Source organism: Mus caroli, unplaced genomic scaffold (genome assembly GCF_978045245.1).
Source record: "Mus caroli unplaced genomic scaffold, Mus_caroli_1 scaffold_6, whole genome shotgun sequence".
Taxonomy (NCBI): Eukaryota; Metazoa; Chordata; class Mammalia; order Rodentia; family Muridae; genus Mus; species Mus caroli.
In genome coordinates, this window is record NW_028227261.1 from 55,667,546 (window position 1) to 55,789,441 (window position 121,896).

A 121,896-nucleotide genomic window follows, 5' to 3' on the forward strand; every position below is an offset into this window, starting at 1 on the left:
TTCAACAACCACTCTGAGTATAAATGGACATTTTTTTTTCTCAATCAAAAGACATGGACTAACAGATTGGGTCATAAAATGGGATTCCTCTTTTTGCTGCCTCTAAGAAACACACCTCTAATCAAAGGTAGTACCTTGGAGAGAAAGGATGGGCAAAACCATTTTAAGGAAATGGAACCAGAAAACAAGCAGGCATTTTCATTCTAATATCTGAGAAAATAATCTTCAACCTAAAGCTAATCAGAGTGGATACAGAAGGTCATGTCATACTAATTAAGGGAATAATTCATCAAGAGGATATTCTAAGTATAAATGTTTACACCCTAAACATGAGTATACTCGGTTTTATAAAACAAATACTGTGACATATAAAGTTACAGGTTAACCCCACAGAGTAATAATAGATGTTTTCCATATCCCATCTCATGTATAGGCATGTCACTCAGTCAAACAATAAGAAGGAAAAAACTGGAATTAAAGACATAACAGACCAAATGGACTTAAACAGGCATTTACAGAACATTCCATCCAAACAGTAACAAAATACATGTTTTCCTCAGTGGTGCAAGAGATCTGCTCTAGATTAGATCATGTGTTAGGACCCAAATCAAGTCTCAACAAATACAAATAATTTCTCGTACATGGAATATACATAATGGAATAAAGTTAGGAATCAATAGCAAAAGAAACTACAGAAAATACACAAGCTCTTGGAAATTAAATAATGTGCAATGAATGAATGTGTCATTGAAGAAATGAATGAAAGTGAGAACACATCCTACCAAATCCCTTGGGATACACTGAAAGCAGTCCTAAGAAAAAAGCTTAGAGCTCTAAATGCCTACATAAAAAAAGAGACACACATATGCATCATTAAAAAATAAAAATAAATGTTTAAAAATCATAGGGATTTCAAATAAATAAGTTATTGATGCATTTTTAAGGCCTTGAAAAAACAAAACCAAGCAAAAGTCAAAACTAGTAGACATGTTTCTGCGAAACCAGATTACCAGAGTTCAAATCCCTTAACCCACACAGTGAAAGAAGAGATCTGACTCCCACAAGATCTGACCTCCAGACACATTCAAACACAGTGTTTGCACATATCAAGACAATGTAAGAAAAAAAATATTTAACTCACAGGTGTAAAGAAATAAGATCAGAGCTGAAATCAATTAAATAGAAACATAAAAATAATTGATAAGATGACCAGTTCATGAAAGAAAGAAAGAAAGAAAGAAAGAAAGAAAGAAAGAAAGAAAGAAAGAAAGAAAGAAGGAAAAGAAAGAAAGAGAAAGAAAGAGGGAGAGAGGGAGGGAGGGAGGAAGGAAGGAAGGAAGGAAGGAAGGAAGGAAGGAAGGAAGGAAGGAAGGAAGGAAGGAAGAGAGAGAGAGAGAGAAAGACTAGCAAACCCTTAGCCTTATTAGTCAAAAGAAAGAGAAAGAAGACCCAAATTAACAAGATTAGGGACAGAACAAGAGCAATTACCACAAAGGAAGGTTTAGAGCTTGACATTAGCTAACCTGTCTCTGGAGCTCAGCCTTTCCTTGTTAGCCCTTTCTTTGTCAACTGGATTTCTCTGGGTGTCACTCTCCCTATTTGTATAAAAAGGGAAGTAACACCCAACTGCTGGTGCAGCTGTGAGAATCAGATAAAATACTGGGCATGAGAGCCTTTGGACTAGATGGCTACAGAGATACAAGATATTGTGGACACTGGCAATGAAAATCTAAGCTGCTATTGTTAACCATCACACTGCCAGTACATGTGAGCTGTGCATCTGTGTGCAGGCATGTCTTGGCTGTGTGCAGGCACACGTGCATGTGCATTTGCATGCGGAGGTGTCTGATTGATGTTAGGAATCATTCTCGGTCATTCTGCTGCCTTAATCACTGAGGCAATCATCTAAACTCAAAGCTTGCAGATATGGTTAATCTCACTAGCTAGCTTGTTCTGGCTCAGTCTTCCAAGGTAGAAATTATAGCCTCACTTGGCATTGATGTGGGGTCTAGGAATTCCAACTCCAGTCTGCACACTTGCACAGTGAGTCCTTTAACCTCCACTCCCACCCACGAAGGAAAGTGTTAAGCATGTGTCAGGAAATGCTCTGTGAGCATGATTAGTTTACCAAAGAAAACATGAATCTCAAACTCTGTGGGGAGAATGGCTGGGGGCACAGACCCTAATGAGGAGGGAGTGCCTGAGGAGGAGGAACCAGAGCATCAAAGCCAGTAAGTGCTTGCCTTATGTCTGAGAAATGTGCCGTGATGACAAAGAGACCAGGAACTATAGCTAGATTAACTTCACCAGCTGGGGACAAAGGGAATCCCTGATGCTCTTGCAACGAAGTCTAAAGTTTGTAGCTTTAGAACTTGTAAGCCAAAGCCACACTCAGTTATCTTAGCAGCAATGATAATTGTAATCTTACCTATTATTACTTGTTATGCACAGTTGTTTCTCTTATGTCAGGGAATATTCTTAGCATTTCACATAAATAGTTCAGTCAATCCCCCAATAAACACAGGTTGTTGCAAGTCTCTATTTTACACATGACAGTTTATGAGAATTATAAACTACCCACGATGTCAATCAGCCTTTGGAATCTGAGTAAAGCAAAGAAGGGGAAGGAAGGTGATATGATTATGGTTTCTCATTTTGCAGATGAGGACACTGAGTCTGGGGTTGGTTTAAGGTATCGCTTAAAACTTCTTTCTAGTCCCATCATTTGAAGGCAGAGCTATTGAGTCACACAGCCCATGTTCTTTCTGCTCTTCCCCTCAGCTCTGTTAGGTGAGTGGCACATTTGAGCTTGGAAATCACATATTTTAACTTCCAACTTGAGCCCAATCACAGTTGCCAGTGTTTTGCTACAAAGACTTATTGCTCAGAATGCTCAAGTGGGCAATTTGATGACTGAGGTCAGCCCAGGAGCCAAAAGCCAACTGCCTGTTGAACAGAAGAGTCCTGTCACACTTACAATCAAGGAGGGGACCAGCGCTGACCTTCCCACCTTGCAACCAGGAAAAAAAACACATGTGATTGTGGGAGGTTAGGAGAACCTGGCTCAGCTCTGTGGGCCAACCTGTAGCCACCTTCTTCAACTCCTTGGAGGCAATGGCATAATCACCCATCTGCCATCGCTCATTTGCTCAAGGTCACTTTAATAGGCATCCCTCCTGTGCTCACGTGGGGGAGGGCATATACCAGAACTGCACACAGTCCTGCCCTCAGTTGTTTTATTGGGTAGCTGGGAAAACTTCAGTTCCTCCCGTCACCTCTGTCCACACTCATATCCAAATAGCACCAAGAAATGCAGCCATGGCAACCAGCAGAAGCTGGTAGAGGAAGAGCCCCTCTTCATCATTGTCTCGGCTAAGCATATGTTGAGTTTCTCTCGTATGTCAGACCCTGTATTAAGTACTTGGGATGAGATTACATTTACTCTTCCTAATAACCTTTCGATGCCAAATATTATTACCTTTATTTTATACCCGCTGCCTTCATAGTAGAGAGATGTTTGTAGAAAGTGCCCTCCACTTGCCTCTTGGTGAGGCCAGGCAACATGTCACCAGCTGAATATGCACAGGAGTGTGGGTACCACTTCCAGGCTAGCGCTGGTGTGTTTGCTTCCCACTTAAACTTTTGCCAGCAGCTGGCACAAAGCAGAGGGTCTTTTGAGCATAGGGCCTATGCTTCCCTGCTTAGAGAAGAGCCGCTTAGCAAACACAAATGGACTTGATAAACAAGACAGGATCTACTCTGCTTGGTTCTTTAGACCTTTGAGACATCTGTGACGACATCTAGCATTGCCCGCTGTTAACAATGATACATGAGTGCCAAGCTCAGGCTTGCTGCCTGGTAGAAAACCAAGAAACCAGTCATAGACACAGAAGTGAAGTGGCATGCCTAAGGACAGGATGGCATGAGATGTAGCATTCCAGGGACATACGTACCTCCAGAGCTGAGCCTCGTCTCTTGTTTTCTGCAGTTGTGCCGTGCCTGGCTTGTGATAGCCACTCCATTTGGGCTTGGAATCCCATCCATCTCCCAGGACTTGCCTGCCACTGGGGAGTGAGTGGCTATGAGATTGGAATTTGCTGCAAATGTCCTGTCACTAGAAACACGGGGGGCATTTCTAAAATGTTTTCACCGAGAATCTGAAGGAAACTTGAGCTTGCTCCAGCTAGAAGCTAGACAAACACCATAGATGGAGATACAGGAACATTTCAGACTTTAAGCAGCATTATACTTAATGAATAAAATAAAAGTTGAATCTTCCAAAGGAAATACCCTTTGGAGTCTCCACCAGGGAAGGCTTCCTCTGTGATGGAAATGAAGCATCTGGAGTCTCCACCTAATCCGTGACCAACCCTTCGTAGTCGAAAGGGCTTGTTCTGGTTAGGAAGTTTGATGCGAAGAGTTTGGGATATGGTTAACAGACTCCAGTAGCCAAAATATGACACCAGAGGTAAGAAGCATAGATAGTGGCTGAGATGCCAGATAATGCAATTTTCTACCACCTTCCCCTGAGTTTCAAAAGGTGTGTACTGTGGTCCAGCCCTGCGAATAGTCCAACCTGAAGCTGCAGTACAGAAACATCTCTCTATCAGTATTAGGGATGGGCATCTGGACTCGACTCATGAAGCCACTGAGCAACTGGACTGGGTTATAGCAGGATCCAAATCCTGTAACCAAGAAAGAGATTCATTCACTTGAAGGCCCACACTGATAAAGAGCTATGAAATGTTACGAGGCCTCTGCAGATGCCGGGCGTTCTGCAGATATGCCTTTACCATCAGACTTTGAAAATATTTATCTTTACAACTCTGAAAAGCAAGCCCCGTTGTGTTTTACAGATTGGAAGCTTGCAAGTCACCCAACCTGGGACAAGGCAGAATCTGGGTTCAAGCTGAAATCTGAAGTCTAGATGCTGCTGAAAGCCACTGTGCACCATGGGTATTATCCAGGCCACACCACAGCTCTCCAGATGCAACATGTCTCACCCTGCCACCGCTACGCTGGAGAAAGAGGAAGATAATTACACTAGTGAATTTACATCAGGATTGTGCTTTGCTGAAGGGATAAGACCAGAGCATTAATATGTTAAGGGACAAGAAGTCAGGGTATGAACATAAGCTCAGAGAAAACCTCCAGGCCCCTAGCTTTGGAGCCTGGCTAAGTCAGCTGTCCCACGTCTCCAAAAGCAGTAACACAGATTCCTTCTATTTTACCTCTGTTCCTGGGAGCTAAGTCCTAACTATTTTGTAACCCTCGTTTACCACGGGGTACCTCAAATCCTGCATGCTCAGCAGTTTCAAGCACAAAACTGATCTGCCCACATTATGACACACTTGGGGATTCAAAAGCCATGGAAGCAGGTGAGCTGCCAGTACTGGGCTTTGCTGGGGAATTCAGCTCACAGAGTTGAATGTATAACATTGCCTGAGCATTCCAACTGCTGAACATCTAAGCCCAGTTAGACTGTTTCCCCAGGCTCAGGAGCTCGGGATTGCCAAGTTCATTCTGGCTGGAAACCAAGTACGATTTCCTGAGTTCAGAGCAAAGTTGTTTGCTTCGGGAACTGCTTGACAGGTCTGTCACCTGCTTCCCCCTCTAGGCCCCTCAGGATCCCTCTTTCTAGGAGAGTCATGCTTACATTCTCCCCATCTCAAAAACTTAAAAAAAGAAAATGCTGCCGTGTAATGTGATAGTCTATTTAACTTTAAAAAAAAGTATTAGTGTATATCTGTATATGTCTGCTCCTCCATTTGTGAACTGTATGCATGTAGGTTCCTGCAGAAGCCAGAAGAGGGCATCCGGTCTCCTGGGACCCTGGGACAGGAGACTGTTAGCCATTCTATGTAGGTGCTAGGAATTAAACTCAGGTCCTCAAGAAGAGTAGCAAGGGTTCTTGACTGGTAGGCCATCTCTCCAGCTCCAATTTTCAATATTTTTTTGCACATCTTCAGCATTTAAAACTGGCAGCTTAGCACAAACGTACCATAAGTAACACCATTCACTGTCCTATCATCCCCGCCCATCCTATGGTTTGTTCATATGCAGACAGAGCTATGGAATCAGTGTTGTCACACCGCAGACAGCATTGGCAGTCACTGTTCATTGTGGTAGGATAGTGTCTTAGTTAGGGTTTTACTGCTGTGAGCACACACCATAACCAAGGCAAGTCTCATAAAGGACAACATTTAATTAGAACTGGCTTACAGGGTCAGAGGTTCAGTCCATTATCATCAAGGTGGGACCATGACAGCATCCAGGCAGGCATGATGCAGGCAGAGCTGAGAGTTCTACGTCTTATTCTGAAGGCTGCTAGGAAAGACTGGCTTCCAGATAGCTAAGGTGAGGGTCTTGAGGCCACACCCACAGTGACACTAGACACTCCTACTCCAACAGGTCCTCACTTCCTAATAGTGCCACTCCCTGGGCCAAGCATATTCAAACCATCACAGATAGTAAGTGTGTCTCATCTCTTGCCCCAGTGCTGATGATATTCCTGAGACTTCCGAATGATCCCGGGGAAGAGGTCTGCTTACATTCTAAGGAGGAAGGAGTACGGAAACAGACAGACACACCTGCTGTACTCTGCTGTTTCTACTTGCCATAGATTGTCTGAAACCATGGTCTCCCTGGGGTCCCCCTCCTTGGACAGGAATGCAGGTCCCTCTCCCCTGAATGCTGGCTGCTTTTCAATTGGCTTTGAGTTGCGGGATACACAGGAATGATGTAGTGGCAACTTCCAGACCCTTTGTGGCTTTGAAGCTTTATTCACTCCCTTGAGATTCCACCCCATGTGAGAAAATTTGCATTCGACTAGTCCAGTTCTCCTGGAGAGAGGGGCAATTCCAAACAGCCCCAGATGTCCCAGCCACACGAGTGAGGAACAAAGCATGGGAGGTAGTCAACCTAGGTATTATCCCCACACAAGATTACATACTAATTTCATGGCATGATGGATCTGGTCAACATAAATGTTTCAGAACTTTGGGCAGAGCCTGGCTAACCCTTGGAATCAGGAGAAATAGGACAGGCTTTTGAGTCATGTCTCTTTAGTTGTGCAGCAGTAGACAACAAAATGTCTCCGTTCTACAAACAATTCACTTCTTGTACTATACCTCCCCTGAGCTTCTTCCATCAAAATGGAAACTTCGCCTCTCTCTCTCTCTCTCTTGCTCTCACTTTCTCTCCTCTTGCTCTCTCTCTCTCTCTCTCTTGCTCTCTCTCTCTCTTGCTCTCTCTCTCACTCTGTTACTCTCTTGCCCCCCCTCTCTTGCTCTCTCTCCCCTGCCCTCTTTGACTCCCTACTTTTCATTGAACATATCTATACATCTCTCTCCTCTGATGCACTTGAGACAGCTGGAGACCTGTCAGATGATTTTTATGCATATTGGCATTACCAACTCCAATAAGAGTCTTTAATGAGCCAATCAACCTAGCCATTTTGCCAAGTTCTCTCACTGTTTGCAAGTCTATGTCCCTCTGTCTCCGTATAGTGGCACACCCCTCTAACTTTAAGTTTCTCAATAACAAGGGCTTTCATCCCTCCTTATACAAAATGGCAACCCCCTCAGCTGCCCTAATTCTCTCTATTTTTTCCTCTTTATTTTCTTTCATAGAACATTTGACACTTTGAGTATCTATTTATGGCCTGTCGTCTCTCAGAAGAGCAGAGGTTTATAATGTCCATGATCATTTTAAATTCCCAGATGGTGGTGAACACCTTTAATTCCAGCCCTCAGGAGGCAGAAGCAGGCAGATCTCTGTAAGTTCGAGGCCAGCCTGTTCTATAGAGAGAGTTCCATGACAGTCAGGACTGCACAGAGAAGCCCTTGGGGAAAAAAATTCCCCTCTTGTTCTAGTCCCTATTACTATGATTGACACCTGGTACATGTGTCACAAATGCCCAATGTTTTGTACTTAGAGACCAATACATACAGGAATTGGACATTGGTGTTAATTTCTCTCTTTTAACTCAGACCTTTGGATTTCTGGTTGAGCCCGTATAAGCATGATTGGTCCCCAGATATATACAGTCTTCTTCCTCCTTCCTGAGTACATTAATTAATTAATTCCTCATAATCTTGAGGTTGGGCTGATCATATGCCTAGATGTGGCTGGACCCAGGGAGGAAGTGACGGGCATGCATTTCTGGGCTGAGCTGAGGGCTTGTGTCTCCTGCTGGCTCTTGTTGTGATGACGATGATGGAGCCACCAAATCAAAGGAGTCTTGGATTGCTAGGCCATCGTATGCAGAACAGCTGTCCTGGAGAACTGCCCATAACCACAGGGGACATAGCATGAGTCAGAAATAAACTTTTGTTAAGTTAAGCCACCGAGATTTTAGAGTGGGGCTGTTATAAAACAGCCAACCCATCCTGATCCAGGAAAGCCTATTTGGTTAAAACAGAAAAGGAAAACACAGTGCGAAGGGAGCATGAAATCCTCGCATCACCCAAATCCTGGCTTACCGTTTCAAAGCACAGACTGCCTAGCCTGAGCCAGGCACAGGACCAGGTGAGGCCCTGGGGGAACAGGGATGAGTATGACTCAGTCGCAGCCCAGCGAGTGACAGTGTGTCACTAAAGAGTGATGCAGTGTCACGTGGCTACAACGACTCCTCATACCCAGAGATCAGGCACACAGAGTAGCACGCTTCACCACCCCTCCCCCCCTCCCCGCACTCCGGTCGATCCCTCTGAACCATGGAGGAGGCACTCCTATAATAACCATTGGGGTGCAATTAGGTCAGGCTAGGTAGGTGGCAGAGAAAAGAGGTCCTTAGAAAGGGGATGCTGTTCTTCCTTGCTGGTCATGTACTTACTGACTCTTCTTTTCCAGGATGGCAGTCTCCCCCTGACTGTGCAGGTTCTCACGTGGGCCTGTCATCTAAAACCAGAGCCTTGACATTGCCTCGCCCAGTTTTCCTCTGATTCATGGGCAGCTCACCTTTGCAAGCAGAAAGGAGAGAGGAAAAGCACAATACCAACATGTGTAACAATGGCAGGACATGGCAGACGGTCCCTCTACTTCATGGAAAGAACTGGTCCCATTCTTACAGATCAGAGAGGTTAAGTATCTGGCACAAAGTCAGGCTATAAGTTATTGCATTTTCAGATGCGACTCACCAGTCTGTACACGGAGGGCACCCCTTCTAATGTCTCCTCTGTGCTCAGGCTGTGACTTTAATATCTAAATGACGATGTCTGCTCCTATCCTTAATATTGTTGCTTCCTTATAACAATTTCACAATAGCCAGCTGTCATTTAATAAGGATACAGTTACAACAGTGAGAATCGGCCAGGGCAGAGAGATCATCTGACTTCAGGAATCTCAGAAACTCCCATGATTTCTGGTCCCCTACCATCCTCATCCTGCTACTTTTAAAGCTATTGAGGGATGAGCCTCATTCTGGGGAGCAGCCATACAGGACAATTCAGAAGCTGCTGTTCTGACGGCAAAGTGTCTCAGGCCTGCTGCACCTGAGCCTGGAGGATGATATCGTTTCTTACCTAGATTGGCCACACAGTTTGTTTAAAACAAAAACACCTCAAAGTGGCACTACAATGTCTCCTCATTGGTCAGTCCACACCTGCAATTCTATCACTTCTCCAATAGGAACAAGCGAGGAGGAGGTTTAACCATCAGACTGCAGGAGCAGGTAGCCCTGGGGAAGGGTAAGAGTTGCTGCTATCACAGCTCTGGCTGCTGAGCGGACCACTGAGCTAGAAAGCCCAAGGGTTCCATCACAAGCAACAACCAGCCCTCACCTCTACTGAAACATTCTCAGGACCAAAACCTGTGCATTTTCCTGGCCACAAATTTGGTTTTACTAGTTATGGACAAAGTCTGTAGGCCATTCTAAAAGCTTCTGAGAATACTCGTGTGTGTGTGTGTGTGTGTGTTTCTTTAAAAATAGGTCTTACCTACAATCAAAGTGATCCAAGACCAAATCAACCTTACTCCATACCCCATGCCTCCTCCATGTTACTTCAGTCTGAGTCAGTGACTTGGTGAAATATTCTTTCTTTGGCTGCAGCACGGGCCCCCGGGGTTTCATCAGGGTCATCTGAGAAGTGCTTTAGCCAGTTACTCTAGTCTATTCTTGTGTTGCTATAACAAAATAGCTGGTGCTGGATAATGTAAAAAAGAAAGGTGAATACTTGATTTTTATTTACATTTTTTATTATTACTTTCATTTTTTTATAGTCCAGTCATTGTCCCTCTTCCAATGCCTCCTCCCACAGTTCCTCATTCCATTCCTTCCCCCTGTCTCCAAAAGGATGCCCCCGCCCCCCGCCAGACCTCCCCACTCCCTGGAACATCAAGTCTCTGGAGGGTTGGGTGCATCTTCTCTGACTGAGGCCAGACCAGGCAGTCCTCTGTTGTATATGTGCCAGGGGCCACAGACCAGCTCATGCATGCTTCCGGGTTAGTGACTCAGTGTCTGAGAGATCTCAGGGTCCCTGTTAATTGAGACTGCTGGTCTTCCTATGGGGTCGTCCTCCTCCTCAGCTGTACTTGGTTTTTGATGAGATGGTTGCAAAGTTCAAACAGAATGGCTTCTAGTCTGACAGAGGGTCCAACTGGAGTATCCATCTTATGACAAAGCATTGCAAGAGTAGACTGAGGGAATGCGAGTGGTGAGAAGCCAAGCAGGAGACTTGGGAGAGCAGAGCCGGCTCCTTTTTAACATGCCTCTATTAAAAAATTAATCCACCAAAAAGGCCTAATACACCCTTCAACATATCTCCTAACAGGGAACATCCTGTGCCCCCCCCAGTGGGTCCCACCTTTCATTTTGTCATAGTGGTGACTAGCCTTGCAGTGCATGAGCCTTTGGGAAACATATTTGTCAACTAAATCCAAACCACGGGAGCACTGATGCTCAATGTTTGTTTTTGTCTACAAACAAACCAAAAATAAATATTCATGTTTCTGGCAGGAGCAGTAGCTTACTGCGTCTCAGGCCGAGGTTCTGTGCAGGGCAGGCAGGATAAATAGTGACTAGGGAGATAATTGGTGTGGTCATCTGCACTGCAGAGATTCTAGCATCAATGAGTGATCAGGGCTGATCTTCCAGAAACAGAATTTCTTTTCTTTCCTTTGTATTTTCAGAAAGTCTTATTTTTAAGCGTGTGTGTGAGAGAGCGTGCCTGCATGCGTGCCTGCGTGCGTGCATGCGTGTGAAAAGAAGCTCGAAGAGCATCAGCTCCCCCGGAGTTGGATTTGCATGGAGTTAAGAGCCGTCTGCTTTGGCTGTTGAGACCCCAAGTTGGTCCTCCACAGGGGCAATGTGCACCCTTAGTGGATGAGGCATCTCTCCTTCAACGTTTTACATTTTTTTCTATCAAATTTAAACTGTTTTATCATTAGTAAAACAATTAGAAAAGAACTCTAGTCCCTTTGCTCCACTCTGGATCTTTTCTATTAGGCACAGCTGTGAGCTACATGAGCAGGGGACTCAGCCCTCGAGAGCACGGGGTTTCCCGCAGGGCAGGAAAGCCTGTAAGCCTCAGTTTCCCCACTTAGAACCGAATACTTCTGTTGCCTTTCACTACAGAGAGTCCGTCACGAGTGCAATGCTGAGTGCTGATTTTTCGGGAGCCCTGCCTCTCTTACTGAGCGGTGTTCAACAAGAGCGTTTCCAAGAATTGAACTTATCGGACAAGGAGTCAGAACAGCTTTGTAGCCCTTTTATTTACTGCCAGATGAAATCTCAGTTTGTAAGAAAGCTAGGTCCGGGAAGAGCTACAGGAGGAGTAGAAGTCACAGGCAGCCGCTCTCACTGCCGTGAGCCTCACTGCAAAATCCATTCCCAGCCCTTGGCCAGCAGTTGGCTCTGAATGGCAGGAAATACGGATTAAATAGAGAAAGGCAATGAAGACCTACAGTGTGCAGAGGTACAAGGCTGGGAAAGGGGAGGGGGCCAGAACTCTGCGATGTGGGCCCAGCACTTTGGTCAGGAGGTAAATAATGCCGGGAAGAAAACTTTAGCAGATTCACGCTTGCTGCTTTTATTCTTTGAGAGTACCTCTTACTTTTTCTTTCTTTATTGTTTTTGTGTTTAACTGACATATAAAGTAACAGATTTCTTTCTCTTGTTTTCATTGAGTTTAGTTTTGTTTTCCTATTGGTTGATTTCCCATTGCCTGCTCCTCTCCTTCATCTCTTTGCCTACCCTCTCCACTTGCCCACTTGCAGTCTTCTGGATTCCCCTTTCCACTTTATATCGTCTTTCCCAGCCCACCCCCACCCCCATGGACCTCTTCCTAGTTTCCTGACCTCTCTACCCATACTTACTTTTACATAAATAAACATATATAGACACCAGGATCCATGTATGAAAAAGAGTACTTATCTTTTGAATGAGTTAATGAAAAAAAAAATAAAATGTATTTCTCTTTCAGAGCTTGGCTTACCTCATTTGCTATCATACTTTCCTGTTTGATTTATTTTTCTGCAAATTTCATACTCCCATTTCTCTTGATAGTTGAACAAAAGCCCACTGTGGGAACTAGAGAGATGACTCAGTGGTGAAGTACCTGCATGAGCACACCACACAAGCAAGGACGCCTATTACAGCCCAGACCTGTATTTAAATTTTTTTTAAAAAATTATGCATGGTAGCATGCATCTGTGACCCTGGCGCAAAGTGTATGGACATACAGGATCTCTGAAGCTTGCTAGCCAGGCACTCCCATCAATAAGTAAACATTGGGTTTAATGAGAAACCAGCTTGCCTTAAAAGCAAGCTGAAGAGAAATTGAGAGAGACACCCAAAGCTGATTCTGCATGGATTTGCATTTGGGTGGATTGACACACACACATTTTCACCATACATTCATGTGTTGACGGGCATCCATGTTGACCCCATTTCCTGGCTATTATGAATAGAGCAGAAGTGAACAAGGCCGAGCGCGTGTTCCTGTGGCAGGATGTGGAATACTTTGAGTATATGCCTAAGACTAGTATAGCCAGATCGTATGGTAGTTCTATTCATGCCTCATACCTGAAGAAGTCAGAAGAGGGCATCAGGTGCCATGGACCTGGAGTTAGACAGCTTTGAGTTGCCATGTGCTGTGAATCAAACCCAGGTCCTGGACAAGAACAAGTGCTCTCAACCACTGAGCCATCTCTCTAGCCCCTTAACTTGACTATTATACCAACAATGCTTTCTGCTTGGTATACCAATAACTTAGGAAGGTACATTAAAAATATTAAAGGCTCTTAATGACTTTTATAGATTACTTTTCATTAGTATGCTGGAGCTAGGAGAATATGAGTTTTCAAATGCGATCTTCCTAATAAGTTGAACCTCCTAGCAATATGTAATGATGCTCTTTCCCTTTTTGACTGGCTTGTCTTTGACATTGACTTTGTTCTGTGCTGGTTTAATGACACTTGGGGAGTCCCAGTACTTGAATAGCTCTGAGACACTCTCCTGACCTGAGACAATGGGCTGAGCCTTTAAGAACCTCTCAAGCAAGGACTCAGGAGAGTGATGGCTGCCCTACAGAAAGGTGTGTGATCCAGGACAAGGCACCTCTGGCAGGGTAGCAGAGAAGACTCAGCCACACATTGTCTGCTTGCAATGTTCTTGGTAGTTGTAGGAATGGGAGCTTCGGTCCCTAAGCAGAGAGGGGAGAGAATTGACAGATGGGTCACAGTGGCGGGTACCACTTCCTGCTTGTGCTGCTCAGATCCACTTCTTAGGGAAATGTCCTGAAAGCGGGAGTTTCTGGATTCCAGTGGATTATCTCTTCTGGAGGAATTTAAAATATGAAGGATAGCAGGCTAAGCTACCATACTGCCTGCTGTTCCTTGTCTCAGGATGGACCAAGTGCCTTGCATTCCCTTCCTGTACAGCCCAGTCCCTTATCCATTGCCAGTGCAGCTGCAGGCTGGAGGGCTTGCCTGACTGGTTGGTTCTTACTCTAATCTCAGAGAGAACAGAACCCTGGGTCATTCTGTACTCATGGAAGGACTGCTCCATTTAGACATTTCCCTCTAAAATTGGACCTAAAAAATAAATACCCAACAGGGTCATTTGCATCCCTAGTTTGTCTCTTACGGTGACCACTGAGTGACATAATCACTTCCTTCTGGTAGGACTGGGTGCTAGTCATGAGCAGACAGCAAGATGGGGTGTTTGTTCCCCTCTGTGAGTGGGCTCCTGGACATGCAGACTCCAGCAGTGTGGCGACGGACCCCTCATACTTGAGAGCAACCATAAGGAGGCGTCCTGCACAAATGCCTTGGTTCTTCTTCTTGCATGCCCAGTGTGCTAGATACACTGCACCATCTCTAGCTTCCCTTGCTTCTCACGTCCTGTGGTAATGGTGCTTCTCACAGGTCACGGCTAACATCTGGCCTCTAGCTTTGATAACCCATTATCCCTGGTGGCATTAATTACTCCTGTCTCCCAGCAGCAACTCTTGTCTATAGATGACAGCCAACACTGAACTTTCAAGTGACTGCTGGCCTTCCTTTGGGCAAGCAATCGCCTACTGTTTCTGCAAGTGGAATGCCGTCTGAGGTGGCTGTGGGGATTTGCCATCTTCTGGTGGACGTATCAGCCTTGCATAGCTGTTCATTCTAGGATTCACACTTATAGGAGCCATTTGCTAACTCCTTCCAATATACTCCATGCCACACCCACTCTGCTACTTAAACTTCAGTCGCTGTGGATTATGGCCCTTTCTAGCCATTGAGAGTTACCCTGAGTGTGTGTTAGCACTGTTTCTCAGAGGCCTAGTCAGGGGGAATGTCCTAGCAACAAATTTTAAGGTCTGAGTCCTTCCCACCCATCTACTTAGTAGCATAATCTCAGGATCCCTTTCCGCATTACTTTCCCAGTTTCTGTTGACATATGTTGTTTAGGTTCTACAGTTTCTCTGGGGTATAGCTCCTTTCTTCCTGCAAACATTTTCATGGCTAAGATGTCCTGTAATTTCATCCTATTGTTTTCTTGTCTGGTGGATAAGGAAATAGGGTGATCGTGTGTTATTCTGTGAGGTGGAGGTTTTTTGCATTAGCTGTGGTGATCTACACACCAAGCTAGGTGCAGCCCAAAGATTGCCAAGAACATCCACCAGGATGTTCTCCTACCACAGCTGAGAGTTTTGTCCCTACATGATTGCAGTCAACATTAGTGGAATGCCTCTGCATGGCTTCAGAAGCCCACTGCTACTCTTAGGATCTGTTCTGAATGTTTCTCTTATATTTTTGGTTGTGAGCCTAGCCTTTAACAGCTGAGCCATCTCTCCAGCCCTCTGGATGCTTCTCTAAGCTCTTCCTACTTCGGGCATCAGAAGATAAGAGTTAGACCATGCTTCTGAACGTGATTCCTCTGCTTGCCATCTTCTTTCTCTAAAGCAGGGATGGGTCTCAGCCACACCCGCCCAGTTCTGCCCTCTTATAGCTCCATATTCCCCCACCACTTCCTTGCTCACACTTGTCCATCTTTCCAGGCACCATGGGGAAACTGCACAACACTTCTACCTTGTGACAGAAGCCATCCGTGTGCCACCTACTACCAGTGATGGCATTCTTGTTGCCAGCTCAAAATTTAGCTTTAAAAAAAATTTTTTTTCATCAATACCCGTGTCCTTAGATACTTGAAGAACCTCTGCTTTGGGAGTCAGATTTCTTGGGAGGGAGACTCAACACAGTCACTGGTATGTTTGAGACGCTGAGAACCCTAAGAGGCAAGCCAACAGGATTGGGTGAGGATAGAGGCCAGCATGCTGAAGCGAAGGTCTAGGCAAATCCCAGGTAGACCTCTGTTTGGGTGACCTTCAGAGCAATCCTGAGGTGGGGGGAGGAGGCTGGCAGGATTCCAGTGGATTTGTGACTCATCAGCTTCAGGCTCCTTCAGAAGAAAGGATGCTCAATCCCTCAAAAACCTTTGAAGTTGAAGAGAAGGAGGGGAAATGAAGCCTCAGTCTGAGAATGTGGTACAGACAGGGATCTTTTTTAATGAAAGGGCTTTAGCCTGTCCAGCCTAAAGGATGGCTGTAGAGAAAGGAGACTTAGTCACCAGGAGCTTAGGATTCACCATTGGCTGGGATGCTGCAGAATGGAAGCTAAATCAAGAACAAAGTCACTTCCTTGCTTCTGCTGAGAGCAGCAACACACAGCCAGTGAATGTACGTGTGTGGTGTGTGTGTGTGTGTGTGTGTGTGTGTGTGTAAAAATTCCTCATTAAAAAATTGATGGTGTGTGTTATGCCTGAAAACACTGTTCTGAATTCCTCCCTCCCCCTCCCCCTCCCCCTCCCCCTCTCACTCTCCTTCTCTCTCTCTCTCTCTCTCTCTCTCTCTCTCTCTCTCTCTCTCTCTCTCTCTCTCTCCCCCTCTCTCTCTCTCTCTTTAAGTTCTGCATTAAAGAACTGAGAATGCTGTGGTATGCCTGAAACTCATGTAGATGGGGAAAAAGTGACGAAAACCAGAAAATCTATGCTTTCAAGACATTTGCAACTAAAACAAGTTTCTGTTGAACTTATTGTATCTGTATTTTCCAAACTCACATGGCCACAAAACTTGTGACTTTTCCGGAACGCCCACTGATGTGCTTCAGAACATTCTGCAAATCACAGTTTGGAAGACCATGAACTCAGTTTAACCAGGAGCTTGGTGATCTCAAAGCTTTCTCCCGTCTCTGAACAGCCAGTTTTAACCAGGACATTGATGGCTGATTCCTTATTATACTCAGGAAATTGAATGAAGCAGTAGGATTATTATTAAAAACAACCTTCTCACTCTGCAGAGTTTCCATTGGGAAACAGGCTCAGAGTAACAGCAACTAAGTAGTAGATTTGTTCCAAGATCTAAGGACAGAGATGACTGACAAAGACATTGTCCCTGAAGGAGGTGACATGCTGTGGTGGAGTTCAGAGTGCCTGTGACTATTCTATGAAGCAGCCTGCTCCTGAGAGGGAGGAATGTGATGAGTGACCAGCCTTGAGCCTGCATTTGTCCACGCACAGCCTGGACATCTTCCCTTCCTGAGAATGGCAGAGAGAGAAGCAGGACCTGGGCCTGGATAGCAGTCACTGGGGAAGACAGAAGGTTGGAAGGGGACTTCAAGATTGGCTCAAGAGCTATAAGAACTGTCCTGGAAATACCTACTCCTATAGTTTTAATAGTTTTAGTGAACGTAGTTTATTCCTCTCTGGCCTCCTGTCTCCTTAGCAAGATGAGGACAGTAGTCATTCACACCCCATAGGGACTCCATAAGCATCAAACAGGAGAGAAAAAAGCCATAAAAATTAAGCAAGCACTGTGCAAAGAAGGATCTTAGGACTTACTTATTCCTTCACAAAGTACATTTCAAAGAAAGCTAAACAAACTCCCCCAAACTTTCCACTCTTAGGGCTATTTTTATTTTGTGATTTTCCAAGCCTCAAAACGAAATTGGAAAAAAAAAAAAAAAGGGAGAAGAGAAGAAGAAAGAAAGAACCCTTGGCGGCTGCTTTTTATATGGTAGTTTATAAGAGTGGGGATGAAATAGAAATCATGATAGCACAAGGCCCCAAGTTTACATTCTCAGAGGGAGGCCGAGCCGAGCCCAGCCGCTGGAAGCACTGATGGCTTTAGGGAGGGCAGCTGAACTCACTAACGCCAGCCTGGTTCTAACGAGCCTGTGTAGTTTTAAGTGGTCTAATCAGGCCCGCTTTTCACAAACACAAATAAATAAAAATTGACGTTACATCGGGCAACAATATGGCATGCCCTATGCAATTAGAACCAGCTGAGTTTGTGCACCCCACGGTTTACAGAGAAGGCAGCCATGCACTACACTCTGGGGACAGATGTCTCTGTGGCTTCTCAACACACGTTCCAGGGCAGCAGTTCCCAAGCTCTCGAGGGGGATGCAGTGTTACTTCTTTCAGATGGTTCTGGGGCTCATATGTTACGACAGTCATGTCATAGGCTGGCAAAGCGCTGTGACGAGAGGTTTTCCCTTAATTAATGCACCAAAGGGATGGATCCAATTGTTGTAAGGTGACAAAACCCTAGAGTTTCTTTGAGAATGCTTTGACTCCATGAATAAAAAAAAAGGAAAAAAAAGGAACAATGGAAGGACGGGAGGCAAACCATAGCATAGAACTTTCAATGATTGTTCTAAGATACAGAGCTAAATGGGATCATTCCTGTCCAGGTAAGCCCCACTGCCCTAACAACAGAGTACAGGCTCTCCCAGCTCAGGTGAGTACCACTGCCCTGGGAACAGATCCCAGGATCTCCCAGTTCAGGTGAGTACCACTGCCCCGGGAACAGAAGCCAAACTCTTACAAGTGCCTCACAAGGTCCTCAGCAAAACTTATGACTTCATGTCCTGCCCCCACAGCTGCACTCTCTCTCCCACTCCCTCCACTATCACACACCACCCCCAGCCCAAGCTGAAACCCTTTTCCCCTTCTCACTATTGCTGGAGTAACTCCTTTTCTGCCAATTGCAGGTCTCAATGTTAGATGCCATTTTCTTGGACAGGTTTGCCAGGATGTTCCTTCTCAAAACGGAGGTTGGAAGGCGGGGTCAGCAGTTCAGAATGCTTGCTGCTCTGACAGCATCCTGGAATTTGGTTTCCAGCACCAACATAGTATCCCACAACCCTCTATTGTCTGTAACTGCTGATAGATCCAACATACTCTCCTGGCCTCCACAGCCACTGCACATATGTTGTGAACAGACAGACAGACAGACAGACAGACAAAAACATTCACACAAATGAAAAATAAATTGCAGAAAACAACCAAGGTTGGCATTTGCCTCAAGACTGAGTTGCCACCTCTATGGTTTTGTTTCCTTATAATCATGTCATGAAGGCATAACAGATGGGTGACCCCATGGTCATCTCTCTATTACCAGCCCGTAAGTTTTAGGAGGGTCAGGCTGAGCACTGTATACTGCTGTGTCCCTCTGGAAGAAGTTTAACAAGTCGCTTAATGAACATGTTCAGTAATGTTTTTCCCATTTTCCTGAGCCCTAACCACCATCATATCACCCACATAGCTGACCATTCTGATAGCCCAGGTTCCTTTCTTAAAGAAAGAACAAAACTAAAGCATTCAGGCGTTACAATCTTAGGAGAGAGCTGTTTAAGGGGAGGGCAAAAATGACGAAGGAGTGGGCTCAGTAGCCCAGACAGAAGGGAGAGATGGCTAAAATGTTGGACTCCTACTCAACCCAACCCATCTCACATTCAAGCCATTTGATCACTGAAAACAATCAGCATGCTCTTATCTTAGGGTCTGGGATGCTGAGGGTATCTGGATGCTCATGGGGGGGGGAGGAGAGAGAGAGAGAGGGAGAGAGAGAGAGAGAGAGAGAGAGAGAGAGAGAGAGAGAGAGAGAGAGAGAGAGAACAGTAAGTTGTCAACTTTGCCCAACAGGTAAGGAACAGAACTCAACCAAAAGTCACCTCCTCTTTTGAAGGTAGCTGGGGTGCTGGGGTGCTGAGGCCTGTGTGTACACTTCCTGGAGACTACACAGACCCAGAAGTAGTATAAGTGCCCTTCAGCCAGAGACGGCCGAGGTAAATACGGATTGCTCCTTGGCTTGCAAAGCAAATATTTACTCAAAAGCCACATAGCATGGTACATAAGTTCCTGATAGCCCCAGGCAGTTTCTAACTCATTTATCGTTCTTTTTTAATTTGTTTTTTAGTGCATATATTTTCTGCATTAGGCCCAGAATAAACAAAGTTGAGAATAAGGCTGGTTGAGCTGAAAAGTGGTCTGTACTTAAAACCCTAGTCTCTGCCTATTACCCCTAAATTCCTATTTTTGACAAGTCCAGGAGCAAAATCAATCAAGTTAAATGGAGTCAGAGTTCCATTTAAGGGCTGTCTCTCAGGCACTACAGCATGCTGTCCTTTGGGAAATGACTGGAGAAATAAGGAGACATAAGCGGTTCCCTGAACATACTTTATACTGCTAGCAAAGTGGTCTGGGTTTTGCTTATGACCTTGTCTCTAGCCAGTTGGTGACCTGGGCAAGTCACTTAACCTCTCTGAACTTCAGCTTCCTCCTGTATAGAGTTTGATTAATGATCACCTTCCTAAGTGATTCTCGATATATTAACAAGAGACCAAATGAAAGGCCAAGCCTAATATCACCCACTGCGTATTTGCTAAAGCCTTCTAGAAGTCTGGCTATTCTCTGGAGTGGATAGAAGCAATAGGCATGATGGAATTCCCTCTTCTTGGAGCCTGCCTTCCAGCGGGGCCAGACAGATGGCAAACAAAGAATATGCAATAGGTCTCATTACAAGTTGGAAAGAGGAAAGTTCACCGTGGAAAGGAACCAGAGGGTAATGGGATATGTTGTTGTATTATAGAAAGAGCCTCTCTGGCAAGGTGGGCTTTGAAAGCACTGAGGGAAGGAAGCAGGAAAGAGTGGTCAGACAGAGGTTCTGGGTGGGGCTACTAGAAGCTTGGCGGCTAGCAATTCGGGGCAGCTGAGTGAGCAGAGTGCATGATGGGAAGTGGAGTCAAGAAAAATAGTATTCCCAAACCAGCCCTCCTGTGGTGAGGGAGAGTGAGCCAAGGCTTCTTCCTTTCAATAAACAGGAGCCTGAACCCTTTCACGGACCCAAAATAAATCGCACCCCACTTTGACTCAAGAGTGAGAGGGATGTTGCCTGTTTGACCCTGAGCATGTACCCATCCACACTAGCTCAGCTTGGCGTAGCTTCTGTAGAATAATCTGGCCCTGAACTGTATGCCATCTTTAGGTCAGATTACTGTGTTTGAGGCTATTTCATCTCAGAACTGGGCACTAATATGCACATTGTTCTTTGTTTCCATGAGAGATGGGGCAACTTGGCCAGCACTGCCTTATTCACCGGCAGCTTTCGGTTCCTCATATAAAGTCTGGCTGAGGTTCTCCGCCTCCATCCAATGCTACTACCTCATCTGCATGGACTTTCCAAGATCTATAGAAGAATAAGCTTATCTGGCCTGGGTATTGACCATGAGGCTGGAAGTAAAAGGAACTCCCACCAGGCAGGCTAGAGCCAGTGGAGGCCCACGTGGGCCAGGGCAGCCAGCGGGCAGGCTAGCCACATGGCATGGCAGAATGGGAATCGTAGGCTGGAGGGGAAGGAGTAGACTCTTTCTAAAGACCACTGGGTAGGTTTGGGTTGTAGAGGTATTCATGGCTTTGGGGTTGACTTGACTTGGGCAACAGGGTATGGAGGAATGGTACACACATACAGAAAAGCTAGGAACAGATTGGCTGTGGGATCTCATGGAGGTGCAGCATCAGCAGCCCAGGAACTCAGCACCAATATTACATACAACAGGAATAAGGCAGCCATTGCCTAATAACCTTGGCAGGAGGTCTCTGTAGGAGAGCAATCTCAGGTTGTAGTCACCCAGGAAGCCAGAGCTGTGGCTGATAGCTTCTGCATATAATATCGATATCTGGAAGGAAGAAGGTGTAGTTAATACTTTCTGCACACTCTCAGCATCCATATTGGACTAGGAGAACACTTGCCATCCCTATGTCTGGGGCACGGGGTCCTTGATGTACACACCCTCATGTCAATAATACACCTTCACTCAGACCTTCATCTGATTCCCACAATGGGGGATGGAAGAGGGTATTTTCATTAAGTGCCTGATGCTTGCTGCACAGTTTCTCAAGCAGCCCTTAGCAATCCACAAAATAGAATTATGTCATTTAGAAGAGGTAACTGCAACCCAGGGAGGCTAAGGGAATTGCCCAAGCCACCATAGCTATTAAGGAACAGTGGGAGAATTAGAAGCTATTGACTCCATGGCTTCTCTCTGGATACTATGAATAATACTTTGTAATTGGTTATTTTCTCATGAGACAGGATACTGTTTGCTGTTTATAAATTGAGGCAAATTATCCTTTATAAGGATAGGCAAATTTACCAGATAGATTTTTTGGTTCAGGTGGGGCAGTGTTCACCAAGAGCAGAGGTTCTTTAAAATGAGGCCTATCTCCTCTCCCTCCAGTCTCCCATCCTTACTGGCCCAACTGCTTTCTAGTGCTCTTAGCACCAAGACAGATCTCTCTTCTACCCAGGACCCTGCCACCCTGTCTGCCTCTGCTTCCCCAGGCCAGCCTGAATGAGTCAGAGACATTAGCCTCGGCACTAACTTATTTTACAACTGCCTGCCTCTGCTTCCCTCTTCCTTCTTCGGCTTGTTGGCACCCACTCCCTTTCCCAAGCACTGTTATTCAAGAAATATCATCTGCATATATGGGAATCTCTGCCCTGGCCCTGCATTGTTGATAGCTCTGGAGTTGTTTATAAAAATATCCCTGGCATTCCCTGCCGTCATGCTCCGCATCCTGGCTGGCTTTGCCAGTGTGATAAGAAGCACTTTGTTTGCCCTTCGGGGAATTTCTGACCTACCTCACCAGCTTTCCTTCCCAAGCTCACGTTATCCATTAAAAGAGCCATTATAAAAAAATCACACAGATGAATCCTACCCGACCTTTAAGTATTGTCTGTAGCACACACTTGAATCTGTAGTACTTTGGGAACTACTTAATATCTGAAGACTGGTTAGCTCAGCCAGTAACTTGTCCATTCATCTTGGAACTAGTTAGTTCAGCAGGAGGCTAAAGAACTCAGGTGGAGGTCTGGTTCACAGAATGCAGGGCAGGGTATCTCGTATTTGATTGGAAATTGTAGTTGGTTAATGTGCTTGTTGGCTGATAAGCTCAACTTCCTATAGCCCTGAGCTTTGGAAGAAAGACCCTGATCCTTATCTCACTGAAAGCAAGTCAGCATCACTCTGCCAGGTTCACTAACCACAGATTTTCAGCTTAACCCAGGTAGCAAAATATAGAGGTACAGAAAAAAAAAAAGAATAGATCCCTGAAGCACATACACATTTGTAAGAACAGCTCTAAACATGAGCTCAACCTTTAGCTCACCTCTAGGATACTAGGTCTAAGTCATCTTTGAACCTCAAGGAGGGAACCAGTAAAGATAATAGTGGTGGTGGAAAATGGGACCATTTTCATGTAGGCATTTCCTCAACAGGTTGCCAGGCATCTACTGTACCCTAGACATCATGCTAAACACCAAGGATGCAGATGGACTGCATACAACTTGATAATGCACTCCAGGAATGTTTCTGTGACTGAAGTTTGGCCCATGAAGCATGAGCAATGCACTGACTACCACCCCCCATCTCCATGGCATGGTTAGCAAACCTATCTCTTTTTGTTCTGAGAAAGGCGGGCCATCCAGAGGCCTTTCAGCTTCCTTCTGGTACGTCTTTGGCTTGTCTGTGCTATCTTCGCTCTTGCTTTCTCCATCACACCACTGGATATAAGTCTTCCACCAGGGATCTTGACATATGCCCCTAGTATTTTGCACCTGCTTTCTATCGAATGTCTTGTGCCTAAAATCATGCATTTATCTCTCTTCTTTTTGTAAATAAAGATCTCCTCCATGAGTTGAACAGTTGTGACAAACTATCTTTCCTGTTAATCCCACCAAGTCTCTCTGGACATATACGGGGTACAGATGGGGGTCTGTGTTTTCCTGGCGTTCCATTGATGAGCCCTTCTGAATGAAAAGCTTCTCACCTTAACTTTATCAATCCTGAATCTCTCTAAGGCAACTGATGTTTATACTCTCTGTATCTTAGTAGATTCAGGTTGCCATAAGAAAATTACATCAACTGAGTAGATTATAGACAACAGAAATTTGTTTCACACGTATTTGGAAACTGGGAAATCTAGATTTGGTAACAGGAAGGGCCCACAGACAATATCTTCTTTCTGTGTTCTCACATCGTACAGGGGCTAAGAAGTATCTCTCTGGCTTCTTGTCTATGGCACTAATGCCACGCCTATGGCCTGATTACTTCTTCAACACTCCCCTTTCAAATGCCACCATAACCTTGGTGATTAGGATTCCCGAGTATTAGCTTGATGGGACAAAACATTCAGACCACAGCACCTCACCACCTAACTTACTCCAAAGATATCAGCGCACTATTCCTCCTGCTTATAGACTCCCGAACATGCACCATCTATGTTTCCCCCTGAAGGTTGTCATAGTTTCCTTTCAAAAGCCACCAGCGATCTCTGTCAAATCTAAAAGTCATCTTCCAGCTTAATATCCCCCAACAGCCAGCATGTGACCAATCTCTTCCCTCACTCATCTTTGCTCAGGGTTTCCAGGTCTTTCTGACCCCTGAATCTCTCTGTTACTTCTGTGGAAGCATGCCTCCATATTCTAGTCTCAGTCAACTCTGTTTTCTTGCTTGTCCCTGTATTGTCCCTGCTCAGAACGGAGTCTCACTATATAGCCCAGGCTGGTACTGAAATCTTGACCTTCCTGCTTCAGACATCTCATTCCTCTCTAGATCCTCTTCTCTTGGTATATAGAACCATTATTAATACTTTCGAACACACATATGTAACAGGTCCCAAGCACACCTCTGGCGCCACTCCACCTTCCTTCTGAAGAGACAGGTGAAGCTGAACACCCTAACCCCACACTGAGTTTAGGAAGTCAAGGCAAAGAGTAGAACTGGGCAACGCACAAGGCAACCAGTGGCCAGGGAGAGAGCTAGACAAGGACAGTGTTTATCCCTAGGATATCCTTTTCACAGAGGAAAAGGTACCCCACCCCTTAATTCTAAGTGGATACAGTCCAATCTCAGAGTGCTTGGCTTCGTAAAAAGAAACATTTACGATCACTCGTACCATTAGCGATATTCCTTCTTGCATGACACAGTAACAGTCACTGCAACCATCATCATTATCCACATCAACACTCTGACCCACTTCCAGAGCTTCGACCAACTCATTTATCAGAGGCTTCCTTGGCCCTCATCCGCCAAGCAGGATGCTAGGTACTGCGGTTACAAAGATGATTTCAGTTCAGTGCCCACCTCACCAAACTGCAACTCCAACAGCCACAGAACTAATGAAGTGAAATACAGGGACAACTATTGTAACAGCTGTGTGAGCTCAGAGGAAGGGATTGTGTGCCAGCATCAGGAGGCATGGGATCCAAGGAGGGTAGGTAGCACATTTAGAGAAAGGAATGTTACAAACAAACAAACAAAGAAACAAAAAACCATTTGAATCGTTAGATGTCGGCCATCCTGGATCACTAGGAAAGACAGGCCAGAGACTCAGAACAACGTGAATAAAAGCAGGAAGCTGGGCAAGAGCATGTTGTTTGTGGCCTGGAGTTAACACTTGGCTTGAAAGGTCATTCAAATAAATCAGACTGGGATATAGTCAGAAAGCAAATTCTAGCACCTAGAACAATACTTTGCACATAGTAGGTCTTCGTAGACACACTGTGGATGAATTGTGTGGAAGAATGGAGGGATGCCCTGCAAAGAACTGTCCACTGGTGTCAGCACTGAGAAAGTCCCTTGTAAATTGAAAAAGCTTGGGCAGTCATGTGAACACAGGTGTGGTGTATCTATTTTAAGTCACTGTGGAAGAAGCTGGGGATAAGATGAAGAGCTAAGCAATTAAGCTAAGGCCCTGAGAAACAAGAGGCTTAGGGAAACCATTGTACTCACAACGTCTGGGGTAAGGTTGCATCAGTGTGACCTACCCCAAATCTAGTGGCCTTTGTAAGTATTCAATTAGAGCTGTATCTCCATACCTTGCTTGTCCATCCCACCTCAAAGACAATGCTTCTCTCTGGAGTCCTCCTGCAAATTGATCATCCTTCGAGGCTCTTTGCTCCGAGGAAGCCTCCCCTACTGATCCTAGCCAGAAGCAGTCTGGTCTTCCCATCTACCAGCAAGGCCGTGCTCAGAAATCCGAATTATTTCTTACAGAGTCCTTACAGCAACTATGTGAAATCGGGACCTTTATTATTCCTAGTGGACAAAAGAGGATGCTTTCCGGCCATGGTGGCTTGTATCTAAAATCCCCAAAAGATAGACTTTGAGGCTAGCCTGTGCTACATAGAGAAATCCTGTCTCCCCAAAGCATAATCACAGTGGACTAAGTACCTTTCAAAGAGTGCACAAAATATCTTCCTGCAACCCACCAAACTGATACTTTACTTCAAGTCCCACACCAGTGACAGGAAAGCTGAGGTTCAGAGCAGTGACCACGTCCAGTTTCCACAGGGATTAGAAGCTGATTCTAGGATCAAACCCAGCATTCTGTTGCTAGCAGCTAATGGGAAAACCCATTCGGTATCCCAACACTGAACAAACTTCCTTCACACAACTGTCCATTTTGTACACTCACATGGCTTCTTTTATTGTTCTATTTATTTATTTATTTATTTATTTAATGTATGTGAGTACACTGGCACTGTTTTCAGGCACATCAGGAGAGGGCATCAGAACCCATTACAGATGGTTGTGAGCCACCCTGTGGTTGCTGGGAATTGAACTCAGGACCTCTGGAAGAGCAGTCAGTGCTCTTAACCCCTGAGCCATCTCTCCAGCCCCTTTTATTGTTCTTAAACAGCACTTAGAACTATTTGTGTAGGTTTCAGGTTCCTTCTGGACAGAGACTATGCTTTGGAGATCCCAGAATCCTCCTGATACCACAAAGGAGCCACAGGCACGTCGGCATCTTTGTACAATAACTAGTTGAAGGATTAGCTACACACCGGGAGTGTGAAAATGTTCATGAACTCTCTGGAGTATGTAGATGTTTGTATAAGTCAGCAACCTTGAGTCACTGTGTAGAGTTCATTTGTTTTTCACATCTTATAAAGTACATCCCAGGACCAAAGCATCGGGTTGTTCATTACCACATGCTCAAAGCAGGCCATTTCTATTTTGCTAGCCTGTGGGTTGCTGCATTGGAGGCTCCTGGCTTTCTAGAATACCACCAAGTAATTGCCTTACAAATCCTGAAGATCAATTGTTCCACAAAGACATATCATGTCTTAACACTGATGGACATTTTTGTGTTTTTTCGGTTTTGTTTTAATTCCCAAACACTTGTTAGTTTTGCTGAAATCTCCCGGGTTTTACATTGGACCTCATTTCTTTTTAGTATACGGTATAAGAACCTGCGAACAGACCATAAAGCCTTGAGGCAGGTTTCTACAAGAGAAAGGGGGAAAGATTTTTACTGCTGTCTTTATTTTTCCAGCTCCTGCATAAATAAGGGAAGTTAAGCATACTTCCTGTAGGCTGAAAGCCGCAAGGACCAACTCTGAACTGTCATGTTGCCGCCCTCTACTGGTAGCAATGGCAGCTGATCTGCTTTCTATAGCTAAGGGTGGGTCTTTGGCTTTGAAAACATCAAGAGTTTGGGAGCTAAAAAAAAAAAAAAAAAAAAAATGGTTTTGTTTGTCAGAATTTGACGAGCAGAGGCAGATACAATTGACTCCCTGAAGTAAAAAGCTCTCCTCTGTTTCAGAACCCTTTAGATGAACTCTTCTGTAGTTCTTATGGTCACTACGTCATAATCACACCTGTTTATATTTGTTTACTGTTGTAGGTCACAGGTCTTGAATTATAGCAGGTGCTCAATTAATGGTCATCAGCTACAGGTATGAGTAAGCTAGCAGAAAAAAATAATTTGCACTTTTCATCTTTAGAATTGTTTTTTTAAAGGGAAGGAGATGTAGAACATAACTCAGTGTTCTTGCTAACAGATTTTAAAATCAAAGTAATGCCTTTCTCCTACAACTGAGCAGAATAAAATGCCTGGCACTGTTTCGATTGGGGTCATTAGACTTTCAAGATAATGGCTATACTTTTCATTTCTTTCTTTGAGGTTCTCAGTAATTGCAGGGTGGTTGAATTCTTTTTCTTTCTTTTTTTTCTTTCTTTCTTTTTTTTTTTTTCTTCTTCTAGAAAGCTGAAGAAGGGAAACTAAGTTGCCCATAGCTGTGGCAATCCAGCAGCCGTGCATGTTCTGCTGGGAATGCCTGCTCTGGGTTTGCCTCCTTCTCCTGGCCTCCTGGCAGCTACAGGCCATGTATAAAACCCAAGATCAGTCACCTGAAACCCTTGCCGTAGACTTGGGCTCCTATGGAAATGGAGAAGTCATTAAATGGTTTTATAGCAGCAGTTATGGGGTTGGGCAGAGAAAAGGCTTGGCTGGAGTAGACAAGTCTCCAATTAAAGGGAAGCAACCTGAACTAGGGGTGTAGCTCAGTGGGAGAGTGCTTGCTTAGCATGTGGGCTGCCCCTGGTTCAATCCCCAGTGCCAAGGGCAGGAGGCTGGGAGACAACAAGAAGGGTCCATTCTCAGAGCCTTGGGGAACCATCTTGGGTCTCACCTGTATTCCCAGATTTTCTGGTATCTGTGACTTCTAGTTAATTCACCCGTTACCTTAATGAAACCAGAGACTATTTCTGTACTTTATATAATAATAATAATAATAATAATAATAATAAATATAATATCAACCAACAGAAAGAGAGATGCCAGGAAAGAGAGAGAGAGAGAAGAAAGTGAGGGAGGAGAGAAGAAAGAAGGGGACAGGAGGAAGAAGAGAAGGGACCAAAGAAAATGAAGCCGGAGATGTCTTCTGGTTGATAGATGGTGCCTTGCACATGCTCAGTGCATGGTGGGCATCCCCAAAGTCAGACAAGAGGAAAACTGATTTTCAATATTCATTGTCTGGGTTGTCTTGTCTTGGTTTCGCCCTTTTTTTGTTTGGGGTTTGTTTCGTGGTGTTCTTCTCAGGTGGGGTTCTTACTCTGTCACCTTGACTCAAATAGCTTCTGGGGGGGATTATAAATGTGAGCCACCATGTCCAGCCAAAATTTCCTTTTTAATAAAGCACAGAATGCTTGTTTGGTATGGCAACTCGAGCAGCCCTTTCAGGGCCAACCAAACCTAAATCAGCCACTCAGAGTGCTTGGTCCACTGACCATCAGGAGCTACCCGGAGGCTCCAGAAAAAGCAATTATCTGCTTCTCCTCATAGCCACTAAATCCAAATCTGCAGTTTAACAATGCCCTGAGAGGTTCCTGAGTACATCCCACTGTGAAAAGTCTCTGAGACCCAGGCTACCTTACCATCTCAAACCTCACAGTTTCATCCATACAGTGAAGAAAATAAAGCCAACAAGACTATGGTTGGAACCTGTGAAACTACTATGTCACCATTTCCACCTACGGAAACAGTATTGTATTCATATGATTCAAAACATTAAGTTGTCCATAGCTGGAAAGAAGGTGAGATGAGTAAAATTGTCTCTAACTAACCTCTTAGTTAGTTAGTTAGTTAGTTAGTTAGTTAGTTGTTAATTTTCAAACAAACTCTCAATGCTTAAAACTCTGGAAGCAAGCCACTATTTCTTGGGTAGAAAGGGAGATGTTAATGAGTGAGTTATTCTATTCAATTGTGCATTGTTTCTTTTGAGTCTCGTCTGTGCTATTTATTATACAAGATACAAGATATTATACAAGATACTGAGGATCCTGAGTCCCCAGGCTGGAGTCCTTGATGGAGAATGAGCTTGGAGGTACTCAGCTTTGCTACTGGCCCACAACATGAGACATCATTACATTCATTCTTTCATCCTACTCTCTCACACTCAAAGCCTTCAGAAGGGATTCCGTTCCCTGCAGAAATATGAGGACTAAGGCTGAGAATTTAGCAAATGCCCAAGACCAGCTGGTGAATGATGAAATTAAATATAGAATCTAGTCCAGGTTTCCTAACCATTGTGGTCAATGCTACACTGTATCAACATGGCATGTGGAGCCATCTTTCTTTCTTTCTTTCTTTCTTTCTTTCTTTCTTTCTTTCTTTCTTTCTTCCTTCCTTCCTTCCTTCTTTCCTTCCTTCCTTTCTTCCTTTGCTTCTACCACTTTCTTTCTTTCTCTCATTCTTTCTTTCCCTTTGTTCCTTCCTTCCTTTCTTCCTTCCTTCCTTCTTTCTTTCTTTCTTTCTTTCTTTCTTTCTTTTAACTGCTTCATTCTTTTCTAATCTTATCACTCCCTTACTCCTTCTGACATCCAACTCTAATTTGGTAAACAGTTGAATCACACAACAAATAGCTTAGTTTGGAAAGGAAGGACTGCTTTTTATTTGGATCAACTTGGTAGTATCTCCTGGGTTACTGTAAAAGAAAATATTATGGCCCTTGATGAGTATTTTATCACCTATCCAGTTTCAACTTGTTCTGGAAATTTCGAGTGCTCGCTTCAGCTTCTTGACAGCGTAATCCCAAGCCTGGAATCAAAGTTGTGTTACAGTCATTACTGAAGGCCAACAGTACAGAGTCTGCACTTGGGTGCCCTGGTATTGCACGGCACAGATAGGTTACCTATCAAGCCTTAATGGAAAAATACAAACCTGCTATAGCTGCTATCATTGAGGTCTTTGCTATGTCTGGCATCACTGCAATGGTAGCAAAGACTGCTGCACCTACCCCACCCCCAAACTCACCCCAAGTCTTCCTCTCCACTGCAGGGTGAACTGGTTCCAAAGACTCTCAGCCTATCAGCACTGGCTCTCTTTACTGTAAGTCCCTCCTTCTCCATTTCCCTTTTCAGTTTCTTTCCCAGTTTTCCCTCCACCCCAATTCTGTGATGATGCAAATTGAATTCAGGGTCTTGTGTATCTCAGGCAAGCATTTTACCACTGAGTTACAGCCCCAGTATTTTTGTTTGTTTTAATTTGATTCAGGATCTTACTAAGTTAACAGGCTAGCCTCAAACACACCGAGGCCCAAACAGGCCTTGGGAGTTACTGCTTTTCTTACCTCAGTCTTCTAAGTGACTGGGATTACAGGCATGTACAAAGAGACACACTTCTCACCTCTTCCTCAGTGGAAGGAAGCAGCCCTGCATGTAGATTAGGTAAGATAGGCAAGTCCTATATTTGATAGGCAGCCCCCACGGGTGATCCCTTTACTCCTTGGGCAGGTTTATTCTAAGGTATTAGCTCCCAGAGTTTCCTAATGGGATGAAGTTGTGTATGGCATCTCTCATGTTAGGAGCAGGACTATTACCTATTTCATTACTTTTGAGCTCAGTGATGTCTCAGCCCCATGCCTAGCTCAGCTTCCTGATTGGCCACTTCCCGCATCCCTTTACCTGTTGCTTTGGGGCTCACTCTGGTGACCCATCTTTCTGTATCCTTAGTTCTGGCTTCTAGAGACCCTGATGGTAGCTCTATGTTATCAAGTATACTTTCCTAACATACTTGGGTCCTGGGTTTGGTCCTCAGCCCCCTGTCCTTCAGAAAGAGAGACCCTGATAGAAATCTGGGCTCAGATGAATACATTATCAGACATGATTTCTACAACTGCCTTCCTCCTTGCCTTCCCCAGACGTTGGAAGAGCTTTGCTGCCAAAATGACCTGGCAAGAGCCCCAAAGATGCAAAGAATACCAGGACCCAGAAGGAGAGTCTTGCTGGAGCCTCAGAACAAGCCAGCACATCGAGACTCAGACTCCATGGAGCCCTCAAAGATTTCCTGAAAAGCTTCCTGACTCCTTTGTTTCTTGACAACCGAGGGAAATAGGTAAACCACTGAAGACGTTTGATCCAACAGCTATTAAACAGGCATCCTGTAGGTCCCCGAGATCACGCACATTCCCAAGCAGACAGAAAAAAGCATAAAATATAGCAATCCATTTAAGGCTTTTACGTGGCTTTTAAAACCATTAAAAAATTAATAACTCTCCATACATACATACACACACACACATATATATATATATATATATATATATATATATATATATATATACATATACATACATATATATATATATATGATTTCAGGAAGTTTCTAGAGTAGTAGGTTTCTAATTTTTTCTCCCTTACTTTTGAGACAGTATCCTCCACAAAGCCTGGAGCTAACGAGTTCGGGTAGAGTTGCTGGCAGGAAGCCCCAAGGATGCTCTTGGTCTCTCTTCCTGAAGCACTGAGATTACAAGTGTGTACCACAGATTCCATGTGAGTTCTGGAAATTCAAAAACCTGTCCTCGTGCCTGAGTGGTAATTTCTGGAGATCCAAACTTAGGTTTTCATGCCTGAGAGGCAAACACATTACCTCAGTCTCTTAGTCTAAGTTAGGGTGTATTTATTTAGGATGATACAATAAGAAAAAAACTTCAAAGACAATGAGGGGAAAAGTAGAATCTGTATGAAGAGAGAGAAGGAGGGAAGTTGTTCTGAGCATGAGAAATGATAAGAAAAGTCATATATCGTGCGAATGGATTGCGATGTCCAAATACTAGACTAGGACCTATTCATGGAGGATAGACTGTATGATGGATGTGATGGGAAGATGGTTGGATGGATGGATGGATTGATGGATGGATAAATTGATGGATGAACAAATGGATAACTGAACAGAGGACTAGATAGATGGATGGATGGATAGACAAATAAATGAAAGGGCAAATAAGTAGATGGGTGAATAGATGGGTGAAGTGGATGGATGGGCAAGTGGAGAAATGGATAAATAATGTCAATTATGATAGTCATGAAACTAACAAAAAGTGGCAAAGACTTTTAATTAGCCTGTCAATTTCATTTTACTTCATGCCAACACATTTTTTTCAAATGTATCTCCTAAATAATCTGAAGACATTTTGCAAGGAGGGTTTTCTTTGCCTTTAAAGGTAAAAGTACACAGTATTTTAAAGATCTGGCTGAGACTTGACTCTGAACTTCTCCATTTCCTAGTGGCATAACTTCTTGGCCTTGGTTTCTTCATCTGTATACTGAAGACAACACTTTATAACATTCTCCAGAGGGGTGAATGAACAGGAGAATCTCTTAACTCAGTGCCTGGCACACGATAAGTAGTAAGTAACTTTAAGAATGAGTAGACACTAGAGTTGATTCATCCAAGTCCCTTTTTTTGTGGCCAAGAGTCTATTTAGCAGGCATTTGGGGAGACAGCATTAATCTATACTAAAATATGTTAATGAAAGGTAAATGTTGTCTAGAAAGAAGAATTCTAAGATTAGAGGAAGGCTCAGCAATGTGATGACTTCATCTCTAGGGCTTAAAAAAACAGTCATTTTGAAAAACAAATGCACTCATTGTACCTCTCTCTATGGGCTACCAGGCCTGTGGTCATTGTACTAGACCATGGTCAGGGTAGAGTGACACCAGAGCTAACTTAGGGCAGATACAGGCATGTATATCCAGGCTCATTAAAATTGAGGAATATTTATGCAGAGGAACAGTCCAGTAACTTCTTTCCCCATGGTTTCACTTTGAGGGTTACCTCTAGCAAACCATAGACCAAAAAATAGTAAATGGAAATTTTCAGAAATCAGCATCTCCCAAATTTGTATTTGCATACCACTCTGTAACTGTGGAGAAATAAATCATTTTTTTTGGTATCTTGTATCCATGCTTTATAAGTTACCCACTTGTTAGCTACATAATAATCATCTTAGTTGTCAGGTTAACCACTGTGCTTGTATTTTGGGTCTGGCACTGTCTACAGTTTCGAGCATCCACTGGGGAATGTTTGAATTTATCCTATATTATAATTTCTTATTTTGTACTAGCATAGAGCGGCAGAAGCACATTGCTAGAACCTTTTCCAGGGGCTGAGAGGACCAGAGCAGTGAGGGACGCCAAAGCACAGACTGTACTAGCAGGCAATAGTGCATCTTCCTTTGGTCACAGGAAATTTATCCCATCTCTAATTAGGTCTGTGTTTGTAGAATATAATCTAGCATTACATATAGAACAACAGAACCTCAGTACTGAAATATAGCTCAGGTAATGTCTACACAGCACACTGGGTTTATACTGGAGATGGAGAGAGGTGAAGTGTTTTAGCCAAGATCAGAGAGCCTGCCAGAAAAGGCATCCCATGATAGAGACAACATCTTGGAAATTTTAGCTATGAAAAAAAAATCTAAGGTTTCCTGTGATTAGATATTGTCAGTATTAATGAGAACCTGGGTTTTTTTTTTATTTCAAAAATCGCACACTATAGTAAAAACATAAATATATAGTCTATTTACACGGTTGAAAAGAACTTTTAATGTCTTTAAAGCATATAGCAGAGAGTATTAAGTTGCTCTGAAATCTTCTGCTATGACTGAATCATTCATGAAGCCCAAAACGACTATGTGAATTTGGGTATCCCTGGAAGCAGAGTCCAGGACAAAGTTCTGGATGCACATTTTCTATTTGGGAGGTGAGCCCCAAAGCAGAACAAAGTGGGGCAGAAAGAGTAATACGAAAAGGGAGTGTAATGGTCTCAAAGGCTGTGTGAGCAGGTTTCTGTTCTGAGCCAGATTGTAAAGAGGTAGCCCAAGTGGAGAATGGGCTCCCAGCTCCAGTGTTGGTAAGAGATGACTGCGCCGTGAGCTACAGGAGAGATGACTGCGCCGTGAGCTACAGGAGTTCAGAGAAGGGAAAAAAAAAAGGAGTTTCAGTCTGTGCTTCTGAGGTTGCTAAGCGTGCTCAGGTGTCTTGGATAGAAAGCATTGAAAGATAACTCCAGAAATTATGCCTGAGGAATGTTTACTGAGATCGTGAAAGCTATGTGTGTGAATCTGGGTTTTTCAAGAGAATCAGAGTGCATAAATATACCCTGGGATAGAAAAGGAGATTTACTTATTCTAAGGAATTGGATCACACAGTAATGTGGCTAAGTGGTCCAAGGTTGCAGCCAGCAAGGTGAAGACAGAGGGTAGTCAATAACAGGGTCTGTGTACAAGACTGCAGAATGAGGAGAGTGAAGACTGGGAAGCCTAGTGCAAACAGAGTCAGGCACAGACAGTAAATACTTCCTTACTAAGCCCCCACCCCAATCCCACATATTAGGACATCCAACAGCTTGTATGACATCACCCGTGTTTGGAAAAGGAACTAGCTTTCCTCAGTCCACAGATTCAAAGTTTCATGTCGTGCAGAGACACCTTCACAAACATATACAAAGTCATGCTTCAACGGATATCTGGGCACTCCGTGATCCAGTCAACTGAGACATAAAATTAATCACTGCTCCAGTGGGAAAAAAATGTTAAGAGATGATCATATAGTTCAGTCTTGGGACTCCTGTGTAAGGCACATAGATTTGAGATGCCTAACAGATCAATGACAGATCAGATGCCTTCAGCCAATGTCAGAGTGGACAGCAGAACTTAGAAGGTGGAAGTTGGGGAAAGCCTGTGGCTGGAGACATAAATTTGAAATGTATTGATCTAAGGATGGCTTTGAAGTAAAGAAAGTGGATGACAGCTGTACTTAGAGAGGAACAAGACTCCAGTTGAGAATCCTGACTTACTTTAATATATTTCACCTATTATTGTTTTTCATTACTTCTGCACTATGTCTAAATAGCCCCCGTTTTATTGTTTGTTTTTTGTATTTTCGAGACAGGGTTTCTCTGTGTAGCCCTGGCTGTCCTGGCACTCTGTAGACCAGGCTGGCCTTGAACTCAGAAATCCGCCTGCCTCTGCCTCCCCAGTGCTGGGATTAAAGGTGTGCGCCACCACGCCCGGCTTAGCCCCTGTTTTATAAGAACACTAGTCACACTGGATCCAAATGGACTCTTTTAAAAACTTAATTATGTGTAAAAAGGATTTCATTTTCAGATTGTTAGGTACTGAGTGTTTTGAATCCAACTCAGCCTACATCCTTATCTCTGTTTTGGATTGATAACAATCCCATCCTATTTCTGCCCAGATCCTGAGCCTGCTCATTCCTGTTCTGGCCACCCATAAAATAGTTTTTGCAGATTGATTCCTGGAAAACTACTGGTTCCTGCCGACAGTGGTATAGCCTTGATATGCCAACACACTGACTTCATCCTCAGCACTGGCAATCCACTCAGAATGAAAAAACACAATCACCAGTAGTGAACGCTGGGCCATTAATTGATGGCTCTTCTGAGATGGTGAAGATTTAATAGCGAAATATACATAATAATAAAGAAAAACCTGTGAAAGTGGGTGGCGCCGTGCAGAAAAGGGACCTTGGAGCAGTAAAGTCACACTTTGGAGTTCCCAAGCTCATTCTGCCACCAACTCTGTGTCCCTTCTTAAACTGTTCTGGATTTATCTTTTAACATACAAAAACCACTCCAGTTCTAGCCCTCTGTAATAATAAAATGACTGACCCCAGGGGGGCCAGAGGAATGGCTTGTTTTGTGAGAATGCTCGCTCTGCAAGCACAAAAAGCTAAATTGAAAAACCCCACATTCACATAAAAAGCAGGCATAGCTGTGCATACTGGTAACCCCAGTGTTGGGGGCCAGAGGTGGGTGGATCGCAGGAATTCACCAGCCAACCAGCATCCTGGAAACAATGAGCCTATAGCTTTATGCTCTGAGCCAAGCCTTTTCTTGTCTCTGCCCTCTTCCATCACCCTGTGATGCCCTCTGTTATGTCTTGACACATAAGGAGGGCCTTCACAGACACCAAAGTATGAGAAATGATTTTCTAATCTATATAAAAGAATAGCATTCTGTCTGCAATATTCTGACATACTTTCCAAACTGAGGCTCCTTAAGGGCAGAGACTGTGCCTGACTGTAGTTACTGTTGCATCCTAAGATGGCACGTAAGTATCTGTAGACTCAAGCAAGGAAGCAAGGAAACATCTCAGTGGTCTTTGAGAAAGGATTGCCTGGAATAAAAGGAGGGGCAAGTTGCTGTCCAGTGACCCAGCGTCCCAGCACACAGTAGCTATTCAGTAACTGCTCATTAATTCATCCCGCCTGTTAGGATAATTAGAATGCCTAGGTTTCCACCTGAGACCAATACTTACAATTCCACCCCCCCCCCCAGAAGAGTTGTGCAGATCTTCCCTTGGACTTTGATCCTCCTTTTGGCAGCACCCTGCACTGGCCTTCAGGGAAATGAGTAATGAGAGATTTTGCAAGCAGGAGAGGGCCTGGGCCAAAACCAAAGAGGAGGGCCAAGTCCCCTTAAGGAGAGGATCCTGAAGCGGTTGAAAGGAACTAAAGCTATACTCAGCTCTCCCTTGGGTTTGTATAAATCCTTTACTTTTTAGTATCAAAGAAACTAAGGTCTTTGGAACCATTAGAGACTTCCAGGAAAAGAACAAATAATGGGGAGATGGTATAAATGTATGTGTGGGGTGAGTCTTGAAAGGCACTGGGGTCTGCCCACAACCAGGCTCCTATGTGCTGCTGGAACACATTAGCTAGACATGCTAGAATCATGTGAAGGCCAGTTTGGGGCCAAACCTAAGGTCTATGGCCCCCACCCTTCACCTCCATCTCCGGTTCTGTCTGTAAGGAACACTGTCCATACCCTAATTCACACGGCACCAGTCTTTTGGGCTCTCATCTGCCTACACATTATGATACTCAATTTCTCTGTTTCTGATTGGCTCTGCATCCTAAGGCTTCTTCACAGACATCCCTTGGGCCCCTCTGTCCATTGGATTCTGCCGGGACTCAGCCAGTGGGAGGTACTAATGTGAAGTGGAAAATAGGGCCAGGGAGGGAGGCTGGGGTGTGGTGAGCATGTTGTAAGGAGTGTGGCTGCTAGGTCTGGGTTCAGTGCAAAGGCCTGGAAAGTGTGGGGGCTGCTGGGTAGAGCTCAGTACTGATAACCTGAAAGTGAAAGCAATGGCTCCCAGAAGTACTTCTTTCCTTATGAAGAATGACCAGGAACCATTTAGGTAGACTTGTATACAGCTTCAAGATGGTAATCTGCTCCCTGCAATGCTTGTACCTAGGTATGGGACCAGAGCTGTTTGAGCAAAGGAAAATTATGTCCAGCCCTTCTAATTTGGCCCACCAGGTGCACAATACTTACATTGATGCTGCTCAGAAAATGAGCATCTGAAAGATGTGTGCCTGCCTGATGTGCTTACCTGGCCTCCTAACTTTAGTTTATTTATTCTCTAGATGAGAGTCAGGCTTCTCCTAGTCACTTAGGAACACAGGGGTCTCACACACACAGACTGCATTTTACAGACTCCCAAGCACTGCTTGTGTGTTTGCACAATCCAAACACAGGACTGTGCAAGGCAAGGCTCTCAGACTGGCTATGACGGCTCCTTCCGTGGACACTCCTGGGTATGCCTAAAGGAACGTAACTGGGCTGCAGGTCTTGGGGGGGGGGGGAACCAGTGAATATGACAGGGTTCACAGAATTTCTTTGCTTGAGAACCCCTGGCAATTGCATTTGTTCCAAAAGTGTCTCATGGTGCTGCCCAGGCTAAACTCACACTCATACACAAAGTTCCCGCCCAGCCTCCTTGGTGCTAGGGTCACATCATGTGCCATCACACCTGGCTGTACTTTGAGGATCTCTCTGCTGCTCACATGACTTGTGCGTCTATAAGGGAATCAATGGGTCTATTCTTTCTAAATATCTTAATGACCAAGGAGTTGTTTTTAGAATGTTCATTGGCATATGTATTTCTGGAAACCTAATCCTTACCTTAGCCCATGATTCCAAGAGAATTTTTAACAATGATGAAAAGAAGAGGCTACATTCTTGGCTTCCCTGGAGGTCAAGATTTCAGAGAAATTAACTGCAGAGACGGGAATGTGTTCATGCTCTAGCTATGAGTTTTGTTCTCAACTCACTAGCTGTATGTCCTTGACCCAGGCATTGTCTCTAAACCTCACTTTCCTAATCTGAAAAATGGGGCTATTGCACTCATCGTATATTAGGGATCTAGTGAGAATAGACGTGGAGTATATGTGAGGCCTCAGTGTTGAACACAGTGTAAATGCCCAAAAGAAGCCTTTCTTAGAACCATGGAAAAATATCACTTTTCCTAGGCATATTTTAACTCCAGTGCTTGTTTCAGGAGAGAAGGAGATGGAGAGAGAGAGAGAGAGAGAGAGAGAGAGAGAGAGAGAGAGAGAGAACACAAACAATCTGGCTTAGAAGGGAACTTACTCTTTGAAGCTGACAAGTGTAATTTGTCTTGAGACTGCCAAGCGCTAGGGTTGAGCCTTCGTGTGGGAAAGAAGAGACAAGCAAGATTAATCTGGGGCCTTCATTACTTACTCCATCTGGCCTGGTTTGGCACAGCCCCTTCCCTCTATAGGCAGATTATTCCTTCAAAAGCCTCAGCAGAGGGCTCTCTAATGGGTTCTGACATGGCAGGAATGGGGTTCACACAGCTCTGAGATAAGGGCCCAAGACGAGGCCAAAATGCTTCCAGCACGACAGCCCAGATGCTCTGCCACAGAAGGCAGAAATGCACTGAAAAGGAGCCAAGGCCTCTGGGACTGGTGAAGCCAGAATCCCAGAAGCACCTGGTCTCCACCCTGGGGAACAGCCGGAGCCGCCTTGTGGGCCGGGCTGGTGACATGGCTTACCTGACTGGGATGTGGTCCAATGACCACAGGCACTTGGTAATCTGGTTTTACAGTCACACTGGGGATAAAAGAAGTAGCTAGGAAGAAGGTTGGTTTTAAATTTTTTCTAGCAAAAACTTTGTGGATTTTTCCTCACACCCCCATCCTTATGCATGTGGTAGTGGTGTGGGGAGAGAGAGGGGGAGTACTTACGTAATCACATATCTGCAAAGCAGGCAGTGTTAATACTGGAGAGTGGGGGTGTAACAAGGAGCTTGCCCAAGGTCACATCTTAAGTGACTGATCCAAGACCACATGTGAGGATAATTGGTTCAGTCTATACTCACTGTAGCAACTTCAACATCTCAGGCAGAAATTAGAAATTACAGGTAGGGAGAATCTTGCACGGCCCCCAGAGGTAGCAACTCCATGACCTGACCCTTGTCTTCTGAGACAAGCTGGGGCCAGAGGTAGGGGGTGGGGGCACTTTTGAGCTACCCTCAGATAGATGGAGTCCTCAAACCACACAGAAAAGCAGATGAATCAATCAGGGCTTTGTTTGTGTTGGAGATGGACACGTCTGTCTCTGGAACAAAGGCTCTGCTCTTTTGAACACACACACAGTTCTGTTCGAGAGCCTTCACTGGTGTTCCAGGGCTGCAGAGGGCAAAGTCCAGCTCCAACAGTATGGCTCCCAGGGCTGGAGTCTTGTTTAAGAGCCTGGGCAAACCAGAGGCTATACAACACTGCCATCTCCTGGGAGCAAGGGCCACTCTGGTATGCAGACAGAAATCAGCAGAAAGCCCGAGACTAGATGAGTGAGGTGAGAGGCTGCTCTCTTCTTTATGGAGATTTCTGTGGTGACACTGTGATCAGGGCTGCCTGTGTTTATCCACGGGCTAGCAAATCTCATGGAAATCGAAAACTTCCAAGTCAGATATTCATGCTTTTTGTTTTCAACTGACAAATATCAACAGAACCCCTGTTTCCTATGATGCGCTGTTACATGCTAAACGCATTGCAGCATGGCTGTGGTGAGGTTAAGTTAAGTAGGCACAGTGAGTCATCTGTGTAATTCTAGCAGTCAGGAGACTGAAGCAAGGGAGAGATCATGGCCAACCTAAGGTAGGTTCTAGGGCAGCTTGGGCTACAACATGAGACCCTGTCTCACCTACCGCTTCCTGGATAAATGACTTCTAAGTTCCTGAAGCTGATAGCAGAGTGGAGAATATGGACTGTAAACAAGAAACAATCTCACTGTGGAGGGCTTTGTTCATCTTGATTGTGGTGGGCTCATGAGGAAAAGCTCAAGTAGCAATCACCACGGGGGAGGGGAGACCCTGCACAGTCAGACAGCTTGGGAAGCCTTCAGTAAGAATAAGACCTATATCCAGACACTTGGTCACAGTGTGAGTGGAAGAGCAGATAGTGTGAAGGCTCTGACACGGGGATCCTGGCTCAGCGCAAGAACTGGAGAAGATTTGTATGGTTGACCATTGAAAAACAGGAAAAGAGATAAGATACTATGGAGTTCACAGAGGCCTTACCCTATCTTGATTAAGTCTTTTTTTAAAAACATGTTACAAAAACTTATCACAAAATAGTTTTAGCTCAAAAAAGTAATGCACTGATTTCTGTAACTCTAAATTCTGGTGTTCAAACTTCAAGCAAGGCAAGATCCAGGAGCTTAGATAGTGCCACTAAGACTTTCTTTTTCTACTAATTAATTGTCTCCATTTGTTTCTGTATTTCTTTTTCTTTTTAGTATATAAATGCACGTGCATGTGTGAATAGATGCCATCAGAGGTCAGAAGGTATCTGACCTCTGGCATCCCCTGATTCTGGAGTTGCAGGTGGTTTTGAGCTGCCCTGGGTTGTGCTGGGAACAGAACTCAGTTCCTCTACAAGAGCACAAACAATCTTAGCCGCTGAGCCATCTCTCCAACACTGTCTCTCTGTTTTTTTTTTTTAAAGATTTATTTATTTATTTATTATACACTGTAACTGTCTTCAGACACACCAGAAGAGGGCATCAGATCTCATTACGGGTGGTTGTGAGCCACCATGTGGTTGCTGGGATTTGAACTTTGGACCTTCGGAAGAGCAGTCGGGTGCTCTTACCCACTGAGCCATCTCACCAGCCCTCTCTGTTTCTTAGTTAGACTTACTCTCTCTTTCATTAACAGATTCTGTCGGTCTGCTAAGAAAACTCACTGGTATTTGCCAGGTCTCTATCTTTACAATCTAAGTATGATCCAAAAGGAAAAGGGATTTATCCTGCTATCTCAAAATGGGAGGATAAAAATGAAGGACAAAGTATGGCAGTGTTTGGTTCATGTACATACCTGATGAGCCAATCTGTGTGGTGGGTCATCAAAAGGGTCGAGGTCTAACCTGAGCCATGCTCCACCCCTCTAACTGGAGTATGAGTGAGAGTAAAGGCAGGAAAACGTGGGTGCTGTGGTCGATGATAGTCTTGGGATCATAAGACTTGGGGAGGAGTCTCCACCAAGACAAAGCAGGCGCACCGCAGAGAAACTGGTAAAGATGGGCTATACTTGTCGCCTGACAAAACAACAGTGACAGAGTTCTGTGAAGGGTTATACAAGGAGAAAACAAAGATTGAAAAAAAAAAAGACCACACAGGTGTGGCCTTGTACATCTTTAAACACAACTTTTGCTAGGCAGAGGCTGGCAGATTGTGTCGAGGTTAGGCCAACATGATCTTACACGGTGAATTCCAGGCCATCCAGGACTACAGATTCATAGTGACACCCTATCTCAAAACAGACAAACAAAGACCATACTGGCTATTACAAGACTGGAATGGAGGGAGCATGGAAGCAGAGAGAACTTCAGATTCTAGTTCAAATCAACCATCTCCTTCCTACCTAGGGATTGCACAGAAACACCCAAAACACTACAGTAACTGCACTTTCTGAGCATACACGGACCTTGGGTTTAGGCCCCAGCGCCACACACATGCAGGAGACCAGAGTAAAGCCATTTTGAGCACAATAGAACTTGCAGGAAAGTATGAGATGTCTTCATGGACCAAAGACAAACAGAAAGAAGATGAGAGTTAAGTGTGTGACTGATGCTGCAGTTAGCTCCTTGGCAAATTCTTCCAGCCTCAGATGGCCATGATGCTCAAACGGTTAACAGTCATGTGGGAGAGGGAGACAAGGTCCAAAATGTATCTGAGGATTTTCCTCCTATTACTTGACATCCACACACAACAGGGCACTTCAGCAGTACTGAAATAAGGAATAAAACACTGAACGAATATGTTCAGAAACACTGAAATATCTAAATGAAAGAATACATCCTTTGCCAATTAAAGGTCATAGGGACAAGTGTTTGCCCTGGCCTGGACTTTGGGCAGAAAATGTCTTTATAAACAAGGCTACATTCATGGATTTGTCTCTAGGGGTACATTGAGATGGCCAGTGAACTAAAGGCTTCCATTGCTCACTGCAGACAGAGCAGCCTCTAACTATTGCACACAATTTTTTTACTGTTATTTGCTATGATGATGTATTATTTAGTTTTTATTACTTTTTTTTTAACAGCCCAGTCCTTACTCCCTTCCTGGTCCGCTCTCCCACAGTTCCTCATCCCATTCCTCCCTCCCTTTCTTCAAGAGGATGTCCCCACCTCCAACCCCACCCCACTGCCAGGCCTCCCCACTCCCCAGTGCTTCAAGTCTCTCAAGGGTTAAGTGCATCTACTCTCACTGAGGCCAGACCTGGCAGTCCTCTGCTGTATTCATGTTGGGGGACTCAGATCAGCTAGTGTGTGCAGCCTGGTTGGTGGCTTAGTGTCTGAGAGATCCCAGGGGTCCAGGTTAGTTGAGACTGCTGGTCTTCCCAAGAAGACCCAGAATTAAACCCATATACCTATGGTCCCCTGATGCAGGCTCCACCACCATAGATAGGAATTCCATTTGGACTCCAACAAACCTGCTTCCTCTTGGGGGAGTCCAAAGTCTAGAGCCCTAGATTTATTAAAATAAGAGCTGTACAGCCACAGAAGTCCGATGTTTAAACCTACCTTGATTATATGAAATGTCCATCATAGACAAACCCGTAGAAGGGATGGAAGTAGCTTTGTGAACCCGAGGAGCCCTGCCCTGCTAAGAGCGGAGAGTGACCACTAAGAGACGCCATGTTTGTTGTGACAGTGAAGAAAGTGATCCTGAGCTGGGTAAGAGTGGACGCGTGCCCACCACTTGTGACTATAATATACTCTACAATTTAAAGGGGTGACTCTTTTGATATATGATTGTATCTCTGTTTTTGAAAAGGAGCTCTAGATTCGACTGCCTGCCTGCCAGTCAGACCCACAAGTCACACAGCCTCTCTGAGCCTCAGTTTCCTTTTCAGGAAGATAAGGATAGAAGGCTGAAGAGTTCTCTTATGGAGCATGAGCAAACTCATGTAGCATGACACTTTTATTACCTGTGTGGTTTTAACATGCGGAGTTACAAGGTCGTTCCCCAAGCAGGCTGTGACAAGAATGAGACCCACTTTGGGCTGGCTCAGCAGTTCAGAGGACTTGCTGCTCTTGCAGAGGACCTGGATCCTGTTCCCATCATCCCTGTGGCAGCTCAATTCTAAGGGACCCAGTGCCCTCTTCTGGCCTCGGTGCACACCAGGCACACGTGCAATACAGGTAGACATGCAGGCCTGTGAGATAAAAACATGTCTTTAAGAATAAGACCCACTTGAAACACAGGGGACACATGCTCATATGCTTAGGATTGGTCACATCAGACACATTATATAACTGACAGAAAAAAAATTAACCACATTAATCAGGACTTGTCCCAGTCTGTGACTCAAGCTCTGTGTGCCAATGGCAAGCAAGCCAGGACTTAGCTATACTATCTGGAACATTTTGTTCACAAGTTAAGTTTTACAAGAGAAAAATACCTCAGCATGAAGGGGTAAAAAAGGCTTTATGACCTAATAGCAATGTGAAGTATATCATTTCCAGCCATATTTAATCTGTTTTCCTCTACATCCCTAGAATGACACCTGGCATTGAAACTAATTATTACAGCACAAAGGTGTGCGTAAATTAAATATGAGTGAAGAAAGAGATGGTGAAACCTGGAACAAGAGGAAATAGGTTAGGAGGTCAGAAAAGGATTTCAGTCCCCTGTTCATTTATGCTTCAAATGACGACTGAGAAATCTGAGAATTAGATTAGAGTAGGGACAAGATCAGCTGGAGAGGTAGCTCAGCTGGTAGAGCGCTAACTACATAGAAAGCCCTGAGTGTCAGCCCCATGTTAAACTAGGTGGGGCAGTGCCCACCTGCAATGCCAGCACTTGGGACTCAAAGTCATCATCCCAGGCCAGCCTGGGCTACATGAGACCCATATTCAAAACAGGAGCAGGGCACAGTCACCTATGCTCAGTATAACCTTGAGCAGGTTGCCTAAGCTTTTGTGCCTCTGCCTTTTCATTTGAAATGAGAGTAAGGATCACGGCAGCTTCACTGCCATGAGCTTTCAATGAGAGCCAGTCAGTTCCCAATTTCCAAAAACTGGGTGTGAGGGTTTGTGCCTAGTTTTACTGTATCTTGTTATGACCGATATCCCTGGAGGTCTGCTATTTTCTGAAGGGAAATTGGGCGGGGGGAGAGTGGATCTGGGGAAGAGGGGAGGTAAAGGGTGGGTGGGGGGATTGGATGGAGGGGAAACTGAGGTCAGGATATAATGGATGAGAGAAGGATAATTTAAGGAAAAAGAAATCACTCCTGCTATCTAATGGAATGGGGGCCAGAGCCAGGTTCTAAGGTAAAGAAATGTCAATACGTCTTGTCCATCTGACTCTGCAGACTACACTTCTACGGAGCCCTTCCTGGGGATGGAGAGCCTGAAGCTGTAATCAGGACACATTTCTTCTTTAGAGATTATCTCTGAGGAAGGGTTTGGGCAAGGGGCCATTCAGAGGACCCGTTTCATTCTCAGACAGCTAAACAAATGAAGCACATTTGTTCTTGTCTTACCCACAACACCTGGAGGTCTGGTCTTCCTGAGGAGAGCAGAGATGGTGGGTCACAGGCTGTAGGCTAGCCAGAGAAGTGTCTGCCAGAGTCAGCTGCTTCTCTTTATTCCAGTTCTCTGTGAGCAGGAAATGAGATGACAGTTTATGGGGCTGGTTCGGGCTATGGTGTCTCCAGCAGAAAGAAGCCAGTTTGCTTTAGAAGCGACATGGGTGGAAGAGCCCAAGACTCTAACCCTTCAGAGGCCATGTCTGTGTCCACCCCAAAGACATTTTGGAAACAGGCCTTCGTTACTCAGAAGCTTTTCTCTCTGTGTGTATGTGTGTTCACATGTGTAAATGTGTGTGTCTACATGTCACAGCAGACATGTGGAGATAAAGCAACCTTAGGTGGCAGTGTTTAGTTTCCACTTGGCTTGAGATAGGATTTCTTTTGTTTGCCACTGGGTAAACTATCCTAGCTGACCTGTGAGTCTTTGGGGATCTCCCTGTCTCTGCCTCATTTCTGTCTTAGTTACGGTTATAATTGTTATGATGAGACACCATGATCAAGAGAAAGTTGGGGAGGAAAGGGTTGATTTGGCTTACACTTTCACATCATAGTCCATTCCTGAAGGAAGTCAGGACAGGGGCCCAGTTACAGCAGGAACCTCAAGGCAGAAGCTCATGCATGGGTCATGGAGGGGTGCTGCTTAGTGGCTTGTTCAGAATGCTTTCTTATAAAATCCAAGACCACCAACCCAGAGGTGACACAGCCAACAGTGAGCTGGGTTCCCTCCCACCAATCACTCATTTTAAAGGTGCCATAAGGCTGGGTCTCATGGGAGAATTTTCTCAGTTGAGGTCCCCTCCTTTCAGAGGACTCTCGCTTATGTCAAGTCAACTAAGCTAGCACAACTGACCCCTTGCCAACCTAACACACATAAACATAGCACCACAACCCATAACCTTTCCTTTCTTGTTCATCCCCAGGATCACACTTAAATATCAACATCACAATATAAACATTCTAAGTTTTAAAAGTCTTACAATCTTTAAAAATTCAAACCCTTGAATTCTAGTCCCCTTAAAATATTCAGTCTCTTTTAAAATCCAAAGTCTATGTAAAATTCTAAAACCACTTTAAAAATTATACTTCAGGGTAATAATCGATCACTGATGGAAGTCAGGGCAGGAACTCAAACAGGACAAGAATCTAGAAACAGGAGCTGATGTACCTATGGAGGGTGCTACCTACTAGCTTTCTCATCGTGGCTTGCTCAGCCTTTCTTAGGGAACCTAGGACCAGCTCAGGGATGGCCCCCCCTATAATGGGCTGACCCCTCCCACCTCAATCACTAATTAAGAAAATGCTTCTTAGCCGGATCTTAGGATCTTAGGGAGACATTTTCTCAACTGAGGTTCTCTCCTTGCAGATGACTGTAGCTTGAATCAAATTGACATAAAACTAGCCAGCATAACCTCCTATCTCATCAGTTGAGCCTAGGAATTCTAGGCACATACCACTGCTGTGTTGGGCTTTCCATAGTGTCTAGGGGCCTGAACTTCGGTCTCGTGTTTATGTGTTTACCCTTTGATCCATCTCCCAGTACAGAAGTTTTTGTATGACCAAAAAGAAACACTGCCTGTACTAAAGAAATGGGAATAAAGACATGGATTTAGGAGTTCTGAGATGAACTGGTTGTTATAATGCCCAGATCAGCAGCCAGAACTGCACTGGGTCAGAAAGCTTATACAAACAGCAGACAGCCAAGGCTTTCCTCCTACCTGTGAATCAGGTACACTGCAGCTTGTTATCTGTAGGGGGAGGAGCTGACAACTAAAATCTGGCTCCCTAATTGTTTCTTGATTGGGACAATAAAGACAGCAAAAGCTAATCGTTGGGTGAAGAATAAGAAGGGGATGAAGAAAGGATTGAGTATTCAGACCATGTTGTGGAGCAGAGAGGAAGACAGACATGAAGGTCTCGGGGACCAATAGTTTGTAGCCTCCGCAGGCGGTGGAGGCTAAGGAGAATGGGGCAAAATAGTCTTCATCTAGCCATTGAGTTTTCTGGTCAGTTTTAAAATAATAAAAGTCTCTAGTGTTTTCCTTCTTCGGGGGTAAAGGGTTCTGGAGAAGAGAAAGGGCAACCGGTTAACTGGTAGCTTGCAAACAGCAGCTCCAGGCATTCTGGGAGATGGGTGGAGGAGGGAGAGGCAATTGTTGGGTGGCTTAGCAAAGCCTGGCAGAGGAAGAGTGGGATGGAAGAGGAGCCAGCAGCGAGACCTAAGAAGTAAGTCACGAGGGGCCGCAGCTCTTGGCAAGGAGACCAGGCAAGAAGCAAGAGTGCTTTTAAAAATGATATGCAACAGTTATTTGCTGAAGGTCTGAAATCCTTGAACTTGGCCTTCTGTAAACTAGCTTTGACCTCTGCCCCAGTACCAGTCATATAAATCTCTCCCTGCAGTACCAGTACTACAAGCACAGACATCAACTCATTGGTTTAAAAAACAAGATCTTGGGGCTAGAGGAACAGCTCAGTGGTTAAGAGGATTGGCTGCTCCTTCAGAGAATCCAGGGTTCAAGTACCCCACCTGGTGACTCACGACTATCTGTAACTGCAGCTCCAAGGGGTCAGATGCCCTCTTAAAATCTCTCTGCAGCTGGCAGGCATGTGCATGGTGCACATACATACATACTGGGAAGACCTTCACTGACATAAAGTAAATAAATCTAAGAAGAGTTTTTTAAAGCTCAGTATATTATTATGCAAGGCCAGCTTTAGTCTAATGGGTCATGGAATGCATTGCAGAGAGGCTGACTCTGAATAAAATCTTATTTCCCAAAGGAAGGAATGAAGCTCTCTAGAAAGGAGAGTTTTACACTTCTACCATGCAGTGGAAATATTTGATTTGTTCCTGTAATCTACTCGAGGCCTTTATTGTCTCCTCTGTACCATGGGCTAATGGTATTCACTCTCAAGGTAGTAAGAAGTTAGGATATAGTGACTGGAAGGTTCCTAAAAGTAACCATCCTCATCTTTATTTTTGTACAAGTGTATTACGCATGCTCCCCTCCTTCCCTATTCCTGTCTCTCACCCTCTCAGCCCCTTGTTGCCCTAAACCCTCCACCTGTTGCCATTTGGGCTCTGTTTCCCCACCTCTAGGGATCGCAACCAGTGGATCCTAAGTTGGGGAGGGGAGAAGGAGTCGGAGAGGGGGCTCTGAGTGAGCTCAATCTGTAGTGAACACAGCAAGAACACACTCTCAGGAGACATCTTCTGTTAGACAACTCATTTAAATGGAGGCAACAAAGGCCATTTGAACGTGTGGAGGCTATCAGGGTAAGTGTACATCCTTGGCCAGGGCCAGGGTGCTGTGGATGCCTCATTAACATAAGGAGGAATTCCAAGTGCTTGATAGAAGTGACCTCATAATGGGAAAGGAAGTTTAATCTGGCTACGTCCGGTGGGGGGTGGGGAGACACAATACCACCCACATGCTCTAGGCTACACAGGCCCAGGGCGAGGCATGGAGTGGTCCTATTCCTGCAGATCTCAGGATAATGGTTTCCAGGTTTGGACACACTTCAACATCATTCTTGCTCCAGACCTGCTTCCCGCAGCTCCACAACTTACACTTTCATGTCTTACATACATACAGGCTTTATGTATCTATCCAAAACCTGGGAACCACTGAGAGAAAAACATATGCTATTTATCCTTCTAAAATAAATTGACTGGCTTAGCTTATTTACTTCAGAGACAAGATTATCTGTTTGGTGTGGTAGCTTGAATAAGAATGTCCTCCATAGGCTTATAGATCTGAATGCTTGGTCACCAGGGCATGGTCTTGTTGGAGGAAGTCACTGGAGAAGGGCTGTAGGGTTTTCAAGCCTTGCCCAGTGTCTCTCTCTTCCTGCTGCCTGCAGATCCTGATGTAGACCTCTCAGCCACCTCTCCAGCATCCTGTCTGCCTGCATGCTGCCATGCTCCCAGACAGGAAGAGCTACTTTCTTTTTTATTTTTTTGAGAACCCTCCATACTGACTTCTTCAGTGCTGGACTAGTGTACACCCCATCATTGGCAGTAAGAAAGGGGTCCCCTCTTATTCACTCCCTTGCCAACATTTGGTGTCTTTTGTCTTCTTATACAACCACCATTTCAGCTGGGCTGAGAGAGAATATTAGTGTAGTTTTGATTTGCATTGATCTGATGACTAATAAACATAAACATATAAATAAGTAATAAGCAATAAATGTATTAACATTTTCATGTTTATTGCCCATGTGTATTTCATCTTTTGAGAAATGCCTGTTCATCTTGTCAGCCTATTTCTTGTTTAGTTTTCGAGTTCTTTGTATAGTCTAGATATTAATCCTGTTAGATGAAAAGCAAGTGATGAAGTTTTTATTTTTTAAATTTTATTTGTTATTTATGCACATGTACCATGGTGCACACGTGATGGCCAGAGGACAGCTTCCTGGAGTCATTTCTTCTTTTATCGTTATGTGGGTCTATGGATTGAACTCAGGCTTTGTGGCAAATGCCTTTAACCACTCCCTGGGTCATTTCTCCAGCTTATGAAGCTTTTAAATTTAATGTCTGTTAATTGTTTGCCTTGTTTCCTGAGTTACTGGTCTCTAAGTCCTGCCAAGGGGCAAGAAAGGTGGTTTGGCACCGAGGCTGTGCACTGTTCCTCTGGGGAACTAGGACTTCATGACTCAGTGGGCTCCCAACCACTTGTGACTCTAGCCTTGGAGAATCTGGCTTCTCTGGTCTCCAAGGGATGGACACATAAGCGTGCATGTGCACAAACACACACACACACACACACACACACACACACTTTAAAAAATAAATTCTTAAAAAAAATCCTAAACATAATTCTAAAAATCCTTGCCTATGCCTGTATCTTTTACCTTCTAACAGGTTCAGAATTACATCACATAGGCCTTAAAGTAAGGTTAAAAATCATTAATATTAATGAAAATAGTGTTTTGGACAAATGTGAAGGCTACAGGCCATTAAACATTTATTTCACAGCATGGTTATGAGGCTTAATGAGAGTGCACGCGTTGCTGTGCTTATGCTTTCAGAGGTGCTATTAGAGTTCCAGAAATATTGGTGTCAGGTAGGGGACCACACCTGCTGTGTGCAGGCCTGGGGGCTGAGCCTAGGGGCTTTGTTCATGTCGGGTAAGCATTCTATTAACTAAGTTACATCCCCAGCCCAGCAATTTTTTTTTTAATTTTTTATATTTTTATTCATACCTCCACTAAACTCAAATTCAACTTTTTGGTCCAGCATCTCAAATCGAGGCTTCTAGAGTACAACTTGAGCTTAGCAGAAGTAGTGTTGCAATTGATCTGCTCTGTCTGTTACAGGCATCCTATAGCACATGACCATACGTAGATGAATGATAAATGGATAGTCTCAGGAAGAATAGTTTCTAAATTCCATTCATCCACATACCCGCACAGCCCAGAATGGTGTATTTGCTACTGGGGAGGTATAATTTAAGAATGTGAAACTTGCCGGGCAATGGTGGCACACGCCTTTAAACCCAGCACTGGGGAGGCAGAGGCAGGCGGATTTCTGAGTTCAAGGCCAGCCTGGTCTACAGAGTGAGTTCCAGGACAGCCAGGGATACACAGAGAAACCCTGTCTCAAAAAACAAAACAAACAAAAAAAAATTGTGAAACTTTCCAAAGATGGCCACAGTGACCTTCATCAAACACATCTCCCCCCAGTATGTCTTTGGGAATCCCTCATGATGTAAGATGCAACCCTCTTACCACTCAACATGGGCTGGGCTGAAGGACTTGGCAGAACCAACTGCTTCTGTTCAAATCCATTCTATAGGATTTCAACCTGCTCCCTCCAGTAGCATGTAGCATCTGGACACAGGATTTCATAGTCCCAACTGAGCTGTCTGTAACTCAATACCAGGAAGAGGGTGAAGATCCAGCCTATTTAGGCCTCTCGGTTACTCCGGGTCTCCCAAGTGCCATTGCAGACTCTGAGGCAAAAACTATCTATCTACACTGTGCCCTGTCTGACTTCCTGGCCCAGTAGGCTATGTGAACCCGATGAAATCATGAATGTGCTTAACATCATTAGATTTGGGGATGTTTTTCTATATTACAACGGTTAGTCCTATACACAAAGTTCTCGTGGTTCGAGTGTGAGTTAAGGAGGAAAAGTGGCCTTCTTCAGCAGCACCGTGGGACTCTCAATGCTTCCTTCTCTTCCTCTGGTCTAGTAGTGGCTCCCTTAAAATATCCAGAAGATGTCCCAACCGATAAAAAGGACACATGCTCCACTATGTTCATAGCAGCCCTATTTATAATAGCCAGAAGCTGGAAAGAACCCAGATGTCCCTCAACAGAGGAATGGATACAGAAATTATGGTACATTTACACAATGGAGTACTACTCAGCTATTAAAAAGAATGAATTTATGAAATTCCTAGCCAAATGGATGGACCTGGAAGGCATCATCTTGAGTGAAGTAACACAATCACAAAAGAACTCACACAATATGTATTCATTGATAAGTGGATATTAGCCCAAAACTTAGGATACCCAAGATATAAGATACAATTTGATAAACGCATGAAACTCAAGAAGAATGAAGACCAAAGTGTGGACACTGTGCACGTTCTTAGAATTGGGAACAAAACACCCAGGGAAGGAGTTACAGAGACAAAGTTCGTAGCTGTGATGAAAGGATGGACCATTTAGAGACTGCTGTATCCAGGGATCCGTCCCATAATCAGCCTCTAAACGCTGACACCATTGCATACACTAGCAAGATTTTGCTGAAAGGACCCAAATATAGCTGTCTCTTGTGAGACGATGCCGGGGCCTAGCAAACACAGGAGTGGATGTTCACAGTCAGCTATTGGATGTATCACAGGGCTCCCAATGGAGAAGCTAGAGAAAGTACCCAAGGAGCTAAAGGGATCTGCAACCCTATTGTTGGAACAACATGATGTACTAACCAGAACCCTGGAGCTCTTGTCTCTAGCTGCATATGTATCGAAAGATGGCCTAGTCGGCCATCAATGGAAAGAGAGGCCCATTGGACTTGCAAACTTTATATGCCCCAATATAGGGGAATGCCAGGGCCAAAAGAATGGGAATGGGTGGGTAGGGAAGTGGGGGGCGCTATGGGGGACTTTTGGGATAGTATTGGAAATGTAATTGAGGAAAATATGTAATAAAAATATAAAAAAAATGTAAAATGCTGTAAAATGGAGTCAGAAGGCAGTGGAGACGAGAGATTTTTCTCAAACTTCTCTAGAGAAACTCCTCTAGTGGGCTTCCTTGTCAGCTGGAGAGCGGCAGTGCCTTGTGGAGCTGTGGAAAGCAGTTATTAGCCCACACTCTCCAGTCCAAGTTAATGGAGCTAGGTGGAGCTTTTGCATCAGATGAAAGTCAAACCCAGGGCAGTGGGCAGGGAGGCAGGTGGCTAGCAAGAGGCTCTTCAGCAAACGCTGGCCTCACTCTTTCATATGATGACACATCAGCATCTCATTCTGGTGCTGGGAACAGAGAAGACCAAGCCTGAAATGTGAGGTACGAGGCCACTTACCTGTCTCATTCCATTCTGGGTTTCTCCCCATGAACTGGTTTCAAAGAATGCTTTAGAACTTTGACCTGCTTTGGTAACTCCTTGAAGAAAAACTAACTTGATTCTGTAAGCAATAGAAAGAACTCTTCTGCAATGTGACCCCGAATTTTCACAGGAATGATGCAATGCCTTGTTAGTTATTACCGCCCTACCTCCCTCTGCCACCCCTCCCTGTCCCTCTCCCCTCCTTCTCTTCTTTCATTCTTTGCTTGAGCCCAACCTCTATTCTCTCGATAGAAGTCTTATTGTCTTGCCCAGGCTGAACTCTTATACTCAGAGTCATTCTTCTGCCTCCATCTTCTGACTACCTGGGGATTAAAGGTGCCTGCCATTACATCCGCAAACTAATTCTTCTTCAGTCCTGATGTATACTGCCTGTCTGTCACCAGGGTCCCCTCCCTTGGGTGCTCTCTCACTTCCCCCTGGAATGGCTCTCAGGAGTTGTTGGTTAGTCACCACAGTTGGTCACTTCCCTTGTCACCTCTAAGTTAAGACATCTCAAGCCAGAAAAGCCACAGCATGAGGAAATTGCCATGAGTGAAAGGTAGTTTTCCACACTCGGTGCAGACACATTGACAGTTTTGCTGGGTGCCAGGCATGCACCATGGGAGATGGTGCAGAAGGCAGTCCTGCCCACCGTGGAGTTCCAGGCAGAAGCAGAAAAGAACATCAGTTAGCAACAATGTGGGCTCCAAAAAAGCTTTGCAGAGAAAACCTGTACACAAGGAAGAGCAGGTAGGTGACAGAGGACATGGTTGGGGAAGGGAAGAAAGAGTAGAGCAGACAGGAGGGCCTGGAGGAAGGAACATGGCCTTTGAAGGAAACTGCAAGTGGCTCATAAGGCAGGAAAGAAGCTGGCAGGGTTAACAGTCAGGCCACAGGGGCCTCTGTGCTTCAACATTAAAAAGATCAAGTGGAACCTGGTCAGTGTAACAGGAGAGTGAAATTGGAAGGGCAGGAAGCCTGCCATGCCTGCAGAGATGGCATGGAGACATTCACGGACTCTTTCTCATTCCACCCATTCTACTTCAAGGGGTCAGATGGCTGGAGCGTGATGGGTGTATCTCCTGCACACGGGGATGTGTTCCCTGAAGGATTATTAAATAGCAAGGCTGCTTTGTCCAATCAGTCATGGAATACAACAGAAGACAGCTGGGTGGGATCTGGAACAGAGGAGGCAAAGGAACCAAAGGAAAACAATTCTGTCTCTGCTTTCCTCCTCTGAGGTGAGCCCAGCCTTGGATGCTTGGTCCAGTCAGGGTGCTGGGGAACATCTGAGCAAGAAACTGCTTCTCCAGAGAAGACAGAAAGTCAAAACCAGGGGAAAATGAAGTTTCCAAGCAGGGCCCCAAACAATTCTAACCCCATTTTCTCTCAGCAATTCTCACCACAGAAAACAAGTGTGACTCTAGAACTCACATTGTTGGGGGTGTCGGTGCTGGCTGCTGCAGCAGGCCAGCCTCTCAGGGATTTCTCATACTCTTCCTCCAGGTTCACCCTGCCCCCTCCCTCCACCCCGGCAGGCAGCCACAGAAGGTGGCCTTGCCCCACGTAGCCAGCCAAGACTCCCGCCTTCTCTATTCAGCTTTAAGCCTCCACACTGCAGGCCAACTGGGGTCAGGAAACACAGCTGAATTGTAGTTGGAGCCAGCGGGACATTTTTAAAGCCATCCCAGGGGATGCATTACTGGGAGTGTCTGCAGCTGATTCTACAAACAGAGAGTTGTAGAGTAAACAAAATACAATGTCAGAAACAAGCCCTTGCTTAGGGTAGCCGAGAACCCAAAGCAAGGTGTCCAAACATCTGTTAAACTGAGCTGGTTAACACAGGGATAATAACTTCTTCGTTGGTGGGTTTCTGGGTGGCATGCATCTCAACATTTGAAATAAAATAGATGTTAGGAAAAGATGAATGCCAACAGCTAACAGTGGTCTCCCAACTCATGGAATTCTACTTGTGGATGGATTTGATCCCCCAGCTAACCCTACGGGCAGTTGGAGGGCAGAGATACCTGCTGTACACCATTTCCTTCCTCTGACCCTTAGCCAGTATTAATTTCCTGGCTGACTGAAACATGCAGATGTTGAGACTTCTTGGGGGAACAGTGGTGTTAAACTAACAGTCTCTTAACACCCTGGTGAACACTATCAACCTTCAGTAAGTGAAAGAATGTTTTCACACCTTTCCCCACTGTTAGACGTAGTCTAAAAACTAGAAATGGTTAGTACCGAGCAGAGGTGAACTCTGGGGCTGTGCTGCCCAGGGGCACCCATGCTCTTCCAAGGGTTGTGACTTTGGTGGGGAACTGGGATTCACCTGTAACATGGGGATTGTTGAATATCTTCCTCGTGGAATTATTGGGGATTACAAAGCACGCAGGAAGCACTTCAACGAGTGCCTAGCATTGGAGTCAATGCTACAGAACCACTTATCCGTCACCACCACCAGGGTCTTTGGTGAAGCTCAGCTGTTGGCTGATTCCCTTGTGAAAAATGATCATACTGGAAATCTCTCCTATGGGGTAAAAATTCTATCACCTATACTGGAGAGCCCACCTTGCATGGTGGAGGTGTGCAGAGCTGAGCCCTTTCTGGAATAGTCAATATAAGTAACTTTGTGTTGCAAGATCCTTGCCAACCATAAAATGAACTGTAAATATTAATATTATGATTTGTTTCTCAGCATCTAGAAAGAGTCCATCAACCCAACCCTGCCTGCCTGACAACTTACTGTGGACTAGACTCTGTGCTCATGGCTTTCCATAGTTATATACTTAATGATCTCCAGGCATCCAAAGTTCATCTGGGGTCTCAGATAGGATTCAAACCCAGTCACTCGGCTTCAAAGTCTATGCCTCTAACTTCTGTGTTACCTGTGGCCTGGAAGTCTGGAGGGTTCTGCTTCTGCCCCATTAGCAGGCCTGGGACAGGCAGCATTACAGGGCATATATGTGACTTTGCTCCACCAGATCTGAAAATTACCTTCTTTCCCAAGTCATTGCACCAAGGTTTCTTTGATAACCTTGGGGGTTATCCAGCAGCCACTGTCCTGATGAGATTAAAAATTATAGTTCTTAAGTGGAAGGATATTCAACCTGCCCAGAAATCAGGTTTTTCTGGCTAGGCCATCAAAACAAAATACAATACCCCCTCTTCATACAAGGCAGACCATCTGTTTTCCTTCTTTGTAGTTAAGAATAAAAGCGACAACAGGCAACTGTAGCACATTCTGCTTTAATACCCCACAGATCTGTGCAGATGGGAGATGCAAAATAACACAGAGGTCTGAAGGCAAGCGCATCTCACTCAGAGCGAAGGCACCAGGAACCGAATTCTGTTGGATTACATGTAAACACACATGGGAAGACTTTCACAGTGAAGCAGGAACTTTGATATCATTTTACAGGCATACCCCATGGACAGGAGATGGCCTTGTTGCTGATCCTCCACCTCCAAATCTTTACAGTGTAGTGTACTGTACCTGATGCAGGGAGACAAGGGCTCACACAGCAGCAATTCAATAGGGCAAGAGAAGGAACAGACACGGGTGCAGGCCCTCGGGTCTGCTTTCCCTCTCCCCCACACAGTGGCAGTGCCTCACAAATGGCTGTTTATCAAAGTGGGAAGTAAAAAATCAAGACCAAGTCCTAAAAGGCCCAGGCAAATACACTGTTTCTGTCCGTGCTCTTCAATCAGGTGGCATGGATAGTCCTGGGGGAGGGATATGCCACATCTGGCCATCTTTCTAGGTGATGACAGTGGGTGCAGTGCGGCCTGTCCTCTCCTGGAGCTGGGACACTTTCAGAGCAATGGAGATCAGGGGCGCCAACATGACCTGGGAGAAACACAAAGAACCCTTCCCATCACTTTTCTAAACAGATCTGTGGTCCACGAGTCCACCCACCCACCCCACGTACCAGCATGCCTGAAGCTCTTTTAAGTAAAAAGCAAACCCAAGCCTGGCTCCAGCACCCCTTACCCCAGTGAATGAACTCTGTGGTCTATCCTGCAAAGCAAGCAACCGTACCATCCTTGATATTTCTTCTCCATATGCCCCACATAGAACTCATCAAGCCTAAGAGACCCTTTTGCTGTGAATCTCTCACCATGGGACTGGATTCTCGTAAGCCCTGTGCTGTTACTCCTGATAAAAACACTGCTCTCTCAGATACTTCTGCATCCCCTGAGCTGATTCTCACACTGTACCAAAAGAGACCTTTCAGGGCTGGTGAGATGGTTCAGTGGTTGAGAGCACTGGTTATTCTTCCAGAGGTCCGGAGTTTAATTCCCAGCAACTACATAGTGGCTCACAACCATCTATAATAGGATCTGATGCCTTCTGTTGTCACACAGACACAAAGGAAAACAGACCGCTCATAAACCTAAATAATTTTAAAAAGGAGAGAGAGACCTTTCACATCCACCCACCCCATTCAAAGTTCCTTCGAGGCACTGGGGGAAACGAGGGGGTGGATTCCACTGTTGAAATGAATCATCTTTGATATTAGACAAACGAAAACTATTCATCTAGTTAAACTACCCGTTTTCCAGTGCAGGAAACTGATACCACACCATACCAGAAGTGCGGCTTGACTAGACACAAATGGCCCAGAACAGGACCTTTGCTTGCTATTGCTGCCTTTCATCCACACCAGATCATGCTAACTGGGAAAGCCAGCCCTACCCGCTGAGACTACCACATGTCGCTGCCCTTGGGGCTCAGACACACCAGCTACAGAATAAAGGCAGACGCTCCCCAGCTGGACGGTGGTGTCTGCGGGCACAGAGGGAGCCCCAAGCTTTTATGATCCTCCATCCTGGGAAGTTAGGTTCAAAAGACATATATTTTTCATTCTTTCCGTCTAGCATGGATCGGGCTTTTGTCTTGAAGGTAAAAGGAAATGAGTATGTGCACCTTCCGCCTCGTCTCCTTCTCTGTTATCTCAGGGACCTGCAGTACTGACGCCCAGGGCCCTTGGTTCAAGTTCTAGGGATGCCAGAACCGCACAAGGATGTGAAGATTACAGATGTTGGGACCTGGTTACTGGAAAAAGTGTGAAAGAGAAGCAGCTCTTGCCACTTCCTTAGTAACAAAAGCAACTGCACACTAAGTGTCCAGTCAAATCCAGACACAGGAAGCAGAAGGCTGGCTGCAAGGACTGTCAGGAAAACAGGCTGACCCCTGAAAAGTAGGCTTCAGCTCTGCAAAAACTGAGAAGGTTGGGATCTGAGGATGCGCTGGGCACAATGCAAGTGTGCACAATGTTACTGAACTGCAGACTTCAAAGACACAGTAAAGCAGCTTGTTTACATTTTTTATAACTAAAAACTGGGTGTCAAAAATTTGAATTAAGCAACTATAAGAAAACCATTCTTCTTTATGTTTTTAGTGTGCGCGTGTGTATATATGCACAGCATATATGAACACACAGGCATAAAACAGCACACACGGCAGGTCAGAAGACAGCTCAGAGAGCCAGTTCTTCCACCATGAGGCTCCCGGGGCTCAAGCTCAGGTCAGGAGAGCCATGGTGAGGTCATCAGCAGCACTAAACTGACTTGGTTGATTTTTACTCTTTTAAGATTTCTTTATTTATACATCATATGAAGAACCAATTCGAAGATCCATTCTCATGTAACCACGAACGAATAGAGCACAGGCTGGTAATGCCTGCTTGCTCTTCTGTGCCTTGGTACCCTTATCAGTACGAGGAGAATAAGAGTCTATAGAATTTGGGAATAATGAAGAGGGGCTGGGGCAGAGAAGGGCACTTGCTATGTACACAAGCATTGCCATGTGTATTAAATTTCCAGCACCCGCATGAAGCAAGCTGTGCACATACTAAGAATCCCAGAACTCTGGGGAGCACAGATGGGGGTGGGGGGTCACCGGCTATGTGACAGCCTAGCTTCAGGCTTAGTAAGAGACCCTGTCTGGAGGGAGTAAGGTGGAGCATGAAGGTGAGGCACTGGATGTCTTCCTCTGGCTCCCAGGAGCACAGAAACATGCATCACATACATACATAACACAGAGAGAGGGAGGGAGGGAGGGAGGGAGGGAGGGAGGGAGGGAGGGAGGGAGGGAGGGAAGGGGAAAGGGAAGGGGAGAGAGGGAGAGAAGGAAGGGAGGAGAAAGGGAGGAGAGCATTAACTGACTGTACCTATACAACGGGCTTAGTAAACAGCAAATGTTCAGCAAAGCTAATGATTCCTGTGGTAGTTACCAGGCACTTTTGCTGTAACGTACAAAGGGGAGAACCAGTACAACTGGTGACATGATGGGTTGACCTGATGGTGACCTAAGGGGCTGTTGACACCTGGCAGTGACATCATGGGCTCAGCAGACCCCGATCACTCTCTTGAACCAAAACAACAAAGCAGGGTACAGGGCTTAGCCATTACCTGGGGATCCTGGTTGATCTTGGCAACATCCTTCTCGTAGCTATCAATATACAGCCGGATGGTAGCCCCTGCACTCCCGGTGCCACTCAGTCTGAAGATGATACGAGAACCATCTGCAAAAATAAGCCGCAAGCCCTGCAAACAGATAAGCAGACGGTTTTCCCACCAGATCCTGAAAGGGGGACTGAAGCCTGGCAGACCCTGAGTTGTCCATTTGGAGACCTAGTCTTATCCATCAGAGGATTAGATCCTTGACAGATGGCAGCAATCGAGCCCTGTGAGACTGGCTTCTATCAGCCTCTCACTGCATCCAGACCAAGAGGCTTAAGTCATGTAGGACAGCATTTCCAGGGTCATCTGGGAGATAGGCTTGTGGTGATCGATGCTGGGTGCCATGAGGCTCCTTCTCCTGCCTATTTCCCTGTGATTCATGGGCTGGTCGTTTCAGTTTGAAGCTTAATAAATAAGTAAATCTGCTAGATGCAGAGGTCTGCCTCATGGCCCTTGAGGGAACTACAGGCAGATGAGAGGAAGAGCTCTTTATAAAGCCCTTGTAGGAGATCTCACAAAGGGGGCCACATGCCCTAGACAGTAGGAACAGGTACTCATACTACCCCAGCATGATCCAGGGTCAATCATCTCAGGATGACTCAAGTGAGGTCCGGGTGGGAGCAGGGCCTTTTTCTCTTTCCCTTCCATCCAGTACCTTTACGCCTTACTTAAGGGAGAGGTTGAAGACTCGTGATATATTTCTCAGTGTAAAGAAGAAAGGCTACCACCTAAGGACCCTTCACTCTTTATGAGTCTATCTGAGCTTTGTGTGATGCCCGAGACTAACCAGAGGGAAAGGTCCTTGTCTCCTGGGGTTTGTCACCACTTCAAAATTCCAATTCTTTAGATTTACTGTGAGGGCTGCAGGTGGGATGTGCAGAGCGTGTTCTCCAGCTAGTCAATGCAGAGGATACAGTCACCCCCACTCAACACGTTTTCCTTTTTAAAAGTATCCCAGGGTTGTCTTTATCCTCAGATTTCAGCATGAAGCTTCTGGTATCTCCCTGTTTCCTTTGGGTCCTTCTCTCTCCTACGTCTTCTTCCTGCTAAGTGCTTCAGTATTCTCATTCTATGGCACAGAACACAGCCTAGCTTCCTAGTGTGCCTCTGACCTAATAACTCCTACTGAGAGGCTTCCAGTGAATCCCCAAACCCGTCCCCTCCAAAACATGGCAAATGCCTTATTTAAAAAAAAAAAAAAGGAGGCCAAAGCTCTGCATCTCTCAGAAAGAGCAAGCAGGGGGGTTAGGGTGCGACGACACCCCCTTCACCCCCTTCGTTGTTTCTGCTTCTGAATCCCCAGACATAACTCCATTCCCTGTCAGCAGGGAACAGATCTGAAAGTGAGTGGACCCTGGTTCTCAGTGACCAAAGAGAGAAGGGTCGATGCCCTGAGCCTTAGGTACCTTTTATGAGAAACCCCAGCCATCTGTTACCACCCAGGATGGTCCAGATCCTCAGCTCTGCTGTCCTACTGTGCACTGCCTTGTCAGACGGCCACAGATAACAACAGTGGGGATTTCTAACCAAGAGGACTGCCTTAGAAAGGCATATCCTTATTGTGGGTCTGGAACATGTGAAAGGAGACCATGTGGTGTCATTTATGACGTCACACTGCTGCGATGCCTGCAGAGAGAAGAACTGATCTCTAGGGCCACTGTAACATTCGTCTATAGTTTTAAGACTTTCCCATACATCCCAACATGGCATCTTGAGTATAATTATGAAACTTCCTCTGGCATATAGGCTCAGAGTTCTAGCATGGAGAATCAGGGGGCTGCAAAGAACTATGGCAAAAAAAAATAATAATAAATAATAAAAACCACTCTCCCTATGAGTACGCATGAGAGTCAAATGTAATTTGGCAGAAACCCAGCTGGGAACCACTGACCCAGGAAAACACACTGCCAAGGAAGCACAATCGAGGGGCCGTCTCCTCGTTTCCTCTTGAGGCAGAGATGGCGCTCTAGGGTATCTCTCTCATATACTCACAATCGGCTCCTACCTGATTTTTTGAAACGCTTCCATCTACTGGGTCACTATATTCAAAGTTATCCGCTTTCTCCACAGTGTAGACTTTATCGTTTGCTGAGAACTGCTTCCCCACAAAGGAGCGGTCCAGCATCAGGGCCTCCAGGTCCTTCATCATTTTGTTTGCACCCTCAGCTTCTACCTCCTCGTAGTCATACCTGGAAGAAGTTATGTAGTTGAGAGCCCAGGGTTGATTTCACAGCATCTGAGGTGAGCAGCATTGTCTCCATCCTTGGCCCTCCCCAAAAGCCATCTACCTTCAGAAGGCTGCTTTTCAAAAGCTGTGAGCTTGTCAGTCAGCAGGGACGGAGTGGGCTGCGGGGAGGGGTGTGTGAAAGGAGAGCTTAGAAGAAAGGGGAAGGGCCTTCTGAATAGCCAGAGGACTCCTGGCTTGTGTTTTCACAGAAAGAGGCTCTAAGATGCTTCAAAGGAGACATCACCTACTGCCACATCTCCACATCTTCAGGAGGGAACATGAACAGCTCTCTGACCTCCAAAAAATTGCTAAGTCAGCCAGCATATAACTTAGGCTCTTTTTGTCCAAGCTTCTATTGCTCTTACAAGGCAAGGGCTGGGCGTACCCTAGGCTTTGGACCTGTGTGGTGCTGTGAGTCTGTGGCTTCACAGAGTTCCAGTCTCCACAGGAATCTCCTTGAGCTAGGCCAGGATGCCAGAGACCAGATAAGCAGCCAAAAGCTAACTAGCTGTGCATCAAACACCAGGCTCCTTCAGCGGGCCATGTATTCTGCTTTAAATTTAGCCTGGCAGAGGATGCCTTCAGTGGATGATAAAGGGTCAAGAAAAGAAAACAGCTGTACCACAAATCAGATTCTGTGATTATTATTTTCTTTCAAGATTTGTTCTCCACCTCTTTTTTTTTTTTTGTGAAGCTAAAGACACTTGCACGCTTTGTCTTAACCTGGCAGTGCATGTCCTCTTGAAACAGACACCAAGATGGCAGAACCCATTTGTTTGCAATAGTGAAACAAATACAAGATGTGCACTGTAACACCTCTGAGACATGAGGAATATTGCAGAATTATGGCCAACTTATGCTGGCTCCAGGAGTCTTCGAAGCTGAGACAAAATAGCCCCCTCCCTACTGAAGCTGGCGCTTTCCCTCCGTTAGGATGATAAAGGGCAAGAAATTACAACCAGGCTTCTGCCTCATGCCTGTGACCTTTGGGTGTTTGGGAATAAAGATCTTTAAATCCCAAAACACAGAGGGTTGGAATGGAAAGAATGCTGGCTTTGTAACCAGCCAGAGCAGACTAAGACTCCAGCAAAGAACGGTCAGTTATCCTGGCTCTTGGCATCTAGGTTGTATTGTCAACTAATGGTCTTGAGGCTTATGACAGACAGCAGTGTGGCAGTGTCTAATGTTATTCAGCGAACGGAGGAGTCAAAACCAATCCTTGATTGTGGTTGTTGTAGTTGATAACTAGTGAAGCCATGGTGAGACATTTCCAATATGGAGGTGTGTTTATGTATCAAGAGTGAAGCTCTGAACACCACTCCACCTTACTCCACCCTGGTTACTGTTCACTCATTTATCTATTCAAGGGGTATTCACACGGTGTCTCTATGATTCAGGAGACACCGCAGAGCATAAAACCAACATGGTGTGGTTGTTGTGAAATTCTGGGCCTAGAGAGTGAGTACATGATTGTTACTGTGAATTACCAGCTGTTCTTGCTCCTAGAGAGGACATTCCTGATTGGTTCCCAAGACTTCTTCATGATAAGACATGGCAGCTTTTTTTTTTTTACTTATACTTTCAACAGAAGAGTACTTTAATCAGAATTCTCTTGGAAGATTGGTGAGTTCAAGTTGCTTAGGGTTGAATTCTTTTCTGACTTTCTAAAAACCATAGACTATTAGCCCTGGGATATACATACATTTATTTCTCTTTTAAAAACATCTAGTCTAATGCACCCATTTTATTAAAAAGGCAACTAAGAAAACAAACAAAAACAACAACAGAAATAAGAACAAACAAAATAAAGCCAGGCATGGTGGGCCATGTCTTTTACGGCAGCACTTGTGAGGTAGAAGCAAGCAGATTGCTGCGAGTTTGAGGTCTGAGGCTAGCCAGGGCAACACAGTGAGACCCTGCCTTGGAAAAATAAAACGCAAAACAAAAATCGCAACTGAGGTCCAGAGAAATCATATCCATAGCTTCTTACATATGAATGCTTTATGTAATATACTTTTTCATAAAAATATTACGATCCAGGGAAACAATTCTTTAATTTTTGCACTTATTAAAGAACAGGCAAAAAAAAAAAAAAAAAAAAAAGAACAGGCAAATTAGAAATAGTGAAAAACACTACTGGTTAAAAAAAAAAAAAAATTGGGGGTTTCCAGGTCTTGAACCCAAAGCTTCCCATATAATGACCACATAGACACTTTATTAATCAGCTACATCTCTAGCCCTACCCCACATTTTGATACTTCTTAAAAATAAGTATATATGGTAAAAAAAAATAATTGTTAAGTGTTTTTAATCATTTTGTTTCCAGTATAATCTGGAGTACCTGGGGGAAAGAAAAATAGAGAGTAAATATCTGTTGAATCAATGACTGAGAAGATAACAAACAGCCATGGATCCTATTGACTCAATGACTGGGAAGATGACAAACAGCCGTGGGTCCTACCCAATGAGTAAGAAAAGCTGATCTGAACTGAGCATTGTTTCCAGAACTTAAGGAGAATCATTTTCAGGCTTTTTAAGCTCTAGAGTTTACAAAACACCTCCAGACTCTGATGTCACTCAATAGCCAAAGCGACATTCTTCTTTCTACAGATGAGGAAACTGAACGCAAAGGTTAAATGACTCCCTAACTCAGAAAGGTACAAATTCATATTCAAATCTATTTCTGTGAGTCCAAACCCAGTGTTATCATCCTGCCAACCTGACGGATATATTTAGAAATGCTTATAAAAGTATATATTCTTTTAATTAGGCTAGCTATTTTTTTTTAAATCCTTGTTCTTTATGGCTGGCTTAAAAACTGACTTCACCTTGATCCTGATCAAATCATGTTCAAAGTCCCCAGCTTAAGAAGGTGAGGGAACCTGAGTGTCCTTATCATTACAGAGAGAACAAACACTGCCTGTCTGAGAATTCTCTCTGTTCACTTTCCCACCATCCCTCGAACACCATCCAGACTGTGTCTTACCTGGTAAAGAAGTTCCGACCAAACTTCTGCCAGTGGTCTTTGAGGATGTCCTCCACACTCTGTTTGCGGGTGGCCAGAATGGAGAGCCAGGCCAGGACGGCCCACAGTCCATCTTTCTCTCGGATGTGGTCTGAACCTGAAAGGAGATGAGAAACGTGGCTTTTCAAGAGTCCTTGAGAGCCAGCCCAGCAGTACTCAGGCTACTGAAGCAGTCAAGTGCTCTGAGGACTGCAGGACACAGAAGGGCTCACAGATGCAACAAAGTAACACAGCAGTTACAAACAATGGGAGTAACTTAGGAATCAAATTGGCAGACATCACTAAGCAACTGTGGGATAACCTGGTAGAGCTTGGTGTGTCAACTACAAAGTATTAATGTAGGAGGAAAAAGTCCCATAATAATAAATAGTAATAAAATGGCTATTGTAAATTCTCAGTAAACCAAAACAGTCTGTAGCACAACGGAATAAAACAAAGCCCCCAGACAGAAACACAGATATAGGAGAGGCTCAAGTCAATAAAGTCTCACTTTGAGCCTATGGTAAAATAGTGCGTCGTTCTTAGTGACGTTACCATAGCTGGCTTATTACGATAAAGAAACTTCAGGGTTTGTTCCTTAAAAAGAAATCCATTCAAATTTAGAAATGGAAAACCCTACTAGGCATGATAGTGTCCACATGTGATTCTAGCACAGGGTGGTGGAGGCAGGAAGATCAGAAGTTCCAAGTTCAACTTCAAAAAGTATGTGTGTGGATGGGGTGTGGGGTGTATGGGAATGAAAGCCTTTAAATACTAGAAAATATGTAAATTTCTTTTTACTCTTGAGAGTAATAAATACAGGTAAAGCCATTATTCAGAAAGAGACACACCTGACATATTTATCAGTAAAAATACCTATTTCTTCATAGCACTATACTATAGATAGAAGTAAAGGTCACTGACACAGCTTAAAGGATCTACATATTTACAATTATAAAACAAATGATTGGACTGCTGGTGAGTGGAACACAGCTTCTGCTCCAGTCCAATCACGCGGGACCTGAGACTGCTTTGGTTGGGGAGGGAGAAATCCGGCCTACATAGGGCCACAAGCCTCTTCCGGTCAGAAAAGCACCGGGGTAGCTAGGGCGCAGGGTCGGCTGACACTCGCCAGCTACCCACGACCCCCGCCACAGGATTTTGAGACTGCTGGTGAGTGGAACACAGCTTCTGCTCCAGTCCAATCACGCGGGACCTGAGACTGCTTTGGTTGGGGAGGAAGAAATCCGGCCTACATAGGGCCACAAGCCTCTTCCGGTCAGAAAAGCACTAGGGTAGCTAGGGCGCAGGGTCGGCTGACACTCGCCAGCTACCCACAACACCCACCACAGGATCTTAAGACTTCTGGAGAGTGGAACACAGCTTCTGCTCCAATCCAATTGCGCGCGGGACCTGAGACTGCATTAGTTAGGGAAGCAGAAAACCGGCCTGAGTAGGACCACAGGCCTCTTCCGGCTGGACCAGCACCGGGGTACCTCCAGCTACCCACGACCCCCGCCACAGGATTTTGAGACTGCTGGTGAGTGGAACACAGCTTCTGCTCCAATCTTTAAACAGTGACAACGACAACAACTAACCCCAGAGATTACCAGATGGCGAAAGGTAAACGTAATAATCTTACTAACAGAAACCAAGACCACTCACCATCATCAGAACCCAGCACTCCCACTACGCCCAGTCCAGGCACCCCAACACACCGGAAAAGCTAGACACGGATCTAAAAGCTTATCTCCTGATGATGGTAGAGGACTTCAAGAAGGACTTTAATAACACACTTAAAGAAATACAAAGGAACACTGGTAAACAGGTAGAAGACAGTAAAGAGGAAGCACAAAAATCCCTTACAGAATTGCAGGAGAACACTGCTAAAGAGTTACAAATCCTTAAAGAAAAACAGGATAACCTAATCAAACAGGTAGAAGTCCTTAATGAAAAACAGGAAAACACATCCAAACAGATGATGGAAATGAACAAAACCATACTAGACCTAAAAAGGGAAGTAGACACAATAAAGAAAACCCAAAATGAGGCAACACTGGAGATAGAAACCCTAGGAAAGAAATCTGGAACCATAGATACCAGCATCAGCAACAGAATACAAGAGATGGAAGAGAGAATCTCAGGTGCAGAAGATTCCATAGAGAACATCGGCACAACAATCAAGGAAAATGTAAAATGCAAAAAGATCCTAACTCAAAACATCCAAGAAATACAGGACACAATGAGAAGACCAAACCTACGGATAATAGGAGTGGATGAGAATGAAGATTTTCAACTCAAAGGACCAGCAAACATCTTCAATAAAATTATAGAAGAAAACTTCCCAAATCTAAAGAAAGAGATGCCCATGAACATACAAGAAGCCTACAGAACTCCAAATAGACTGGACCAGAAAAGAAATACCTCCCGACACATAATAATCAGAACAACAAATGCTCTAAATAAAGATAGAATACTAAAAGCAGTAAGAGAAAAAGGCCAAGTAACATATAAAGGCAAGCCTATAGGAATTACACCAGATTTTTCACCAGAGACTATGAAAGCCAGAAGATCCTGGACGGATGTTATACAGACACTAAAAGAACACAAATTCCAGCCCAGGCTACTATACCCAGCCAAACTCTCAATTAACATAGATGGAGAAACCAAAGTATTCCACGACAAAACCAAATTCACACATTATCTCTCCACGAATCCAGCCCTTCAAAGGATAATAACAGAAAAAAACCAATATAAGGACAGGAACCACGCCCTAGAAACAACAAGAAGGTAATCCCTCAACAAACCTAAAAGAAGACAGCCACAAGAACAGAATGCCAACTTTAACAACAAAAATAACAGGAAACAACAATTACTTTTCCTTAATATCTCTTAATATCAATGGACTCAACTCCCCGATAAAAAGACATAGACTAACAAACTGGCTACACAAACAAGACCCAACATTTTGCTGCTTACAGGAAACTCATCTCAGAGAAAAAGATAGACACTACCTCAGAATGAAAGGCTGGAAAACAATTTTCCAAGCAAATGGTATGAAGAAACAAGCTGGAGTAGCCATTCTAATATCTGATAAGATTGACTTCCAACCCAAAGTCATTAAAAAAGACAGGGAGGGACACTTCATACTCATCAAAGGTAAAATCCTCCAAGGGGAAATATCAATCCTGAATATCTATGCTCCAAATACAAAGGCAGCCACATCCATTAAAGAAACTTTAGTAAATCTCAAAGCACACATTGCACCTCATACAATAATAGTGGGAGACTTCAACACACCACTTTCACCAATGGACAGATGATGGAAACAGAAACTAAACAGGGACACAGAGAAACTAAGAGAAATTATGAATCAAATGGATCTGGCAGATATCTACAGAACATTCTATCCTAAAACAAAAGGATATACCTTCTTCTCAGCACCTCATGGTACCTTCTCCAAAATTGTCCACATAATTGGTCACAAAACAGGCCTCAACAGATACAAAAATATTGAAATTGTCCCATGCATCCTATCAGATCACTATGGACTAAGGCTGATCTTCAATAACAAAATAAATAATAGAAAGCCAACCTTCACGTGGAAACTGAACAACACTCTTCTCAATGATACCTTGGTCAAGGAAGGAATAAAGAAAGAAATTAAGGACTTTTTAGAGTTCAATGAAAATGAAGCCAAAACATACCCAAACTTATGGGACGCAATGAAAGCATTTCTAAGAGAAAAACTCATAGCTCTGAGTGCCTCCAAAAGGAAACTGGAGAGAGCACACATTAGCAACTTGACAACATACCTAAAAGCACTAGAACAAAAGGAAGCAAATTCACCCAAGAGGAGTAGACGGCAGAAAATAATCAAACTCAGGGGCAAAATCAACCAAGTGGAAACAAGAAAAACTATTCAAAGAATCAACCAATCAAGGAGCTGGTTCTTTGAGAAAATCAACAAGATAGATAAACCCTTAGCCAGACTCACTAGAGGGCACAGGGAAAGCATCCTAATTAACAAAATCAGAAATGAAAAAGGAGACATAACAACAGATCCTGAAGACATCCAAAACACCATCAGATCCTTCTACCAAAGGCTATACTCAACAAAACTGGAGAACCTGGATGAAATGGAGAAGTTCCTAGACAGATACCAGGTACCAAAGTTGAATCAAGATCAGGTTAATGATCTAAACAGCCAAAGAAATAGAAGCAGTCATTAATAGTCTCCCAACTAAAAAAAGCCCAGGACCAGATGGGTTTAGTGCAGAGTTCTATCAGACCTTCAAAGAAGATCTAATCCCAGTTCTTCACAAACTATTCCACAAAATAGAAACAGAAGGTACTCTACCCAACTCATTCTATGAAGCCACAATTACTCTGATACCTAAACCACAAAAAGACCCAACAAAGATAGAAAACTTCAGACCAATATCCCTTATGAATATTGATGCAAAAATCCTCAATAAAGTTCTTGCTAACCGAATCCAAGAACACATCAAAACAATCATCCATCCTGACCAAGTAGGTTTCATCCCAGGGATGCAGGGATGGTTCAATATACGGAAATCCATCAACGTAATCCAGTATATAAACAAACTCAAAGACAAATCCACATGGTCATCTCTTTAGATGCGGAAAAAGCATTTGACAAGATCCAACACCCATTCATGATAAAAGTCTTGGAAAGATCAGGAATTCAAGGCCCATACCTAAACATGATAAAAGCAATCTACAGCAAACCAGTAGCCAACATCAAAGTAAATGGTCAGAAGCTTGAAGCAATCCCTCTAAAATCAGGGACTAGACAAGGCTGTCCACTTTCTCCATACCTATTCAACATTGTACTTGAAGTCCTAGCCAGAGCAATTCGACAACAAAAGGAGATCAAAGGGATACAAATTGGAAAAGATGAAGTCAAAATATCACTCTTTGCAGATGATATGATAGTATATATAAGTGACCCTAAAAATTCCACCAGAGAACTCCTAAGCCTGATAAACAGCTTCGGTGAAGTAGCTGGATATAAAATTAACTCAAACAAATCAATGGCCTTTCTCTACACAAAGAATAAACAGGCTGAGAAAGAAATTAGGGAAACAACACCCTTCTCAATAGTCACAAATAATATAAAATATCTTGGCGTGACTCTAACTAAGGAAGTGAAAGATCTGTATAATAAAAACTTCAAGTCTCTGAAGAAAGAAATTATAGAAGATCTCAGAAGATGGAAAGATCTCACATGCTCATGGATTGGCAGGATCAACATTGTAAAAATGGCTATCTTGCCAAAAGCAATCTACAGATTCAATGCAATCCCCATCAAAATTCCAACTCAATTCTTCAACGAATTAGAAAGTGCAATCTGCAAATTCATCTGGAATAACAAAAAACCTAGGATAGCAAAAACTCTTCTCAAGGATAAAAGAACCTCTGGTGGAATCACCATGCCGGACCTAAAGCTCTACTACAGAGCAATTGTGATAAAAACTGCATGGTACTGGTATAGTGACAGACAAATAGACCAATGGAATAGAATTGAAGACCCAGAAATGAACCCACACACCTATGGTCACTTGATCTTCGACAAGGGAGCTAAAAACATCCAGTGGAAGAAAGACAGCATTTTCAACAAATGGTGCTGGCACAACTGGTTGTTAACATGTAGAAGAATGCGAATCGATCCATTCCTATCTCCTTGTACTAAGGTCAAGTCTAAGTGGATCAAGGAACTTCACATAAGACCAGAGACACTGAAACTTATAGAGGAGAAAGTGGGGAAAAGCCTTGAAGATATGGGCACAGGGGAAAAATTCCTGAATAGAACAGTAATGGCTTGTGCTGTAAGATCGAGAATTGACAAGTAGGACCTCATGAAACTACAAAGCTTCTGCAAGGCTAAAGACACCATCAATAAGACAAAAAAAAACACCAACAGATTGGGAAAGGATCTTCACCTATCCTAAATCAGATAAGGGACTAATATCCAATATATATAAAGAACTCAAGAAGGTGGACTCCAGAAAGTCAAATAACCCCATTAAAAAATGGGGCTCAGAACTGAACAAAGAATTCTCACCTGAGGAATACCAAATGGCAGAGAAGCACCTGAAAAAATGTTCAACATCCTTAATCATCAGGGAAATGCAAATCAAAACAACCCTGAGATTCCACCTCACACCAGTCAGAATGGCTAAGATCAAAAATTCAGGTGACAGCAGATGCTGGCGAGGATGTGGAGAAAGAGGAACACTCCTCCATTGTTGGTGGGATTGCAAGCTGGTACAACCACTCTGGAAATCAGTCTGGCGGTTCCTCAGAAAATTGGACATAGTACTACCGGAGGATCCAGCAATACCTCTCCTGGGCATATATCCAGAAGATGTCCCAACCGGTAAAAAGGACACATGCTCCACTATGTTCATAGCAGCCCTATTTATAATAGCCAGAAGCTGGAAAGAACCCAGATGTCCCTCAACAGAGGAATGGATACAGAAATTATGGTACATTTACACAATGGAGTACTACTCAGCTATTAAAAAGAATGAATTTATGAAATTCTTAGCCAAATGGATGGACCTGGAAGGCATCATCTTGAGTGAAGTAACACAATCACAAAAGAACTCACACAATATGTATTCACTGATAAGTGGATATTAGCCCAAAACTTAGGATACCCAAGATATAAGATACAATTTGCTAAACGCATGAAACTCAAGAAGAATGAAGACCAAAGTGTGGACACTGTGCACCTTCTTAGAATTGGGAACAAAACACCCAGGGAAGGAGTTACAGAGACAAAGTTCGTAGCTGTGATGAAAGGATGGACCATTTAGAGACTGCCGTATCCAGGGATCCATCCCATAAGCAGCTTCTAAACGCTGACACCATTGCATACACTAGCAAGATTTTGCTGAAAGGACCCAAATATAGCTGTCTCTTGTGAGATGATGCCGGGGCCTAGCAAACACAGGAGTGGATGTTCACAGTCAGCTATTGGATATCACAGGGCTCCCAATGGAGAAGCTAGAGAAAGTACCCAAGGAGCTAAAGGGATCTGCAACCCTATTGTTGGAACAACATGATGTACTAACCAGAACCCCGGAGCTCTTGTCTCTAGCTGCATATGTATCGAAAGATGACCTAGTCGGCCATCAATGGAAAGAGAGGCCCATTGGACTTGCAAACTTTATATGCCCCAATATAGGGGAATGCCAGGGCCAAAAGAATGGGAATGGGTGGGTAGGGAAGTGGGGGGCGCTATGGGGGACTTTTGGGATAGCATTGGAAATGTAATTGAGGAAAATATGTAATAAAAATATTAAAAATTAAAAAAAAAACAAAAAACAAAAAAAAAAAAAAACCAAATGATTGGAGGGAAGAGAGAAGGATTACGGGAGGGGTGACCAGGAAAGGGGCAGTGAGTGGGATGTAAAGTAACTAAGTAAAAAATAAAATTAATAATAATAAATAAATAAAATTAAAAATCAGATTATTTACAACACTCAGTATAAAAAGAGAGTATTATTAGTAAGAGGAAAGTAAGTCCTAAAATAAAAACATATACTAAAGATAAACAGGCAATTCATACAAAAATATGAATCAATTATTGGGTAATCAACTAATGTAACAAAGGGCTGGCAATATTTTTAAGAAGCTAAATTAAGCCACAATGAGCAACTGTTACTTGCTTGACAATGAGCCACAGATTTAAAAATTAGAGCCTTAAGCTTAGGGGAAGCACAGTGAAAATGAGATTCTAACAAAATGCTCTTGGGTGCACTGACACCACTCTTCTGAAAAGCAATCTGAAAGAAAGTACCAAACTCTTCGGGGAAGCTAGCCTGTTCTAGGACAGTAAGGACCCATTTAGTGATGTAACATATCCTATCTGCTTGTTAAACTTCCAGCACTCAGAGACAGAGACGGGTTGATATCTGAGTCCAAGGCCAGCATGGTCTACAGAGTTGAGTTCCAGGACACTGTTCAAACAAAAACAAAAACAAAACCACCACCAACCACAAAAACTCCACCAAAATTAAGAAATTAGATCGTGTGTGTGTGTGTGTTTGTGTGTGTGTGTATGTGTAAAGACCTTTTTTAGAAGCCTGCTATGAGCCAAAACTTTCACTTTTAGCATTTTAACTTTTTATATCAAAACAAAGTATAGAGCACAGTGAGCTAATGTTCTGTTTCTTGAGGACTGCACATGAGCTTTAGAATCATGTTTCCCACATTGCCACACTCAATTCTTTACATGCCTTCCCGCCCTCCTTGGCTTTGTATCTGGCCTTGTTTTCCTTGGTACTTTAAGGTATCTGGAATGATGCCGGCCACTCTGTAGACACGTTCGGGAGCATCTTTCCTTCCTGTCTTCATCCTTTTAGACACAGCTCAAACATCCTCTTCTCTATGAGATGAGCTCTCAGAGCAGTTCTCTGAACAATTATGAGTTCTGTTGTGTTTCTTCTCCTATAGCAACCCAAGCCAGATCTTGGGGCTGATAACCATACTCCTTGAGCCCCACCCTTCTGTTTTCCCCACTAACAATGTTCTTCTTAAAGACTCGTAGCTAGTTCTGATGACAAGACTAGCATGTGAAATTTAGTAAGGAGCTATGAATATGTACATGAATGAGCAAGTAAATTAATTCATTGAATCCAAAACTTGTTTCCAAGATTTTTCTCTTGGATGGATTTCTTTGTGGGAGTTTCTATTGCTGTGATAAACATCATGGTGTGGAGGAGGAAAATGTTTCCTGTGCTGTAGTCCAGCATGAAGGGAAGAGTTCAAGGCAAGAACTTGGAGGCAGGAACCGGAGCTAACCTTACAGGAATGCTGCTAACTGCACTTCTCCCATGGTTTGCTCAGTCTGCTTTGTATACAGCCAGGACCACTGCCCAGGGGCAGCATTATCCACAGTGGGCTTGGCCTCTCACATCAATCATTAATCAAGAAAATGCCCTACAAGTTTGCCTAAAGGACGATCTAATGGAGACATTTTCTCAGTTGATAGTCCTTCTTCCCAGATATGCCTAGGTTTATGACAAGTTGACAAAAGACAACCAGGACAAGAAGGAGAGGGACATCTCAAAACCCAGATGCCTCAAGAGACACAGGCAGTGCATTTTAAGGCTTTATATTTTGGAAATATTTACACAATTTCATTATCTACTGACTTTTACTTTTTCACTCTCTTAAGGAATAGAAAGCTCCCTGCCTCTCTCGGATTTACACGTGAGATGTTAGAACAGTGCATCCTGAGGATTCTGGCAGCTTCCTCCTATGCTGGAGATTAAAGATAATTCTTTATCTATGCTCCACTTTGGTTTTGTTTTGTTTTTTTAAAGATTTATTAATTATTATTTTAGGAGCATCCGTGTGAACCTTTGTGAGTTTATGTACACCCCATGTATGCAGAAGCCTGTGGAGGCCAGAAAGGGCATAGAAAACCCTAGAACTGGCCTTAAAGGAGGTGTGAACCACCTAACATGGGCAGTGGGAACTGAACCCAGGTCCTCTGCAAGAGCAGCCCATGCCCTTAGCTGCTCAGCATCTCTTCAGCCCCTTTGTGTTTTATAGACAGGGCCTTCCCTTGTGTTCCTGAGGAAAGCCTGTAACTCTCCTGCCTCCATCCTCAGGTACTCTGATGACTACAGGTATGTGCCACCATGCCTGCACTTCCTTTTGATGAAAATAAATTAATAAATTTGAAAATTCACATCAGTTTTTCTCCCCTTTTGGGGGGGTGGGTTTTACACTGAAAGCATGAAGATATTCCCACTTCTAAAAAAAAAGTTTTTTTTTTCTTTTATGAGAAATGAAAATGGAACCTTAAAAAAAAATCATACCAAGTTTGACTAATTTATCTGGAAATACTTGAATCAGACAGACAGTCACTGTCATACACGAAGCCCCTGCCCTGGGTGACATCAACACACATTCTGGTCTGCTTGTGGGGTCTTCGATCTCAGTAACTGTTCCGTTAACCTTGGATAGAAGAAAATTCCAGGTATCTGATTAATCCTCAGGAAGGCCAGGTCAACTCTATTTCCTTCCGTGCTCTGACAAATAGTAATGGTTCCCAATGAAAGAAAGGCATGGTGCTTCTGCAGCTAACTTGCTGTCATAGCTGTGGTTCCATAGAAAGAGACAGAAAATCTCAGCTTTTGAGTTGCTGCTCCTAGGAGCCACCTGGGTCTAAATAGGTTGCTTCACTTTTTCAAAGCCTCCACTTGGTCCTTTGCAAAACTGGAGGAAAGGCTGACCTCTCACACAGCTAAGAAACATCCAGTGGAGACACAAACGGTTGGATGCTTTATAATACAAATGCAAGATGCATTTACGATTAGAAATAAGAAGAAAAATAAAATTTTTAGGGAAAGCAATGTTTTCTTTCCACCGTATTAAGCTTTCAAAACATAATGTCCTTTCATTATATACACTGGGAAGAAAGTGGGTAAATATAATCCAGGACAATTTCTCCTCTAGAAGGGGGAGCCCCACTCCTGAGATTTTTTGTAAGATGCGAGAAGCCAAGCTCACTTTAATGTAAGGCAGAGGCCACTGTCACCCCAGCTGGCAGAAGGGTAGTGCTGGGTTTTGCTCTGAGCATCTTCACTCTTGTTCTGGCACAGGGCCTGCCTGAGCCCCAAGGAATTCTGCCCTTTCAGCATCTTGCAACACCTGTCACTGTACTCTAGCTTAATCAGCACCTCGTGGTAAGGACACACTGGGCTCAGTCAGGGCATGCTCTGGGTCATAGGCAAGAAAAATGTCAACCCCAGCTGAGGGAGCCAAAAGTTAACGGTTTAGGGATTCGGTTACATTTACTAGCATGGGCATCTCAAGAGCCATGCTGGCATCTGCCTCTGCCTGATGACAGCCTGAGACAGGGGTGGAACAGCTGTCTGTCTGACTGCCTCCCTCCCTCTCCCCCCTCCCTCCCTCCTGAACACGCAACTCTCTGTTTGGAAATTTCCATGCATCCCTCGTAGCCTGGCTCACATCACCTCACCCTCACTGAGGATGGTACCTGACCCCTCTGTGCTGTGGCTACTATCCCCCATGATCATACGCTACTCCTGACTATGTGATATGCCCACCGTTGGCTCAGGACAGCTCTCAAGAAGGGCTTGCCCCAGAATGGCCAGCTCCTAGCTGCCTGGATGCAGTCCCATTCTGTTTTCCTCTGTGCTCATCTAGTGTCAATTAAAAAGGACTGACTCCACAGAAAGCCTTCTCCAGCCCACTCCAATCCTCAAGGGGTTGTCTCCCAGGAGCTCTCTGCTTAGCGTTTCTTCTGCACAGCCTCATGCCTGCCCTAGAACTGGGTTTGCTTTTTACAGAGTGCCTTTGGTGGGAAACAGTGAGTGCTGGGACAACAGGAACCGTCTTAACACGAACTACACTTTATAGTCAACAAAAAGAATCAATGCCAATGTGTTTCGAGTACTGAAGTAGGTCTCCCATCCTTGCAGGTGAGCATCAAGACAGGAGAGGAGGTAGACAGGCAGGTAAGTGTATACCTGAGTTAAAGATAATTAGGGTCCAAGCCTAGTCCCATTGGGATAGTTTGCCTGTGCCATGTCCAGACATAGGATGCTGCCATCATCCCTGGAAGGTCTGTGTGTATCAGGAAATGTACTCAAAGCTATGCAAGTAGAATGGGAAGACAGAGTACCAGGCCTTCTACAGCAGGCTATGGGGCACTCTGAGCAGAAAGCTCTGAGCACCTGGTCCAACACCTATCACTTTACATCTGTAATTACATTACATAGCTGAGGTCTGGCTTCTCTGAAAGGTAGAAACTCATATAGCCCTCCAAGAGGACCACTTGCTTACCAAATGCCTACAGCCTAACCTAGCATCAAGACTCGGTCAAGTCCAATGAGCAATTAAGGAATGATTTGGTACAAAGAAATATAAACATGTAAGGTTTTTATTAAGAAAATGAAATAGATCCCAAGATATATTAATTCATTATCACCCCTGTGTGATGTCACCATTTTTTAGATGGGATAAGGAAAAAAACAAGACAAAACCTGTGAGTGTCCAGTTGTGGAAAGATCGTAATTGACAGCAAATCTCCAAGAGATACCACCCAGTTCATTGCCAACATTTCCTCTGCGTTTCCCCAACCTTCCGTTTTCCTGAAGGATTTCAAAAACAGTGACACTCCGACTATTCATCTTTGAATTCCCTAATTTAACCTAAGTGGGTCAGAACTGCCACTGTGGGTCATCACTACCTATGGTCATGGAACAACCAGTCTGGCACCATGAGATCAACTGAAAACAACAGGCCCACTATTCTGCCTAGCTCTGCCTCCACATTCTGAGTCCTAATAAAAACCACATTCATCCCTGGCACATATAATGCTGATACCTAGGGGTGTGTGCAGACCTGCGCTTATTGTAGTTAAGTGAGAAAGTTGCTGTCTCTGTGGGAAGAACGGCAAGTGTATCCTTGGGAACGCTGTGTCAATAGCGAGGCCTGTTCTTTAAAAGCCTATGGTCTATCTCACGTCGTGAGCTACTACTTCTGAAGTCTTGCTTGTTTGTATGGCTTCTCCTTTGTAGATGCTTACTTCTTCTAACAGAGATGGCAGAGTCCTTAGTCCTGGGCTATAGAGTAGGAATGTGGCTGAGTCCTCACAAGACTCCCATCCCATTAACAAGAAGTGATGTAAGGATTTTCCATTACGTTCAAGAAAAACAAAAACCAAAAAAGTACTGATGGGTGCATGCCATTCTAGAATCATACTGGACAGCACATCCGATGACCTACAAAGGTCTTTCCCTCCTGCAGGGGTCTAAGGAGAAGGAGTGTTCTTGCCTTCTCACTCAGCAGCATTGGCTCAACACCTCTTTTACTCTGGACCCACAGGAGGCTGTCTGAATAAAATGGAAACTGGAACAGATAAAGCCCTGTCCTCGTGGAACTTACCATCTGGTGCAGCCAACACAAACAGCAGTAAATAAAATCCCTGTAGTAAGCATACAGAGGTAAGTATGTGGGGCCTGAGAAGACTCATCCTAGAAGGCCATAGAGGCTTTCCTGAGAACATCCTGCCATCAGCTGGAGAGTGCAGAAACACAGAACCTGGGGAAGACAGGATCTGAGCACTGCTGTTGGTACCTGAAGATCTGCCACCTATGACAGCAGTTGTGATATCTAGCTTTCAGGCGTCTTCTCAATGCCACACAATCCTGCTTGGCTCTGATCCACCCTGCACAATGAATGTTTCCCACATGGGCCCATGGGATAAAATGTTAGCGCATGTAGTGTGTGTGTGTGTGTGTATGTTTATGTGTGTATATATATCTGTGTATGTGTGTCTGTATGTATCTATGCATGTGTATATGTACATGTACGTGTGTATATCTGTGTATATGTCTGTGTGTTTATCTGTGTGTGTATATCTGTGTGTCTGTGTGTGTATCTGTGTGTGCCTTGTGTGTCTTTGTGTATATATGTATGCATATCTGTGTGTGTATCTTTGTGTGTGTGTGGTGTGTGTGTGTGTGTGTGTGTGTGTGTGTGTGTGTGTATGTATGTATGTATGTAGAGGAATGAGTAATACTGTGTTAACAGGGTTCTTATACAGAAATATTCTGGACCTTTCAAATGCTAATATCAGTATGACTAATCAAGCTTCCCAAACTAGTTTTCAGGAAACTAGCATCCTTCTACAAATCTGCCCTCTAGGGAACCTGGCTCTAGATCCTTCCCTGTCCTCCAGGCTCAGCGCTGATGCAGTCCATTAGGGATGCAGGCCCAAATGTTTAGACAGTGTCTGCCACTGAAAAGCTCCTCTTCTGTGAAGTGAGTGACTGGGCTGGATGTCGCTTTGCTTCGGTGTTTACCTAGCATGCTCAAGACTCAGCTCCTAGCTTAGAAAATGAAGGAGGAGGGACCAGAAGACTGGCTCGTGTGGCATGTAACTGACTGGAGACCACTGAAAACTCCCTGGGGAAAGACCATTTCACAGGGAGCAGTCATACAGTAGCTCACAGAGGTGAGTGGCACCATCCTTGTTTAGTGACGAAGGACAGGACTAAGCACTTGTCTTATATTCTCATATTAAAGACCCAGAATTGGGTTTTTCTGTATAGACCTGCTGTCCTAGAACTCAGACTCAGTGATCTTCCTGCCTCTGCCTCCCAAGTGCGAGGATCAAAGGCATGTGCCACCACTGCCCAGCTTCACCTATCTTACCCTCAAATTCCATCAGGTCGATTTGTTATCCAGAAGTGCTATCATTCTCCCAAGAACAGTGAACTGCTTGGAACTTCATAAAAACCTGTGGGGCATCTATCAGCTCAGACCTCCCAGCACAGACTCCGGGGTCCCAGGAAAGATCAGTATTTGGTCCTGACTGACACGCATGAGTGCCCTCAATTGCAAGGCATGGCAAATGCTTGCTTTGGAACTTTTCCTTACTAAATGATGACCAGAGACCACAAAGGACCACAGAGATGAGCCCCTATACTTTAAAATGTTGGGCGGAGAGAATGTAAGGAGTGGGACTACTTGAGAGCCTAGCAGCCTGGCTAGACATGAGCACACACTGTGCTGACATCTGGAGAAGAACCATCACAGATGTGATGAGATAGGAGGGTGGGGAAGAGTCAGAATCTGAGGGAGGCCGGAGCTCAGGTCAATATTTTGACTTGCATACATGAGTGTGGTAAGTGCAGAAGTGGGGCTCAGAGATCACCAGACTCTGCTTCATGCCACCCTTCCCCCAACTCAGTCCACATCGAGACCCTCGTGCCAAGGCTGCATTTTTCCATTATTCTCACCCATCTACTTAGTTTTACACTCAAGGTCTCCTTTAGTTAACCCTGATAAATCATAACTTGTTGCTATAGAAAACTTGGATCCATGAAAGGGAAAGATTTAATGCTATGCCTAACCCTTTTCTTACATAAAAACAAAACAAAACAAAAAAAACAGTGACTTGTTCTGCCATATTTCTTCTTAGAAATGAAAACATTTGTTAAGGTTTCCTTGGCCACGAAGGGAAGAAAACTGTGTTTACCCTGTGTTTAATCCCTAGAGACTCAATGTCCAACGCTGCCAAGAAAGGCCCCCAAACTTCCTGTCTTAGCAGTTGTAATCCTATGAAAGTAAAGCCAGCCCTCCTGTCCAAATGCGCCCACTGCTTTTCGAATGTGTATGCTTTACCAGGTTGTCATAAATAAATCGTGTCTTGATTTAGGGCTCATCAGCTATTCCAGGATCTAGGCAGTCTTAACATTCCCCTGAGGCAGCAGTTGTGGGAGGAAAAAAAAATGTTAGCATGAGTGCCACTTACCGGTCCCAAAGCTCTCCTCTCCACAGAGGGACAGCTTGCTTGCATCCATCAAATTCCCAAAAAACTTCCAGCCGGTTGGGGTCTCATACAAAGCGATCTTTGTGGCGTTTGCTACCCTTCAAAGGCATGAAATCAAAGTTACATCACAGCAGGACGGCGACCGGGACCATGTGAGGATGGAAAAGATCAACCATCATTGTAAGCGAGGGTCCCATTTAACATTGCTTAGAGGTCAACACAATTCTACGACTGGAGGGAAATTAGGAAAGGAAACTTGGACACAAGGGGTTCTTCTGTATGGATCTAGAGAAACGGGGAGCAAAGAAGCGAAGAAAGGATTAATTCAGATCAGTTTAACACTTGAAGTCTAACTATAGTAAAACAGCAGGGTTGGGGCCTTGAAACCCATGGGTCTGGATACAGAACAAATCTACAAGCATTCTATAAAGAGCAACAGAATGGCGTGCTCATTAATAATCACAGAAGTCAGCATTTCACAGGGAAAGTGCAGGTCAGAGCAGGTCACATGACCCACAGCCCAGTACTCAACGTCCAGCCAGTGTTTCTTTCTTGTCACCAGATGTCCCACTGTGGAGTCTCCCACTCCAAACAGCCTCACCCATTCTCATGAGCGGTCTCTTTCTCCTCCTACAAATCTTTTTACTCCTTCCTATACAGATTCAGACTACTGAAGACCTCTCTGAAGGGCTGATCTGTAGCTCAGTTGTGGGGAGCATGCTTAGCACCCTCAGACCTGCATAGATTCCTAGCATTGATAAATAAATGAATAAGGAAAGAACTTTTCAGTGACTTAAAAAAAAAAAAACCACCACCACCCTGCAAACCTCTTTCTGCTTGAGTATGGAAGTTGCTTGGTAGCTTCCATGCAGTCTCAGTGAGGTGTGCATTCCAGGTTCGCACCCCCTTCCTTCCAGCAAAGTTAGGTGGCTTGTCTGAATTCTAACAGGGAGGAAAGTCGGTTCTGAGAACCAGGAGAGCATTTTTATTTGAAATAAGGTTTTTCAGTGTTGAGTCTATACAGGTTATCAATTTTTTCCAAAAATTATAATTAAAGTATTCCTGAAAAGGCACAGAAAGTATTCCAAAGCCACCATAGTGTGGCCACCAACCAGCTCTAAGTTCCAAATGTCGGATCTGAAGGCAGAAACACTGGCTTCTGGGCGCTGCTCTAGGTCAGCTGGGACGTCTTAGCCAAGGCTGGTGACTCCTGACTCTCAGCTCCTCTCTCTCCAAGTCAGGGTTCGGGAGGAGCAAGAGGTGGAGCACATGAAGAACTCCACTCACCGTCGCAGCACCAACACTTTCTCCTTATTCACTTAAGTGGAGCCAGCAGTACTTTCTGCGACCACCTCCCCTTCAAAGGGGAGCACTGTGTGGCCTAGAGGTCGGGGGCCGGGGCTCCACATTCAGTGTTCCGATGTTTTGATGTAGGGAAGATTCACTTTCAGGAAGCAGTTGCTTTTAGTTGGTAAAGCAACAAAATTAAAAACTCATCCCAATAAGCAGAGCATCTACTGTCCGGGACACACGGGACACACACCTTACACAATCTCCTTTGTCACACGGTTTACCAATGTCAGGAGAAATTCATAGACACAATTTTCATTGTAGGGAAAGAATAAAATGTTCATTCTCTTAACATAATCATTATATTGGCTATAAATTGTTTCATTATCCAGCTAGCCTGACAGAGCCACTTACCTAGCTGGCTGAGTTTAATCAGCCTCCTTGACCTTTGACATCCATCAATAAAGTGAGGTTATTAACAGTACTTAATACAAATTGAATGACTTAAACATGTAAAATATCTACTGTCCTGGCCAAGGGACCATTTGTAAGCCTAGCCACTGTTGTAAGGACCTAGACCAATACACTTTTCCTTTCTCACACCCAGGGCCTTCTCCTCATTCACTCTTTGCTGTTAATTCAGTGGAAGATTCCTGAGGTCCTGACATTCTAAAGCATCCCATTTGCTATTTATTACCTTTTATTTTTAATAATTTTCCATGGATCTCATTAGCCACCTTTTATAAAGGGGAAATGCCCAAGTGAACAGACATGTAAGAAAATCTGAGACTCTGTTTACTGCCACTGGTCATCTTCTGCTGCAAAACAGGTATTCTCCCCTATTCTGCTTATTTGAACTTTCTGCTTTAGCGTTTGGACAAATGAGGCATCATTGCATTTAAGCCTGCAAGGGTAGTCAGTTCTGATTAAAGTCTGAAGTTACTTTAAATGACTCTTTAAAAATGTATTTTATGTATTTGGCTGTTTTGACTGCACTTATATATGTGCCACGTGTGCAGTGTTCTCAGGGGCCAGAAGAGGACACTGGATCCCCCTGGAACTGAAATTATATATGGTTATGAATCACCATGTAGGTGCTAGGGATTGAACCCTGGTCCTCTTGAAGAGTGGTGCTCTTCTTAACTGCTGAGCCCTCTCTCCAGCCCCCTCAAAATACTTTTTTCAATCATGGTGTGTGCATATTGTTCAACAAAAGTGACCCTGCCTGGATCAAGAATAACATCTTGACTACAAGAAAGTACCATCATTCATTTACTCTCTAATGTTTATTAACTTACAGTGTACATCCTATGATATTTAGGAACACTGCCAAGCAGAATCAAAGATGGTGAAAAGACAGTGTTTTCTCTGAAGAGGTGACAGCCTAGCTGTGGAGCGATCAAACAGATAGCCTGGCAGACCACAGTGTGTCGAGTACCAAGCTGGAAGAGCTCAGGATGCTGATGGGACCTTAGAAGGGGGCTAACTCTGAAAATACCTCATTTGAGAAAGACTGCAGCCGCTGGCTGTCCTGGAAGCGGAGGACACGTGCTCCAGGCACAGTGCTGGGCATAAGGAAGAACACTGTGATTAGAGGCAGGTGGGCCCAAGAACAGAGACCTACCGGTCCAGAGCACCACTTGTGGGCATGCTGCGTGCAAAGCCACGGACCCCGGTCTGCTGGAAGTAAGGAATGCTGAAGATGTTGGCAGCGATGACGGCCACAGAGTCAGAAGGATTCACAAAGAACCCGTGCTTGCCCAGAATCATGTTCCGATCCTGAGGAAGGAAGCAGACTCAATGTAAGAACTTCTAATTGGACAGTAAACAAAAGAAACAATAATCTGTGGAGTTTTCCAAATTTCAACATGGGTCCTGTACTCACACCGTGTTTTAAACACTGGACTTTTTAGTGAATTTGTACAACACTGTGGGACCAAAGGCACCTCCGTGCCCAAGAGTTAAAACTGGTTTCAATTAAAATGCAAGCACAAACCCCCTTTGAGCTAAGCCCTCTGTTCTCCCTCCTGGGGCCACTAACTTTAACCTCCTAGACCTTTCCAAACTCTGGAACCAATCATGTCTCTCCCAGAGGAGGGGAAAGGATGTACAAGAGAGGAAATGTTGGCTGTTTATGCAGTTTGACAGGTCTACTGGGCATCCTTTGAGGAACAAAGGCAGACTTCTTCAAGGAAGGACTTCTAAATCATGGTCCTTTCATTTGCTACTCGACCCAACCAAAAAGGCCGCCACCCTCACGGCTGCCAAGGCGCTTCCTCTGCAGCACCTGAGAACTTGAGGGGCCACGGCAACACATCCCGCACCGCATGGGAAGGCACTTGGTGATAGTGTCTGCTCTGAGCCCCTTCAATTTCCCTAAATTTTGATGTAGGGAAGATTCACTTTCAGGAAGCAGTTGCTTTTAGCTGGTAAAGCAACAAAAAATAAAAACTCATCCTAAGAAGCAGAGCATCTACTGTCCGGGACACACGGGACACACACCTTATACAATCTCCTTTGTCACACGGTTACCAATGTAAGGAGAAATTCATAGACACAAATTTCATTGTAGGGAAAGAATAAAACATATTCATTATATTACTCATTATGTTGGCTATAGATAGTTTCATTATCCAGCTAGTATTAGTGAATGCATGGGTATGTTCTAAGATGAGACCCTTCGTAAAGATTAAATGACATATCAGGGGCTGGCTGAGACCTAGCTTAGGACCAGTATCTAGAACCTCTGCAGCTTCTGGAGTAGAGTCATTAAATCCTAACTGGGACCTAAACCCCAACTCAGCAAATAGGAGTGCCTGGAATTAAATGCTCTGCTTACATTTCAGACTTTTGATTCTGCTCGGGGGGGGGGGGGGGGGGTATTTTAATCATTTGGCCCTGGCCTCCGATGTAACAGGGGCTCTTCAGAGCTACTCAGCAGGCTCCGATGGCCTGATAGAAACTGTCCATTTTCCCTGCATCTGAAAGGCCCAGCTTGCATGAGAAATCATTTAAATGTACTTAGACACACCCCGTCACCATCAAAGGCAGCCCCGAAATCATGCTCTCCTGACTTCATGGTCTCCACCAGGTCAGCAGCATAGGTGAGATTGGGATCGGGGTGGTGGCCTCCAAAATCCTCCAGGGGAACACAGTTCACAGCTGAGTTTGCGGGGGCACCAAGTTCTTCACAGAGGATCTTCTTTACGTACGGTCCCACAACTGTAACAAATTAAAGGATGAATAGCCAAACCGTAAAACTTATTAAAACATGGAATGGCTGCAGGGTGAGATGCACACACTGTGGGAATAAGAATGGCGTGGGCAACTTCCTATCCCCAGACACCATAATCTTTGAAGGGAGTCATCTGCCAAGTCTCTGCCCATTCCCCAAACATGTGCAGAGGAGGCCCTCAGCTCTGCTGACTAGCCAAGGAGGACACAAGCCTTCATATGAAAGAGGAAGGACACTTGCTCTATCAAAACCAGAGGGCCAGCATGGACCCACTGGAAGGCAGCAGCCCAACAGCAGATTTTCTCAGGGCGGTCTGCATGTATCAAGAAGCTCTGGCCAGACCCATGAAAGAGTTCAGGCAATGCATCCTTTCCCAACCACACAGACAAGTGTGTGGGTTCCATAGCCCTATCACTCAAATATTCTCCAGTCCCAGATTGCTGCAGAATAGGCAGAGGTCTAAATAGTCAAGAATTTCCATGATCTACATATGGGAAAGTCTTATGGTTTCAGTTCATAGTCATGGCTAATCCTACTGGCCTGTCAGACAACCCACAGAGGAAGAAGGACAGGAGATACACATCCTGTTGCTGCTGGGTTTAATCTTCGGCTTGCCCTGGCCCTCAGCTAAGAAAAGAAGTGTGTGGGGGTGGGGCTCGAGAACCTGTTCCCCACAGCTAGCTGGTTAGCAGGCCCAATGTCACCCTTCAGTATACATGCAAGTGCATGAGCAGAATGTGGGTGACCTGCTGAGGGACAGAAGAGTGCCCACAACAACAGCTGCAAGAGACTCAAAGCCCAGGGCTTGATATAAAAACAGCGACCTGCACACCAGCTTACCATGAGGGAGACCTCTCCTGCTCCGCTTGCCTACACTGGGGTCTGTAAACTGAAATGACTGTGACATGACTCTGTTTAACCCGTGAGAGGCTTAAGAAGAGGGCTGCGAAGGCATCATGGCGCACACAGCAGAGAGCAGCTCCCTGTCTTTGCAGGTCCCCCAGCGCGTACCTCCGTGCATGGCGTCTATGCGGATCTTCAGTCTGTTTGGACCAGAGAGTAGCTCCTTCAGTGCGTTGAAGTCAAAGATATTTCTCAGCATTGTGGCATAGGCCTCCACTGAGTCCACAATCTCCACTGTGAGAATAAGGCACATCAGAAGGAAAAACGAAACACATCAGGCTCATTACGCTCCAACCTATCTATATTTCTATAAACCCACAGTAACTAGGAAAAAGGGCCACTGTGACGGCTGTGAAATGTCATTCTGGACATACTAACAGTTCCTTAGACATAGATGTTACTTATGATTTATGTGGTTCTGTAGACGAGGAAGCTCAAGGTTTGAAAGTCAGGGACTTGCACAGCTAGGGTGGGGCACGTGAATTCCCAGCAGAGGCTAGATGAGCTCTGCTCTGCTGCCACCCACTGTCCCTACATAGCCCCAAATCACATCTATTTTTGGCATCATGGATGACAGAAAAGATAATATCCATTTTTCTTTAATTTTCTTTTTAGAGATCCTGGGGAAAAAGTCTCAGTAACGAATCACTTTCGGCATCTCCTGCTTGTGGTTAAAAGGATCTTTGCCCAGGAGTTCTGGACATTTTCAATGCACAAAGAGCCTATGTAGTGCTCAAGTGGTGGCCTTGAAACTCTAAAAATGCATGGTACTTGGTGTTCATTGCAGTGCAACTGTCAGCCCTCCATGCACCCCCTAATGTTGTCCAGTGGGAAAAATACAAGTTGAACTAGGCCAAATGCAGGTCCCAGAGGTAGCCCTTTCATCTTCTTCTTAATATGAATTTATAAACGTTTATTCCGTATATCCTGCAATACCCTAACATTCAACATAAAATGTGACCCACTGCTGCCTTTTCAGGGAGTTTCAATCAATACAAACAAAGGGTCTGATGGCCTGGACTGCATGTCAGGGGAGGTGGGGAAAGCTATAGAGCCAGGCTGGAGAGCCATTCAATGAGTCTGAATGCTGGTTTTACTGCACACTGACTAGAGCAAGCCTGCTTCTTGACATCTCTCTGCTTTTGCTTCTTCCTCTGCTGAGAGTCTGCAGTGATAGTGCTGTTCCCACAGGCTGGCTATGAGTATAAAATGAGCGGACACACATACACAGTAGAAGCCCCAATGAGATTAATCGGACAGGTCCTCTAGGCAAGGCTATTGTGGAAACTGAGGCCTGAGAGTTGGAAACTAATCACCCAAAGTCATATATATATATATATATATATATATATATATATATATATATATATTAATATTATATTCCTCATCACATCATTCACAAGGCCAATGGCCCAGCTCTCCATACTCCCCAAGCACACTCCAGATCTGTCCTATCAGTGCTCACAGACCACCATTTTCCAAAGCTGAAGACCCACTTTAATAAACCCCTCCAAAGAAAAACTGTTCAAGCTGGACACAGGAGTGTGTATGAGGGGGGGGGGGGGGCGAGGAACAGTAACATGCCTGTGAAGGGCTTGAACTTGTTTTCCAAGTCAAACTGCTGTTTTCCCAGAACACCAAGGTCTACCTTCAAGTCAGGGCAAATGGCATATTCTTCGATTGTCTTGCTGATTTGGAAAATTTTATCAGTGATTGCTTCTGGAGCAGGACCTACAAATCACAGAGCAAGCGAGCGTCATCATGTGCGGTTCATGAGAAAACACAACCCAGCACTCAGCAATCCCTCGACCCCAGCACTGAGTCACAAAGCACCAGGACTCTTTTTTTTTTTTTTTCAAATGTTTCTGAGTCAAATTCTCACTATACAGTTTAGATTAGCCTTGAATTCACAATTCTCCTGTGTCAACCTTCAAAGTGCTAGGAGCGAATAATACCAGTTAGAATTTTCTAAAGCAGAAAACCATGTTAGCTACAATTCATTACAAAGAAGGCAGCTGTAGACTAAGAAGTACTTTACCATCTCCAAAGGGAAGCAAAGCCCTTCTTAAGATGGGAATCCGAGCCCAGGGCTTCGGGCACTAGCTTATCCAACTGTATCTACTTGTCCTTAAGATGACAGAATACTCACCCCCATTAGAAATATTGAATTTAATTCCAAAATCTCCATTGGGCCCTCCTGGATTATGGCTGGCTGTCAGAATGATCCCACCAATGGCTTTGATCTTTCGGATGATGCAGGATACGGCAGGGGTGGAGAGAATTCCATTCTGCCCAATAACCAGGCGACCAATCTAGAATAGGAAATGCAGAACATATAAATACAAAGCTCCTACCAAGAAATGCCAGGGGAAGAAGAAAATGGACAATGAAGACACTGTTGGACCAGCAAAGATGTTTTCTTAAAGAAACATCATCATCTTGGATATCTCTACCATGTTACTGAGACAGAATCAGAGCTGTTGAGCAAAGCCCGCCTGTCCTTCCTTCCTCCCTCCCCCCTCCCTCCCTTCCCTTTTTCCCTATGGAACTTTGTAGCTTTGGAATCATACACTAAAGAGCTGTAAGGCAAGAAGACAGTGCATGTGTAGCAGTCCATCCGGGGCAGGTTCTCAATGTGGACTGATTGAAGGGATGTTAGAAAGCCCGAGTTTTTATTCCTATTCTCCATCCACAATGGGAGAAAGAACAACTAGTAAACAGCATTCTAATCAAAGAAAAGGCTTTTGCAATTAAGACCCTTAAAAAGCAAAAGGATTGCACATGGTGCCAAGAATACAGAATGCACCTTACAAATTTCTTTCCAGGCGTGTCTGGCTTTTACAGCTAGTGGGATTCCTCGTGGTTCATCGCATTAGCTATAGCTGGGTTATTTCCCGAGCCTAAGACAAGACTGTGAGGAGTGGTTGCTGAGGAACCCGGTCTGCCCATCTCCATGAAAGGGACCCTGGGACTGAGTTGTGTTCCCAGCTCACTTTCCTGCATCTCTAGCCGATGGTATCAGCCCAGCTCTTGAACTTGCCTTCATAAAATGAAACCTGCTTCAATAACACCCAAGTTGGAAAGGCATTTGGTCAGGTCCTTGGAGGTGTGGAACCACTATACTGAAAATACTTAGAATGTGGGGAGTTGGTGGTATCCCCATTCTATTTTGAAAGAAAGGATCAGGAACATCTTGTCTTTTGCTTTTAATTTTCCCATTTGTTTTGTGTGTTTGTTTTTTGTTGTTTTGTTTGGTTTGGTTTTTTTGTAGTGGAGATGACTTGGTGGTGGAGGATGTATTTCTCCTTTTACATTTTTATTTTTATTTTTAATTATGTGTATGTGTGTGTACACCTTGTGTGGGTGTGTGCACATGAATGCAGTTGCACATACCGAGCTATGGCTACAGCAGAACTAATGGTAGAAGCACAACATATAACACATTAGTTTTATACACACACACAGAGACAGACAGACAGATAGATAGATAGATAGATAGATAGATAGATAGATAGATAGATAGATGTGAGAAGGGGGAGATGGGAGCATCTCAGCCCTGAAGGGGTTTCTCTATGTGACTACTTTAAAAATAAAGCCAGGAATCAGGTAATTTTAGATTTCTCTGAGGGGACCTTTTGGAACTGTGATCTACTAGCCATTGTCTGAGCCACCTAAAGATGCCTTTTCACACTGAACACACCAATGTTTCCTTCGATTTTATATGTACTTGGTATAGAAGGAGGGTCTGATGAACAATGCGCTACACCATGCACACTGCCCTTCATTCTCCCATTCCTTATGGTAAGATCTGTGGTCAGCCATGACTGCAGGCTGCGGGGACTGTGCAAAAGGTTAAAAATGGCAGTGGAAAGCAAAGCAAGAAAGCCCAGGGCTGCTTCTCTCTAAGAGCTAAGGGTTCCAAAGCAGGCTCCCATGGCTGCCTTGACTAAGGAAGGCAGGGCAGGCACCCTCCTCCTAAAGATGCTGCACAACAGCAAGCCCTCCCCATTCCACCTTCCACCATGAAGCTTACCCAGCTGCTCTTTAAAGACAACTCTGTCCTGCTAAAAAAACAGGCCCTGTTGTGCACTGTCCCAAATTCCTCCCACCCCCCAATCATCCCTGAAGATCCAGCAGGACTCAGCTGCTCATATGCCCACCCATGCTCCTCTCTCACAACAGCCAAAGGGGAAAGAACCCAGACATCCTGCTCCAGAAGGCAGGATGGATACAGAATGCATCACACACACACACACACACACACACACACACAATGCAGTATTACTCGGCCTTGAAATAGAAACCAAACTGGAGGGTGTTCTATAGTGAATGAATGGGTGGAGTAAGGAAGGAAAGATAAAGCAGATTATGAAGAAGGAATTCCTGCCACACGTTACACTATGGATTAGCCCTGGGGGTGTCTCAAAGACAGATGAGAGCAGGATCCCATTTACATGAGGTATCTTAAAATCATCAAAACCACAGACACAGGAAGAAGAATGGTGGCTGCCAGGGGTTGGGTAGAGGAGAGGGGCAGATGAAGACATGGGGAGCTGTCCAGTGGGTGTGGGATACAATAAAAGATGAAAACATTCCAAAGACGTGAAGCGGCAATGTGAATTCAGTTAACACCACTGACGCATACAACTGACATGGCTATGTCGCCAAATAATGTTATGTCTTTAAAAAAACAATTAAATTGCTTTTTTGAAATTAGTTATTATATCCAGAGATGGCATTGCTCTCTATGCATAGGGAAGTGATCGGAAAGATGTCTGTAAGACCACCATCAGTTGTTTTATTTTCTAGTTGTCTTGCTGCATCTCCTAGGCCAGCCTCAAACTCCACAATCATTCCTTTAGCCTCCCCAGTGCTGAGGTTCCAGGATTTGACCACCACGCCTAGCTCAAAAGCTTTTTAAAACTCAAAGTGAAAGGAATGAAATTCTGACCCAAGCTCCAGCATGAGACATGAAAACATTATGCTAACAATTATGAAACAGGCCAGACACAAAAAGACAGGACTGAATGTTACGAGGGAGCCAGGACAGGCAAACGTGCAGAGGCAGAGGGGAGAGCTAGACACCAGAGGCTGCTGGGAAAAGCAGGTATGGGGAATGACCGTTTAATGGGTACAGAGTTTCTGTCTGGAATGATGATTGTACTACATTATAAATGCCACTGGAAATGCTTCACATGACAAAGCTGATGTTATATGCCACCTTCCCTAAGAAAGGGGAAATACAGCTTGGTGGCTCTCATGCTTTGTTTTAAAAGGGGAGGAGGAAGAGGAAGAGGAGAAGGAACAAGAGGACAAGGAGGAGGAGGATGCCCCCTCATTTTCTTTGCCCTGCTAGCTACAAGTACAGTCCTTTTATTTAACCTCTGAACTTTCTCCAAGTTCAAAGCTCAGGGGACAAAGTGCATTCTGCACAGGCCCAACCAAAAACTCATTTTGTGCATTAAGATATCCACTAAAAGTAGACAGCTCCATGCAAATGAGAACAAAGAGGAACTTCTATTGAAGCCTAATTACACACCATACTTCACAGATGACGGAAACCAAGAAAAGGAAGATACAGATGCACCAGGACACAAAAGGGGAAGATGGCAGGCTACCTTATCTTTAGCTTACCGTGCCAAAAAGTCCTCCATAAACTAGTAACGGGGGAAGTAGCCACTGACAATGGTAAGCAGCACTGCCTTTTGCTAAAATCCATGGTAATAACTATCGTTCCCTTAGATTTCCTGCATCCTACCACACCCAGAGATGTTAACGCTGTCTGAATGTGGACTAAGTTAGAAAAAGAAGAAACTAAGCAAGGTCTTTAGAACCTCGGCATTTTTATCAGATTGGAGCACGTTATCCGTCTACTAAACGTCTTTAAAGTGATTCAGCCAGCCAGCAGGACGGCTTTCAATGCAATGCTATTTTTTTAATATGGAATGTCCTTGAAAATATTGCTTAAGCTGCCACAGCCTTAACAAATAGGCAGTTACCATATTTAATCAATTATTATCTCTGAAATGTATTATTTAGCAAACCTTCAAACAGTCAATCAAAGAAAGTCTGCAGGGTTTGCCTGCATCACTCATTCCATCCACCTTGCCCACATCCTTCAGTTCCACACAAAAAAACTTTAATGAAGCCGAATCTATCAGAGCAAAGGGGACAGTGTACCAGATCCACTCAACATCCCAGATCTATGGAGAAATAATGTCCCATTTGTCCTCTCAAAAGATTAAAGCATCTTTAACACCATTCCCTGAGCAGCGGCGCTCCTCAAAGATGAAATTTACGGCACGTCACATTTTATCTTAAAAATGTGTATGCTTCATAATAATTTCATATTTGAGTTCTCTATCAGCAATTTTTACATGACAAGCATTCGGATTCTGAAATCCCAGACCACAGACAACAGTATGTAGCGCCTCTTAAGTTTACTCTGGTGGCATGTCTTTTGTTGTTGTTGGCTTTTCCAAACACCTGCTTGGCACATTCAAACAGACTCAAAATGAATGCCCAACACATTTGTTTGCAGTGCTAAATATCATGGTCTCCAGGCCAGGATTTCTTTCAAAAAAAAAAAAAAGTACAACTTTAAAACTTTCTAGATAGTAATAGAATGTGTGCTCCAAATTTTAACTTAAGTATTATTTAACACACACACACACACACACACACACACACACACACACACACACGGGGGGGGGGGGGAGCGGGGCTCGGCAGCAGCTTTGGGCCACCAGTGTTATCTGCAGGACAAACCCGGCAATGCCCTGACATACACCTTCCTATAAGAGTGTGCTGTAGAGCTCTCCTACTATCAAGATCAGTGCTTTTGCCATTTGCCCTCTACTTTGCTTAATCTGGCAAACATGTGTCCATAATGCAGCCCTTTGGCAGAGCCTACTAACATTACTGCCATCTAAGACCCATTATCTCTACCCTGCTGCACAAATTCACACTAATAAAGGGCTGCTTTGTGCCCCAGGTCATTACAAGCAGATCCCTCTCTGTAACAGCCTTCCCCCAAAGACTCACATCTAACATCCAACTGTCCCCCCGCCCCCACCCCTGGTACTGTTTTACATGACTACCAAGATCTACAAACAGCATGCCCTGCCTTTGTTTTCTTTCCTGTTGGACAAATGACTGAACGTGAACAAGGAAGCCATTGAACACACTGCAAATCCTCCCCTTGCCCCGACTCATGACAGCTCTCCATACTCATGACAGCTCTCCATACTCATGACAGCTCTCCATAGCACAGTCGTAATTCTAGAAGCTAGCTAGCTAGCAAGCAGTCACAAAAGCTTAGGGCCAGGAGCATTCTGTATGTGTCTACAAAGCAACAGGTACTCTCCAAACTACAGGAACCGAGCAAGACACATGCAAACCTGAACTCCACTCCCAGGTCCCTGCGTCCCTGCTATAACTCTGAACTATTCTCACAACATTCTATATCTGAGGTCCCAATGACATTAAGCGGGTGTTAGAGTTGAGGTATAGATCCTATCCACACCTCGATGCATCTCAATATTTCTGCAGAGTTAAAAAATTGCTTGGAAGGGCCAGAGATGGAGTAATACTTGTTGTATACCAACCCCGTTGGCAGCTGCCATCTGCACTATTGTTTCTATTGCTGATTTATTAAAATACCGCCCATCTCCACCGACCACCAGTGATGATCCCTGGCGATCTTTGAGGTCTATGGAAAAGAATATGCTCTGGATGAAATTCTCCAGATAGCAAGGCTTTTCCTCAAAGTAATAGGTGTTCTTCCGTAATCCACTTGTTCCTGGCTTCTGGTCATGGTAAGGAGCTGTGGCAAAAGTCAGCAGTGGGAGTGGACCCTCTTCTGTTTTCCTGTATGTCCCAGAAATCCATTCTTCAAAGTCACTCATCTTTCATATCCAACACTTGGCTCTGTGAGGGTGTCCAGGAAGTAGCTGAGGGTCCCCCAAATGGTCTATCGGACCTGAAGCTGCCACAGTGTCCTTTGAGTAAACAACAGAGAATTTTCCCTTGGACCATCACTGTCGGTTAGGAAGTCTCATTGATTCCCTACGGTGATTGTCTCCTGAGACAAAGTTACGGGTCACACACCCACCCATACCCCACCCCACACAAAGCAGATCTTCAAAGTCGTTCGGATGAAGATCCTTCCGCCCACACAATGAAGCTGAACACCCTTCAATTATTTTTGCCTCGTTTCCCGTTAGGGCAGAGTGCCCCGGAGCGCTGCCTACAACAGACTTTGGTTTCAGACACCAGATAGCTGCCAGCCTCTGCTCTGGAAGCCAAGGCTAAGATGAAACAACTGCAGTCCCTAAAGCAGGCTAGGACAAGATACCTGGTATGGCTCTCACTTTCCCTGCTGCCTCTTGAACTGGAGCCTCTGGGCCATCTGCAGCTAAAGTTGCTTGGAGCCACTGAGCAAATAAAAGGTCAAGCTTAAACTGGGAGAGGGATCTCAGTTACCTCTGGTCTCTCCGAGTCGATGCCATTCTGAGACCCACAGAATTATGTCCTTCCTACACACCATCCCAGGCAGAAGAGAAATGATCAGCTAACAGAACCAACTGATCTGCTCATTGGCCACCAAGAATTTAACCAAATGGGGCTGGAGTACAGCTTAGGGAGAGTGTGCTTGTCAGCATGGGCAATGCCCAGGGGCATCTCCAGCACTGGGGGTAAAAATGGTTTAGTGAGAGTGTCCACTAACCAACAGCTAGGCTCTCCTCTTAAATTTATAGAAAAATGACTCTAGGGATTCACCACATTTTTGAGAAATACAGAACAATGAGGAGTTGACAGATGTATTTTCCTATGTATATAAACCTGGATCAGTTGCTAATAATTAGACAAATAATAGGATAATATGATTAATTATTTTGGATAGGGTCCTACTATAAAACCCAGACTGGCCTTGATCATGTAGCTCACACGGGATTGGAACCTGAAATCCTACTAGCCTCTGCTGACATACAGGCATATGACACTGTGTCTGTTTAAACAGACTTTACTCTCAAGAAAACACTTTAAACATTTTTATTTTCATTTATGTGTATATATGTATGTCTGGCTGCTGTATGCCATGTGTGCCTATGGAGCCAGAAGAGGACAATGGATGCCCTAGATCTGTAGTTACAGCCATGAAGTGAACTAGGTCTGAGTGCTGAGAACCAACCTCTGGAAGAACAGTACCCTCTCTTAACTGCCAAGAATTTCTCCAGCCTTCTCAAGGAAACATTTTAATGAAGCAAATTGTCTTTTACATTTGAAGAACCTAAAATGTTTTAAAACATTTTATCTCAACAAATTTAATATCTAATATTCTCTGACCCCTGAGGTTTTCTTAATAATCAATTTAAAATACATGCCTGTGAGTTTCTTGTCTAGGTCAGCAGAAATTACCAATTAAGAAGCTGTATCATCAAAGTTTAAAAAGTAAACCAGGAGTGGTCACACCACAGGTCTGGGGAGTCTGATAGGAAGTGGAGAGTAAGGTTTTGAAGGGAGCTGTGAATCACCACCTTTGAAAACCAAAATTATTTATCTACCAGGGTGCCAATTTGGGTGTGACAGAAGACAAGCTCTGTAAGCAGCTAGCTAGCCTCTCAGAGGCAGGAATAGTCCTGTGATAGGGGAAGGAGCAGCTGCCTAGCACAATACCAGCAGAGTTAATGGGCACATGGCTGAAAAATCAGTCAACTGGCAGGGGAGCCTGGTGCCCTTCATAGAGCAGACATGGCCACACTGGCCAACTATCCACAGCTCAAGTCCCATTGGGTCGCTGGATCATGTGGTCCAAGTGGAGAGCAGCCTGCATAGCAGCCTGGACCTGCTGAAGAGCTGTCTCCTGTTCCAGCCCCAACACAAAGCTAGCAGCTTTCTGAGTCACTTGGTGTATGGGCCTGAGTAGCACACCCAAGTGTGGAATGTGCTGTCTCCAAAATTCAAACAGGCTTCTCCTGGGTGGTAGGAGTGGGCAAGTGTAGTAACTTACCCTCCACCTTGGAAGGTCAATCTCTCCATGCCCCACACCACTTGATGCTTGGGAATTCCACTGAGGTAGAAGGCCCTTGAATTTTGGCTAGATTTATTTCCCATCCTCTGATGTACATATACGTTTTATCAACAAATTCAAAGTGGTTGCTACCTCCTGTTCACATGGTCCATTCAGCACAATGTCGTCCATATAGTAGACCAGTGTGATAGTTTGTGGAAGAGACAGGTGATCAAGATCCCTTATGACACGGGGCTGGAGTTGATACACCCCTGAGACAGAACTGTAACGATATACTGCTGGCCTTGCCAACTGAAAGCAAAAGAAAGAAAATCTGCAGATGTGAAAACAGCTCATGAGGCACACACATTAGGCTGAGAACCAGACTGCCAAAAACCAGCCACTTTTTATGGCTTATTTAAGGCTCCTGTTTTTTTTGTTTTTTGGTTTTTTTTTAATGAAATTCTTTGAAATTGATTTTAAAAGCAAGCTTGTTTTATTCATAGCTATCTACCATGACTTTTTTGACTTATTACGAGTAGCTTTTTTTTAAATTCATCTATTTTAAGTCCTGTGCCAAGTTCCCCTTCATTTCTTATAGCATTGCAAATTAGACCAACATATGTGTCTTGGCATATGCAACCAAAGAGCTAGATTTATGAAATATTATTCCAGTGATCTCTTCACTGGACTAACAGAGCAGTGACCTGAGGCACTGCAACCTTCCTAATGAGACCCTGATGTCCCAGGGTACATTCAGGAGCACGTGGGCATGGGGGTGCCTGGGCAAACCCACCCAGATTTCCTGCCCACCCAGCGCATGACATTTCGGCATGTTCTCTGCTCCAGCTGGGCCTCTTGCTGGTGAAGGGCTTTCTGAAGCTGAAATTACAAACGTATCCATTTAGATGGCTACACATGCCTAGTCTTGTATTTATCAATATGCAAACAGAAGCCTGAAGGACACATGGTAGACGCTTACTGGAGAAAGCTTCCTTTCTTAAAAAAAAAAAAAAAAAAAAAAAAAGAACATGAAGTCGTAATTTTACGGACACCATAGAACTCAACCTCATATAAAAATATTACCAGAAGCAGCAATGTTAGATGGACTGTGAAGTGGGGTAAAAAAAAGAAGAGGCATTAAAAACATTAAGCTTCCTGAGCCGCTCGGACTAAGTGGGGCAGCTATTAAGAAACTCATCCGTTTTAGCTCTCCAGCAAAGGTTGAACTTCATCTTCAGAAACGCTACTGTCGAGCAGAGCGAACCCAATTTGGCCTAATGAATTCGCCTGCGTTGCCAGTACTCCTTCACAATGACACAGATTACATTTAAACCATATGGGGGATTTAAGGATGGCTCCCTTCAGACAAGGAACTTTCATACTGGTCTTGGGCCCAATCAATTTCACAATGGCAGAGTTATGAACCCCTTCACTCCTGGCCTCCCAAAGATTCGGGTCCCTTTCTCATTCACAAGCTGGAAACCTCTCTCCCTCCTTCCCTCTTTGGCTTCCTCCTTCCTCCTTTTTTTCCTTTCTTCTTTCTTTCCAGCAACACATATTTATTGGGCAGCTCGCTACTATGTCTAGGTCTCATACGAGCACCAGATCGAGGGCTCGAGTGGGTTCATGCTTCCACTCACAGGGTTCAGTTTTTAGAAAGGTCACAGGGACAGAAGTGCTAACCCTGATTTGGGTGCAAAGCCTAGGAAGCCGGCTTCTCCTTCAGCTAAAAGCAACAGGATGTACCCAACAACTGGCCCATAGCTCTCTACTTTTGCCATGACCCAAAATCCTTACCACTATGAGCCCAGAGTATTGGTCCACAGCAGTGGAGAAAGGCCATTCATTTCTCCAGCTAACCCAGGCACAACATAGCAATCCATGAAGTGCACAGGGCTAGGAGACAGGCACAACCAGGCTCAAAAGCTATGACTCTCAATGGTATGAAAGTGCACTCGGGGACAGGTCACTGAACTGAACTGAGCCTGCAAGATGCAGCTTGCACTCAACTGAAATGGTAGTAAATCATAAAGACATCCAGTGTTGTACATGGCATCCAAGGAGCCGTGAGTGAAGACTAGCCCATCCCAAACCTCAGCTCATCGCTAACATGAGATCCTAACATTTGCCTCACTCACAAGAGCAGGGGAAAGATCCCCCTCCTCCTGAGCGTTGAAGCAAGCCTCTGGAAATGATGGAAAGATACTCACTACCACTTATTTCACATTCTGCGTGGGGGCAGGGACAAAAAACATGGGTGAGTGAGTCTTTGTTTGAAAAGAAGTCACATCAGGAGGAAGCCATCATGGTGTGGTGGCCAACAGACTGTCCCGGAAGGAACATTTACAGAGCTGAGTCTCTGAGCAGTAGCAATCCCAAGGGTGGGCCCTGGGGTAAGACATGGAGGGAGCTATAGGACTCATAAACCTACTTTTGTAAGTATCAGAGAAGTGTGAGGAATGAAGGCAGGAAGGACATAAACCACCATGTTTGGGGAAACAGGACCGGCTAGCAATAGTGTATGAACAAGCTTGCAGAAAGAGATACCAGATTATCTAAGGGTGGCAAATTAAAGCTGGTAGACCAAGCCTAGCAGACCAAGCAGGGCTGGTAAAAAAGCACACCTTCCTTAGCTGGAGTGGCCCTGAAGGTCCTTGTGAATATAACCTGACGAACACTGAGCCCTTGCTGGCCTTCTAAATATACTTTCAACTCTGAGTCCCCGAGCTTGCCAGAGTCTAGAGGTTTCTGTCTTCCAACAGGAAGAGATTTCCTAAGCAACTTTGTTTCTGGCCCCTTTCCACACCTCAGCTTCTATCCATTCTCTGAGAACTACCCTCTACCCTGCTCCAGAGGACTGTGACTCCAGTCCATGATGACCAGGGTTACTACGCTGAACTGCTCCTGTCTTCAGGTCTTGGACTCTAGAACTGAGACTTTGAAGTATACAAAGCCAGAGCCAGTTAGTGCTTTAACCAGAGAGAGGCAGATTAAGGGACTAGAGGAAAAAGACCCATCATATCTCAAGCATATCTATCAGTAAAACTGTCTCTGACAGCCAGGAGATAACATAGGGAGGGATAGTGAAACAGTACTAACACCGTGCCACTTACATACCTTGAGGTGCTGTGTGTGGCCTTAATCTGTGAGCAATAAATCAGAAAGGAATCCAAAGAAGAAATGGGTTAGATGTATCTTCTGAACTGTGTAGGGGTTCAGGATATCAGACATGACCAGTAGGAAATACCTGCCGTGAGCAGAAATCATGGAGGCTCCCCATGGCATTGGCATTCTAGGCCAGGAAGGCTCCACATTCAAATTCCTGGCCAGCATGCCCTCCATCCAGCTCACAGCATCACCCTCATTCAGCTTGCAAAGTAACTGCTAATTACTCAGAGCAAGTGAACGGATAGGTGGTAGGAATCGAACCCCCAACCTTGATCATGCTAGGCAAACACTACACACTCAGCTACACTCACAGCCCCTACATGGGCATTTAATAAAATGTACATTTAGACTAAAGTACAGGATAGCCAAGTATACCTTGCATAAAAATAAATCAAATGGGACAGCCAGGGCTATCAGAGAAACCCTGTCTCGAAAAACCAAAAAAATAAATAAATAAATAAATCAAATGTACAGTACAAGTTGAGTGCCTCTTATCCAAAATTCTCTAGACCAGAAGGGTTTTAGATTTTAGATGTTTCTGAATTCTGGAATGTTTGCACTGATATAAAATGAGATGTCTTAGGGATGAAGTTTAGGTCTATGTAAATTCATTTTCTTCATATGCATCTTTTGCACACAACCCGAGGGCAACTTTATACAAAATTTTTAGTGTGCCTATGATCACTGTGATTTGCTATATGAAACCACATGCGGAATTTTGCATATGTGGTTCTGTATTGATGCTCAAATGTAACAGATTTTTGGAGCATTCTAGATTTTGGTATTTTTAAAATTAGGGATACTCCATCGGTATTAATGTCTTTGGATCCATTATAGAAAATGTAAATATAGTTTGTATTTTAAACACATTTAAGGCCTGTGGGCTATTACGTCACCTAAATGTCACCTTGTGGTTATGACTGACAACAGGCAGAGGGCCAACTCACTCAGAGTCACAATCACAACTTTAAAAAAGAGGATTTATCAGAATTATAAACATGCACAGCACACTCGAGAGAACTCGGAGTATTCAGGAAGTTTATCCCATTAGACAGTGAAAGGAATGGACTTTCTGGCCAGACTGGCAGCATCTGAACCTCAGCTTTCCAGGCTCTAGCTGAATAGTCTTGGACAACATTTATTTAATTCCCCCTGTGTTTCCATGTCTTTATCTGTAATATTAAAGACAGGAGTCCACACCCATCTCACGTGTAGACAGGCTGTACAAGGAATCCCAGAATCTATAGATGCCCTTATATGAAAGGGTACCATTTCCATATAACCTGTATATACCTTCACATATTAAGAAACCTCCAGGACACTCACAGTGCCTAATACAATATAAACAATTAACATTGCATTTATTATTCAGAGAATCTCTGCAAACCAAGGTTAATGAAACTCCTTTTCAAAGTTCTAGCAGTTAGGACTGGGCATTTAGTTCCGTTAGGATGCTCAAAGTCCCAGGTTCAGTCTCTGAGTACTGCAGAAGCAGGGTGTGGTAGCACAGAGGCTGCAATTCCTGCACTTGGAGGTGGAGGCAGGAGGATGAGAAACCTTATGTCATCTTCAACTATGTAGTACAGCCTGGGCTACATGAGAATCCGTTTCAAAAAAAGTTCTAAAACACAATAAAGAAAAGCATGTAAAATGTTTATTGCAATACTTGACCACAGAGTAGCTACTTAACAGAGGATCCAAACCCATGCGGAACCAGTCAGAAGCTGACCTGGGCAGTGAGTTTTAAAGCGGCTGCTGAGTGCCTTCATTAGATCACAGAACTTGAGTGTTTTCGGTGTTGCTTGTCAACAGTGACTTATATATATAAAAAAAAAAAAACCATAAAGATGTGATTTATAAAATTGAAATGCAGGATCAATGAATGTATAAATAAAATAGTACACAGAGAGTCATAGGTGTGCATGCACACACATACACAAACACACACACACACCCCTTAAGCAGACAAATGAGTCCACAGAGGGTGAGGAACATGAAGGAGATGGGCTACAGATAAGAATCAAAGAGTTGTTGCCTATGCTCCTCCTACATCTACTGTGGGGCCAAGGAGCCCCAGCTCCCAGCAGCCCCAGCTCCCAGCAGCCCCAGCTCCCAGCAGCCCCAGCTCCCAGCATCCTTCAGCATCATGCTATGGTCCTCAGAGTGGCTCAGTGGAATCTCACTGGGCTAACCACCTGCAACCACCAGCATCTACTCAAATTTTTGATGAGCCTCTGTGATGCCAGAACTGTTGACTAATGTGGCCTCCAAGCAAACAGGAAGAGAGAAGGAGGCCACTGTCTCCCTTATCCTTTGAGAACTTTTCGGTAGAGGAGAGAAGATATGTCAAAAGCTAGAGTAAAATTTGCTCACTAGGAACTTGCACTGGAACTGTGTGCTCAGGAGGAAGAACGTGGCCAGCAACCCCGGCCTACAGGAATGCCATTCTTAGTCCTGTAGCTGAACTCAATCTCTCCAACTTAAAGATGCACTAGTCTAAGTGTGTGCCTCCTGGTTATTACCTGGAGTTAAGTACTAAAATCCCTTGGATTTTTTTTTTGGGGGGGGGGGGCAGGAAGGGGGGAGCCAAGTTCCAAAGCTGCCAGTCACAAAGAAATAATAAATGTTATGGAGCACTGCACATATGCATTGAATCATCATACCGTGACCCATAAGGATGTACAGTTAGTATGAATCCATTTAAAAGATAAAGGACACCCACACCCACAAGTCTGGTTACCGAATTGCTTTATTTTCAAATCATTTGCGGTTGTATGTTTCCCTCTTGTGGTAGGAAACAGAAAAATCAGGCAAATGTGATGTAGCCTTGGGGTGACAGAGGTGTAGTTCTCTTTCCCAGAATTGCGGTGTTGTCTAAACATAGCAGGGCCAAGTTCACCAGGCCCCTTTGTGTCTTCTTATGGTCCACAAATCATTAAGATTTTAACACAAAGCGGGAAACAGTGTTACTCTGGGATAGTCTCATGCTTGCACAGGCCAGCTTTGGAGAAGGTGGCTCCAGAGAAGGAAAACTGCCTTCCAGTGGAGAATCAGTGTGAAGTAAGGGAGCAAGCTCCCTTAAGGAAGTTCAAGCACATAAAGAAAATACAGGAAGTGCTCATCATAGCTGCCTGGACACACAGTAACAAAAATCAAGAGGTACTGAGAAGGCCTGATCTCACCCTTCTAGCTCATCTGATGTGAGCCAGGGAAGAGATGGTTTGTGGGATAAACACTCTCTCAACTTCTGCATTGGCCCAGGCACAGGGAGGCAGGGAGAAGCAACACGGAGGCTGGAAAATCAAAATGGAACAGAGAGGAAGGACTGAACCAAGCACTCATTTGTTCTACCCAGAGGGCTCTGGATTAGACCAGCCTGGGTCCAGCCCTGACTTTGCCCCATTCTGGTTATATAGTCTTTCTGAGCTCAACTTTTTATTTGTAAAATAAGGACAATGGATGTGTGCTTGTTACTCAATAGCACTCAACAGGTTAAGACTCAGGAATCACCATTAATTTGACCAGCCTGGACTGCCTACTGAGTTTGAGGCCAACATGGGCTACAAAGTGAGATATTGTTTCAAAATAAAATAAACAAATTCTGAAAGGGTAGCATCTGTGGTGGTTTGAATAAAAACAGCCCCCATAGACTTATGCTTGGATATGTGGTCCCTAGTTGGTGGAACTGTTTGGGAAGAATTAGGAGGTGTGTCCTTGTTGGAGGAGGAGGTGTGTCACTGGGAGTGGGCTTTGAGGTTCCACTTAGCTTTCTCTGCCTAGTGCTTGTGGGTCAGGATGTTATGTAAGCTTCAGCCACTGCTCCAGCACCATGTCTTCCTGCTGGCTTCCATGCTCCACACCATGATGGTCAGACTCACCCTGTGAAACTGTAAGCCTTCAATAAACCCTTTCTTCTATAATTGCCTTGGTCATGGTGTCTTATCACAGCAATAGAAATAATGGTGGTGATGCAGGTGATATGATGAAGGAAGAAGGAAGAAGAAGCAAGAAGAAGGAAGAGGAGGAGTAGGGAGAGGAGGAGGAGAAAGAAGAAGAGGAGGAAGAGGAGGAGGAGGCGGAGATGAGACGAAGATAAAGACAACAAAGTTGTTGAAGACAACATCGTTGCTTGAATGACTTCTTTTGGACATCATGGATTAGTGCGTATAGGGTTATGGATTGCACTTTGAGGACCGTCTGCTTTGAGGAATTCAGTATAGTGAAAATAAGGGATCCAACTCAAATTCTTACCAGGATTTACTTAGTACTTAAGTAGTATTGAGGGTACCAATCTGGTTCCTCACCTATTATATAGCGGCCGAACAGCTTTTTCTCTCAAGCTGCTGAGGTCATATGAACTCATGTGAAGTCCAGCACTGTGCCTAACAGTACATGTAGGCTTCCTGGCACACATAATAACAACCCATGATGTGGGTGTTCTTACTACTCCTATACTACAGATGAGGAAATTGAAGTATTATCACATTAGGCCAGGCACTAAATCCAATCAGTGGCTGTCATATTTATAAGGAGCAAGAGATTTGAAGACAGAGACAGACACAAGGAAGTGTGCCACATGGGGACAGAGGTAGAGAATGTGAGCTATGCTGCAGCACCAAGTGACAGGAGCTAGGAGGGAGCCAGGGTAGAGCCTTCTCTAGGGTTCCTAAGAGCATCACGGGCTGTGGCTATCTCTAGAGTGGAAGGGTGCTTGTCTGGCATACGTGAGGATCTGGGCTTGGAAGGAGCTGGTGAGGAGGGAGGAGAAGGGAAAGAAGAAGCAGCAACAGCTTACCCTCAGGGCTGCTACTCTGATTCCAGAATTCCAAGCCTTTGAAACTACAAGAGTGAATGAGTGTTGTTTGACGCGACAGGGCATGATGCCTTGTTCTAGAAACTCTGGAGAATTGACGTAAGTTAGCAGTAATTTAAAATGGCATGTCCTATTCTGGGGTAGCTGGGCTCTCTGCACGAGGGTTGGCAGACTGAGCGAAAACATGCTGGGGTTTCCCCAGCCCACTCCCATGTACATTTCCTATGGCCCGGAGTGTTTGCTCCTCACCACCAAGTGTCAGCCTGGAGGATGGCTCGGGATCTAAGGGGAAGCTTCCTCTCTTTCTCACTGCTTCCTGACTCAGTTCCTGAAATGGGCTTGCTCATGCTCAAAGCAAATCCCTGAGTGACTGAACTACTGATGTGAGAGCATCAAATGCCCTCTGAGACTACTGGGGGGGGGGGTGATGAACATGAGCATCTTCCTAGGGAGTCAAACGGTTTCCCCTTCTTAGAATAACCACTAAGAAACTTCCCCCTTCTCACAGACAACTCAGGCATCTGTAGAGGGTACCCTGCCTGAGAACTGGCATGTGACTGGTTTCTAGAACACAGGAGACCTGCATCGTAACAACTGAAACCAGAATCTGCAGCAGGGAGGGGAGCACAGCTGGCTGGTCTGTGGGGCTCAGCTTGCTCCACTCCTGAGCAGGGCCTCAGGGATCACAGGCAGAAGTGGTAAGGGGCCTTCATGGTTCCAGTAAGGTAGAAAAAGTAAACTACACAGAGGACACACCAAGGCAAACCAGAGGGAAGGGTCACAGCAGACACTGTGTCAACAAATGTCAGAGAAAGTCTGGTGTGTCGCCATATACCTGGAATCCCAGCACTTGGGAGGCGGAGGCAGGAGAATTGTCATGAGTTCAAGGACTACACCCCAAGTTCCAGGCTAGCCAAGGCTATACAGTAAGACTGTCTTTAAAACAGTGTATACATATTTATTTGTTTGTTTGTTTATATATACGCATATAGGCATGTCTCAGGATATCTGTAGAAAAATAGCTGCACTGTGTAATTGTTTTCAGTGTGGTTCTTTTGCGTCTGTAAATTATATATTTTACCTAATTACTCAAGTTTAATTCATTCTACAATACCAATCTGGACCACGAACCCAAGTTCAGAAGCTTGCTTTACTGAAGACATCAGGTGACATGAAGACCTGTTTCATGTCATGTAGCCTGCTAGTTAAACAACGAGCTACAACAAATCTCTGGAGTTTCTGTGTCACTGGACAAATTCTGCGACCAGCTCTACTCAGAAACAGCCTTTTGGGTTTGCTGGCCTAAGTCTCCAAAACTCTTTGTCCCCTCAGAGTCATGAAGTTAATTCCAGGACCAGGTTGAAGGTTGGCCTGTCTATGAAATAAATCCAGAGACTGTGTATGTTGGTGAGGCTGCAGAGATGGAGAAACTGCTACTCACTGTAGGAGGGGATGCACATTGGTATCACCATCATAAATTAATATAAAGGCGCCTCAAAACACTGTGAGTAGAGCAGTGTGGCCCAAGTATCCCAGTGCTGATTATAAATGCAATGGAAGAGAGACCAATCTCATGTTTATCACAGCCACTATTCACCAAAGCCAAGATCCAGGGTCACCTGAGTCCAGAGCGAATGAATAGGGAAACTGTCACACACATACAAAATGGACCACTAGTCAGTCATGAAAAAAAGAAAAAGAAAAAAATTTCTGTTGTTCATGGCCAAATGGATAGAACTGAGTGTTCCCAAAGCATATTACCACATTACCAGGCACCGAGGCTCTGCTGGGTAACTGTCTAAGGGACAGAAAGCTTCCAAAACTGTTCAAGAGAGGCCCTGGGAACAAGGGGACCTCTTCTTTGTTCTGGCCACTTCTTACAACTGTCCTCGAATCCTAATGGGCAGCGGCACTGTGTAGGAAAGAAACCCTGACGCTCAGGGACAATCCTGCTTACATCAGGACTGCCTGGCATGCACCTTTGAGACGAGATAGCCAGGTGTCAGACCAAAAACTGCTAGACTTGTCAGACTGAACCTAGCTTCCCAGAATAGGCTCCTCTCCCACCCCGAGAGCCTGCATTAAGCTGGGGGTGGGATAAAACACCTGTGCTCTGCAACACACAGGTCGACAGTGTGCAGTGTGCTGCTAGGTGCTGGCAGATCTGCTAAGAGAAGCCAGGCTGGGAAGGGAGGTGGGAACTGCTGTGGGACTCTTGGCAGTATCCAGTGCATTTCCCACGGAACCCTGACCTACCCACTGAGGCAGCCGACGAAGCCTGAGTGTGACTCGTGCAGGCAGTCTGTCTATTCATCATCAATATCTCCTAAAAACTACGCTATGACATACGAACTTGAAAAATAAGTAAAAAGAAATTCAAAGGGCTAGGGCTCTAGTTCAGTTGCAGTGTTGGCCTAGTATGCAAACGCCTGGATTTGAGCTTCAGCATCTCTCCTCCCCCACAATAAGGACATTTATAATTAACCCTAAACAGAACGTCCAGTAATGAATAGTGTATCCAGGAACCAAACTCTTGTATTAGGCTGACTCTGAAGTCATACTATAATAAAATGAAATGAAAGAAATAATCTAATTTTTCTAGTATATTTGTGGGGTTTTTTTTTGTGTGTATGTGTGTGTGTTCCTGTGCACATGAGTGCATGCGTGTCCCTTTCCAGAGACAACTTCAGGAATCAGCTCCCCCCACCCCCACTGTGGATCTCACCTATCCCTGGGAGCCTCCCCTTCAACTTGGAGGAAGTAACTATGATAAAGAGCCCCCCACCCCACCCTCCTCAAGAAGCCCAGAGTCTGGGCTGTTGAGCTGCTCTTCAGCTCACCTGAGGCTTTATCACGTGGGCTCTGCAGTTTGGGACAGGACTGAATCAGCCCAGGGAGTGGCTTGCCTGAATCAAAAGTACAGTTTCAATGACGACCATAGTAACTGGCGCTCAGGCTGCACCCCGCGTTCCTCAAGCATTCAGAAGCCTATGAACTCAACCCATTCCCATGACACTCTTCACTAGATATCAGAACTAACCCCTGATCACAGGAGAGGATTCTGAGCCTTAGAGATGAGAGGCAGAGCTCATAACATTTCACAGGAACTTGAAACTACAGCGTGAACCCAAGTCGACTCCAACTCATACTATGAACTACTTGTTAGTGCAATGCAGGGTGCCACCCAGTGGCCTGTCTTCTATTTGGCATTACATCAGAGGCAGTCCACAGGGACACTGTGAAGGACCTAGAGTATGCTTAAATCGAGCACTGCTTGCTTCATGTGACAGATAGTCCTGGCCTGGTGCCATCAAAGCAGCAGCAGAAGTGTGTGTATGTGGGGAGGTGTGGGGGGGTGTCTCTGGGTTCCCATCACATGCTAATTGTAGTAGATTAAATGGTGGTCTCTACTACCCCCAGGACTCTTCACTCAGAGCCTGTGGTGCATGATGACCTTGTTTGATAAAATGACTTTACAAGTTAAGGATCTTGAGATAAGAGCATTCTGGATTACTGAGGTGGGCCCTAGATCTAATGACAAGAGTCCTAACAACAGAACAGGAACGAGGGCGTGGCATAGCAGTAAACCACATTCTTCAGACGGAGAGCCGAATTCCCCAGCAGAGAAATCCGGGGTGGGAAAGAAGACAGGCATACGGAGATGGCCTTGCGGTCAGAAGTAGTGACTAGGCATGTGCTAGGAAGCCCTGGGCTACCCAAAGTGAGAAGTGTCACAGAAGTGTCCTCTGGCTACTATGTCTGCTGCCAACATCTTGATCTTAGACTTCTGGCCTCCAGAAATAGCTGACAAATTTCTGTTTTTTAAGCCCTCAGCTTGTGGTCATTTCTCTCAGCAGTCACAGGAAACTAACCTACATTACATTTTTAGCTATCCATGGATGGGCCCGTCTCTCCAATGACCACACAGCTTTGCCTGTGTTTCACCAGACACCTTGCACAGTCACTGGCACACAACATGTCAGTGTTTATCAAATGAACAGGTCCAGGTCCCAGGAGGCTGATGACAGTGTTAGATGTGTTTCTGGACGCTTCCTATCTGGAGGATGACACTGGCCTAGGCCAGGCAACCACACCACAGATTCATCTTAAGGTATCACATGGAGCTCAGCCCTCAGATCCAGAGGCTGTATGGCTGTGCCTCACAGGGACCAGGGACCACTGCCTGAACAGGCAAATCTAAGACACACTGTAGCACTGGAGATAGGATGAGATACCCATGCAGTGGGTGGTGGCAGACACAAATGACCCTCATCTCGTCCCTTCCCTCTCTGTCTTCCAATGGTCTCTGTATTTGAAATCATTGTGAAACCCTTAGAATTATCAGAACGCTCTATTTAGTAGATCGTTGGGCACTACGGTGCTTCACAAAGGCTGGTGCATCCTCACACTAACGCATAAGCCACTTATCGCTTCTCTCCATTAGATCTTCCACGGGAAAGCTGGCAAGGCTGAGCTGTGTGCTAAGCGCTTTTCTCATGGGGTGAATCACAAAGAGCCGGAGCAGAAAATGTGGCCCCACCTATGGAAGATGCTCAACCTTCGTGCCAGCCGCAGTCTTCCCCCCAATGCATCTGAGTAGTCCACACATACTTCCCCTCTGCTTCATTTAAAATCTTCCTTAACTTGAGCCACAGAATACATTTTTCAAAGGCCCCATGAAGACCCTGGAATATAACAGTTTTATTACTACTAAGTCAAAAGGCCTTTCCCTGTCCTCACTCAGTAATGCCATCCCAACTCCATAGCCCTAACTCTTTACTACCATGGATCAGGTTGGTGCTGTCACAGACTTGGGTTTCTGTGACCTTGAGCTGATGGGACTATCTTCCTAGGAGAGGTCTTGGTATTTAGTTGTTTGTTTGCTGTGCGGTGAACAAACTTTCCCGATGTTACACAGTTGTAAAATGGCCACAAAAAGCATGTGTTTACCAGAGTGGTCCCTGTGGCAGATGAGGTTGGCTAAGCAAACAGTGTTGGCTCTATGGCATAACACACAGGAAAGTGGGACTGTGGGGTTCCCCTCAGCATGAGCTGTCGTCTAAGATCCTCTCTATAGTGTGAGGAGGGTGCACACGGTCACTCACTTCTGGCTCTGCGCCAGCATATTCATCCCAGCACCGGCTTAGGGAGCAGTAAGATCTCCAAATGAAGCTGACACCCCACTTACTCTTTTAGGGGAAGCTGTCTTTCCTGTCTGTGGCACTTCCTTTGAAAGTCCTCAGTCATAACAGATTTCATCCTTTGAGAATAGATTTGAACTTTGAAAAGAGACAAAAAAAAATTGTCTGGAGCCATGTCTAATGAATAAAGTGGGTGTTCAAATCTCATTACATCATTTTAAGTGAAAAATGAAGCCTGACTATAAAATAATGTGACTGCTTTTCCTATGTGGCCCATAAACCAGTGGCCTGAAAAATAATTCCCACAGAGGTGTTTCGAAAGGCTCTGAGCCCTGGACACGTGACTGGAGTAAGTGCACAGTCCCAGAGAGGCCGTGTGTCAGGGAACAATACTAACGGGGACGTGGAAGCTCAGATATGTTTGTTAAAAGAGAAATCTGATTGCTTATGCTCTTGAGAAGTGGGGAAAAGTTATTCTCCTGGAGACACTGAAACTGGTCCTTTTCTTCTGGATAGCCTTGTCTGCTTTGACAGAAAGTGGCTGAGAACAATGCCCTCGCCTTCAGCAAGCCTTCACCAGCCTTATTAAACCCTTAAAGACAGACACATACAGTACCATGCTCCAGGCGGGACCTGTAGCATGTTGTGAGTGACCATGTGCACCCTCCTCACACTATGGAGAGGATCTTAGACAACAGCTCATGCTAAGGGGAACCCCATAGTCCCACTTTCCTGTGTTATGCCACAGAGACCACACTGTTTACTTCGCCGCCAACCTCATCTGCCACAGACATCGATTTCCCTCAGCATCCCCTCTTAGCACACCTGGATGATTGCTCTGGCTTATCATGCTACCCCATCCATCAAGAAGACCCTTGGGAAAGAAGACGCCACCACTGTGGCTCTAATGTGTAGGCAGTATGAACACCACCATATGCTTTCTGCTGCACTTTGGATCTTGAGTGTCCCCAAAGCCCCGTGTGCTAAAAGCTTGGTCCCCAACATGGTATTTGTGCGAGGAAATAGAACCTTCCAGAGGACAGGCCCCGAGGAGAGGGCATGCCTCTCTCCTCAGAAGCTTGTGGACTCCAGCCTCTTTCTGTATCTCTCTGCTCCCGGCTTGTGATAGATGTTGTTTTGCTCTACCGCATGTACCATGTGCTCCTGACATAAGCTGTCTTACCACAGAGCCTGCCAGCAGTGAGTGTGTCTGGCCTCAGACAGGAACCTGTAAACCCATGAGTCAAAATAAACCCATTGCTTTATAAGCAGCCCAGGCAAGTGAGCAGAGCAGCAGCCCAGGCATGTGAGCAGAGCAGGCCAGCAGCCCACAGTCTATAAGTGTCCTACTGACACTATTCTACCCACCTACCCATACACACACATATGTGGCTATAAAGTTACGTTCTTACACACATTAGTCATTGGATGCTACACTTGAGGGGCTTTCCACAGCCTGATGGAGAGGACACCAGACACCTAGAGACTGGAGCCACTGCTCTGACTGCACTGCTAGAAGCATCTGGGCTACTTGCCCTGGGGTAGGGGTGGGGCTAGTGTAATGGTGAGTACGTGGAAAACAAAACAATGCACCGAGGCAGGGATTTGAATTTTCCCTTCTCTCTCTTAAGTTCTACAGACACCTTAGCTAACCACATGCCTAATATACTGGGTAACATGTGTTAGAGGACATGTGTCCTTTGGAGGACATGTGTTAGGCTTAGTTCTGGCCCAGGACACTATTGGGACTTTAAGAGGTATTTAGTAGGTTGGTGCCCTTGAGTGGGACAGTGGAATCCAGTCACAACCTCTGCACTAGGCCATAAACAGCATGCACTTCCTCTACCATACACCAGAGAACCCACTATGACATACTGTGCTACTACAGAACCACTGCAATGGGGCCAACAGTCCACCCATTAAATTCTCAAAGATGAGCTAAATAAACCTTTCCTCCTCTGACGCTGACTCCACTCAGGCATTTGTTGCTATAATGGAAAGATGGTTCCTAGGCACATCTCTTTCCGCTGCCTATGACCCAAACATGGGTAAGAGCAAGCAGGGTGCATGGGGAAACATCTGCAGTCAGGTGGGCAAGTACAACCTCTTGCATGAGCAGGATGGCAAAGCCATGAGACCACAGGAGGCCAGGCCCAACCTGCTTGCACCCGCCATTCCTAGAAAGAAAAATCTCCATTCTTCTTTAAGTCACATCTATTTGTCTATTGAGTCTCTTACCACAGCCTAACCTGTATTATCATACAAATTATTTGGATCACCATATAGACTGCATAGTATACACAATGTTCACTTTGGGGGCCACCTCGGAGTATCTATCTCCAGAGCAGCCAAACTGAGCTACAGTGGGAGGGTCAAGCGTTGTTGGAACAATCAAAGAGATTTCAAACATAAGGCAGGCAGAAAGTCCCAAAGCCATCATGTTCCAATTTACCCATGTTAAACTACAGTCTATGGGCTTCCCATATGTGCAGCTCAGGGTAATGACAAGTTTGCAATGTAGTCATAGCGCAGACATACTTCCCTTGCCAGAATTTAGCTAACTACAACTCACACACACACACACACACATACACTGAGGAAGAGGGAGATGTCAACAACATGGGCAGTTCTGACACCATGTTACTCACAGACCACAGGCCCTCGCTCAGCTCTGCTCCCTACACAGCTGAGTATTAGCCTGGTCCTGCTGTCCTCTACAGATAAATACACTGGATTACGTGTTTTCTACACATCTGTGCAAAGGACTGAAGAGCGATTTGGCTATACTCAAGTGTCACCCTCCACTCTAATGTAGAACACACACGAGAGTACAGCATAACTTCCCATATGATCTGGATGTGGGCTACTGTCCCCACTGACCCCTGCGAGGCTAGCTCATCCTCAGATTATAGGCATCTAGTTCAGCTTCCACTTTTTAATAGGAACCATCAAGAGAAAGAAACCTTCTCTTGTGGATTTTAATCCTTCTTTCACACTATGATTCCAAAATTAGTTTTCATTCAATCCAGGAGTGGTGAAAATGGCCTCCCTCCAGGTGCCCTGGAGTTTAAAGTCACTTTTCCTGTTTAAAGTCACTTAGACTGGCTGTGCTTCTCAGCCACCCAGAGTGGAAACCTGGCATTTACAATGCTGTCCTGAGAATGCATCTCTGAAAGTAACGTATGAGTCCATGGATATCAAGTCAAAAGGGGCTTCCGCTGGTCCCCCATGACCCCACCCACTGTAACCTGGAAAAAACCACATTTTGTGCTGAGCCACTTTTCTTCATAGCAGCCGAACACAAATTCGAGCATTTTCCTGCAAGAAAACGGATCTCACATCCCATGTGACATCAGAGAGTGGGAAAGGAAGAAGTCAGCTAAATTTGGGAAGATAGTTCTCTATGTCATAGATGGCCACACACACTCAATGTCATGTGTGCTGGAATTCACCAAAGTTGTTCTATCTGGGGTCCTCTTATAAATGCATAGAATTCACCTGAACATCAGGGCTCTGGAAGTCCATCCACACTGCCAAATCCAGTGTCCTCAGCCACTGAGTGAGGATGTTGTCACAACCCCCATATGTTGTCACATATGTTCTCTGACATATACTCACTTGTGTTTATAGCTTGCCTTTTGTTGTTGTTAGGAGACAACATCCCACTTAGGAATCCATGCTGGCCTTGAACTCACAGGCTTCTTGTGAGTTCTTAGCATCCAGACTGCTGAGATTATGGGCATGTGCCGCTGTGCCCCATGACATATACTTATTTATAGAAAAGACCAACTGTATGAAATATCAGAAGACCAAAGTGCAAGCTCCAACACTACCAAGAAGCAGGACAAGGGAACCACGTTTCATGACCACAGTTTGTGGTTTAAGAAGTGCACCTGGCATAGCCTTCTCCAGTTCTAGGCTGGAGAGTACAGTTGCCACTTTTCAAGGAAACTTCTCTTTGGTACAGATAGAGACTATTATAGAAAAACGCACAACCAATCAAATCCCAATGCTGTGGAGCCCAGTCCCAGTGGATAAATATTCAACACAATTCCAGCACCCAAAGCTAAGAGATCGTGGCAGAAGGTGGGAAGGAGATGTTGTTAGAGCTGAGGATTAGGAAGTCTGATGTGAGACTGTGTTCCCTAGAAACTTCAGAAGCTACACCCAAACGTCTCACCAACATGACTGCCTAAATGGAAGTGGAATGAGACTCCAACAGACATGCTAAAGTGCATGGGGAAAGTTTGACCCGCTGCAGAGCACTACAGGCAACTGAGGGATGCTGACAGTGGAGGGAATAGGAAAGATCACACCAAAGGTCAGCCCTGCGATATATGTGCAAGTAACATTATACAGGCTTAGCAGGTTGTGTGTGTGTGTGTGTGTGTGTGTGTGTGTGTAACAGCAATTAATGAAGAAAGAGGCCATGCATTTGAGAGAGAAAGGAGGAGTTTGGAAGGGCTTCAAGGGAGGAAAGGGAAGGGGGAAATGATGTAATTATATCATAATCTCACTGGGATATTGATTATGTTAATCTATTTTCTGTAATTATAGTGAAATGATTAAAGTGAATACAAGGAAAGAGACTGAGTTAGCACAGAGTTTTGCAGATGGACAGTCGGAGCAAGTTCTCATTCCCATTTCCCTGCGGCTCACAGGGCTGCCCTTCTGTGTTGGCTCCTTTTCCGTCACTTAACACAAGCCAAGGTCACCTGAGAGGAGACTAAATTAAGAAAAATGCTCCAGTAAGACTGGACTGTAAACAAGCTTGTAGGACATTTTCTTAATTGTGATCGATGGGGGAGGGCCCAGCCCACTGTGGGTGGTACCATCCCTAGGCTGAGCAAACCTCGGGAAACAAGCTATACCCCAATGCGGCCTCTGCATCAGCTCCTACCTCCAGGTTCCTGCCTTGATTGAGTCCCTTCCTTGATTTCCTTCTATGATGAGCAGTTAGCCAGATAAATCGCTCCCTCCCCAAGTCACAGCCACAAAAACCCCAACTGCAACACCCTTTGTGGTCATTTCTATCCTGAGGACAGCAGCTGAGAAAAGCCTTCTCCGTATTCTCCACCAAAGGTCCTTCACAGACCCTGAAAACTTACAACACTAGATGGTGATTTTTAAACATGGGCAAGGAGCTCCCCATATATGAGCTCAGCTCTGAATCAGGTGAAGTCAGGCTATGACTGGGCAAACGGCCAAGTGCTCCAAGGAGCTCCGGGGAGAGTAGATGGGGCAGTTCAATCTTCCCTGCCTACATCTCTTACACATGTGTGGCTGGACCTGTCGGGTAGCGCACTTTCCCGTATGTGTGAGAGTTGGAATGCTTCACAACACAACCAGGGACGACTCTTTAGTACCTTACCCGTCCCCCCGAAAAAATGCACTACCACAAAACTACCATATTTCTACACTGCTCTCTTAAGGGCCCATTTATTTATCCTAAGAGTCACGTTTTCTAACAAAGCCCATAGTGTCTCCTGTCTTCCTCTACTAAGATGGTATAGAAGCCAGAAATTGTAACTGTCTTGTCAGGACTTGGGTCCTCTTAAAGAGGAAGAGTGATCCTAACCACTGGGTCATCTCCCAGCCTCCTTTTTAGTCTTGAATGCTGTAGCAACAGACCACATTAAAGAAGAAAGGGTTATTCATTTATTTTTAGAGAAAACACTTGTGAAACTGAAGAAGAGAATTTCTCAAAAAACAAACAAACAAACAAAAACCAACTCAATAAAGTCTTATGTGACCAGGGGTTGGAGACACAGCTCAGTGGTGCAGTGCTTGACTAATTCTGGTGAGGACCTGGGACCAATGCCCAACACTGAAGGTTAAGAAACACAAACAAGCCAGGTGGTGGTGGTGCACGCCTTTAATCCCAGCACTTGGGATTTCTGAGTTCAGGGTCTGAGGCCAGCCTGGTCTACAGAGTGAGTTCCAGGACAGCCAGGGCTATACATAGAAACCCTGTCTCGAAAAAACAGAAAAAAAAAAGAAAAAAAAAACACAAACAAAAAAGCACATATGTAGTAGCAAAGACTACGTTACTCCTGCCTACCCTCCTGCTGCTCTCCTCTCCTGAGAGGTGGGTGCATATTCTCTGATTGCAGGCCACGGCCTCAGTTCCCATGCTAAGGAGAGAGCTGACTCGGTAAAAGGCTGCAGTGCAAGCATCAGGACCAGAGTCCCATTTGCAGAAATTCCCCACAAAAATCCCAGGTGAGCTTGCAATCCCAGTGCTGGAGAAGCAGAAACAGGAAGAACCCTGGGGGTCCCAGGCCAGCTAACCTTGATGGCTTATCAAGTTCCAGCCAAAGAGAGAACCTATGTCAAAAACAGTAGATGGTACCTGAAGAACACCGAAGGCTGTCCTCTGATCTCTGCATGCATGTATACACATGTATCCAGATAAAAACATGCACACGCGTGCACACACACACACATACACACGCACACACACACTGAGAGTGGGGGGAGGGGAGAGGAGGGGAGGAGGGAGACAGAGAGACAAATAGAGACAGAGACAGAGAGAGTCCAGTCAGTTCAGTCCCAAATCAAGAATGTCCTCTCTTTAATAATTTTGCTTTTTTTCTATTTTATTTTATTTTTATTTTAATATTTCTTTTTTTTAAATCTCTTCTGGTCAACCCCTCCCAGAAGCCAAGATATCCTAAGTAAAAAAAGACATTATCTCCTTCAGCCTGGCATTTAATGCTGATTCAAAATCAGAAAGTACGACCTACTGAAGATTCATTCAAAAGCTGCTGATAACTAAGAATAATTAAGAAGCAGGAAGTTATTAAACCTTTTAAACGGGTAGTCTATAACAAAGTGACTCAAAGATGTCTCTCTGCTAAGCCAGGGCTGCCCTAAAGATACAGCACAGCTTATCAGGGCTCGCTGGCTAGCCAGACATGTGTGCAGAGTTCCAGGCCAGTGAGAGGGCCTTGTGTCAAGGAAAAGTATAGATGGTGCACGAGGAACAACATTCTGGTCTCTAAACCCATATATGTGCATACACACAAAGGCACACCTGCACACACAGACATAGGCGCCCACCCACATAAACACAGACCAAAACAGACATAGTCATCCCAAGTGGAAGACGACAGAGTTCTCAAGTTCTGGCTGATATGATTGGTGATCATAGGAGCCTTCATGTTTGGGTCAGTACATTTTCAGACCCATTCTGGTATCCAGCCTGGGATCAGACAGCTCTTTCCTGAGTGTGCAGATTGTGGACAAGAAGTCCATTTCCATGGTTTGGCTTTGTATCTGTGCTGGCAACATTGTCTATATTGGTGATTGACCATTCAGGGCTACCAGACAGGGAGTCATCAAACATACTACCTTTGGTCCACATTACTGTAGGTACAGTCTGAATTTTCTACTCACCAGGTCCACACCCCTGGGTTTAATCAATCAAGGGCTGATAATATTCAGAAAGAACAAAAATAATGAAATAAAATATTATACAGAGGCCAGTGAGATAGCTTAGCAGGGAAGAGCATTTGCTGCTAAGCCTGAGTCCACAAGACCCACATGGTAGGAAAGAACCAAATCCCACAGTTGTCCCCACCTCCACAAGCTTGCTGTGACACATGCACCCACATACATACACATACACAAATAAACATTAAAAAGTAATATGAAGCCGGGCGTGGTGGCACTCGCCTTTAATCCTAGCACTTGGGAGGCAGAGGCAGGCGGATTTCTGAGTTCAAGGCCAGCCTGGTCTACAAAGTGAGTTCCAGGACAGCCAGGGCTACACAGAGAAACCCTGTCTAGAAAAACCAAAAAAAAAAAAAAAAAAAAAAAAAAAAAAGCAATATGGGACAAATGTGAACACCTACACAGCGTTTTTTTATGCCATATTTAGTTTTCTAATATAGAGATGATTTAAGGTAACTACGTGGATTATAAGCAAATAAGCACCTCATCTTACAGGACCCTCACTATACAATAACAAATCCGAGAGACTAGCAGTAGTGAAGCAGTTTTTAATAAACCATTTTGCAGACAGAGGCACCAACATTGAGAAAGGGTAAAAATGGCTGGCGTGCTAATCTGGCACAGGTCAGTGTTTTCTGAAGTTCTTGATCATGTCCTGTTCTCTCTTCTCCCATAGACCAATACTCCAGAGAGGTCCAGTCGTCAGTTCTTCTAGCATGCCTGCCTTCCCAAAGTCCCTGTTCTCCTGGTTCAGAATGCAAAGCCGTACATGGTGGGGAGTACTCTGGGACCCGAGATACCCCCTTTTCTAATTATGGCACAGTCAAGGTGCAGCCTGCCTGCAACTTCTCAGCTTTCAGAGTGTTCAGACAAGCAGATGCCAGCTAGCAGAAAGGCCCAGGCCCCCTGATTATCCGCCACTCTTTGATGAGCTCTAATTGCACCTCACGCTGAAAACAGACCATGACAATTTATTTCTTACAGACGTAATCTTTTACAGAATTTGCTACCTGCAGAGGTCCTGGACTGATCCCCTTGAATGTACCAAGGAAAGACCTTCATGTAAAATGCAATCCTGTCTTAAGCTTAGTCTCCAATGGGCACATATGACCTGCAAACATAAATTCACTGGATGGAATTGCATTAATCTACTCTGGTGGTATCTATGAGAAAGGAGCAGTTGCTTTATGAAGATTTGATCTTAAGGGAATCACACACTTACACCCCTGGGGAGGAGTGATGCTTAAGAGAATCAGAGCAGCAAGCTGGGGACAAAGACCTAGGGTATAATAAGTTCAGCGAGCCATGGGATGGTGGGAACGATCAGTGGCGTGATCAAGATAAGGAATGAGACTAAGTCATCGAAATGCAGGGCATAGGTAAAGGCCCACAACAGTGCTACAGGGAATGAGCAAGCAGAGTCACCCTCCCTGAGGGGGCGTTTCAGCAGAGAGGCGGAAGCAGCAGGGCTTAGACGATGGTAAGGTGGCAAGTGAGGGAATCCTGGAACTATTAGAGTTTGGCCAAAGAGGGAAGAGCAACAGGCCAGTGGCTAATGCGTGATGATGTTTAGTAACTTTCTGTTGTTGTCTTCACGCTTTCCTTCTCACCCCACAGTACTCCCAAAGTGGCAGAAATCCATTTGAACCCTAAAACTCACACTATGCTAAAAGCTCCTACCGACAAGGCTCACTCCTGACTGGGAGCCTTCCTTTCCCCCACCCATTCTCTGTCCTGGGCATAGGCCAGGGAACTGCTGAATGAGGCCCCTGTGAGCAAGGGTGGAGTTGAAGGGATCCTCCCCACAGAGCTGATCGTCCTCTCTCCCACATGGAAAGAAAGCTGTGGTGGTCTGAACACTATGAGGCATACAGATACAAATCCCGACTTCTTTCTCTGTTAGTCAATGTCTGACTCATCCAGGAAAGTCTACATACAGAGCTCAGTTTAGATCTTGAAAACTGGGAAAAGAAGGTCTTGCAATTTATGAGTCCCTTAATTTTCAGAAGCCACTCAAGTGGTACCGGCAGGTTCCGTGCTGGATTCAATGTTCCCGTTATAGTTTTGGTAAATTCTTTAACCTGCCCAGGCTTTTTAGTACTCTCGTCGGTGACTTTAAAGTACCCATAATAGCGTCTTCCTTATAGGGCTTCAAGAGGGTTCTTGAGACACACCAGTGAAATGTTTGTCACGGTGCTTGGCAAGGCAGCTTGAAATAAGTTGAAATACAAGTAATTGCTGAAGGGAATGAGCCCCAGAGGAGCTGAGAGAAAGTCCAATGTTATTGTAAATATACAAAAAAAAAAAAAAAAAAAGTATTCCTTAAAACTTCTTTTAAAGTATCTTGTAGAAACAAATAACCAATTCCAAATCCACATTTACACATCATCAGATTTATAGGAGAAAAAAAAAGTTTCACCTCTCTAGTGGACCTGCTCAATTAAGACAGTTAACCTTCTTAACCAGGGGGCGGAACCGGGGGCGTTGCATTAATTTCCTGGCCTGTCAGGACAGCTTGCGTAAGCGAGCCCTTGGGTATATTGTTATTGCTTTAATGAAAATTCAGGTCCAGCCCCCTTGGTGGAACAGGTCCAGCAGAGACTGGACTTTTCAAAAGCCTGAACCCAGGCAGCAGGCCCGGCAGGGGAGGAAGCGCCTTTCCCAAGCCAACCAGTGGGCAGGGAGAGAGGCTTGGCACCTGCGGGCCCAGATCGCTGGCTTAACGCCCCAGGGGGATGAGTGCTCCGGTCACCCCGGCCCTCCCAACGCCTGGCCTCGAGCCAGCGGGAGGTGCCCCAATCCCAGACCAGAATAGCACAGCGCCACGCAGGGTCTGCACGGCGGGCTCACCTTTCCCGGCATAGCCATTGCGAAACTTGGGGTGTGGGGGGATGGGGTGGACGGGAAGCCAAATAGGGGAGTGGGGGCGGGGGTACTGCCAAGGTCAAGGGAGCGTGCGCGGGGCGGGGACGGGATGGTGGCGCGCACGGAAGCGCCGGCCCAGAAAAGCCCGCACGTCGCACACGCTCAGCCCGGCCCGCGCGTCCCTTACCCCGTTGGCTGCAGCGATGCGTACGATGAGCTGGATGGCCTCGGTCATGTAGAAGCGGCCGTCCCCGCCCACAACCAGCGTGGCCTCCTGCCTCAGCGCCGGCTCCACGGTAGAGACGATGCTCTGGATGAAATTCTCCGCATAGTTGGCGTTGCTCTGGAAAACCTTCACTCGCTTCCGCAATCCGCTGGTGCCGGGCTTCTGATCCGGATATGCCTGCGTCTTCACTGTCACGATCTTCACCATGGTGGCGGTTGGCTGCGAGGCGACAGTGGCTACGGCTCTGGCTGCTGCAGAGGGCTCAGGGTCCGCTCTGCTCTTGTCCTGGAAACAAGACGGCCCAGGGCCTGCCCACGGCCCGCCCACTTCGCCAAAGTCCGGCAGCCTGGGAAGGGGGACGGGTCACGAGGTCGAAAGGGGCGGAGTCTCCCCGACTGACACAACTCTACCTGAGCCAATGGTCTATATAAAGAAACTAGCTCTTTAACTGGAGAGCAGAGCTTCATCTATCCATCATAGTGCAAGGACGAAGAGTTCAGCACGTTACTGTGATTGGACTAGAGTGTCACGTATACATTCCAGAAGCTGGTCTAAAAGACAGAAATGCCATCTTCCGACTTTTTTTTTTCTGCAAGGACAGGCTCAACCCCAAAGTTATATTCAGCTTTCTATTTTTTATGTGTTTGCTGTGGGCCACATGCTACTTCATTAGTGATTGTGGATATCCGAAGAACTGATTTGTTTAGTGTATAGTTTCTAGATCTTCCAAAAGTACGGGTTTTATTTTTCCGTGCTTCTGCTCACAACACTGAAAAATTCTGATAATAAAATCCTTCCTCGCCCGGTGGTGGTGGCGTACGCCTTTAATCCCATCACTTGGGAGGCAGAGGCAGGCAGATTTCTGAGTTCGAGGCCAGCCTGATCTATAGAGTGAGTTCCAGGACAGCCAGGGCTACACAGAGAAACCCTGTCTCGAAAAACAAAACAAAATCCTTCATCACTTGAGGAAGTCTAGCTCAGTTTGGGTCTGAACAAGCCAGGCAGGCTCTTACCAGGATTGGCCTGTCTGTCATCCATCACGTTTGACAACTAGGAGATGGAAACTTTGAAGGCGGCCTAGATTAACATAGGTACAGCTATACGGCGTCAAAGGATTACTGTGACAGCGACCCAGTGATTGTGAAAACAGCAAGAGCTAAGGCAGCCAAAATGGATTTGATTATTCGGTAGGAATATTTTCTTCTGCCTTTCTTAGTTTTTTTGTTAAGAGTCTCTGCTTGACAAATGTGTCATTTTAGTATACCAAGAAAACAAAAACCCTTAAGAAAGTTAAGTCTGTGAGTGTCCATCTTAAACAAATGTAGCCGGGCGTGGTGGCGCACGCCTTTAATCCCAGCACTTGGGAGGCAGAGGCAGGCGGATTTCTGAGTTCGAGGCCAGCCTGGTCTACAGAGTGAGTTCCAGGACAGCCAGGACTACACAGAGAAACCCTGTCTCGAAAAACCAAAAAAAAAAAAAAAATGTAAAAACTTTCAAAAAGGATTTCTGTAAGAATGAGGTTGTGGTGATGATGACTGTGCCTGTATTCCTATGCGTGCATGCGTGCGCGCACACAACACACACACACACACACACACAGAGAGAGAGAGAGAGAGAGAGAGAGAGAGAGAGAGAGATTCCATAGAGGCATAGACCTATACAGTCTTGAAATGATCCCAGCTTAGTAGAGTCCACGTGAAATCAGTATTAGTTGATGCAGTCATTAGACTATATTTAAAACCTATCAGGCCTAAAATTATCAGCTCCTCTCTCCAGTTCCAGTACTAGAACATCCTGATAACCCATGAATTTAGCTTGTATTCATACTTTCACAGTGGCTAATTGGTGTCTCTTGATCAAGCAGGGAGGTTGGCTGACATATGTAAGTTTTGCCTCAGAACAAATGCTAATAGGTATATGGATATGAAGTTTATGTGCATACAGCATAGCTGGTTATAATCACTGTCATTGAGCTTCTGTGGTAGCTATGTGGAAACTGACAGCTGCTCATAATTTCTAATATTTTCCTAGGAGTTTATAGCTTATAGTCATATTTTTGTAAAGTTGTGTTTTCAAACCCATTAGATGAGAAAATTAAAGGTAGAATAGTGAGTGTGAGTGAGATTACCTAACTCAAAAATGAAAATATAGCATAGAATCCTCCCAAGTCTTAGAAACATCTACTTTAGATTTATATAGTTTACATTAGTGCTTTCACCTTGGTACTAATAAAAAGTACTCAACAAATGGTATCAAAGTGCTGGGCTCAGACTCGGAACCCATGCATGCCCTTCCCGCAGTCTTTACTGTCTGTGGAAGTATGATGAAGCTGTTCACTTAAGACTGGCTCTGTAAATGTAACTGAGGAAAATATGTAATAAAAATATTAAAAATTAAAAAAAAAAGACTGGCTCTGTACTTCTCTCACCTCAGAACATGCAGCAGTTAGCTTCAGCCACATAGCAAATCCATCTAAAACTCATTAGCTTAATACATCCTCCATGTATTATCCCTCGGGCTGTTGTTTATGCAAGTGTTACAGCTTTGAGGGGGAAGATTGCCCCAATGCAAGTGTTTCAGCTCTGAAGGGAAGGTATCCTGGCAGTCAGGAGCCAAGGAGTACCAGAGTCACACTGCACAACAAACCTCACACAAGAGATATACGGGGAAAGACACGAAAGGGTGACTGCCTGTGCTCAGGCAAGAAGCAGCCGAGAACTGAGCAGAGGCAGGCTTCTTGTATGGGGTTTCTTGGGGGCAGGGTTTACCAGGTTGGAGATTTCCAGGGCGGAGGGGGATTGCTGAGATTTCAAGTCCTGAGCTTGGGGTGAGACCAGGGATTGGTGGGTTTTGAAAACCCAGAAGTGAGCTTGGAGTTTTTTACCCTACAGGTTAACTGAGCAATTATGCGGATCTGAGCAA

General features: G+C 44.8%; 1 protein-coding gene across 1 annotated transcript; it reads right to left on the reverse strand.

Annotated features, from left to right (window-relative positions):
• Nucleotides 1-56,045: 56,045 nt before the first annotated feature.
• Nucleotides 56,046-119,304, reverse strand: Pgm1 (phosphoglucomutase 1). The gene is made up of 11 exons (XM_021159356.3): nucleotides 118,936-119,304; nucleotides 87,441-87,603; nucleotides 86,876-87,022; nucleotides 85,400-85,525; nucleotides 84,185-84,375; nucleotides 82,778-82,932; nucleotides 79,846-79,961; nucleotides 64,497-64,632; nucleotides 61,289-61,472; nucleotides 59,233-59,367; nucleotides 56,046-56,665 (listed from the first exon to the last, which is right to left on the reverse strand). Exons 1-11 carry the CDS (start codon nucleotides 119,179-119,181, stop codon nucleotides 56,576-56,578), a joined length of 1,689 nt encoding a protein of 562 aa, XP_021015015.1. The 5' UTR covers nucleotides 119,182-119,304; the 3' UTR covers nucleotides 56,046-56,575.
• Between the last annotated feature and the right edge of the window lie 2,592 nt (nucleotides 119,305-121,896).

Coding starts and splice junctions, on each gene's coding strand:
- Pgm1 (XM_021159356.3), bottom strand. CDS start 119,181: ATGGTGAAGATCGTGACAGTGAAGACGCAGGCATATCCGGATCAGAAG. Junction 64,633..79,845: donor AGAGGAGAGCTTTGGGACCG/GTAAGTGGCACT, acceptor ATCTCCTTTCAG/GTTCAGACCACATCCGAGAG. Junction 61,473..64,496: donor GGTCGGAACTTCTTTACCAG/GTAAGACACAGT, acceptor AACTTCTTCCAG/GTATGACTACGAGGAGGTAG.